Genomic DNA, 144,179 nt, shown 5'->3' on the forward strand with positions numbered 1-144,179 from the left:
GTTACACATAGGGATGAATACAGAGTCACGGGGGGGTCAGCAGTCCTCACCTTTATCAAAATCAGGTGCTTCACATAAAAAGGTCTTAGGGATTTTATGATCCTTTCTTTCTGATAACCAAAAAACTTATTTTTTCCCAGGGTGTTTTTTCTTAAACCAGGCACCACCCTCCAAATAAAGTTACATTCCTATAGGGTGAGGGTGTAAGTGAGTTACAATCAAGAAAGGAATTTATTTAACCCAAGGTTAACATGATTAGTCTTAAAGGTTAATACTTATTTCTCCTATATGTTAGTTATATTCATTATAAGGGTAGGGAACATGGAGATTTAGCAGCAAACATCAGCCCAACAAATGAAAATCCTTTCACCAATGTTCCCCTTAAGATCTATTTGGTCTTAAGATAGTAATAAAGTTACATTTTTACATAACAAGGACACAGTGATTTATAACAAAGCACAGTGATCTATTACAAAAGAGAAAATCCATTAACTCAAAAAGTCTAGTATTGCTAACATCAAAAACTACTGTATTTCCTTTTCTATATTCCAAATACATTGATAAATATATTCCCCGGTGCCTAAGGATATGGAGGCCTGGCGGCAGTCATTGACTCAACAAGAAGAAAAAGCCCTATGCTAATTAAGACTCTCAAAATACTCCAAAACTCTCTGTGCTGTTTATGGTTAAGAGGTAATAAACAATCATGTGCATAGTGGCAGGAGTATGAATAATCCTGTCACACAAGCTAGTCTGTCAGCAGAGAGGTTTGACCTAAGACATCCTTGTCCCACCCAGAGCAGGGAATTAGCAGCAATTATTGACACAACAAATGAAAAACCCTTCACCAATATAATTCCTAACCAACCCACTATACTAATAATTTCTAACTCCCCAAAATAATTTGCCTTTAGTAAATCTAAACAATCACATGTGGCCTGACGAACCTATACAGGCGGGCTAGATAACCTTCAGAGCAGTCCATAAGCTGAAACACTCTTGTCATGCCCAGGAATTTTTATTGCCTTGGAGCTGCACGTTTACTCCTTCTCCAAGAAAAATGGTTATGGGGGAGAGCCCCCTGTAAAGTCAGAGGCGTAGGTGAGAGCATAAAACAGACTCTGGTTTTGGGGTTAGATGCTCGGAAACAGGGGGTTTCCTGAGGCTTGATCACACCTTTGCGTATGCCAAGCCTCCTTCCTCATGACCTTTGCCATGGGCGGAGTTCCTCACTCTGGCTCCCAGCACAAGATGAGCTTTGTGCATCTTATAGTACCAAAGAGTAAGAAAGTGCTCAATTTAATCAGCAAAATAAATTCATTAGTATTGCATAATTGAAAATACCAAGGGAAGATTTCATGCAAAGATGGGGTAGATAAAGGACAGAAATGGTATGGACATAATAGAAGAAGATGTTAAGAAGAGATGGCAAGAATACACAGAAGAACTGTACAAAAAACATCTTCACGACCCGGATAATCACGATGGTGTGATCACTCACCTAGAGCCAAACATCCTGGAATGTGAAGTCAAGTGGGCCTTAGAAAGCATCACTATGGACAAACTAGTGGAGGTGATGGCATTCCAGTTGAGCTATTTCAAATCCTGAAAGATGATTCTGTGAAAGTGCTGCTGCGCTCAATATGCCAGCAAATTTGGAAAACTCAGCAGTGGCCACAGGATTGGGAAAAGACCGTTTTCATTCCAATCCCAAAGAAAGGCAATGCCAAAGAATGCTCAAACTATCGCACAATTGCACTCATCTCACACACTAGAAAAGTAATGCTCAAAATTCTCCAAGTCATGCTTCAGCAATATGTGAACCACAAACTTCCAGATGTTCAAGCTGGTTTTAGAAAAGGCAGAGGAATCAGAGATCAAATTGCCAACATCCACTGGATCATGGGAAAAGCAAGAGAGTTCCCGAAAAACATCTATTTCTGCTTTATTGACTATGCCAAAGCCTTTGACTGTGTGGATCACAATAAACTGTGGAAAATTCTTCAAGAGATGGGAATACCAGACCACCTTACCTGCCTCTTGAGAAACCTATATGCAGGTCAGGAAGCAACAGTTAGACATGGAGCTGGACATGGAACAACAAACTGGTTCCAAATAGGAAAAGGAGTACATCAAGGCTGTATATTGTCACCCTGCTTATTTAAGTTACATGCAGAGTACATCATGAGAAAAACTGGGCTGGAGGAAGCACAAGCTGGAATCAAGATTGCTGGGAGAAATATCAATAACCTCAGATATGCAGATGACACCACCCTTATGGCAGAAAGTGAAGAGGAACTAAAAAGCCTCTTGATGAAAGTGAAAAAGGAGAGTGAAAAAGTTGGCTTAAAGCTCAACATTCAGAAACCGAAGATCATGGCATCCAGTCCCATCAGTTCATGGGCAATAAATGGGGAAACACTGGAAACAGTGTCAGACTTTATTTTTGGGGGCTCCAAAATCACTACAGATGGTGACTGCAGCCATGAAATTAAAAGACATTTACTCCGTAGAAGGAAAGTTATGACCAACCTAGATAACATATTCAAAAGCAGAGACATCATTTTGCCAACAAAGGTTCGTCTAGTCAAGGCTATGGTTTTTCCAGTGGTCATGTATGGATGTGAGAATTGGACTGTGAAGAAAGCTGAGCACCAAAGAATCGATGCTTTTGAACCGTGGTGTTGGAGAAGACTCTTGAGAGTCCCTTGGACTGCAAGGAGATCCAACCAGTCCATTCTCAAGATCAGTCCTAGGTGTTCTTTTTTAGGAATGATGCTAAAGCTGAAACCTCAGTACTTTGTCCACCTCATGCAAAGAGTTGGCTCATTGGAAAAGACTTTGATGCTGGGAGGGATTGGAGGTAAGAGGAGAAGGGGACGACAGAAGATGAGATGGCTGGATGGCATAACCAACTCAACGGACATGGGTTTGAGTGAAATGCGGGAGTTGGTGATGGACAGGGAGGCCTGGTGTGCTGCAATTCATGGGGTCACAAAGAGTCGGACACAACTGAGCAAATTAACTGAACTGAACTGAACTGATTACATAATTATCTAAAATATAAATGGATATATATAAGTCAATACTGACATATATAAAAACATATATACAAGATAAATACTCTTACAGAAGAAATCCATATAATCAGTGTTGACACTCTACCCTCAAGCATCTCTTTGTAGTCATCTGTATTCTTCTCTTCCAGTAACATACAAAGAAGAAATATAGGAAGAATTTGTTGAACTTTGCATTCAGAAGTTGCAGATATACAGATCTGAAGGGATGCATAACATAAATGAGGTAACTTGTACATCATTTATGAAAATAGACTTCATTGATCACATATGTAATTCAATTATTCATTTAATTTATCCTATGGTAGGATAGTGTTAGTCACTCATTCATGCCTGCTCTATGCAACTGTAGCCTGCCAGGCTCCTCTGTCAATGGAATTCTTCAGGCAAGAATATTGGAGTGGGTAGCTATTCCCTTCTCCAGGGGATATTTCTGAGACAGGGATCTAACCCAGATCTCCTGCCTTGCAAGCAGATTCTTTACCCTCTGAGCCACCAGGGGAAGAAAGGGGACATTTCATGTAAGAAAGTGAAAGTGGAAGTGAAAGTTTCTGTTATGTCCTACTTTGTGTGACCCCATGAACTATAGAGTCCATGGAATTCTCCAGGGCAGAATACTGGAGTGGGTAGCCTTTCCCTTCTCCAGGGGATCTTTCCAACCCAGGTATCGAACCCAGGTCGCCCACATTGAAAGCATATTCTTTACCAGCTGAACCACAAGGGAAGTCTAAGAATACTGAATTAGGTAGCCTATCCGTCCTCCAAAGGATCTTCCTGACCCAGGAATTGAACTGGGGTCTCCCACATTGCAGGGCATGATAAAGGACAGAAATGATAAGGACCTAACAGAAGCAGAGGAGATTAAGAAGAGGTGGCAAGAAAACACACACACACACAATAAAAATTATACAAAAAAAATAAAAAAGGTCTTAATGATCTGTATAACCACGATGATGTGGTCACTCTTCTGGAGCCAGACATCTTGGAGTGTGAAGTCAAATGGGTTTTAGGAAGCAATACAGCAAACAAATCTAGTGGAGGTGATGGAATTCCAGCTGAGCTATTTCAAATTCTAAAAGATGATTCTCTTCAAGTGCTGCATTTAATATGCCAGCAAATTTAGAAAATTCAACAGTGGCCACAGGACTGAAAAGGCCAGTTTTCATGCCAATTCCAAAGAAAGGATGCCTAAGAATGTTCAAACGACCATACAATTGTGCTTATTTCACATGATAGTAAGGTTATGCTCAAAATCCTTCAAGCTAGGCTTGAGCAGTAGGTGAACTGAGAATTTTCAGACGTAAAAGCTGGATTAGAAAAGTCAGAGGAACCAGAGATAAAATTGTCCACATTTGTTGGATAATAGGAAAAACAAAGGAATTCCAGAAAAAACATCTACTTCTACTTCATTAACTGCACTAAAAACTTTGTGTGGATCATAACAAACTGTGGAAAATTCTGAAAGAGATGGGAGTACCAAGAAATCTGTATGTGAGTCAAGATGCAACAGTTAGAAACGGACATGGGACAACAAACTGGTGCAAAATAGGAAAAGGAGTAAGACAACGCTGTATATTGTCACCCTGTTTATTTGTTTATTTAACTTATATGTAGAGTACATCATGTGAAATGCTGCATTGGATGAATCACAGGCTGGAATCAAGACTGCCCAGAGATTATCAACAACCTCAGATACACAGATACCACTCTAATGCCAGAAAGTGAAGAGGAACTGAAGAGCCTCTTGATGAGGCTGAAAAGAGGAAAATAAAAAAGCTCATTTGCAACTCAACATTCGAAAGACTAAGATCTTGGCATCTGATCCCATCACTTCACGACAAATAGAAGGCGGGGGGGGGGGGGGGGGGTGCGGTAGGAAGGGGAGGGAAGCAGTGACAGATTTTTATTTTCTTGAGCTCCAGAATCACTACAGATGGTGACTGCAGCTATGAAATTAAAAGATGTTTGTTTCTTGGAAGGAAAGCTATGACAAACCTTCATACTGGGGTGAGTTGTCATTTCCTTCTTCAAGGGATCCTCCCAGGGATTGAATTCACATCTCTTGAGTCTCCTATATTGATAGGCTGATTCTTTAGCAGTAGTGTCACTTGGGATGCTAAAATATAAGGGTGAAGGTACTGGGGATTGAACCCAGGACCTCATGCATGCTAAGCATGGACTCTACAAGTGAGCCATACCCGAGGCATGACAGACCGTGAGAGCGTACTAAAAAACAGAGACATCACTTTGCCAACAAAGGTCCATATAGTTATAGCTATGGTTTTTCCAGTAATTTCATATGGATGTGAGAGCTGAACCATAAAGAAGGCTGAGCACTGAAGAATTGATGCTTTTGAATTTCAGTGCTGGAGGAGACTCTTGAGAATTCCTTGGACTGCAGGGATATCAAACTAGTCAATCCTAAATGAAATCAACCCTGAATATTCATTGGAAGGATAATGTGAAACTCCAACACTTTGGCCAAATGAGGCAAAGAGCCAATTCAATGGAAAAGACCCTGATGCTGGGAAAGATTGAGGACAGGAGGAGAAAGGAGTGACAGAGGATGAGATGGTTAGAGAGCATCATTAACTCAATGGACATGAGTTTGAACAAACTCCAGGAAACAGTGAAGGACAGGGAAGTCTGGTATGCTACCGCCCATGAGATCACAAAGAGTCAGATACAACCTAGTCAGACACAACAAATAGGATAAGATTTAAATACACTAACAGATAAGTTATTTATTCCCAGTTAAAATTTGCCCCTGAGATCAAGGAATTCCAAGTTTATTACCTCAGGGAAGAACCTACATAGCCCAAACCAGAAAGTCAATTTGTTGTCTTTTGGGTTTCCAAGTAGGCTTTTGGGTTTCTAAGTAGGATTTTGGGTTTCTAAGTAGACTTTTGAAATTCATTTGGAAAAAAAATAATTTAGAAAGCTAAAGATATTTAAATTTAAAAGCTACACTTTTGGAGAAAGAATAAGGCTTACACTTTAAAACTTTCAATTGGGATGTCAAATGCAAATTTCTGATAGAAAAGAGGTATAAAGTTTAGTACATAAAGAACTGGGAAACAATGACTACATTAACATAGGTTCATTGGTTGTAACAAATGTACCTCTCTGGTGAAATATATTGATAATAGAGGAGGCTATGCATAGGTGGGGGCATATGGGAAATCTCTGTACCCTCCCCTCAATTTTGCTGTGAAACTAAAACTGCTCTAAAAGAATAAAGTGTCAATTAAAAAAGAAGACAAAGTTCATGCTAAGTCACTTCCAGAGTTTGATCAGGAGAGAAAGAGGACCTCAAAGAGGAGAAAATAATTACTGGAGAAATTTCCCTACTCCCTAGCCTCTAACAGTAATTGTCAGGAGGCATAAGTCAAGAAAATCAACCCTGAACATGCACTGGAAAGACTGATGCTGAAGCTCCAATACTTTGGCCATCTGATAGGAGAAGCTAACTCATTGGAAAAGACCATGATGCCGGGAAAGATGGAAGACAGGAGGAGAAGGTAGCAACAGAGCATGAGATGATTGGATGGCATCACCAACTCAATGGACATGGACATGAGTTTGAGCAAATTTGGGGGGAACAGTGAAGGACAGGGAAGCCTCGTGTGCTGCAGTCCATGGGGTCACAAAGAGTTGGACACAACTTAGTGACTGAAAAACAATGAACAATAAGTCATGGCAACTGGGGCTCTACATGATGGAACCCACAGGAGATTTTTCCATCAAGATCCCTGGATGATAAAAGGGAATGTTTAGACAAATAATATTGAAGTAGACTCTTAAGTCTTCTGCAAGCCGTAGAGAATTGGAGGAGCCTCCAGAAGTTTGCCCTAACATTAAGAGGTGTTATAAAAGAGAGAGAAGGATAAAATTCCTCAGTCATAAAGGTATCCACATGTCAAGACTGATGACTAGGAAGATGTGACATTGGTCAGCCTAAGAAAAACCATATAGTCCAAGTGGGGTCATTCTAGAAAAAGAAAAGCAATGTGATTCAAAGGGAGAATGAACAAACCAAATAGTCTCCAGAATTACATCGTGAACTTTATGAACAGAGACTAAGTCTTAAAACTCTTAGCACAGTGCTATTCTCTAGATAGATAGTGATCAGTCAATAATCAGAAAATGATTACAATCCATAAAATAGATACTTTTAATCTCTAGAGAGTATAATGATTGCTATTGCTTAAAACTTCTAGAAAAATCATGGTAGTATCATGGGAAAATGGTGACTACCAACTACCTCTCTGACAAAAAATACAACTGACACCCTTAGTCTGTGTTGCATCTATTCTCCGAATGAATCCAGCATACCCCTAACTTGAGGTAATACATAGTTTCTGATTCTCCAGCCTGTAACATTCTTACTCCAGGTAATCTGCAAGGCTCTCTTCCCTCAGAGTTAGATCTCTGAGAGGCTTTACCAGACAAACTTACCTAAAATGTAAACATGAATGCACTCAAACACGTGTGCGCACACATTCATATACTTCCGAAAAGTTTACTCATTCTCACTGCTAAGTCACTTCAGTCGTGTCCGACTCTGTGCGACCCCATAGACGGCAGCCCTCCAGGCTCCCCCATCCCTGGGATTCTTCAGGCAAGAACACTGGAGTGGGTTGCCATTTCCTTCTCCAACTCATTCTCACTAGTCTGCTTTATTTTTCCTCTAGAGCTCCCCTTAGTATTAGATATAATATACATGTATGTACACACATATATACATACACATATATGTTTCTTATCTGTCCCCAGCCACTAAAATGTAAGCTCTGAAAGAGAAAATTTTGTCTGATATGCTCCTGGGCGGTGGATTGGCTCATGGTGGACAGTGACTCCTGGGCAGCAGTGAGCTAGTCAGCCTCCAACACACTCCAACATTGGCTCCAGCCTTCCCCAGACCCCCCTCCCAGCCACTCCAGCAGGGCCTTTGCCTCAACCCCCAGCCACATGTTGATCAACACTGAACAGCCAGTGAAGATTTATACACTCAGTGATGACTAGCAGTGGGACAACCAGGGCACCAGGCATGTCATCCACATATGTTGAGCAGCTGAAGGTCATGTCCTGGCTAGTTAGAGACTGACAAAATGTGGTCCACTGGAGAAGGGAATGGCAAACCACTTCCGTATTCTTGCCTTGAGAACCCCATGAACAGTATGAAAAAGAAAAAAGATTTGACACTTTAAGATGAACCCCCAGGTTGGTATGTGTCCAGTATACTACTGGGGAAGAGGAGAGAAATAGCTACAGATGTGAATAGCTACAGTTGGCCATCTGATGTGAAGAACCAGCTCAGTGGAAAAGACCTTGATACTTGGAAAGGGCAGGAAGAGAAGGGGGTAACAGAGAATGAGATGTTTGGATGGCATTACTGACTTATGGCCATGAGTTTGAGCAAACTCAGAGAGATAGTGAAGAAATAAGCCTGGCGTGCTGCAGTTCATGAGATTGCAAAGAGTTGAACACAACTTAGCAACTGAATAACATAATCCAAATTTCTATAACAGTGCCCAGCACATAAGTATTCCATGCATATTGACAAATAAAAGAATCAAGTTTTCAAGAGATAGCCAAGACTTCTCTGCACTGGAACCTAATTGTAAAGTTATTTCTTGAAATAAGTCTCATATCATCTGGAGCTTTCTAATATATTTCATTATGAAGATTTTTATTGTCAATGCTTTCTTTTTAATGGGATGTGACTTGCTGAAGAATAATCTTTCATATTAATTTTTCAACACACCTGGAAGTTGACCATTTGCTTATATCTGAGATAATTGCATTATTTTCTGCACATAGTTTTCTCATCAGATCCAGGCTGTATAATCATCATTGCATTAACAACAACAAAAAAAAACAACTTACAAATTCAGGCTGCAAAGAAAGCAGGTATAGGCTTAGCTTTGTTAGAGCCAAAAGGGAAAAAGTTAACAAGTATAAATTCTATTAGTTCTTAACCAATTTGTATATTTATCTTCTTACTGGAACTCTTAATCTGTCTTAGGAAGCTGTTTCCCTGTACTGTCAAAGAAGCCTATTTCTTGTGTGTGTGCTTATAACAATGTGTGCTTACATGTCCATCAGAGCACATAAACTCAGATCCTGTCTGAGGCTGTTCCTCATTCTCATAATTAATTTTCATGATTGTGTTTGATGGTACACCATCTGCACACCTAATAGGCTTTTCTCAGGCTCTGTTGTTCTTCATTAAACTCTATTTAAACTGGAGACTTATAGGCAGGAGAAGTGCCCAGATATTATTTGAAAGACTGGCTAATATATTACCCTAAAGAAGCCAAAGTCTCTCAAACTCATAATCTCAAGCAATGAGTTTTCAAGTCCTGCCATAAATAGTGGAAGGCAGCCATGTGCCATAAAGATATAGCTTCTTTGAAATAAGCGGTATAAAGGAGTGGCACTGCAAGCTATTTATTTAAGAGAAAGTTTAATAACATAGAGTTATTGTTTCTGAAAATCTGGGTGACTTTTCTTAATTTGGACCAGATACATAAAGGCCCTCCCTACCTACAACCTAGATCCTAAGGTGGGGTGGAAAGGAAAGATTTTTTAATATATTGCTGGGCTTAAGAAAGGTAATGGAAACCTCCAATCCTTTCCTTCAGCTCCAGTAATAAAAATAAGCAAACAATAAAATTGGAACTGTGAATTCTGATGTGAAGTGATGAATATTAAGCAAAAGAGAAGGATTCTCAGAAGGCAATACTCATGCCAGATCTGCTATTTGAAGACTGTGTGTTGGCCTAGCAGCTGAGGGGTAGCTAAAACAAAGACTTAGGCCTTCAATTCTGAACTTTTAAAAGAAGCTAAAGTAGTTAAAAGCTGGAATTCTTTTAGCTTCTGATAAAAGTAAATGTAAATCCTCTCTCAAGAAGAAATCTCCTATTTAGACCTTCAGGATTCTTGCAGAATAAAGTAAAATAAAATGCGATCATAAGCATGAGAGTTCTGTCAAATAAGCAAGATAAATCTGAAGGAGAAGCAATCCATGAAAATAATAAGTTTTAAACTTAGAAAACCCAAGGCTCTCAAATGTTTACTTATCAGTATAGAATATAAGTTAATTATATAGGAAAAGTTTAAAAAATAAAAGGTGGAATCATAAGAATGAACTAACAATGGATGGCAAAATACAAAATAAGCATAACTGATAGCAGAATTAATAAACTTGTACTGTTCAGGTAGAATGGTTAGGATATTGTTGAGCCTCAGACTTTCTTTAGAATGCTACCCCTGGAAACATTTCAAAATGTCAGTGATTAAAAAGAACAGAAATAAAGGCTATGACTTTTAAATACTAAAAGATGAAAAGTAAACTTTAAAAAACAGTAAAAGAAAAATGCAATCAAGATTTTAAAATGCAAGAAAGGAGAAAAAAGAGTATAGAAAAAATGAGACAAAATACGATCATGAAAGTAAATCAAAATATATCAAAAAACACAATAAATATATCTACTTTATAAGATATCCACTTCTTATAAGAGGCAAGTAAAATATACGGACATAGAATGGTTGACATGTACATGCTACTATATTTAAAACAGAAAACCAACAAGGACCTACAATATAATACAGGAAACTCTGTTCAATATTCTATAATAACCTAAATGAGAAAAGAAATGGAAAAAGCATAGATACTAGTATATGTATAACTGAATCACTGTGCTACACACCTGAAACTAACACAACATTGTTAATCAACTGTTCCAATATAAAATAAAAATTAAAATAAGCTTTAAAAAAAAAAGGAAGTAATGGAATGGGTACAGAAACAACAAGGATTTACTGTGTTTCCCAGGGAAGAATATTCAAAATCTTGTAATAACATGTAACAGAAAAGAATGTAATAAATAAATAGACTCCTCAGGTGGTGCTAGTGGAAAGAACCTACCTGCCAATGCAGGAGACATAAGAGACTTGAGTTACATTTCAGTTATAACTGAATCACTTTGTTGTACATCTGAAACTTACATAATATTATGAATTAACTATATTCTAATTTTTCAAAAATGTAAAGGTGGCAAAAACATATATAAAGTCATGGAAATTTTGAAAGAGATGGAGTAAGACTCTAATAAATACAAACTAATAAAAACAATTTTCAGGCTCTACTACAAAGCCACAGTCATCAAGACAGTATGGTGCTGGCATAAAGACAGAAATATAGATCAATGGAACAAAATAGAAAGCCCAGAGATAAATCCACACACCTATGGACACCTTATCTTCGACAAAGGAGGCAACAATATACAATGGATTAAAGACAATCTCTTTAACAAGTGGTGCTGGGATAACTGGTCAACCACTTGTAAAAGAATGAAACTAGATCACTTTCTAACACCACACACAAAAATAAACTCAAAATGGATTAAAGATCTAAACATAAGACCAGAAACTATAAAACTCCTAGAGGAGAACATAGGCAAAACACTCTCCTACATAAATCACAGCAGGATCCTTTATGACACACCTCCCAGAATACTGGAAATAAAAGCAAAAATAAACACATGGATTTAATTAAACTTAAAAGCTTCTGCACAACAAAGGAAACTATAAGCAAGGTGAAAAGACAGCCTTCGGAAAGGGAGAAAATAATAGCAAATGAAGCAACTGACAAACAACTAATCTCAAAAATATACAAGCCACTCCTGCAGCTCAATTCCACAAAAATAAACGACCCAATCAAAAAATGGGCCAAAGAACTAAACAGACATTTCTCCAAAGAAGACATACAGATGGCTAACAAACACACGAAAAGATGCTCAATGTCACTCATTATCAGAGAAATGCAAATCAAAATCACAATGAGGTACCATTTCACGCCAGTCAGAATGGCTGCCATCCAAAAGTCTACGAGCAATAAATGCTGGAGAGGGTGTGGAGAAAAGGGAACCCTCTCACACTGTTGGTGGGAATGCAAACTAGTTCAGCCACTATGGAGAACAGTGTGGAGATTCCTTAAAAAACTAGAAATAGAGCTGCCTTATGACCCAGCAATCCCACTGCTGGGCATACACACAGAGGAAACCAGAATTGAAAGAGACACATGTACCCCAATGTTCATCGCAGCACTGTTTATAATAGCCAGGACATGGAAGCAACCTAGATGTCCATCAGCAGATGAATGGATAAGAAAGCTGTGGTACATATACACAATGGAGTATTACTCAGCCATTAAAAAGAATACACTGGAATCAGTTCTAATGAGATGGATGAAACTGGAGCCAGAAAGTAAGCCAGAAAGAAAAACACCAATACAGTATACTAACACATATATATGGAATTTAGAAAGATGGTAACGATAACCCTGTATGCAAGACAGCAAAAGAGACACAGATGTATAGAACAGACTTTTGGATTCTGTGGGAGAGGGAGAGGGTGGGATGATTTGGGAGAATGGCATTGAAACATGTATAATATCATGTAAGAAACAAATCGCCAGTCTAGGTTTGATGCAGGGTACAGGATGCTAGGGGCTGGTGCACTGGGATGACCCAGAGAGGTGGTATGGGGAGGGAGGTGGGAGGGGGGTTCAGGATCAGGGACTCATGTACACCCGTGGTGGATTCATGTTGATGTATGGCCAAACCAATACAGTATTGTAAAGTAAAATAAAGTAAAATTTTAAAAAAATGTTCAGTATCTATAACAATATCAGAAAAATAGACTTTAAAGCAGCACTTAGGTTAAGAGGATCACATCATTGGGATAAGAGGTCCAGTTCACCAGGATGACACAATAATTCTTAACTTGCATGTACCTACTAAAATGATCTCAAACTATATTAAGCAATAATTGATAAAATTCAGTTGTCAAATGTATTCCTTCCTCAAAAACTAGTAGGTTAAAAAGACTGAGAAATACTAAAAATATAAAATACTTGATTTTTAATTAAGTATGACTTAATGAACATTTATTCTTTTGTTCCCCTAACAATTAAATGTTGCATATATCTGTCAGTTGTGAACACATTTGTAAAAAAAACGACCATGTAATACACCATGAAGAATGTGTAGTAGTTTCAAAATATACCTTCAAATGTTTTGACATATCTCCTATTAATATATGAGTTCTATGTCGTATTTTGTTGATCTGGGAATAGTTATAACTTCTTTGGCCAATGGAGCTCAATGGAAAAAAAAATCACTATATGACATTACAGGCTAAGTTATAAAATGACACACCACTTTCTCCTCTTTTGCTCTTAGAGCCCTGAGCCTCAAGATGAGAAAGAAGTCCAAATATCTTCAGGCCACCAAATTGGGGAGATCACCTTAGCCCTCTGGCCAGCTGAGCCTAATCTTCCAGTCATCCTTGCCAACACCCCAGACATGTAATGAAACGTGTTCTCTCTAGGTCAGTCCACCCAGTGATGCCCCATGGTATAAAAGATGTACTCATACAACTCTGTCTAAAATTCAGTAAGTAACTAATACAGTAGTTTAAAATTATGAAGAGCAAAAATTATATAGACCACATTCTCTGACTCAGTACAATTAAAGTTACAGTCAGTAACAGGGAAGATCAACTTAACAATGTCCTTATATTTAGAAATTAAAACTAACTTAGAAAAAAAGGAAATAATATCAAGGTAAAGATTTTAATAATAATTCCTAATGTTAACTAAAATTCTGCATATGAAATCCTGTGGGATAAAGCAAAAGTGGTAATTACAGAAAAATCTACAGCTTTAAGTATTTGTATTAGAAAAGAAGAAATGAAAAGGTTGAAAAATCACTTGTGTATAATTTAAGAATAAACAAAGAAACCTTTGAATAAACCCAAAGATATCCTATCCTTAGTTCAAAATCTCACAAACACTTAGGCATTCAGGCTTAATTGTATAACCCATATAATTCTTATTTCACAGTTCAAAGTTAATCATCTTCAACTAATCCTTTTATTGTCATCATAAAGTCCTAATTAAATATTGTTTTAGGTCACTAAAGAGGGTTAACCAGGCCAGTTGGACCAAATTAACCAGTGAACCAAGGTTCAGTACAGGTTAAGTTCTCCCTTATAGAATTCAGTGCTTATTTTCCATATTGCTATTTGGAGAGTGTTTACTTAAGTGACATTACATTTGTGTGTGTGTGTGTGACATTACATGTTTTAGCACTTCCTCCTCAAATTTCTTCTCATTTTACAGTTACTGTCTGATACTTCAGGTCTTTCCAAGAATCTGTAAGGTTAAGAAAAAAAAACCTACAATGATACTCTAATACATGACACCAAAAGTTACTTTGCAAATCCTTGCCAATTTATAAACAAGACAAAGAAAAAAAAAGATAATGGAAGATGCTACTCTCTTAATATTTTTTACACATTATTTGCATTTTTGCTATTTAGAAAGTGTTTACTTCAGTGACATTACATTTGTGTGTGTGTGTATGACATTATATTTTATGTTTTAGCACTTCTCGGGGCCTCCCTGGTGACTCAGAGGTTAAACGTCTGCCTGCAATGTGGGAAACCTGGGTTTGATCCCTGGGTTGGGAAGATCCTCTGAGAAGGAAATGGTAACCCACTCCAGTATTCTTGCCTGGAGAATCCCATGGACAGAGAAGCCTGGTAGGCTACAGTCCACGGGGTCGCAAAGAGTCAAACACAACTGAGCAACTTCACACACTCCCACACAGAGTGCTTCTCAGTTTTCTTCTCATTTTACAGTAATTGTCTCATGCTTCAGGTCTTTTCAAGATTTTGTAAGGTTTAAAAAAAAATACTACAATGATATTCTAATATATGACACCAAAACTTAGTAAATCCGTGCCAATTCATACACAAGATAAAAAAACGTAATGGAAGATGTTATTCTCTTAATATTTTTACACATTATCTTTAAGAAATATGAATAAATCAATATGCTTTACTCTAGCCTCTATTAATCTGCATTATTTTCCAGAGTAAAGATTTTTTTTTTTTTTTTTTTTTTAACCACAGCAGTACACCTTCTGTCTATTCTGACAGTGAATCACCTCAAGCAACCAACAGCAAGTCTTGTCCCTTTGGTATTGTCTATGAGCAAAGCTGTGCCTTCTGAAATTCTTTTTTGTTCTTCCCAGGTGAAAACTTTATTTCCTCTAGTTACATAATAAGGTAGAGATAAGACGTCCATCTGATAGCAATCCCGTTTTAATAAATACTAGTTAATGGGGTAGAAAATGGATCACTAAAGTGGCACGATAATTGTCAAGAGCTTCCTTTGGTAGATGTTATGCTGAGAAATAATTTTCATTATCATTAGTGAGTTAAAAGATCACCTGATATTCAATTTTAAGACTGAACTTCCCATCTCACTGATTAGTCAGAAATATGTTGAGGGGTTATTTTATTCTTGTCTCACAAGATTCCTATTTTCCCCTTCTGTTGGGATAACCTATGATCGCCACTTTGATCAGCACTTATTTCCTGCTTCTTAAACAACTCATATAGTGATTTTGATGTCAATTAAGCACTTTCTACATGACAAGTCTTGCTTTCAAAGTTTTACGTATATTCTTATTTTATTCATCTTGATATTACTATGAAGTAGATGATATTTTCATTCTCAGTTTCGAAATGGGAAAGTCAAGGCACTGAATGTTTAAGTAACTTGTACAATGTCATAGTTAGTAAGTTGGGGGGGGGGGGGCTGGAATAAAATAAAGAGGTCAATCCTTTATGTACCTTATTACATCAGGATAAAAGGACAAAGAAAAGTTTCAGGGTGGTGTTTCATGTCATTATAAATGGTGGTGCAAACATGGAAAGAGATTGGCTAGGAACATATACACGCTTTCCCTCCCTCCTCGCTCACCACACTCTCCACACCCTTGCTTTCTCATTTGAGTCTAATGTTGAAAGAGAAGCCAACATCTTCTCCTGAAACAGACTCTAACATGCAGACAATCTAATCAGCAAATAAACTTATGATGAGATCGTACAACCAAAGGCTTCCTTGTCATTTTTCATGAGACTGAGGGATTCTTCGTATCACTCAATCATGAGCTTTGCAATGCTCAGCTAGACACCAGGAGAAAGGAAAAAAAAAAAATAAAAGACATGATTCTTACCAACAAAGAAGCACAATATAATTGGTTACCCACAGCACACAGGCAGGGGGACAAACTGACTAGAAATGTTTTCAAAGTATAAATGGTTACAAACGATCACATTGTAAAGAGAACAAAACCACCCAATAGAAATGTAAGATGAATTTCCTGTCATAATGAAACAGCGACACAAAAGGAAAGTTTCCTGGAAAGTGGAGATTAGAACTAGGCTTTAACGGTGTGGCGTGGGAGGAGAGAGTTACCAGCTGCTCCTCTCCTGACAAATGTCAAGACAGCATTATCTCAGGTGTTCCATGGGCAATGGGCTCCCTTCACAGCCCTGTGACTGAATACCATTCTCTCTGCCACACTGCCTGAGGACTGTATCCACTACACATTTACCATGGGGCCGAAAACACAGCTCTGCTTTCTGGAACAACAATTGTTACAAACACATTCCATTTCTAAAACACATAAAAATTGGAGGATGCCTTCAAAGCAAAGCAGAGAAATACAAGTGTCATTCATCGTCTGTCTGGCCTCTCCAAACTCCCTTGAGGAAAATTATTTCATTTTGGACTTTCTCAGGAAGAGACAAAAATTCTAAGATTTAGAATCTTGAGGGTTACAGTGTTGGGGAGTTCAGCGAGAAAATGAAAGCCTGAGAAAGGGGGAAGAATTTGTAATGAAAAGAGGCAGGAAAAAAAGGGCTTATATCAAAAGTTCAAGGCAGTTTTCTACAGGCCCAAATTTCCAAAGTTTAAGAATTTTATAAACTATTTTTCTCAGCGATTCTTTATATTTAAAGGGGTCGCAAAAAGCACAGTTTGTTTTCAGCCTCCCCTGTTCTGCTCCTCTTTCCCTGGACCTTTTGCAAAGTCAAAAGCTGACAGTCAGAATATGGTTTCAGTAGCTTCTGCTCCAGGCTTTGATTTGGGGAGGAGGAGAACCGGCTACCTGGCCTCCGGCCTTGAGATGGGGTTATATGCAGCAGTTCTGATCTTCTCCTTTGCAGCAGTGGAAAAGGCATATGTTTTCTCCTTCCTTTTCTTGGTTGATTTTTGTGTAGTTGTCCTGACATCGGAAGAGGTAGCTCATGAGAAAATCTCAGTAACTAGCAGGTGAAACCCTACTAACATTTGAACAAATAATTGGTCCCAACTTTTCAGAAATATACGATACAGATCTATTCTCCTTTTTTCCTTAATCTCTCTCTCCTGGTCTAAATAAAGTGTGCTGTTCCTATAAATCACTGAGAAATTACAGAGTTTCTCAAGTCTGCCTGCTGGAGATATAAACCAAATATGATGCTCTCTTTTTCTTTTTTCTTTCTTTTTTTTTAGCTTCACAGGCAGAGTCAAGAAATGTTTGTTACACCAACAACTGTCAATGGAATTAAGGCGGGTTTCCTGTATTTGTCATATTTCTGCCATATCTGCTCTCTTGATCATGAAACTCAGAGGACATAGGCAGTTTTACAGAGAAAACACATGAGTATCTTCCTATAAACACTGGTTGCTACCCTGAATATTATATTTAAATCTGTAGTACACATCACTCTTTATTCAGGAATTGTCCTTGTTTCATACTTCTTATCTAAGAGGTAAATGTGCTGTATTTCTGTAGTTTGGTGGAGCAACTTTAGAGTTCCTCTAAAGTTTGATAAGGCCTGGCATTCTAAAATAGTGGAATGGAATGCAGAATTACAGTAGGACCTATCTCTTCCTCAAGGATATATCTCAGATTATAAAATAGTGTAAATACCACTAAATCATCATCTAATTAGGGAAAAAATGATAGCATTAGGAGACAAAGATGATAATTCTGGGTGAGGAATAATCTGTATTCGACAGTCACAGGATCAATTAAAATAGCCATTATTACATGAAAGGAATCATAGATAACAGTTTCTGCTTAGTATGATCTGACTTTATATTCATTGCAAAATGAAAAATTAAAAAGCAGGGACATTACTTTGCTGACAAAGGTCCGTATAGTTAAAGCTATGGTTTTTCCAGTAGTAATGTATGGATGTGAGAGTTGAACCATAAAGAAGGCTGAGCGCCAAAGAATTGATGGTTTTGAACTGTGGTACTGGAGAAGACACTTAAGAGTCCCTTGGATTGCAAGGAGATCCAACCAGTCCATTCTAAAGGAAATCAGTCCTGAATACTCACTGGAAGGACAGATGCTGAAGCTGAAACTCCAATACTTTGGCCACCTGATACAAAGAACTAACTCATTGGAAAAGACCTTGATGCTGGGAAAGATTGAAGGCAGGAGGAGAAGCGGACAACAGAGGATGAGTTGGTTGGATGGCATCACCGACTAGACAGACATGAGTTTGAGCAAGCCCCAGGAGTTGGTGATGGACAGGGAAACCTGGTGTGCTGCAGTCCATGGGGTTGCAAAGAGTCAGACACAACTGAGCCACTGAACTGAACTGAAAAATTTTATACGTGGTAATGCATGTTTCGGTGCTACTCTCTCAATTCTTCCACCCTCTCCTTCCCGCTCCTGTGTCTATAAGTCCGTTCTTTATGTCTGGGTCTCCATTGCTGCCTTGCAGATAGGTTCATCAGTATCATCTTTCTAGATTCTATGTGTGTGTGCATTAACATATGACATTTGTCTTTCTCCTTCTGAACTTACTTCACTCTGTTTAATAGGCTCTAGGTTCATCCACCTCATTGGAACTGAGTAGTGATTTACATTTCTATTAAGCCTACTAGCAAGTATTTGTTGAATGCTTATTTGTGAAGAATTAGAAGTACCATGCCTGGGACTGCCCAGGTGGCACTAGTGGTAAAGAACCTGCCTCAATGCAGGAGACATAAGAGACACAGATTCAATCCCTAGATTGGGAAGATACCCTGGAGGAGGAAATGGCACCCCACTCCAGTAGTTTTTTCTGGAGAATCCCATGGAAAGAGGAGCCTGGTGGGCTATAGACCATGGGGTCACAAAGAGCTGGACATGACTGATCGTCAAAGCACATACATAGAAGTACTATGCTTAATCTGTTTTTGATAATTGATCAAGATTTAACAAGAAAAATACTGGCTAAATATAACATGGCAGATTGTACAATATTATTGTTAGTTATTCACTTCCTCTTTCGCCATAGAAGAATTATATCTTTGCTCCATTAAATTGGACTTGGTTATATGATTTGCTTTGGCCATTGGGATGTGTATATATATGCCATATACCATGTGTAAATATAATATTGAAATGTAAATCCATGGCTTGACATAGTCTGGTGAATGAAGTGATTAAAATAGTGTACCTAAACAGTAGTCATTATGTTTCCTGCTCAAGACCAACGAGTCAGCACAGTAACAGCATGATCCCGCATAAGTTGCAATGAGGAGACACACTCCTCTCAGGGAGCATATCAGATTCCAGTGGACAGCCTGAGTACTGAAAAAAAAATAGCTCATTCTCAAGAAATCTACCCCCAAAGAAGAATATGGAACTTAGCAAATTTTGCATACTCTTTATCAAATAGTTTGATTTTTTTTTTCTTATAGTATCTCTCTCTGGGGAAGAAGGATATATCTCTACAGTGCAAAATTCAGAAATGTCCAGGTGACCTGATTCAGCCAGTGAAACGTGGACAGAAGTGACATGAGGCACTTGCAGACATGAACTTTACCAGTTTGTGGTTCTCCATGTCTCTTTTACTTACACCACTGAAGTGGAAATGTTCAAAATAGACATTGATCAATCATATCAGGTTTGGGGCAAATAAAATGTGAAGCAAAGTCACAAATGACCTATAAACATGTTTCTTGCATGAATGAGAAATTTGTGACTTCAAGTACTGAGAAAGGGGTCCCTTTGTTACTGTGACATAGCCAAGCTTATTCTAATAATACCATTAGTCTGGGAAACTAACATTCTTTCCTGATAATCATGAATTTAGTGAACTTCATAGGATCCAAGTGCCCCTCTCTATAATTGTTTCTGTCAGTTAACTTTTTGAAAGGTAATATACAACAGATAGTTCAATCTTACATCATGACAAGGACCTACAAGTACATCTACTCCCAATGTTGATTTTAAAGTTGATTTTACTTTTAACAATTAGTTGATGTAAATAAGGAACCTAACAAAGATGTTAGTCTAAAGAGAGGAGATAAGCCAACTAAATGCCCATATCCATCATTTTCTAAAAATAAAAGTGGTCATAGGTAGTCTCTGACCTAGACAGGGGTGATAGATGATAGGTAGTTAGGTTAGGAGGTAGATAGATATGCAGAATTCTATTCTTAAGTCAAGTTTAATTATAATGTGGAGAGATTTAACTAGCTGTAACAGAGTATACTTCTCAACCACCAATTTTATTTTCAGTAAAACACCTATAGTTTCAAGTAAAAAGAAATCTTCAAAATTAATATAGAATTATTCTAAAACATACTTCTAGACAGCTGTATATGAAGTGATTATAAATCAGTCAAAATAAATCATCGGACTTCTGTTAATGACTTTGGTTTTAAAGCAATTGATCTAGATGTTTTCTCTCTTCCAGGATGAGACAGCAGAGTTACTCCTTTATTAAAGCCACTCCAAAGTCATGATACTAAAATCATGCAACCTTTATGATGAGTGAATGCCTAGATCACTCTTTACTCTTGAAGATGGAAATACTTCCAAATCATCTGAACATGGAGTTAAATTACAAAGGAAAAATTTAAAAGACAGGAAGGGGTAAATTAAAACACATCTTTTCAATCACTTTGGAAATAATTGTCTATGAAGTGTAAAGACAGCATTCTTATTTTCTTCTGGTTTAGATGCAGTCTGAGATCTACATGGTCAAATTTTAATAAATTTCTACCCAGAGAGTCAAAAGCCAAAGAAAGAGCATTAAAATCTGTGATTTTATATTATTAACACTATACTCCTGTATTATTCTTGGAATTTCATACAAAGAATGTGGGTTTACTAGGAATCTCCAGTGGAAGGGATAGGCCTCCCTGAGCTCACTAGCTCTGCACATCAAACACTGAGCTAAGAAGTAGGAGCTTATCATTTGTCAAGCTTGTATGTGACGTGTTTTAGATTGATCAACTTGTATTTCAGTGTGTTTATAATTTAGAGAAAACAAAGGCCCAGTGAGGCAGTATCCTACCCATTGAAGTGGTAAAAGTAAACAAATTAACAAGACGGAACTCTGCATTTCACAGGTGCCTTTAAATACTCATGAAGCAACAATTCTTTCCCGGTTGGCCTTTAGCTATTGATGACTGCACTGCACCATCATGCTGCTTATTTTTAAACATATTAATTTCAGCTTGACATTTGCTTTGTGAACATTTGATTCTCAGAGTTAAGAAAACAGCTCACCTAGGAGAACAGATATGCAAAATTAAAGGTTATTTATATAATCACTAACAGTGATGTTTAAGACTCTTGGAACTGCTGTGAAATTTTAGGGTTATAATATCATGCCACACACTGAAAAATTAATTCAAATTAGTTTGGAAATGAGCACTTGCATATCTGCTGAAAATTTCATTAACCATAGAAATATGGGCTTATAATCAAAGAAATGGTAGAACACTAAGAAGATGTCTACAGAGATTAAAATTGGATTCCTTTTTAATATCTCCATTTAAGACCTAAAATTAATAACAAGCTGATTATTCAAATGTACAAATATTATGAAAGAATAATAATAAACTCATTAAAAAAGAATTTTAGTATTTAAAATGTAAGTGTCAAAATTCGATTAATTTTAAATGGCAAAGGTCTGGAAAATAGATATAGATATTAGGAAAAAAAGAAGGTAAAAGCTCTGGAAAGCAATTATGTAAATAAATAAATCCACAATATTATGTGAAAATATCAATACTATCTGGAAAGAAGCTGTTACAGTTGGGAGAGTTGAGGCACTGTGTATGGAAATGAAGATGATTAATGATATTATATAGATGGGAATAATATAAGGCACTATTAAACCACACTTTGTTCTTTTGATACTATGGTATCAAAACTAGTTCACATGATTTTCAAAGTCTGATAAAAAGAGGACCAATCATTCAAAACTCTAGGGCAAGCCAATAATTCATAATGAGTCTCCTGGTCCTTATAGTACACTCAAGCTGCAATTAATCCCTCCCCCACCCCACCCCAGTTCAAATCACCCACTTTGTGCTAACTCTCAGGGCTTTGGTGGAAAGCAGGGCTATAAACTGTCTCTTCATCTTCTAACTGAAAAGTGTGGCTATCTTAAAGCCAAGGCCGCTATAATCTAACATATTCCCTCAAAGTGGTACATAGTTTATCAGCTTTCTTATTATCCAGGGTCACAGTCTGGCAGGGAAGAGATAAAAGAAATCACTGGAGATGCTGCTCTGAATATATCGACAGAGAAACACCAGGGCCTTGACCACCATAGGTCTGGAACCTGTTCTTGGCAGAGTATTCTAAGCTATTGACCAGCAGCTGTTAATCACAGAGAGTTTACAAAGACTCCAGCATGGAGTAAAATAGCCATAAAGTGTCTCTTGGAGAGTTCTGAAGAAGGACCACTGGAGCAATATCTTTTAAAATTAGGAATGAAGATAAGTTTCAAAATGTGTATACAAATGTTTTTTTTCTTTGAGGCTAAATAGAAGCAAGCAAGAAACAACACATCCCATCAACTGGTCCAATGACTTTCTGATCTTTAAACTCAGGAAACAGAGAGAGAAAAGCAACTGCAATCACTGCCTGAAAGACAGCCTGAAAGATGGTCAGTCTATGTTCCAACCATTAATACAGGCAGGAGTCAAGGGTGATAAGGGCAAAAGAGCAAAATTGCAATTTTGCCTGAATAAACCCTTTTCCAGCTCTTCCAGATAACAGAGACAGACAGTCTAAAAAGGTTAATGCTAATGACATTCACCACTGAAAAATGAGCTTAGGTGCCCCCCTCTGCCCATTCTTTTTCCTCTTGGATAATCATAATAGATAGTTGTTCCCTGTGATTAAACAATTGGGAAATTACTAAAACAATCTGAAATAAACAGACATTTATAACATTGAAATTTTAGAAAAGAAATAAACTGACATTTCAAAGGCATTTTACCAAAGGAATCTTGCAGTTTTCAAATTGAAAGGAGTTGTTTTGGCACAACAAACTAGAACTACCTAAACAATCTAATCTAAAACACATGTTATCTCCCTCCGAAAATCTTCCATGGATGAGATATCAGTTTTGTGGCTTTCATGAGCATATTTTGAAATTAATATTTTAATATGTAATATTTAAATGTGCTAAGTCAAGTCAGTCATTGATTAGTTATTCCTCAAGAAAATATCAGAAGAAATAAGCTTGTGAACAGCCTTATTCTAAAGATCTATAAGGAGGTCAAGATGGTTCTCTTATCACTCAGAAAATTATCATGAGTTTATTCTTAGAACTTCATATATAACTTCTATAATTCATTTTCTGCACATATTTTTATTTAATTATGTCTCTTCTTTGATTATAAACAATCTTAAGTTACAGATTTTGTCTTTATATTTTCAATATCTATGCCAGTATCTGACATGTTGTAGGTGTTAAAGAAATGCTTTCTGAATGAACAAACTGGAAATTTTTTGTGTTCTGAAACACAACCTTGGATCATCTCAAGGTTGCCACTTCTATATTAACGTTCTTCTCTTCTTTTATTTCCAGTTTCTTCCTCCTTATTAGGTTAAATTCTTGTCTCAAACCATTCCAAATCCTCCCTTTCCCACATACCACCCCAGCTATTTTTCCTTCTTATTTTCCCCAAATTTCTACTCCCTGTTGGTACTTTTTCACCTCCCATTTATTCTTCCATCCACTCCAATCTGACTCCCTACCTTACTATTGCAAAGACATTTTTAATCTGATCTTTAATGGCTTCCATGTTGAATATCCAATGAATGCTTCTCTTTTTGTATTTAATCAAATTTCTCATATGATTTTTACACAGTTAAATGTTTACTCCATTATTCACATTTCTTTCTCATAATTTAGTCCTCAGCCTTCTCTAAAATATTCTTAGTCTCAATAATCTAATTCATTTCTAAGTCTTAAAATGTTATCCACATACTATCTTATCAATTTTTTATCTCCTTTTTATTATTATCCACACACTGATGATTTGTAAACATTTATCATATACATATATATTTCTGAATTCCTTACTCATATAGCCAGTGGGTTCCATGACTTCTCTACATGGATGACTTAACATATTCAAAGGAACCTAGTGATTCCCTTAACTTTGTTTCTTAACTAGTCTTTTCTTAGTAAAAGATACCAACAAACTGCTCAAACCAAAAACTATAGGATTTACTCTTCACTCTTCCCTTCCTCGATAAATCCACATAACATCTATAAATAAACTGTCTGTTCTACTTCCAAAGTAAACCCAAATCTAGCCACTTTTCATCCTCATTTGTATCCCTCTAGTTCAAATCACCACTCTTACTGGAATCCTTTTCTATAGTGGCCTCTAAACTGTGATAGTTTTCCTACTTCAACTGTGGTTCCTCATTCATGTGCTCAGTTCATTTTCCACTTAGCAGCCGTTATCTTTTTAAATGAAAATTAAATTACATTGTTTCCCCACTTAAAACCCTCTTTCCCAAAGCATTCTGAAAAGAATTCAAACTCCTTACCAAGATTTATAAGATCCAAACATGTTCCAGCCCTCGAATGCCTCTCCAATTTCATTTTCTACTCTTCAACCACTCTTGCTTCCTTTCTTTTCTTGAAAACTCTAAACTTTTCCCAAGTAAAGAGCTTATGCACTTGTTCCCTTTGCATAAAAATCATTCTTCCCTTGGTTCTTTGCATGGCTACTTCCATCTCACCCTTCAAGACTCACTTCAGTCTCCTTGGAGAGGCTACCCATGAGCACCCTACCAAAAGTAGCTCTCCCCAACCCCTCAGCTCAGTTATACTGTTTCATATCAAGATGTTTATTACAACATGAAATTTTGCTAACTGTCTGTTTGCTCTAACTAAATGGTCTTGCTCAATTGCTTTATTTCTGAAACCCAGAATAGTGTCTGGCAAGCAATAAAGAAATAAATAAAATTCATGTGTTAATGGATGAATGAATGGATTATGAGAAATGGAGTAATTTAAGAGTCATATGCTCTTGAACATCTTACAATTACATAAAATCCTAACCACTACAATAGACTCCAATTTTTGGTAAGAATCAATCAGCAAAACATGAAACATATAAATTAGCTCATCAAATCATTTTACTGGGAGATTTTTTTTTTTATTATTGTAGAGGAGGGGGCTATTATCCTAGAACCCCTGCCTCATCTCTGTACCTTTAAGTCAGATCTTATATTTCCATTGGATTTAAAAAAAAAAAAAAGAGCTACAGAAGCACAAAGGTTTCATTCTATGGCCAACTCAACTCTTTCCCTTTGTCCTTGGCTCTTACACTGTCTATCCACTCCAAACCCCTAAATGCTTCTGCCATTTCAGAATCAATGATCTGTGGGATCTGTGGGCTTACACTTAAGACTGTCCCTGAACATTCTTGAATTCCCTTCTCCAGGGCATCTTCTCAACCCAGGGATCAAATCCGGGTCTCCATCACTGCAGGCAGATTCTTTACCATCTGAGCCACAAGGGAAGCCCCACAAACATTCTTGAATTATTCTTGTTCCATTGGCTTTTTTTCCTTTCATACCTCTTGGAATAGGATGCGTTAAGTTATGATGACTGGCAACTCTACCTTGAGCAGGAAATTCTATGGTAAGTATTAGTTCAGTTTCTTCTCTCTCCTACCCAAAGGGGATGGTTGGCAGATTTGCAAATAGATATGCAAGACTCCTAGCTAAATTTAAATTTCTGATAAACAACAGTTTAAAAAAAATAGATCCCACATTTGCATGGAACATATTTGAGAAATACTGGTGGAAAGAAAATCACCTACTTAAGTAGGTAACTTGGATTTTATCTGGCCACCTTACCAAGGAAAAAGAAGGGTTTTCTCAGATATTGGTCCAAATGAGGAGAGAAGTTCTCTCTGAGTCAGAGTTCCCAGATATGAAAGATGAAAGAATTAAGTGAGCTCATGCATAAATTTATCAAGCATTATTGAGCATATATTTTATACTCAGCACTGTTGGAATTACTGGACATTCAGTGGCCAAAAAAGCAGACATGGGCCTATCCAAGCTAATCATCCAGCGTGGGAAAGAGAAAATAAACATTTAAATAAACAAGTAAGTTCAGGTCCTATCCTCCTTTCTCAAGGTTTTCCTCAGATCTCTTTCTCTCTCTTTCTCACACCACATCCAACAGCAGCTAGCAGTTTTAGTTATTGATAAGTTTAACATAGTTCTATTTAAGTTTTCTTGTAATTAAGTGATGGTTTCCTTTCAGAAAGAAACAAGCCAATATTATTACCATTCTACCAGTAATGTTACAGAAAAATTAAATAGTACTGATGTTATCATATGCCTTGCAGAATTTTTTTGAGATCTTGATTTTGGATTTTAAGGCAGAGTAAAACTCACTTTTCATCTAAATAGCAGTGAGTTTATTATGAATGGACCATCTTAAGATAAGAGGATCCTTTATAATACTTATCATTTATATGTGCCTTATTTTTTCTTATATCTATTACTTTGGATCAAAAAGTTTTAGCTCTAAGCATGAATTAGTTAGTGGTAATGCTGAGTTAAATATTTATACATACCATGGCAGAAAAAGTCAAGGAAATGTATTCTAAAGTCCTTTATTAACCTGATATGCTGAAGGTTAAAGAAGTTTTTATGGAAGAAATGTTTCATTTTTAAAAAATAATATTGAAGCAAAACAAAAATACATCAAAGGTAATAAGTTGAGGGACTGTCCTCTCTGATACATAGACCTGAATGAAAAATCACTTATCAAAAATTGTCTCCCACCTCTGACTTCCAGAAGCAAGCACCAGAATATGAAATACCCTTGTTCTGGCAGCAAGGGCTAACGCAGTGAAAACCAGGATGGTTGGCAGGGCTCCTACTGAAGCCTACTCCTGCACTGCAATGTCCTCAGTGATTTCCGTTTTCTCCAGCCCCTCATATCTGTTTCATCTATTCTCACATGCCCTGGGACCCTAAAGGCCAACCCATGATGGTCAAGCGAAATAGAACTCCTTTTAACTTCATCAAATCTTTCTGCATCAGCATTCTCCAGCCTAAGGCATCCTGTCCTTAGTATGAAGAGGAGAAAAAGAAATGACAGCATCACTTACCATTCCAATCACTAAGCCCACATTTATGCACTTCAGTTTCAAAAGTCTGAATATCATGAGGTCTCAATTCAATCAGCCCCATGTAGGCTACGTTAAAAATCCTACTAAAAAACTGTAAGTTTTCATCAGCACTTAGACTAAGCCTGGGGCCATTCCAAGATACTGGTGAAAAGTTTAAATTATGGATTGTTATTAAAATGGAGTTTCACTACTTTTCTTCATGTTCAATATCTGAAATTAGGTCAACTCAGTCCTACCTTGTAGATACCTTACTACAAAAAAATATAATTAATATTAATTATATTAATTTGCTCAACAAAAATGTATTCAGTGGCTACTGTATTTGGGGTATTGTGAGGGGCACTTAAGAATACTACTATAAAAATGTGGTTAAGTATCTAATGTTATATGTAAATGATGTTTTCAGAATATTTGATATTCCTAAAAAATAGTATACATTGTTTAAAATGCTTGAGATTCAAATACTAATTATTAGGGTAATTTTTATTCTTTTATCTCTAGATGAGTAGATAAGATATGTAGAGTCAAGTCATTTACATTCTGATGAAAGACAAAAGCATACATGGTTTACAAATGTGGTAAACTTGGGCAGCAGGAGTATGGAGCACCATAAATCACTGAGCATAGAACTAGTCATAGAACCTAGAATTACTGTGGTCTGAATGCTTGTGTCCTCTCAAAATTCATATGTTAAAACATAAAGCTCCATATGATAGTATTTAAAGATGGGAGGCTTTGGGTGATTAGGTTATACCATGGAACCCTCAAGAACGGAATTAATGCCTTTACAAAAGAAGATCTAGAGTGATCCCTGGGTTCTGTATGTCATATGAGGATAAAATGAAGTCTGAGACCTGAGGAAGACCCTTACACATCCAGACTGGCACACTTATCTCAGACTTCCAACATCCAGAACAGTGAAAAATAAATTCCTGTTGTTTATAAGCCATCTAGCTTGTGCTATTTGTGTTATGGCAGCCCATATGGGCCAAGTCAAAGTTTCACACAGACTGCAGCCATATCCCCCACTGTCCTGCACTACCCTCCCCTGCACTGCACAGAATTTTGCACAAAATTTTAAATAGTTATTTAGAGTTTAGTATCGAGAATTCATATGTGAACCAGATGATAAAGTTTCTGTCTTGTGTAGCCTCTACTACATCCTCATTAACATACAACAGAAACTATACATTTATTTTAATAAATATTGGAGTACAATCCACTCAAATGATATAAATGCCTTCTTCTCAGGCCTCGTGCATGCCTCCACATCTTTGGGTTCTTAGCAGGTGCTTCTTGAATAAGTAAATTAAATCTTACAAAGCATAAAAACCATCTTGTTAGAAAACTGTATTATCAAATATCACTTCAAAACGGAAAGCTTAACTCCAAAATGAAGCCTTTAAAGAGACTGAGAGACTTGCCCAAGGTTACACACTTAGTATAGAAATTAGCTTGAAGTTTTGTTGAAAAAACAGAATAAAATAATGGAGTGAAGGAGCTCTGTAAACTCCAGAACTAATGTGTTGACCTAAAAGGCACTCACAGGAAATAGCAGCAGCAGCTTTCACTATTCACAGTTATCACTCATTTTTCAAACAAACCTTGCAAGATATTACCCTGGATTTCTACCATGCTTGCTTATTCTGCCACTTTCAACATCAGATGCTATTTAAATGAATTATCTTCCAAATAATAACTATTATTTGTGCTAATAATAATCTTCTAAATAACAATGATTATTTGTGCTAATAACTATTAGTCATAACTAATCACTCAGTCATATCTGACTCCGTGTGACCCCGTGGACTGTATGTAGCCCACCAGTCTCCTCTGTCTATGGGGATTCTACACAAATCTTAAAGTTTGGCAGAATGGTTGGATTTCTATAGTAACTAAATTCTTTCTATAAAAGTTTACAGACTCATAAGGAAATTTGAAGGTGTGCTATACATTCAATTAATGACAGTCACCAAGATCAAGATGCATTAATGCTTCCTTCAGTTTGACTAAGATTTAGACAAGCTCCTCCCTGACTCCAGGTTCCAGATCTTCCTTTCTAGAACATTTCCTTTGGAAAGCTTGTAATTTGTAAATTTTTTCTCTGCCCCTTTGAGATGTAAATTTTTTTAAAACCCTTTTGACAGCTTTACAATCCAAACATGTCTTTCTTAGGGGTCTGGGAATCATCTCTTCTAAAAGTAACCATCAAAAGAGATAGTCCCCCTCTTTCCCAATTTCTGCAAAAAGGTAGAAGCCTAACTTTAGATGGCACATTGCTCCAAGTTACAAAATTGCTTCCTATCATGAAGATATGAGAAGTTAACTTTTCCTTTGGAAAAAGGTTAAAGCCAATTAGAAGACACAGATAGTCTATGACTTATCCCTAATGTCCCCCAGTACTTTTCCACTAACTCACTCCAGTCCATAAAAAACTACTCCCTATGTTGCGTGCTGCCGCTAAGTCACGTCAGTCGTGTCTGACTCTGTGCGACCCCATAGACGGCAGCCCACCAGACTCCCCTGTCCCTGGGATTCTCCAGGCAAGAACACTGGAGTGGTTTGCCATTTCCTTCTCCAATGCATGAAAGTGAAAAGTGAAAGTGAAGTTCGCTCAGTCGCGTCCAACTCTTTGTGACCCCATGGATTGCAGCCTACCAGGCTCCTCTGTCCATGGGAGTTTCCAGGCAAGAGTACCGGAGTGGGTCACCAGTGCCTTCTCCATGTTTGTGCAGTTCAGACTTATTCTAGCATCACTCCCCTACTGCAATAGCAGTGGATAAATTTTTCCTTGCCTTAATACTTTTTTCAGTGCAATTTTTGCTTTGATACTATATTTTTAGAAAAGATTTTCATGGTATATGGGCATGTCATATATGAATGTGAAAGTCGTTAATCTCAATGTTATTTACAGAAATTTGAGTAATTTAAAAATTAAAGTAAAATACATTTGAGTTATAAACAGATATCTATAATTAACCAATTCTACAAAAGGAACCTATACTTGGGAGTTCAAAGCCAAGTATGATCAATAACAGGTAATCACTATATTTCCAATGCAATGTCACACCCTTTTCCTTTTCTACTCTGGCAATTAAGACAATAATAGAAAGAAATCAAGTTACTTGTCATAAGAAAATATAAATGAGAAAAAAATCAAAAAGACGGAATACAACAGGCAACAGAGCATGCAGAAGATTAAGTAGGAGGAAAATCAATCTGAATGTCTAAAACAAAAATGCAAATTAACATCACCAAACTTGAAAAAAAACTCCTTAAATTAGACAACTTGAATGTGGAAATGAACTCAAACATAAAGATATTCATAGTAAGTTTGCCCTGTCCTCATTGCTTAGAATAGCAAGAACCAGTTTTAAATGATAGTTCATCAATATGAAACTTCTGAAGAAGACAGACCAACAAATTAAATTAGAATCTAATTTCTCATAAACTGGAATGATAACACATGACTGACATATCTATGTCCTAGAGAAAAAAAATAAGGAACTGGGAATGTAGGTATAGGAGACAGGAAGTTAAGGAACACTTTCCAAACTGCTCTGTAATGAATTGAGAGAAATAATATTTCCTAAAGAACACAATCTTAATATTTACCCCAAACCAACCAATAGTTTTGAAAGATGAAAGTGGCCCACATTGACTGTGGATGTGAAAATGCAGACAAATGTGGAAATAACTTGACAAAAAGAGTCATTTCACAGGAATCAATTTCATATTTGTAAACATTACTTGGCCTTAAAAAAATTCCCAAGTGAATGTAGTACCCATAAATCATAATCATCTCTATTAAAATGCTACTATTATTTCAGTTACTTTAACAATAGAAGCTTTGACTGTCAAGAAATAGAAATAAGATCCATGGAATAGGAAACATTCAATCTATTAACTTTCTATGTGATTTATACAGCATGGCATAGTTCAGAAAAATATAATGAAATTCAATTATACAGCTAATTTGGTTCAATGTTTATCTAATTAATTTTATGAAACCAAAAGTAGCAGTAGTCTAAAATAATTTTTAAATCACAGAACTATTTATTTAACAGGTATTAGATTGGATCTTAAATCTCCCTATATAAATTTCATTTACTGTGTCAAATTATTTTAAAGAATTTACAACCCAGAAATTGCAACATGTATTTCTAATGAATTCTAAATACCAATGAAGTGCTCTCAAAGACTTACTAACTCAATAAACACACAAAAAAAATAACATTACAGACCTTGTCATTAAGGTATTCATCGATATACTCTCCACCACAATATGATTGAAATTTAGTGCAAATGCTGTGTGAGAAACAAAAGGCAACTTCTTTGTTCACATTTTCCTTTCCTAGAGTAACATAGACTATTAGCCTTAATATTTCATATCTCATTTGTGTCTTCTCTTTTTATAGCAGCATTTAGTACACACCCAGAAATCACTATACTGACATTTATGCATGCATGCTTAGTTGCTCAGTTGTGTTCAACTCTTTTGTAACCCTATGGACTGTAGCCTGCCAGGCTCCTCTGTCCATGTGATTTTTCCAGACAAGAATAATGAAGTGGGTTGCCATTTCCTTCTCCAGGGGATTTTCCCAACCCAGGGATGGAACCTGGCTCTCTCATGTCTCCTGCACTGACAAGTGGATTCTTCATACCACTGATCCACCTGAGAAGCCCATACTGATATCTATTCATTCAACCACTATCTTTTTTACTCAAAGGCCAATAAAAAATTCACACTGAAACATTAGAAATAATATTTCCTAACCAAGAGGAAACAAAGAAAATTGCACATCTTTTCCTTTAGGAATATTTTTCCCAGAATAAAGTTTAACTTTTAAGGAAGCAGAAAACAAAGTCCATGATTTTTTACTTATATTTACATTGCTATCTAGCGCTGGTTAAAATCAAATACTGTGATTCAACTGAAATTAACACATCATATGAGTAATCAGTACTTTTATTCTCTCATTAAAGCTATTGTGATTTTTATAAAGTGATAGATTATTTTATAAAGTGATCTCACTATAAAGTGTTGACCTACATAATGCCATACTTTATTTTTACCACTTTATAATTTTCTTCTAAGTTTGTCTGCATTGTTGTTTATGAGATGGAAAAAAGCATTCTTAAAAAGCTGCTAACAAAGTTTATACTGAGAATTTGGAGACTATGTGTTTGCTCAGAACATAAACATATATAACTAAAACTTGAGTGTGATGCTAAACACTTCTCAGAAGGATCAAAACCAATATGTTAGAATATTGGAGAGAACTTGTATGCTCCACAGAAAGAAAGGTGGGAGAAAAGGAAAACACAGAGAGATGAGAATGTGAGAGAAGAAAGACAGAGAGTAGTGAAAAACTCACTGGAGCCTGATAGAGACTCTCCACAGACCTCACAAACATTTAATGAGTTTTTTAAACTCAAGAGATATTTAATGTGCATGAATATTTTCAGAAAATGGTGAGTGATCACATTTTCACATACAGATTAACATCAGGCAACATGGCAAAAGCAAGTGAAGATTCAGGAATCAAAGACTCTTGAGAAAATAAGACTCTGAGAACTTCAGACAAAGCTTGAAGATGTTCAAGATTGTGCCATTAGCCTTCAAGATAATCCCCCCTGGATGTCAAGAGTCTAGGAAGTTCAAGCTGGCAGCCAAGTAAGGGACAATGCTTGAATGGAGGGAGATTTTTAAAGGGGTGTCAAGTTGACTTTTTTGCAATTTCCTGTTTATTCTTAGATTCTTACACAATTTCTTATTAACTATTCAGGACATGACTGAAGCAACTTTGCAGCAGCAGCAGCATGCCTCTTTTAATTGCATTCTTTTTCTATGTTTTTGTTAGATTTAGAATTTTCTTTCCTTCTGGGTTTTGTGAAAGTTATACTGTTGGAGTCGCCATTGTTTTTTGAGCTGAATTTCCTTAAAGAATCTCTTATCTTGGTAACTGTATAGATGCCAACTATGATAGCTAAGGTCATCATACAAAAACTGTACACAATACACATACAAAGTGTATTGATATGGTATATCAGTACCACGGATAGAGTATATTAATACCACGGATATAGTATATCAATACCACAGATTGGTGGGTTAAAAAACAGAAACTTAGTTGTTTGTCAATTGCTTCATTTGCTATTATTTTCTCCCATTCCGAAGGCTGTCTTTTCACCTTGCTTATAGTTTCCTTTGTTGTGCAGAAGCTTTTAATTTTAATTAGATTCCATTTGTTTGTTTTTGCTTTTATTTCCAGTATTCTGGGAGGTGGATCATAGAGGATCCTGCTGTGATTTATGTCAGACAGTGTTTTGCCTATGTTCTCCTCTAGGAGTTCATTGCAGCACTGTTTATAACAGCCAGGACATGGAAACAGCCTAGATGTCCATCAGCAGATGAATGGATAAGAAAGCTGTGGTACATATACACAATGGAGTATTACTCAGCCATTAAAAAGAATACATTGGAATCAGTTCTAATGAGATGGATGAAACTGGAGCCGATTATACAGAGTGAAGTAAGCCAGAAAGAAAAACACCAATATAGTATACTAACACATATATATGGAATTTAGATGGTAATGATAACCCTGTATGCGAGACAGCAAAAGAGACACAGATGTATAGAATGGACTTTTGGACTCAGAGGGAGAGGGAGTGGGTGGCACGATTTGGGAGGATGGCACTGAAACATGTATACTATCATGTAAGAAATGAATCGCCAGTCTATGTTCGATACAGGATACAGGATGCTTGGGGCTGGTGCATGGGGATGATCCAGAGAGATGATATGGGGTGGGAGGTGGGAGAAGAGTTCAGGATTGGGAACTCATGTACACCCATGGTGGGTTCATGTCAATGTATGGCAAAACCAATACAGTATTGTAAATTAAAATAAAGTAAAAATAAAAATTAAAAATAAATAAATAAATAAAAAACAGAAACTTATTTTTTCACAGTTCTGAATACCAGATATCCCAGATCAAGATGCTGCTGCTGCTGCTGCTGCTGAGTTGCCTCAGTCAGGTCCGACTCTGTGCAAGAGGGCAGCCCAACAGGGTCCCCTGTCCCTGGGATTCTCCAGGCAAGAACACTGGAGTGGATTGCCATTTCCTTTTCCAATGCATGAAAATGAGAAGTGAAAGTGAAGTCGCTCAGTCATGTCCGACCCTCAGCCACCCCATGGACTGAAGCCTTCCAGGCTCCTCCGTCCATGGGATTTTCCAGGCAAGAGTACTGGAGTGGGGTGCCATTGCCTTCTCCAGATCAAGATGTTAGGAGGATTGATTTCTTGTGTTTCACTCCTTGGCTTACAAAATGGCAGCCTTCCCCCTGTACCCTCCATGGCCATCCCTGTGTCTGCATCATGATTCTCTATTGAAAAGACATCAATCATATTGGATTAGGGCCCACACTAATGACTCCATTATAACTTAATTATCTCTTTTAAAGACTCCATTTACAAATACAGTCACATTCTGAAGTATACAGATGAAGGCATCAACACATGAATTTTGGGGAAACACAATTCAGTCCATAACAGTAACATCATCATATTTTCTCTGAAATTATATGATCTAACTTGTCAAAATCTTCTGTGTCACATCTGAATGAACCTTCTCTCTATAATGTGTTGTATTCCTTTACCATCATAGATTGAAACTATTGTTTCTCATCAAAAATTGCACATTTATAAACAGACACACTTACATACGTAAGTCAGAAATCCCAGTACAGGCAAGGTTTGTGTTCTGATCATTCTAGATTGGAATCTTTATCCTCTGTATACTGGACTGTATCTGTGGATACATGGATGTGTGTATCTTTAGGTGCTAATGTGTTAGTCTTATTTATTCACAGTATCCTGATTAGGGTTACGATGGATTGATTCTTAGCACTATCATCAGTTCAGTCAGTCAGTTCAGTTGCTCAGTCATGTCTGACTCTTTGCGAACCCATGAATCGCAGCACGCCAGGCCTCCCTGTCCATCACCAACTCCCGGAGTTCACTCAGACTCACGTCCATCGAGTCCGTGATGCCATCCAGCCATCTCATCCTCTGTTGTCCCCTTCTCCTCCTGCCCCCAATCCCTCCCAGCATCAGAGTCTTTTCCAGTGAGTCAACTCTTCGCATCAGGTGGCCAAAGTACTGGAGTTTCAGCTTTAGCCTCATTCCTTCCAAAGAAATCACAGGCCTGATCTCCTTCAGAATGGACTGGTTGGATCTCCTTGCAGTCCAAGGGACTCCCAAGAGTCTTCTCCAACACCACAGTTCAAACGCATCAATTCTTTGGCGCTCAGCCTTCTTCATAGTCCAACTCTCACATCCATACATGACCACAGGAAAAACCATAGCCTTGACTAGACGGACCTTAGTCGGCAAAGTAATGTCTCTGCTTTTGAATAGCACTACCATAGAAGTCACATATTTTAATGCAGTGAATCACACATGGAATTGTCTATTGGGCAACTATCTAGTGATCAATGTGTATGTCTATTTGGAGTAGGTAACTTGAGTCAGAAACCTCATATGGTATGCTCAAACTCAAGTCCATTGAGTCAGTGATGCCATCCAACCATCTCATCCTCTGTCATCTCCTTCTCCTCCTCCTTTAATCTTTCCCTGCATCAGGGTCTTTTCCAATGAGCCTGTTCACATCAGATGGCCAAAGTATTGGAGTTTCAACTTCAGCATTAGTCCTTCCAATGAATTTTCAGGACTAATTTCCTTTAGGGTTGACTGGTTGGATCTCCTTGCAAGTCCAAGGGACTCTCAAGAGTCTTCTCCAACACCAAAGTTCAAAAGCATCAATTCTTTGATGGTCAGCTTAATTTATTGTCCAACTTTCACATCCACACATGACTACTGGGAAAACCATAGCTTTGACTAGACAGACTTTTGTCAGCAAAGTAATGTCACTGCTTTATAATATGCTGTCTAGTTTTATCATAGCTTTTCTTCCAAGGAGCAAGCATCTTTTAATTTCATGGTTGCAGTCACCATCTGCAGTGATTTTGGAGCCCAAGAAAATGAATAAGTTATATATATATATATCAGATATATATATATAATCTCCACCAATTTTTAGATTTTCTTCCAGTCTACAAAGCACTGAGTAGAATTCCCTCTTCTATATATAGGTTCTAATTAGTTATTTATTTTATATATAGTAGTGTATATATGTCAAAACTTCAAATTTATTCCATTCCCCCTTGTGCCCTTGGTAACCGTAAGCTCGTTATTTACAACTGAAACTCTGTTTCTGCTTTGCAAATATATTCATCTGAACCATTTTTATGGATTCCACATATAAGTGATATTATTCAATATTTGTCTTCCTCTTTCTAACTTAACTTCACTCTGTATGACAATTTCTAGACCCATCCATGTTAATGCAAATAGCATTAATTTGTTCCTTTTTATGGCTGAGTAATGCTCAACTGTATATATGTACCCTACCTTCTTTATCCATTCCTCTGTTGACGGACATTTGGGTCACTTCCATGTCTTGGCTATTGTAAATAGTGCTGGAACAAACATTGGGGAGCAAGCATCCTTTTGAATTATGGTTTGCTCTGGATATATGCCCAGGAGTGTGATTGCTATATCATGCGAGGCTTTACCCTTAGATTTTTAAGGAAACTCCATACTGTTCTTTGAAGTGGCTATCCCACTTTACATTCCCACCAACAGTGTAGGAGGATTCCTTTTTCTTCACAGCCCCTCCAGCATTTATTGTTTATAGATTTTGTGATGATGATCATTCTGAGCAGTGTGAGTTGATACCTCACTGCAGTTTGGATTTACATTTCTGTAACAATTAGTATGTTGAGCATCTTTTCATGTGTTTTTTTTTTCTTTTTTTTTTTTTTTTTTTTTTGCCATCTGTATGTCTTCTTTGAAAGAGAAATGTCTATTTATGTGTTCTACCCATTTTTTTGATTGGGTTGCTGTTTTCTTGATATTGAGCTACATGAGTTGTTTGTATATTTTGGAGATTAATCCCTTGTCAAGTGCTTCATTTGCACATATTTTCTCCCATTCTGAGGGTGGTCTTTTCATTTTTTTATGGTTACCTTTGTTGTGTAAAAGTTTTTAAGATTAACTAGATCCCACCTGTTTGTTTTTGTTTTCATTTTCATAACACTAGGCAGTGGATTGGAAAAGGTCTTGCTGTGATTTATTTCAAAGAGTACTCTCCTTGTGTTTTCCTCTAATACTTTTATAGTATCTGGTCTTACACTTAGGTCTTTAACCCATGTTGAGTTTATTTTTGCATATGCTGTTAGAGAGTATTCTTTTTTTTTTTTTTTTTACTTTATTTTACTTTACAATACTGTATTGGTTTTGCCATACATTGACATGAATCCACCACGGGTGTACATGTGTTCCCAAACATGAACCCCCCTCCCGCCTCCCTCCCCATAACATCTCTCTGGGTCATCCCCGTGCACCAGCCCCAAGCATCCTGTATCCTGCATTGGACATAGACTGACGATTCGTTTCTTACATGATAGTACACATGTTTCAATGCCATTCTTCCAAATCATCCCACCCTCTCCCTCTCCCTCAGAGTCCAAAAGTCCGTTCTACACATCTGTGTCTCTTTTGCTGTCTCACATACAGGGTCATCATTGCCATCTTTCTAAATTCCATATATATGTGTTAGTATACTATATTGGTGTTTTTCTTTCTGGCTTACTTCACTCTGTATAATCGGCTCCAGTTTCATCCATCTCATTAGAACTGATTCCAATGTATTCTTTTTAATGGCTGAGTAATACTCCATTGTGTATATGTACCACAGCTTTCTTATCCATTCATCTGCTGATGGACATCTAGGCTGTTTCCATGTCCTGGCTATTATAAACAGTGCTGTGATGAACACTGGGGTGCTTATTTTATTCTTTTATATGTAGCTGTCCAGTTTTTCCAGCACTACTTCTTGAAGAGACTGTCTTTTCCTCCATTGTGTATGCTTGCCTCCTTGTCATAGATTAGGTGGCCACAGACATGTGGGTTTATCTCAGGAGTTTCTATCCACTCCATTGAGCTATATTTCTGTTTTTGTGTCAGTACCATGCTTTCTTGATTACTATAGCTTTGTCATACAGTCTGAAGTGAGGTAAGTTGATTCCCCAAGCTCTGCTGTTGTTTCTCAAGATAGCTTTGTCTATTTGTGGTCATTTGAGTTTCCATACAAAATGTAAATTTTTTGTTCTAATTCTGTGACAACAAATGGCAATTTGATAGAATTACACTGAATCTATATGATTGCTTTGGGTATTATAGTCATTTTCACAAAACTGATTCTTCCAATCCAATAACATGATATCATGATATATCTCTCCATATATTTGTGCCATATCTGAATTCTTTCACTAGTATCTTACATTTTTCTGAGTATAGGTCTTTTGTCTCTTTTTGTTGTTACTGTACAAGGACTTTCAAGAGTCTTCTCCAGCACCACAGGTTGAAGGCATCAATTCTTCAGCACTCAGCCTTCTTTATGGTCCAACTCTTACTTTTGTACATGACTACTGGAAAAACCATAGCTTTGACTACATGGACCTTTGTCAATGAAATGATGTCTCTATTTAATATGCAGTTAAATAGGTTGGTCTAGGTTGGTCATAGCTTTTCTTCCAAGGAGCAAGTGTCTTAATATCATGGCTGTAGTCACTGTTCACAGTGGTTTGTGAGCACAGGTAAATAAAAATCTGCCCCTGTTTTCACTTTTCCCCATCTATTTGCCATGAAGTGATGGGACCAGAAGCCATAATTAACATTTTTTCAATGTTGAGTTTTAATCCAGCTTATTCACTCTCCTGTTTCATGCTCATCAAGAGATTCTTTAGTTTCTCTTTACTTTCTGCTATCAAAGTGGTATCATCTGCATATATGAAGTTGTTGATATTTCTCCCAGCAATCTTCATTCCAGTTTGTGCTTCATCCAGCCTGGCATTTCATATCATGTACTTGACATATATAAATAAGCATGGTGACAATATGCAGCCTTGACATACTCCTTTCCTGATTTGGAACCAGTCCATTGTTCCATGTCCAGTTCTAACTGTTGCTTCTTGACCTGCATGCAGATTTATCAGAAGGACATAGGTGGTTTGGTATTCCCATCTGTTGAAAAATTTTCCACAGTTTGTTGTGATCCACACAGTCAATGGCTTTAGCGTCATTAATGAAGTAAAAGTAGATAGTTTTTTCTGGAATTCCCTTACTTTTCAAATGAGACTATACAAAAAAAAATATTCTACAGATGCTATCAGAAAGCTACTAGAATCCAATAAATTTGGTAAAATTGCAGAATACAAAATTAATACACAGAAATCTCTTGCATTCCTGTATGCTAGCAATGAAAAATCAAAAAGAGGGATTTGGGAAACCATCCCACTTACCATCGCATCAAATAGAAATGCCACTCTTTCTTGAAGTGCTAGTGCTCCCTCTCATAAGTGATTTCCACCACATTACAGAGCTTTTATGAAAATTAATTGTAGAAAAAGGCCCAAAGTATTTTGAAGTCCTGGGCTTCCCTGGTAGCTCAACTGGTAAAGAATCTGCCTACAATGCAGGAGACCCCAGTTCGTTTCCTGGGTTGGGAAGATACCCTGGAGAAGGGATATGCCACCCACTCAAGTATTCTTAGGCTTCCCTGCTGGCTCAGATGGTAAAGAATCTGCCTGCAATGCGGGAGCCCTGGCTTTGATCTCTAGGTTGGGAAGATTCCCTGAAGGAGGGCATGGCAACCCACTCCAGTATTCTTGCCTGGAGAATACCCATGGACAGAGAAGCCTGGCAAGCTACAGTCCGTGGGGTCACAAAGAGTCGGACACGACTGAGTGACTAAGCACACCACAGAACTATAAAGTCCTGAAAAGAAAAGCATAAAGTAAAGCCAAGTAATTGTCATATTATCATTATTATGTATCACTATGTCAGATTTCTTCAGAAAGGTCACTCATGGAGCTGAAAAACTAGTATTAGAGTGAGTGATATATTAAATTGATTAATATTAAAAATGGTATATAAGAATCCTTGCCCCTCAGGAATTTACCTTCCATTAGGCAAATTACTAAATATAACTACTAACGCAGTACTCCATGCATAGCAACAAATATAGAATTCTCAGATAACAAATAAAGGTTAAATTTGCCTCCCAGCACATGTAGATTTGTCTTCATATTAAACACTCCACAACCAGAATATAAAATATTTACAGCTCTAGGGATTCCAATAACTTAAGTAATTTTATAAGGCACCCTCTGAATAACTATCAGGAATCACATGATACTGCATGAAATCAAATCTGTAGATTTGATAAGTATAGAACTTCTCAGTAAGTGTCTTTGTGTTCTCAAAAAATGTAAACTTTTCAAGCCAGGAATCTAACCTTTAGCAAAACAAAAATGAGAATTTCAAGTGTTTTCCATACTCTGTCAGTGCTACCCACTTTCAGTCATCAGACACATAAGCTATATAAAAGAATCTGTATATTAATTTCAATGAGGCATTTTGATGCTCAGAAGAACTGAGATGAATCAAGATTCAAATTTTTTGCCTATCCAATTCATACAAAAGGCCAGCCAATGCAAATGTAGTTGTAAATTCAAATTTCAGAATTACTAGATTATTATGTGTCAAAAAAATTATCAATTTGTTATAGAGATTTGTAAATTATTACTCACCTCTTATGAAATGTGTTCATTTCTGTTTACTTTCATTCACACATATAGCTTACTTTTTAAAAATTACAAAAAGTAAACAAAAAATTAAGAATTTGTTGCTAACAGACCTACTTTACAAGAAATACTAAAGCAATTTCCTCAGGATTAAAGTAAGTAAACCCAGATAGTAATTTGAATCCACATGAATAGGGAGTACTACTATAGGTAATTATGTAATTATATTTTTAAAAGACTATAAATACATTTTTATTCTTTCTCATAACTTATTTATAAAGCAATTTAATAATAATAATTTAATAAAATAAAATATAAGCCCAAATATAATGTTTGACTTATATAGATATGTAATATTTTGTAATACATTTGCTAATAACAGCTTCAAGGTCATGAGTAAGAACAAAGCCATTTTTCACTAAGAAATATCTATAAATGGTAAACTGATAATTATAACATTTGTAATATTAATAGGTATATATATGTGTGTATATATATGTAATATCACACAAAGGGAGAAAAGGGAATAGAGCTATATAGGATAACATTTCTATATATTGGAATTAAGTTTGTATATACCTGAAGATGATTCTGTCAAGCTTAAATGTATATGATTAGCCCTGGAGCAACCACTAAAACAAAAAAAAAAAGAAAAAATGCTCAGAATAATTTAGTGAAACCTCATTAAAAGTGTTGAAATGTTAAATAGAAATGATTTACTGAATGCAAAAGGAAACAAAAAGGAGAAATAGAGAAGCAAAAAATTCAAGATGTGAAAAAATAAAATGGTAGATATAAATACAGCCATAGTAATAAAAAGTTAAATGTGAATAAATTAAAGAACCCAAGAGGCATAGATTGTTAGACTAAATTTTTTCTAAACTTCACATGTTGAAACATTAATGCCCAGTGTGATGGCATTAAAGGGTGGGACCTTTTGAGAAATATTTAAATCATGAGGTAGAGTCTTCACAAATGGTATCAGCATTCTTAATAATTAATGTACAGAGACCTCACAGGGATCCTAAGCCTTTTCCACAGGGAAGGAGCAAAATGCTGCTAGCTATGAACCAGGAAAGAGGGTCCTCATCTGACCGTGTTCATATGGTGCCCTCAAACTTCCAGTCTCCAGAACTGTGAGAAATACATTTCTAATGTTTAAAAACTACCCAGTTTGTGGTGTTTTGTTATAGCAGCTGGAACAGATTAATACAGTACCACATGTGCAGAAAATACCACATGCATAGACTGTATCACTCTGCTCTAAGAATATATCAAGCTAACAATGCTTTTGAAAAATCAACAATTCTTGTCTCACATAAGGGAACAGCTAATAAGTAAAAGGGGAAATCTGACTTATTTAGATAAATGATTCTGTCATGGATGCTGTTTTAAATAACCTTTTTGGCTTTCATCCTGTATGTCCAAAAGTGATACTCGAATTTCACTAGATATAAAAAGAGCCAAGCAAGGTCATTATATAGTGGAGCTCCTTTGCAGTGTTCATGTTAAGACCAAGGTTACTACCTGTCCAATAGACAAATTGCATAACCATAGAAAGATGTTTGTGGTGCCTAAGACAAGTCTTTACCCAAAATATTGCATAATAATGGCCATTGCTATAATATTACAGGGATTTTTTTATTATAGAATAAAGTATAGACTGCAATGCTAATGATCAGGCAATAGGTAATAGATACAGGCATAGCTAATAGGCAAGATTTTCATTTGCCAAGAATGACACCACTTTTCAAAAAAAATATTGGATTTGTGTGTTCATTTTAAGGTTCAAAGTGTTTTTGCATGTGGCATTTCAACTAATCCTCACAAAGAGGATAAATAAAATCTAGGACAAAGCAAGAGAATATATATATCCTTTTACCAATAATATTTTCATTTTTAAGTGAAACATGGCTAAAATCATTCTGTAGCATGTATTTGATGAAGAAAATAAGTTTTTCTCTGATATTCAAGAGGGTCATCAGATCATATGCTCAGCATTTAACTAGTATAGATTTATGCCTGACCTAGGTTATTATAAATGTATGAACTTTTTTGTAAAAAAAGCAATTTCTATTTGCAGTTAATCAAATGAGTTATTTCTTTAAGATAGTATCCTAGCAACTTCAGACGGAAGAGGAAGTCCTGCTGATGTTAGAAAGAGATTTGTTTATCACATGTCCAGATCTAACTTCTGAATGTACTTCAAAGTGTTGCTTTGATCAAGCAACTATCAAAATTTTATGTTATAGAACTAACAAGGTTGTAAGAACCATTTCATAATTTCTGAATCTGAGATGCCCATAGAGAACAGCAATTGTCATTTATAATAAATAGGTTTCTTTAAGTAATAGATTAATGAGAATGTATATCACAAATAAATCCAAGTCATCAGTAACAAAATATTTAACTAAATTTTTCAAATATTTGGGCTGACAGTTAAATAGAAGTTTTCCAACCAACCTTAAAGTACACCTTACCTGCATATTATCCAACTACGTATCTCAGTCAGTGACAGATGGAAAGGGTTTGAGCCACTAATTTCATCTTTAAGCTTAAGAAACCCCTGATCTTTGCCTCCAACCTCGACTCTAATTTAAAGCCAGAAGTCAAAAAAAAAAAAAAGAAAGAAAGAAAGAAAACACTAACCTCAGCTAAAAACCAGCTAACAGTCCAATCCATTCAGGATATTCCATGACTTCATGTCTCTATTAAACTTCTCTCAGGTAATATGATGTAATAAGAGATGTGGCCTTGACTCTGCAATGTAACACAAAAATGTAAGGGCCCTATTCATTGGTCAGATTAAGTTAGAGGAAGGGGCAGGAAATGCAATAACCAAATCCAAATTTGGAAGTATTGATAGTTCAGGAAATTATCCAACCTAGACCACAAAGTTAAACAGCCAAATAGAAAGTGACCCACATAAGACTGTGAATTGGGCCTTAAGGACAATACATCAACCAGCTGTGAAGAGAAAATCTGTTTTTTCAAGTTTTATAAGTTAAGATACTATAAAACTTTATATTTGAAAATGAAGATGTGTGCTTCACTTTTTAAATCTTTTAATTCATAATTAATTACTAACAATCAAGGAAAACACAGCCTGTAATGTTTAAATTTCACACCTATAAATTTCATTCCCTGAATTTAGTAAACAAAGACATTCTAAATCTATTAAATATTGCTTATTGTTTACCCTCCCCATCATTCCCCATGAATCAATGACTATCAAGAATGTAGGTTAGGCCAGGAGCAATGCTGAACATAATGGACACTGGAAATAATAATATTAAGAAGCAAGACGTGGAGCAAATCAATAAATCAGGAAGGGAATCACCCTACCCTTCACTGATAACAAAGACAAGGTCAATAATAACATCTCACCTCTAATAAGTTTTAGGCATTGTGATAAATTCTTTATATATATTAGCTCATATAATTTTCACAACAAACCTACAAAATAGAAATTATTATTACACTCAGTTTGTAGCTGAAAAAAAAATGAGGTTTAAAGAGCTTATGCCACTTTTCCAGAATTGTTCAGAAAGTGACTGTTTGAATTCAATTATTCAGGTCTCTATGCTCCCTAGCCTGTGAACACATGCAAGCTGCTACCCAACCTTCCATTGAACCCAGCAAAATTGCTATTATCCTTAGATAATGTGACATACATGTTTTTAGGAGCCAGCAAATCCTATAATATTATATTTATAATCAGTAGCAATGTTTTACCTTCCCAGGAGCCATTTCCTCACAACAGCAATTACAGTTTGGGTATTCATCAGATAGAATTAGACTTGTCTTCAGAGAACAGAACATCTTGTCTCAAAATAACATCAATGGCACCCCACTCCAGTACTCTTGCCTGGAAAATCCCAATGGACCGAGGAGCCTGGGAGGCTCCAGTACATGGGGTCGCGAAGAGTCGGACACGACTGAGCAACTTCACTTTCCCTTTTCACTTTCATGCATTGGAGAAGGAAATGGCAATCCACTCCAGTGTTCTTGCCTGGAGAATCCCAGGGAGAGGGGAGCCTGGTGGGCTGCCGTCTCTGGGGTCGCACAGAGTCGGACACGACTGAAGTGACTTAGCAAGTAATATAGATGTTTATTTTTCTTTATATTAGGGAAAGTTCAGATGTACAGAGTCCAGAGTTTATATGACAATTACACAGGCACTTGGGATCCAAGTTTAGCCTGTCTTTCATACACATTAATCTTTAGAGCTGGCTTCCATTGACAAAATTGCCTCAAGGTCCAAGATAACTGCTTAGTGAAAGTGAAAGTGAAGTTGCTCAGTCGTGTACGACTCTTGGCGACCCCATGGACTATAACGTGCCAGGCTCCTCCTTCCATGGGATTTTCCAGGCAAGAATACTGGAGTGGGTTGCCATTTCCTTTTTTAGCCATTTAGTTTGAGAAAGGAAGAAGAAAGAGGAGAAAAATGAGAAGGGGCATACCCTCCCAAATGAGTCCACATGTTATTAGAAAAAAAAAAAAAATTAAAAACACCAGCACAACATCTTGCACTCATATCTTAATGGCTACTCATAATTCTAAGAATGTATGAAAAATGTAGTCCAACTGGGCAGGCTTCTGTTAGTAAAGTGGATGGGGTAATAGATACTATATCAACATCTAGTAGTTTCTACCACTGACAGTGAGAAATAATCACCATTTAGGCTTTTTAATATCATCTTAAACTGTTTCCAAGTCAAAGCTACTAAATAAAAGTTGGCATCTGGTAGAAGGAACGTTTATTGACTTCCTCAGAAACACATAAAAGGATGCAAATCTCATCATCAGAATTCTATTGCTTATTTAATAAACAAACATTATTCTAATCATTTATAGTAATTTCAAGTTTGCTAATTCAATATGAAATACAAATCTGACACAAGTAATAAAGGACTAATAACAAAAATCCTAAGCTAGTAGGTAATACACATCTGTCTAATTTATTCTACTTCATTTGGCTCTGTTGCCTGGAAGGATTTCATGAACTTATGACAAATTCTGGTCCAATGATCATGCCCATAATTAAGATTCCCAATCTCATGCTCTGTGTTTTCTTTATTAACTTATGTTATCTCAGATGTAGCATCCTCTGCTCCACTTCTATTAACCTAAATAGATCAAACTATAACCTCAAAGTATATTTAATCTAATTTTTAATCAAATACCCTTTTTTCTCTGCTACTTCACTGAGAGAAAATCACACAGTCCCTACCTCTGCTTCCTCTTCTAAAATCTTGCTATGTCTTCTTCTCTTTCTTTTAAATACATGTATTTTTCTTCCCTCAGATATACTCATAAATAATTATCATCTGTAATAAAATGTGCTAAAGTAAACAATGTGGCTTCTTAGTAGAGAAAGAGAGCTTATTGGTATAAATGATAAGAGGCAAGTTTAGATAATGATTCCTAACCTTTATGGCTGCCCCATAGTGGATAAGACCATCTCAAGGGAGAGACCATAAGCACCATAAATGGTCAAGCAAAGGCTAGATGCTAACTACCGAGAAATCCAAAAAATCAATTGTTATACTGAGTAAAGGTCAACTGATTTCCTAACATCCTTTCCTACTAAACAATTTTGTAAAATTTTTAAAATAAATTGAGTTGCAATACAACCCTCCAAATGATCGCTAATGAAACATCATATTTTCTTGGATATTAGCCTAGCTCATGAAATTACACTGAACCCTCTTTGGGAGTCCCTGTGTAAAATATTTAATACTAATTAGACAGTAAATTTCAGATCTAGCATTGACATAGGGAGGAGAAGCAAAGAGGATTATTAAATAGAGGTGATAATTACACTGATTTTTATTGCTTTTAGGAGAACTTAAAACTTAATCAGCTCTTCAAGTGTTTCATTATTTACATTGATGACAAAGGATTAAATATTGAGAGAAAATACAAAGAGTTCTAAAGAAAGCTAAGTGAAAATCTATTATCACCATTAACTATTAATAATAAGTAATATTAGAAGACAAGGTCAAGTCAAGTCAAGTGAAGTCGCTCAGTTGTGTCCGACTCTTTGCGACCCCGTGGACTATAGACTACCAAGTTCCTCTGTCCATGGGATTCTCCAGGCAAGAATACTGGAGTGGGTTGCCATTTCCTTCTCCAGGGGATTTTCCCAACCCAGGGATCAAACCCAGGTCTCCTGCACTGCAGGCAGACACTTTATCTTCTGAGTCACCAAGGAAGCCTATAAAGAAGAAGACAAGGTAAAGGTCTATAAAAATATATGAAATAACTTGATGGTTCAAAATTATTGAGCAAGTTAATATAATGCTATTGTAAACTATGCCAAGGTAAAACTTTTATATTTTTACATAAAAATGATAATTTTTGTTTCTTAATTTAATGATTTCTTCAATTTTAGTAAAGTCATTAAATAGATATGGTTATCCTGAGACTAGGCTGTTGAATTTCAATAACGTCACTTCTATAGAACCATGCATACAAAGAAATAATGTTAAAAAGCCATTTTGAGTTAGTATTCCACAGAGTTGTTGGTTTAGTCGCTAAGTCAGGTCTGAGTCTTTTGTACCCCAATGGATTGTAGCCCATCAGGCTCATCTGTCCATGAGATTTTCCAGGCAAGAATATGGAGTGGGTTGCCATTTCCTCCTCCAAGGGATCTTCCCTACCAAGGGATCAAACCCCTATCTCCTGCATTGGCAGGCAGTTTCTTTACCGCTAAGCCAACAGGGAGGCCCCATTCCACAAAGTACAAAGCTGTATTTTAATGGAGAAGAGACATGGGGATCAGGGTGGGTGCTGCATCATACATTTCACTTTTGAGCTCTCTGTCAATATCATAACACTTTAAAAAGAAATGAAGCGTTTTCCTATAAAATAACCTCTATTTTAATGGAGCAAGATAGAAGAGTTTAGGCTAAAGAAAATGTAGTGATGGCCTAGAATTCTTGAAAACCCTATTGAAAAAGACAACTGAATTTAATTTATGCCACATTTAATTTATGAAGAGAGTTAGAAGAACATGAGGCACAGGGTGCTGACTCAATTCCATCTTCAAACTGGAAAATAGCAATATTAGCATAGTTATTAAGAGAAAAATAGCTTGCTCATATTATTGCAAAATGCTCTAAGAAATAAGTTGTTATGATATATAATAATAAAATTGTCTATGCTGAGAGGTTTTGGTGATATTTTAAATTAATTGATTTCTAAAATTTTATCTTTACTATAATATACCAGTTTGTTATAGAAATCTCTGCATGATGTCTTGAAAGAAGTGTGTTGCAATTATATGTACAATACACTAAACCAGTAAAAGCTCATAGTCTTGAATAGTGGAAAGAACATTAAGTTCAGGTATGAACTTTGGTGTAACCTGATTGTCTGTGAAACTATCAATTGTCTCAAAATTTCAATAAACTGATACAGGAAATTAAGATGTTAAGTCTAGTTACATATTACCCACTTCTACATCCAAAAAATGCATGAAATACAGCAGATACTTGACACCTGAGAGTCATATGTCCCTCCTCCCATCCACTACTTACAACACTTACATAATATTTCAGTCCTCTTGCAAGCGAGAGGCAACCACTTGGTTGACCAAGATGCCATTAAAATAATATTAAAGTATTTTACAAAAATATGCACGTATATGAATGCATAGCATATTTCTGATAAAGAGAAAACTACTGAGTGAGGAAGTGGGGTGAAGGAAGCCACAGTCTAATATCCATGAAGAGTATAACATAGGAGGAAGTCAACTTCAACCTTGAATCTAAAGAAACAGATGAATGCAGTGTCATATCAGACATTGTACCTGATGCTGAACTATAAACTGAAGTGAAGAACGACTTAATAAGTCCATTCCTAGACTGGACATACCTGAGGGGAGTATTTATGAGCTTAAAGATATGTTAATAGAAACTTCCAAAAGTAAATTGTAGAGATAAAAAGGAATGAAACACACACACATACACCAAACAAAAACTCAGAACAACAGAAACTATGTTGTTGTTTGGTTGCTAAATCATGTCTGACTCTTGTGACCCCATGGACTGTAGCCCACCAGTCTCCACTGTCCATGGGCTTTCCCAGGCAAGAATACTGGAGTTGGTTGCCATTCCCTACTCCAAGGGATTTTCTAAACCAAGTGATTGAACCTACATCTCTTGCATCTCCTGCATTGGTAGGTAGATTCTTTACCACTAGCACCACCTGGGAAGTCCAAAAATGATTCCAGTTCAATTCAGTTCAGTTCAGTTGCTCTGTTGTGTCTAACTCTTTGTGACCCCATGGACTGCAGCACATCAGGCCTCCCTGTCCATCACCAACTCCCAGAGTTCACCCAAACTCATGTCCATTGAGTCAGTGATGCCATCCAACCATCTCATCCTCTGTTATACCCTTCCCCTCCTGTCTTCAGTCTTTCCGAGTATCAGGGTCTTTTCAAATGAGTCAGTTCTTCGCGTCAGGTGGCCAAAGTATTGGAGCTTCAGCCTCAGCATCAGTCTTTATTATGAAAATTCAGGAATGATTTCCTTTAGGATGGACTGATTGGATCTCCTTGCAGTCTAAGGGACTCTCGAGAGTCTTCTCCAACACCACAAATCAAAAGCATCCATTCTTCAGCGCTCAGCCTTCTTCACAGTCCAACTCTCACATCCACACATGACTACTGGAAAAATCATAGCCTTGACTAGATGGACCTTTGTTGGCAAAGTAATGTCTGCTTTTTAATACGCTGTCTAGGTTGGTCATAACTTTTCTCCCAGAGAGTAAGCATCTTTTAATTTCATGGCTGCAGTCACCATCTGCAGTGATTTTGGAGCCCAGAAAAATAAAGTCGGACACTGTTTCCACTGTTTCCCCATCTATTTGCCATGAAGTGATGGGGCCAGATGCCATGATCTTCGGTTTCTGAATGTTGAGCTTTAAGCCAACTTTTTCTCTCCTCTTTCACTTTCATCAAGAGGCTTTTTAGTTCCTCTTCACTTTCAGCCATAAGGGTGGTGTCATCTACATATCTGAGGTTATTGATATTTCTCCCAGCAATCTTAATTCCAGTTTATGCTTCTTCCAGCCCAGCGTTTCTCATGATGTACTCTGCATATAAGTTAAATAAGCAGGGTGACAATATACAGCCTTGATGTAATCCTTGCCCTATTTGGAACCAGTCTGTTGTTCCATGTCCAGTTCTAACTGTTGCTTCCTGAACTGCATACAGGTTTCTCAAGAGGCAAGTCAGGTGGTCTGGTACTCTCATCTCTTGAAGAATTTTCCACGGTATATATTGTGATCTACACAGTCAAAGGCTTTGGCATAGTCAATAATGCAGAAGTAGATGTTTTTTCTGGAACTTTCTTGCTTTTTCAATAATCCAACGGATGTTGGCAATTTGACCTCTGCTTCCTCAGCCTTTTCTAAAACCAGCTTGAACATCTGGAAGTTCATGGTTCATGTACTGTTGAAGCCTACCTTGGAGAATTTTGAGCATTACTTTGCTAGCATGTGAGATGATAAACATTCTTTGGCATTGCCTTTCTTGGGATTGGAATGAAAACTGACCTTTTCCAGCCCTGTGGCCACTGCTGAGTTTTCCAAATTTGTTGGCATATTGAATGCAGCACTTTCACAGCATCCTCTTTTAGGATTTGAATAGCTCAACTGGAATTTGAATAGCTCAACCTCCACTAGCTTTGTTCATAGTGATGCTTCCTAAGGCCCACTTGACTTTGCATTCCAGAATGTATGGCTCTCGGTGAGTGATTATACCATTGTGATTATCTTGGTGATGAAGATCTTTTTTGTACAGTTCTTCTGTGCATTCTTGCCACCTCTTCTTAATATCTTCTGCTTCTTGGTCCATACCATTTCTGTCCTTTATCAAGCTCATCTTTGCATGAAATGTTCCCTTGGTATCTCTAATTTTCTTGAAGAGATCTCTAGTCTTTCCCATTCTATTTTTTCCTCTATTTTTTTTGCATTGATCACTGAGGAAGGATTTCTTATCTTTCTTTGCTATTCTTTGGAATTCTGCTTTCAATGGGTATATCTTTCCTTTTCTCCTTTGTTTTTTGCTTCTCTTCTTTTCAGAGCTATTTGTAAGGCCTCCTCAGACAGCCATTTTGCTTTTTTGCATTTCTTTTTCTTGGGGATGGTCTTGATCCCTGTTTCCTATACAATGTCACAAACTTCTGCCCATAGTTCATTACACACTCTGTCTACCAAATCTAATCCTTTGAATCTATTTCTCACTTCCACTGTATAATCGTAAGGCATATGATTTAGATCATACCCGAAAGGTCTATTGGTTTTCCCTATTTTCTTCAATTTAAGTCTGAATTTGTCAATAAAGTGTTCATGATCTGAGCCGCAGTCAGCTCTCGGTCTTGTTTTTGCTGACTGTATAGAAATTCTCCATTTTTGGCTGCAAAGAATATAATCAATCTGATTTCGGTATTGACCATCTAGTGATGTCCATGTGTAGAGTCTTCTCTTGTGTTGTTGGAAGAGGGTATTTGCTATGACCAGTGTGTTCTCTTGGCAAAACTCTATTAGCCTTTGCCCTGCTTCATTCTGTATTCCAAGGCCAAATTTGATTGTTAGTCCAGGTGTTTCTTGACTTCCTACTTTTGCATTGCAGTCCCCTATAATGAAAAGCACAATCTTTGGGGGGTATTAATTCTAGAAGGTCTTGTCAGTCTTCATAGAACCATTCAACTTCAGCTTCTTCAGCATTACTGGTTGGGCCATAGACTTGGATTGGGGTGATACTGAATGGTTTGCCTTGGAAATGAACAGAGATAATTCTGTCATTTTTGAGATTGCATCCAAGTACTGCATTTCAGTCTGTCTTCTAAGAGAGAATGTGTCATTTGACATAAGTGCTACATCTTTCCTCAGTGGATAGGCAAACAGCAGCTCAGTAATGGATTCTTATCAGTTAAGAATCTGCCTGCCAATGCAAGAGATCCAAGAGATGCACGTTCTTTCCCTGGGTCAGTAAGATCCCCTTGAGTAGGAAATGACAACCCATTTCTTTACACTGAGCTAACAGGGAAGCCTTCAGGAACTATGGGATCATTTCAAAAGATGTAATACATCTTTTTTTTTTTTTGGCTATAACTTGTGGCTTGTGGGATCTTAGTCCAGTCCCTTAGTTCAGGGACTGAACTCAAGCCTTTGGTAGTGAAAGTACAAATCCCTACCCACTGGCATGCATTCTCAGCCATTCAGTCATGTCTGACTGTTTAAGACCCCATAGACTACATGGACTGTAACCCGCCAAGCTCCTCTGTCCATGGGATTTTCCAGGCAAGAATGCTGGAGGGAGTTGCTATTTCCTCCTTCAGGGGATCTTTCTGATCCAGGGATCAAACCCACATCTCCTGAATCACTTGCATCTTCTGCATTGGCAGGTGATTCTTTATCACTGAGCTGCCTGGGAAGTCCCCTAACCAGTGGACCACCAGGGAATTCCTCTGCCTAATTTCTAGCTATGGTGCTAAGAAAAGACTCTTCGTGGACAAGGGTAGAAGCCAGGAAACCACTTACAAGTTGATTTCAGTAATCCAGGTGACATATTATGATGATGTAGGCCAGAACTGCAACAGTAGAGCTAATCTCAAGTAGTCAGACTCTGGATATATTTTGAAATTGTGTTAACCCTTGGTTCTAAATGTAATGAATAGTTTATTTCTGTGTCTTGAGTGACAGTTCACATGCATTGTTGAATTTGGGCTCTAGAAAACTTCCAAAAATGCTTTAAAAAATAATTTATAGCAGACAAAGAAGTTTGAAATACTAAGTGTTTTTTTCTGATAACATAACTAGTCAGCTTTTGCTGCCTACACAAGTTTCAATGTTAATTTTAATCCTTTTGGTAGCCACCAGAGGAAGTGTTATTCTTTGGAACAGAATACATAACCCTACCAAAATCTTACAGCTAAAAAGCCGTCTAGTACTGACACAGAAGAATTCTAAACTATGTTTGAGCTAATAAGCCTATTATGCCTACCTGGAAGCATGATTGACACAAATTTACAAATAGAAATCTTTCTGATTCTTTGTTCTATTAATGAATATAGTGCATTTATTCAGGAAAGTATGCTAGTAGAGAAAGACTATAATAATTTGGTGCCTTTGCGCATAGACACGGCCTATGAGGCAATTTATTATCTGTGAATTCATTAACATGAAAATTTTAAATGTTCTCATCATGTTGAATAGGAGCTTGGTTACACCTATTATGAATAATGGAATGATACATATTGTTGTCATATTAGTGTAATGCAAGACAACATGCACTTGCTTCTTATAATAACATAACCTCCCCTTTTCATAACTCCTCATTCATGGCTCCTAGATGGCTTTACAAACATTAATTAAGACTTACATCACCTCTGTGAGGCTGGGAACTGCCACAGTTGTCATCCTGATGCCAGACTAGAGATTAAACCATGTTATTAGAAGCAGTCCTAGGGTGAAAGCTCATAACATTTCAAACCAGAACTTTTAAACAATATAACAAATTCCCATTCCATCATCCTTTGGTGCACCTAGGTCTCAAATTTAGCTGTTCTGTAGCACATATTCATGTCTTTGTGGAAACTATCCACACTGATCACAAAAGTTTTCAAATTAAAGTGTACTTATTTTGCATATCTTCATCTTAATACTGCCAAAGACTAAAATTCTTTTAGTAGGTCATCTTCATTAGTATGATAGGTTATATTATCTTCTACAACCATTGAGAGAAGGCAATCGGGTTATGTTAATGCCAGCCCCCAAGACTGCCTGGCAACTTAGTTACAGTGTGTGGACTCGAACTTCTTATCCTCTAACTTTTCATCTGACTTGCTCTAGTGAGTCGTGCTGCTGCTGCTGCTAAGTCGCTTCAGTTGTGTCCGACTCTGTGCGACCCTATAGATGGCAGCCCACCAGGCTCGCCCATCCCTGGGATTCTCCAGGCAAGAACACTGGAGTGGGTTGCCATTTCCTTCTCCAGTGCATGAAAGTGAAAGTGAAGTCGCTCAGTCGTTTCTGACTCTTCATGACCCCATGGACTGCAGCTACATTGCACTAAAACAGCATATGCTAAGAATGTTAATTTTCTTTAGAAGGTCAGCTTTGCTGGAAGATTGCTGCTCTTTTCTTCATCATTAAATAGACATTTCTCCAAAGAAGACATACAGATGGCTAACAAACACATGAAAAGATGCTCAAAATCACTCATTATCAGAGAAATCAAAATCAAAATCACAATGAGGTACCATTTCACGCCAGTCAGAATGGCTGTTATCCAAAAGTCTACAAGCAATAAATGCTGGAGAGGGTGTGGGGAAAAGGGAACCCTCTCACACTGTTGGTGGGAATGCAAACTAGTACAGCCACTATGGAGAACAGTGTGGAGATTCCTTAAAAAACTACAAATAGCACTGCCTTATGACCCAGCAATCCCACTGCTGGGCATACACACCAAGGAAACCAGAATTGAAAGAGACACATGTACCCCAAGGTTCATCACAGCACTGTTTATAATAGCCAGGACTTGGAAGCAATCTAGACGTCCATCAGCAGATGAATGGATAAGTAAGCTGTGGTACATATACGCAATGGAGTATTACTCAGCCATTAAAAAAAATGCATTTGAATCAGTTCTAATGAGGTGGATGAAACTGGAGCCAATTATACAGAGTGAAGTAAGCCAAAAAAAAACACCCTTACAGTATACTAACGCATATATACGGAATTTAGAAAGATGATAACGATAACCCTGTATGCGAGACAGCAAAAGAGACACAGATGCATAGAACAGTCTTTTGGACTCTGTGGGAGAGGGAGAGGGTGGGATGATTTGGGAGAATGGCATTGAAACATGTATATCATATAAGAAAAGAATCGCCAGTCTAGGTTCGATGCAGGATACAGGATGCCTGGGGCTGGTGCACTGGGATGACCCAGAGGGATGGTACGGAGAGGGAAGTGGGAGGGGAGTTCAGGGTGGGAACACGTGTACACTTGTGGTGGGTTCATGTTGATGTATGGCAAAACCAATACAATATTGTAAAGTAATTAGCCTCCAATTAAAATAAATAAATTTAAATTTTTTAAAAAAGCAAAAAGGTAAAAAAAAAAAAAAGTAAAAAATAAAAAGCTATGTTCTGGAAAGTCATCTTGTATTGTGTCCTCCACACTCTAATATAAAACTGAGAAAGTTTTCAGTGCTATTATAGGATCACGTTGAAGAAGCTACCTATTTCCCCACAAATTATCTTCTTTTTCATTCAGTATCCTGTTGAAACACCTAAAAGTGTTTACTCTCATTTACTTTCTCAATTCTTTATTACTTCCAAAGTATCAATATTCAATCTACTATCATTTTGATTGCCTGTAAATATTAGCATAATCATTTGGCTTTATTATGTATGGCTTTACATTGTCAGTTATCTTTTCAAAAGTGGGTTTCTATATGAAAGCAAAAAATAAAAATTGTTTGACCTCAGGGTTGTTTTTTTCCCCATCTAGTCTAAGCCCTTTAAGAAATTCTGCACAGGCAGAATAAAGCAATAAATGATAAAAATGTGCCTTTTAACTACACCTTCTCTATATGGACGGGGGTGAAATTACCTCATATTTATTAAGATGGATGGAACTCACACTTCAAAGACAATGTGGAGTAAAAGTATCCTATACATGTTCAATATTAAATTACTGTCAACAGCTGCTGCTGCTGCTGCTTCTGCTGCTGCTAAGTCACTTCAGTCGGGTCCAACTCTGTACGACCCCATAGACAGCAGCCCACCAGGCTCCTTCGTCCCTGGGATTCTCCAAGCAAGAACACTGGAGTAGGTTGCCATTTCCTTCTCCAATGCATGAAAGTGAAAAGTGAAAGTGAAGTCACTGAGGGCTGCTAAAAATGCCACCAAAAGCATAATTTTTATACAAAGGAAACATTTGTACTTTCTGGCTCATAATGGTGGCATTATGTTTACTTTTTTAGCAAAAGCTCCCTACTTGAAAGAAGTACAATTTAATTAACTATAGATTGTGAGTTTCCATATTACAGCATCGTTGGTACTAATTTTTCAGGACTATATGAAATGGAAGGACAAAACTTCACGTACTACTTTGAAGTATTTTTGAAATATAAAGGAAGATCTTACACTAGATCTTTTTTTCAAGAGTTATTGAACAGCCCCTGGCTAGTTGAATAAAAAAGAAGATATATTCAGTGCTTTTATGATATGCATTCACTTTAAAATAAATGCTTTAATTATATGGATATAAATAAGCCACTTTTCAAGAGATTGCATTGTTTATACAGGATCTTATTATTTAATATTTTGTATTATCATTCAACTTCAACTTCTCTCTGAAAAGAGAATAAAATTTAAAGGTATAGTAGAAAAGAAATGTATTATCTATTTCATAATTAAGTTGTTCCATTGTTTTTCATTATAATTTGGTGAAAAAATGTTATTTAAATTCCTTAAAAAGTCATAAAGGCAAAGAACTTGATTTATTATTCATATAAGTTACTGCTGCTTTTATTTATTTGAAGAGTATTTCTTACACCTGAAAAAATTAATACCTTAAAACTATACTAAGTTCTGATTAATAATTCTGGCATAGGTAAAGATGTAGACTCATTATTACTATACTAAAGGAGTCATCAATACTACAAAGGCAGAGCATTCTGTTTGAGTAAAATTTCCTGAGCTAGATCTTGACAGAGGCCCCATTTTAACCCTGCAGCGCATGGAAGAAATTATTTTACATTTACAAGTTTAGAACAAGTGTAAATAATTTGTTTTCTTGATAGCAGAAGAAAACCCAGCATTATTCTTGTTGCTCTAAATGCTTTTAGTAACACTGCTTTCCAAACAGCCTGCCTGCAAAATCTATCCCAAAGTAATTAAACAGATTGATCTAAATTGGCACTGAAATTATTTAATATTGTCTATCTGAATTTTGAAGAATGTCTGCCCTAGTCAACTGAAATACTTTCGTTTTGACACACTAGGTTGATACTGAATTGCTACTTCCTACAATAACTAGACAAAGGTAATATTTGCTTCTCTTGGCCAATTCTAATTCATTTATGTCCTCAGTATGAGATTGGTCTCAATTATTTTCTATCCCAGGGGACTATTCATCCATGTCATCAGCTGTATCATCAAGGTGTGTGGGTATTCAGTCACTAGGTCATGTCGGACTTTTTGCAATCCCATGAACTGTAGCCCATCAGTCTCCTCTGCCAATCTATATTAAATTTATATAAGTTCCATAGTTGATTTCTATAAAATCCAATGAGATAAAAGAATACTGTAAATACTTTTGTAAACTTTTGCAACTTTGTACCTCAATGTACCCATCCATTGACCAGAAGCCTGACTTATCTATTGAGGATTATGTAATAATAAAGTAGGCAGTTAATAAAAAGTATTCTCATTGTTTTAGTCTATCATCTCTCCCTATGTCCCATCTTTAAGATGGAAATAGTAATTACCAAGCTTTATCCTTCCTAGAGGAAATGGTGAGAGCTTAACTCACTTTTAGAATATCAATTATCTATTATTTGTAAGACTTATTTGTCTGACATGATATTTGTTTCAGTATACTTCATATGCTAGATGGTATCATGACATAAGAATTGAGGTTATTTCCTTATTTCATAATATATCAGAAATCACAGTCCCAAAGGTATTGATTAAACCCTGCTAAAACCAAACATATGATTTACATTTCCTTGAAACAGTCCTCTACAGTCTCACCCTTTGTGAAACATGGTTTTCACTGAAATCAGTTGGCTCTTCAAGGCACATCCCCTAGCAACCAGCTAAGAGAGCTTAGTCATTCTTTCTAAAATACCAATAGCAACCAACAGTTGATTTGTGCACATAAATCGGCTATCTAGACTTAACTAAAATACTATGAACTCTATGTTTCCACATCTGAATGATTTTTTTTATTGTTTAAATGTTTAAAAATAATCCTATAAATGTAAAACCCAATGACCTCTGCATATGTACTAACAAACACTGAAATGTTCAACGAAGTAACCTGTGAAGCAAAGCTTATAGTAAAAAAGAATGTCTATCAACCATTCCTTTCTAATGTATTTGTGAGCTACATCTATTTAATATTTAAAAAGAGAGAGAGAGAGAGTTCCCCATCAGATGTCAGACCTATAACCTTCTTGCTTGTACATACATCTACTCAGGTTAAGTTTCAGAGCCTATGACCTCTGAAATAGTTTTCAAGGAAAAATTTGCTAGAATTCGTCCTTACTGTGAGCTCTTTCTCATCTTCATTCAGCTTCTGATAAAGTTGCTTAACCTCAGTGTTACTAACGTTTTGGGTTCAACCTCAGTAGTATCTCTTGCTGTTTATTTTTCGTTTATGTGGGGGTGGAGTAGCGTTGTATAAATTGTAGATATTTAGCAGCATCCCTGGCCTCTACCCACTTGATGCCAATACCAATCCCTTCCAGTTGTCACAACCAAAAATCTCTTCAGACGTTTTCAAAAGTTGGGAGACAATGAGCAAAAATTGTCCCTGGTTGAGGACCACTGGGATAAAGCCTTTAATCGACTTTTCATATAGACTTATCCCTTCTTTTTTTTTATTTCTGAGTTTAGCCTGAGATAGGGAAAAATATTCTTTTAATTAAAAACAAATCTTAATCTGAGATGTTTTTCTCTACTTTGGGTAGGGAGATTGGTTTTTGTCTCTATTCTAGCCCCTACTCACTGTCTTCTTTAAGAATTATATTAATAATACTAAATATTTTTAATAAGAATGAACTTTGAGAGGTATATAAGTTGCCTAAATGTGTGTGCATTTTTGCCAAGTGATTCTACATCTTTAAAGATAACTTGTATTCCAGTGTTGATTGCAGTACTCTTTACAATAGCCAGGTCATGGAAGCAACCTAGATGTCCATTGACAGAAGAATGGATAGATTAAAATTTTATAGTATATATATACAATGCAGTAATACTCAGGCACTAAAAGGAACAAATTGGAGTCACTGAACTGAGATGGATGAACACACCTCATGAATTTTTGCGACCCCGTGAATCGCAGCACGCCAGGCTTCTGTGTCCATCACCAACTCCTGGAGTTCACTCAGACTCATGTTCCTCGATTCGGTGATGCCATGCAGCCATCTCATCCTCTGTCGTCCCCTTCTCCTCCTGCTCCCAATCTCTCCCAGCATCAGAGTCTTTTCCAATGAGTCAACTCTTCGCATGAGGTGGCCAAAGTACTGGAGTTTTAGCTTTAGCATTACTACTTTCAAAGAAGACCCAGGGCTGATCTCCTTCAGAATGGACTGGTTGGATCTCCTTGCAGTCCAAGGGACTCTCAAGAGTCTTCTCCAACACCACAGTTCAAAAGCATCAATTTTTCACTGCTCAGCTTTCTTCACAGTCCTACTCTCACATCTATACATGATCACTGGAAAAACGATAGCCTTGACTAGAAGGGCCTTTGTTGGCAAAGTAATCTCTCTGCTTTTGAATATGCTATCTAGGTTGGCCATAACTTTCCTTCCAAGGAGTAAGCGTCTTTTAATTTCATGGCTGCAGTCACCATCTGCAGTGATTTTGGAGCCCTGAAAAATAAAGTCTGACACTGTTTCCACTGCTGCCCCATCTATTTTCCATTAAGTGATGGGAACAGATGCCATGATCTTCGTTTTCTGAATGTTGAGATTTAAGCCAACTTTTTCACTCTCCTCTTTCACTTTCATCAAGAGGCTCTTTAGTTCCTCTTCACTTTCTGCCATAAAGGTGGTGTCATCTTCATATCTGAGGTTATTGATATTTCTCCCGGCAATCTTGATTCCAGCTTGTGCTTCTTCCAGCCCAGCGTTTCTCATGATGTACTCTGCACAGAAGTTAAATAAGCAGGGTTACAGTATACAGCCTTGACGTACTCCTTTTCCTATTTGAAACCAGTCTGTTGTTCCATGTCCAGTTCTAACTGTTGCTTCCTGACATGCATATAGGTTTCTCAAGAGGCAGGTCAAGTGGTCTGGTATTCCCATCTCTTTCAGAATTTTCCACAGTTTATTGTGATCCACACAGTCAAAGGCTTTGGCATAGTCAAGAAAGCAGAAATAGATGTTTTTCTGGAACTCTCTTGCTTTTTCGATGATCCAGCAGATGTTGGCAATTTGATCTCTGGTTCGTCTGCCTTTTCTAAAACCAGCCTGAACATTTGGAATTTTGTGGTTCACGTATTGCTGAAGCCTGGCTTGGAAAATTTTGAGCATTACTTTTCTGGCGTGTGAGATGAGTACAACTGTGCGGTAGTTTGAGTATTTTTTGGTATTGCCTTTCTTTGGGATTGGAATAAAAACTGACCTTTTCCAGTCCTGTGGCCATTGCTGAGTTTTCCAAATTTCCTGGCATATTGAGTGCAGCACTTTCACAGCATCATCATCTTTCAGGATTTGAAATAGCTCAACTGGATTTCCTTCACCTCCACTAGCTTTGTTCATAGGGATGTTTTCTAAGGCCCACTTGACTTCCCATTCCAGGATGTCTGGCTCTAGGTGAGTGATCAAACCATTGTGATTATCTTGGTTGTGAAGATTTTTTTTTATAAAAAAGATCTTTCTTTTTATATAAAGTCAGAAAGGGAAAAACAAATATCATATACTAATACATGTATATGGAATATAGAAAAATGGTACCGATGAACCTATTTGCAGGGCGAGAATAGAGTTGTAGATGTACAAAACAGACTTGTGAACACAGTAGTGGAAGGAGAGAGTGAGATAAGTTGAGAGAGTAGCATTGAAACATATACATTCAGTTCGGTTCAGTTCAGTCATTCAGTTGTGTCCGACTCTTTGTGATCCCATGAATCACAGCATGCCAGGCCTCCCTGTCAATCACCAACTCCTGGAGTTCACTCAAACTCATGTCCATAGAGTCGGTGATGCCATCCAGCCATCTCATCCTCTGTCGTCCCCTTCTCCTCCCACCGCCAATCCCTCCCAGCATCAGGGTCTTTTCCAATGAGTCAACACTTCACATAAGATGGCCAAAGTACTGGAGTTTCAGCTTTAGCATTAGTCCTTCCAAAGAAATCCCAGGGTTGATCTCCTTCAGAATGGACAGGTTGGATCTCCTTGCAGTCCAAGGGACTCTCAAGAGTCTTCTCCAACACCACAGTTCAAAAGCATCAATTCTTCAGTGCTCAGCCTTTTTCACAGTCCAACTCTCACATCCATATATGACCACTGGAAAAAGCATAGCCTTGACTAGACAGACCTTTGTTGTCAAAGTAATATCTCTGCTTTTCAATATGCTATCTAGGTTGGTCATAACTTTCCTTCCAGACATTACCATATTTTAAATAGGTAGCTAGTGTGAAGTTTCTGTATAACCAAGCGAGCTCAGCCCCGGGTGCTCTGTGACAAGGGGTGGGATGAGAGTGGTGGGATGCAGTGGGTGGGAGGGAGGCTCAAAAGAGAGGGGACATGAGTATACTCATGGCTGATTCATGTTGGTATATGGCAGAAACCAACACAACGTTGTAAAGCAATTATCCTCCAATTAAAAACAAATTAAAAAATATTTTTAAAGCTATGTTATGAAAATAGACACAGAAACATTTGTTTGTCATTGCTCAATCCCCAAGTCATGTCCAACGCTCTGCAACCCCATAGACTGCAGCGTGCCAGGCCTCCCTGTCCATTACCATCTCCTGGAGTTTGCCCAAGCTGAGACAGTTGTTACTAGTATAGATTTTGAAAGGAATAGGGTGAAAACAATGTAATTCTCTAATAGTAGGGAGAGGGCTAGATAAACTATGTTCTAGACATACAGGGAAGTGCTTTGCAGTAATTTTTTAAATGTTAAAACATCATATTAATGGTGTTGGAAAGTGCTCTTGTTTCATTCTTTTACAAGTGGTTGACCAGTTTTCCCAGCACCACTTGTTAAAGAGATTGCCTTTAATCCATTGTATATTCTTGCCTCCTTTGTCAAAGATAAGGTGTCCATAGGTGTATGGATTTATCTCTGGGCTTTTTATTTTGTTCCATTGATCTATATTTCTGTCTTTGTGCCAGTACTATACTGTCTTGATGACTGTGGCTTTGTAGTAGAGCATGAAGTCAGGCAGGTTGATTCCTCTGGTTCCATTCTTCTTTCTCAAGATTGCTTTGGCTATTCGAGGTTTTTTGTATTTCCATACAATTCTTGAAATTATTTGTTCTAGCTCTGTGAAAAATACCGCTGGTAGCTTGATAGGGATTGCATTGAATCTGTAGATTGCTTTGGGTAGTATACTCATTTTCACTATATTGATTCTTCTGATCCATGAACATGGTATATTTCTCCATCTATTAGTGTCCTATTTGATTTCTTTCATCGGTGTTCTATAGTTTTCTATACATAGGTGTTTAGTTTCTTTAGGTAGATATATTCCTAAGTATTTTATTCTTTTCGTTGCATGGTGAATGGAATTGTTTCCTTAATTTCTTTTTCAACTTTCTCATTATTAGTGTGGAATGCAAGGGATTTCTGTGTGTTGATTTTATATCCTGCAACTTTACTATATTCATTGATTAGTTCTAGTAATTTTCTGGTGGAGTCTTTAGGGTTTTCTATGTAGAGGATCATGTCATCTGCAAACAATGAGAGTTTTACTTCTTCTTTCCAATTTGGATTCCTTTTATTTCTTTTTCTGCTCTGATTGCTGTGGCCAAAACTTCCAGAACTATGTTGAGTAGTAGCGGTGGAAGAGGGCACCCTTGTCTTGTTCCTGACTTTAGGAGAAATGTTTTCAATTTTTCACCATTGAGGATAATGTTTTCTGTGGGTTTGTCATACATAGCTTTTACTATGTTGAGGTATGTTCCTTCTATTTCTGCTTTCTGGAAGTTTTACAGTAATATTTAACTTACTTATTTAAGCAACATTTAAGGAAAGTAATCAGACCATATTATGGAGAAAAACCCATAGAGCAGCATGTACGATACAGTACAATTAGGTAAACTACAAAAAAAAGTTGTGTCCAGCTCTTTGTGACCCTGTGGACTATACAATCCATGGAATTCTCCAAGCCAGAATACTGGAGTGGGTAGCCTTTCCCTTCTCCAGGGGATCTTCCCAACCCAGGGATTGAACCCAGGTCTCCCTCACTGCAGGCGGATTCTTTATCAGCTGAGCCACTAGGGAAGCCCAAGAATATTGGAGTGGGTAGCCTATCCCTTCTCCAGCGTATCTTCCTGACCCAGGAATTGAACTGGGGTCTCCTGCATTTCAGGTGGATTCTTTACCAACTGAGCTATCAGGAAAGCCCAAACTATAAATATACACAGAAAAAACTTTGGAAGCACAGATACCAAATTATTAACCATGTTTTATGGGTATAGATATTGAGTGATTTTTCTCATTTTCCTTTAAGGTTTTCTAATTTTATACATGACATGTGTGCCACTTTTAGAAGATAGAAAATGAGTTGTTGGTATCAGATTGAAAATTATTAGTGATTATATAACTGTGTGTTTTTTCAAAGTCTCAGGTCTTTACATTAAAAACAAATGAATTTTAATGTATGTCAACTAAATGGATACTTGTATGAATCTTGTATGCATCACATCAATTCAGGTTACATTTCTATAGCACAAGTCTCTTTATTTACTAAAAAAGAAAAGAGAAAAGAAAGCAAAACTCTGTATTTGCTATTATTTTGTGTTCCATCAAATTTAATATTAATATTTTTACTGTCCTTCATTTGGACCAAAGTAAAAGTAGCTAGTCAAACAGCATCTTTGAAAAGATGATAGCATTCAAGATCATATTTTCAGAAATTCTAAAACATTACATATGTGTCATGGTGGTTTAGCTGCTTAGTCATGTCTGACTCTTTGTGACAACATGGACTGTGATCCACCAAGCTCTTCTGTCCACGGAATTTTCCAGGCAAGAATACTGGCGTGGGTTTCCATTACCTTCTCCAGGGGATCTTCCCAATACAATTATCAAACCAGGGTCTCCTGCATTACAGGCATATTCTTTACCAACTGAGCCACCAGGGAATATATGCATATATGTGTCATATCTATATATATATATCAGTTCAGTTCAGTTCAGTCGCGCAGTCGTGTCCGACTCTTTGCGACCCCATGAATCGCAGCACGCCAGGCCTCCCTGTCCATCACCAACTCCCAGAGTTCACTCAGACTCACGTCCTATGAGTCAGTGATACCATCCAGCCATCTCATCCTCTGTCGCCCCCTTCTCTTCTTGCCCCCAGTCCCTCCCAGCATCAGAGTCTTTTCCAATGAGTCAACTCTTCGCATGAGGTGGCCAAAGTACTGGAGTTTCAGCTTTAGCATCATTCCCTCCAAAGAAATCCCAGGGCTGATTTCCTTCAGAATGGATTGGTTTGATCGCCTTGCAGTCCAAGGGACTCTCAAGAGTCTTCTCCAACACCACAGTTCAAAAGCATCAATTCTCCAGTGCTCAGCTTTCTTCACAGTCCAACTCTCACATCCATACATGACCACTGGAAAAACCATACCTTAACTAGACGGACCTTAGTCGGCAAAGTAATGTCTCTGCTTTTGAATATACTATCTAGGTTGGTCATAACTTTCCTTCCAAGGAGTAAGCATCTGTTAATTTCATGGCTGCAATCACCATCTGCAGTGATTTTGGAGCCCCCAAAAATAAAGTCTGACACTGTTTCCACTGTTTCCCTATCTATTTCCCATGAAGTGATGGGAACAGATGCCATGATCTTCGTTTTCTGAATGTTGAGCTTCAAGTCAACTTTTTCACTCTCCACTTTCACTTTCATCAAGAGGCTTTTTAGTTCCTCTTCACTTCCTGCCACAAGGGTGGTGTCATCTGCATATCTGAGGTTATTGATATTTCTCCCAGCAATCTTGATTCCAGCTTGTGCTGTCTCCAGCCCAGCGTTTCTCATGATGTACTCTGCATATAAGTTAAATAAGCAGAATGACATCATACAGCCTTGATGTATTCCTTTTCCTATTTGAAACCAGTCTGTTGTTCCATGTCCAGTTTTAACTGTTGCGTCCTGACCTGCATACAGATTTCTCAAGAGGCAGGTCAGGTGGTCTGGTATTCTCATCTCTTTCAGAATTTTCCACAGTTTATTGTGATCCACACAGTCAAAGGCTTTGGCATAGTCAATAAAGCAGAAAGAGATGTTTTTCTGGAACTCTCTTGCTTTTTCCATGATCCAGCGGATGTTGGCAATTTGATCTCTGGTTCATCTGCCTTTTCTAAAACCAGCCTGAACATCTGGACGTTCATGGTTCACGTATTGCTGAAACCTGGCTTGGAGAATTTTGAGCATTACTTTACTAGCATGTGAGATGAGTGCAATTGTGCTGTAGTTTGAGCATTCTTTGGCATTGCCTTTCTTTGGAATTGGAATAAAAACTGACCTTTTCCAATCCTGTGGCCACTGCTGAGTATTCCAAATTTGCTGGCGCATTGAGTTCAGCACTTTCACAGCATCATCTTTCAGGATGTGAAAGAGCTCAACTGGAATTCCATCACCTCCACTAGCTTTGTTCATAGTGATGCTTTCTAAGGCCTACTTGACTTCACATTTCAGGATGTCTGGCTCTAGATGAGTGATCACACCATCGTGATTATCTGGGTCATGAAGATCTTTTTTGTACAGTTCTTCTGTGTATTCTTGCCACCTCTTCTTAGTGTCTTCTGCTTCTGTTAGGTCCATAACATTTCTGTCCTTTATCGAGCCCACCTTTGCATGAAATGTTCTCTTGGTATCTCTAATTTTCTTGAAGAGATCTCCAGTCTCTCCCATTCTGTTCTTTTCCTCTATTTCTTTGCACTGATCACTGAAGAAGGCTTTCTTATCTCTTCTTGCTATTCTTTGGAACTCTGCATTCAGATGCTTATATCTTTCCTTTTCTCCTTGTTTTTTGCCTCTCTTCTTTTCACAGCTATTTGTAAGGCCTCCCCAGACAGCCAATCTGTTTTTTTGCATTTCTTTTCCATGGGGATGGTCTTGATCCCTGTCTCCTATACAATGTCATGAACCTCTGTCCATAGTTCATCAGGCACTCTGTCTATCAGATCTAGGCCCTTAAATCTTTCTCACTTCCACTGTATAATCATAAGGGATTTGAGTTAGGTCATACCTGAACGGTCTAGCAGTTTTTCTTATATATATATTTATATATGTTTTGCATCCAATTCTGCTTCATAGACTACACTAAAGCCTTTGACTGGGTGTATCACAAAAAACTGTGGAAAATTACTAAAGAGATGGGAATACCAGACCACCATACCTGCCTCCTGAGATATATGCATGCAGATCAAGAAGCAACAGTTAGAAATGGATATGAAACAACGGACTGGTTCCAAATTGGGAAAGGAATATGTCAAGGCTGTATATTAGCACCTTTCTTGTTCAACTTAAATGCAGACTACATCATGTGAAATGCTAGGTTGGATGAAGCACAAGCTGGAATCAAGATTGCCAGGAGAAATATCAGTAACTTCAGATATGCGGATGACACCACCCTTAGGGCAGAAAGCAAAGAGAAACTAGAGTTTCTTGATGAAAGAGGAGAGTGAAACAGCTGGCTTAAAACCTAACATTCAAAAAACTAAGATCATGGCATCCAGTCCCAACATATCACGGCAAATAGATGGGGAAACAGTGGCTGATTTATTTTTTTGGGCTCGAAAATCACTGCAGATGGTGATTGCAGCCATGAAATTAAAAGACGCTTGCCTCTTGGAAGAAAAGTTATGACAAACCTAGACAGCATATTAAAAAGCAGAGACATTTCTTGGCTGAGAAAATTCAGCATAGTCAAAACTATGTTTTTTCCAGTAGTCATGTATGAATGTGAGGGTTGGACCATAAAGAAAGCTGAGCACCAAAGAATTGATGCTTTTGAACTGCAGTGTTGGAGAAGACTCTTGAGAGTCCCTTCGACTGCAAGGAGATCCAATCAGTCCATCCTAAAGGAGATCAGTCCTGGGTATTCATTGGAAGGACTGATGTTGAAGCTGAAACTCCAATACTTTGGCCACCTGATGCGAAGCACTGACTCATGGAAAAGACACTGATGCTGGGAAAGATTGAGGGCAAGAAGAGAAGGGGACAACAGAGGATAAGATGGTTGAGTGGCATCACCAACTGAATGTACATGAGTTTGAGCAAGCTCCAGGAGTTGGTGATGGACAGGGAAGCCTGGTGTGCTGCAGTTCATGGGGTAACAAAGAGTTGGAAGTGACTGAGCTATATATATAAAACATTTACTAATACATTCAATTACAGTAAGCTTCTGTTGAAATAAATTTGGTTGTTTTCCTACTAATAAAAAATTAGTTTTGCAACAGAATATATATATGTTCATATTATATACACACATATATTATATATATATATATATTCTTTAATGAATAGGAAAGTGTTTTATGTATAGACAAAAATTAACAGATCCTCAGCCCATGGTTCCTAAAGAATGTGAAAAAATAATAATAATAGACATAGAAATTGTTTCATTTAGCAATAAAATAGAGTATTATTTTCAATGAACATTTCTTTTAATAAAATTGTATTTGTGAAATGTTGCCCTCAAAACTACCACTTAATTATATCTGAAATCTAATCAGGTCACTTATTTAAGGAAAGAGATTGTAGGACTCTTAAATTCTAAGCCAAGAAACAATTGAATTCCAGAGCTTATTTATTCTTCTTTCTGTATAGGAAGTTATCTAGAAATATTACTTCAATTAGAGTTTTCTGTATTAGCTTTTTTTCTTCATGTCAATGTTAAAATAAATATTTTATATCTAAATAATTTAAGGAATGTTTTTCTCTGAGGCTGAATAACTGCTTTTTTCCTATAGTCTGTTTTTCTTGGGTTAAAAATTTTGTTAGGTCCATTATAAGCAAAATATCAATAAGGAGATAAGAGCTAGCATAAAGCCATCATGCTCCACAGACTACACAGATTAGATGCAAATTGACTCAGGGGAGGAAAAAAACAAGTCTCCCAATCTTCACATATTATTTCTCCCTTACCACACCTCCAAAAGAACCCTTCCAAATAACCTCAATAATTCAGAAGTTTGCTTTTCATAGGCAAGATTTGTCTTTAAGGAAATTAATGAAATCCTTCTTTTTAGAATTCTTTTATTTTCTCAGTTCTCACATGATTAGACCATGTTAAAAAGAGCACTTCAAGCTTGCTTAAAACAGTACCCTTCAAATCTTGCTCCATCAGTTATGTGGCAGTTCAATCAATATTAGATAGCATCAAAAATCTATTTCTTGTCCCTGACAAGAGAAGGTGGTCCCTAAGATTAACTGTTCTAAATGGCAAATGCAAACTTTATACTATCTCAAATTGCCAACTATGCTATTTTTGCCTCTACACGTTATTGGAACGATGGTCAAAGCCTGGGTCTTTTAATTACATAAAAGCTTAATTTTTAATTATGATTGAAAGATCATGAAAAAATAAGCCACCAAATCACCTCAAAGTCACTGAAAGGCTGAGATTGTTTTCTGTCAGGTGTTTGGCTCATAAAAACTGATTGAAACTATATACAGTCTTTTAGTTTCTGTCAAATACCATCAAAAATGAAACTGAGGGTGCCAGAGAAATTTTCAGAATAGTGTATGCACAAAGTTGTTGGACACAGTTTTTCAGGAAAAAGGAACACAAATCTCAACAGTTTCTCACTTCAAGAAATAAATTAAAATATAGAAATACTTCTACTATATTTAACTGAAATACTCAAAGCAGCAAACACCTAAAAACACCATGGTAAATCAAGATTTCTGTTGATAATCTTTATTTCACTTTTATATCTGAATTTAGAGAAAATATGAAACTATTGTGGAAAGTTTGGGAAAGAAAACAAGAAACAATGACAATAACTAGCTAATGTTTAACACATATCCGTCAGGCACTGTGATAAATCTGTGAATTCATTTAATACTTAAAACAATCCTTCATGATTAACAGTGTGCTATTACCACTATTTTTAAGAAGTAGAAACTAATGTAGAAAGCATACATGACATTCAAACCCAGACAGCTTTGCTAAAGATTAAATTTATCCACAGTTCCACTGGACAGAGAACAGATTTTATTTATTCTTACCTATGTATTTCTTCTATTGAATTTTCAAACCAATTTATTATAGCTCAAAACAATAGCAAATTAAGGATGTCAATTTTCCTGGGAAATTGAACCAAAAAAAATTAGCACCAAACATTATGTGTTCAATTTATGAATTGATGCATTTATTTTCACTACCTATTTTTACATAAAAATACCGGGGTTTAAATTTGTACTTTAGGATACATAGAAACAAACATAGCTTTCTTTACTGTTCTGGATTCCCCAGTTCCTACTAAAGGCAGAAAAGAGGTGAACAGTTAGAAGTAACTAAACTTCATTTTGCTTAAAAACAATCTATTTTTTATAAATATTCATGCAGTTCTACATTGAAATTCTCTAGGTTGACTTCTCTTTCTTTGGTTCTCTTTCCAGACTCCTTTCCTCTGCCTAGATGGTAATTATGCATGGAAAAGCCTCTGTAACCTCAGTGTCAAGGAATTGGAGGAGGAGTGATGAGCGAGAGATGTCTCCCCATGCCATTCCCCACTCCAAGTCCCATCTCTGAGCCTGTAGCTCTGCCCTCACTATTGGAGATAATTTTGGTCTGGTCTGTAGGCATAAGCAAAGTACTGTGATGGTTCCTGGGGAACTCAGCCATTTCTAATGATAATGCATCACTGAGACATGTTTTAGAAATACAGAATCTTAGGACCCACCAGACCTACAGAATCAGAACATACATTGAATCCAGATCCCTGGTAAATGCAGTCTGAAAAGCACTGCTCTAATGGATATCATCTTTCTTTCATATTTTATGATCTTTGATCCTACCCTTCAGTTTGTGGACAATCAATGTCATTCTTTAGCCTATATATACACAGAGGCGAAAATACATTTCAAAAGCAATTCCCAAAATACAAAATAAAATTACCTTTATAATTTTTGTAACCAATCAAAATTTTTTCTGCACAATTAATTATGAAATCTTCCTATTTTAAATGAGTTAAATTTTGCTACAAACATGAAATCTTCTGTACTTTTTCTAGTTTATTAAAAATCCTATTTTACATACTTGAGTAAAGGATTTTAGTTTTCTTTATATTTGTCCAAACTATGTATATTACTAAGCTTGCTCTTAGATAGTTAATTTTCTAGTTTACTGATTGTGTGGATCTTTTTTCAATTAAGTTTCCTACCATTTATTGCCAGTATATGGTTATTGTTTTCTACAGCTATTGTTTTTACTATTTTGACAGTCATTTTGTAATAAGCACTAATAAATAATCTTAAACATTCGAGCGTATACTATGCCTTATTTACAATTCATGTAGAATACTCCTAACAGAATTGTGTTTACTTTTTTAATCCAAAACAGGTTTTTTTAGAGAATGGACAATTTTTCTTTTAGAGAACTATCTCTAAGATTGAACATTTCTATTATTTTTGTTCCTGTTCTCTAATTTATTAATTTCTGATTTTATCTTTACTATTTCTCTCCTGCTTTTCTTGGGATTGTTTTGGGGTGATATTTCTAATTTATCTGATACTAATGGTATGACCCTCTTTTTTCATTTATTTGATACATCTTTCTTATTCTTTAACTTTTAAGCAATCTATATCATTTGTTTTAGATACAGCGAAAGCATTTTAAACACTGACTGTGGATTTTAACTATCTAATTTGAGATGTTTAAAGTTTTGTTATAGGATTTCAGTACACTTGCATTTATTATCAAAGGTGCTAAAATGAAGTGAAATGAAAGGAAAGTTTCTCCGTCATGTCCAACTCTTTGGGACCCCATGAACTATACAGTCCTTGGAATTCTCTAGACCAGAATACTAGAGTGGGTAGCCTTTCTCTTTTCCAGGGGATCTTCCTAACCCAGGGATTGAATCCGGGTCTCCTGCATTGCAGTCGGATTTATTACCAGCTGAGCCACAAGGGAAGCCCAAAGGTGCTAAGCTTGGCATTGTACTGTCACCTGGTTTTTTGCTTTATCGATGTTTACTTAACCACTTTATTTGTTCTCTTCATTAAAAAAAATTAAATGCATTTAGTTTCTTTCCTTTAACTGTTCAAAAATCATTTGTGAATTACAATTTTATTTCTTTCCATTTTTAACAACTTCAAAAAGTGAAAATGTTATTCATTCAGTCATGTCTCACTCTATGGGACTCTATGGACTGTAGCTCTCCAGGGTCCTCTGTCCATAGAAATTTCCAGGCAACATTGTAGAGTGGGTAGCTATCCCCTTCTCCAGGGCATAACCTTACTTGAATCTATTTCTCTAATTATCAATGTAAATAATATAATCACATCTATTAGTTTGTACCTATGTTTAGAAGAAAACTAGTTTTCTTTTCAAATTACTTCCTGGTATTGTTGTATAACTGAACATTTTAGAGACTGTTGATTATCTGTTATAAATTAACTTCTTTTAATAATTAAAATATTAAATGATAACCACTATAATTATAGATGTCAAAAATAAATGTTGATTAATATCAATGAATCTAACCAAATTACAATATACCAAAATGGGAGGGTCGAAGAAAGAGAACTAGGCATTTTTGTTACTGGCACAATACAGTCAGGGAGAAAGAGAACTAAATCCATATCTTGTCTATGAAAAGCCAATAGATAATTTCTGAAAAAATGAAAAAGTAGCAGTAGCAATGTAAGAATATTATTGATATTTAGATATGCAGATGTAAATGCCAGAAAAAACAACTTAATAAAGGAGTGGGACATGGGGGAAGAGAGAAAGAACTTCTACATTTCATGAAAAGAACATACAGGACCCTTTCACTCCTTAAAAGTGAAAGGGTCATTCATGACCTTATTTTTAAATACAAACATTAAGTTAAAAATATACATTTTATAGGTATAGCAGTACAAAAATACCAAAGTGATATTGCCTGCCTACATTTTCTTTTAGAGTACCTATAAGTCGGTTTTATTATTAGCTATATTTTAAAAATGCTTTCTGAAATTTCTTTCTGCTTTTTATAATACAAATTTTAAGAATACACCTTATCTTATAAACATCATATTGTGTATTTATTTGACTTTATGCTTACTCATTCTTGAGCAGAAGTCTCTCCATGCTTAGAAATAGACCAGAGGCAGCAGTGTCTGGCTACTCTTGATTCCCCTCATTTTCTACCTTTTTGCTTTAGAATTCTCTCAACAGACATCAATCTAAAATTTTGTCCAATATAAATTTATATCATTATTTTAATAATTTGGCAGTCTTTGGGAAGAGGCAAGAATAAACTCTGGGAATTCCTAGCATTGGAACATGATTTCCAGCCTCTTCTCTAGTGAAGCCATCTTATCGGAAAGCAACTTTCTTCTGGTTTAATTCAATTTGTATACTTTGTACAATACAAACTCGGCCTCTGACTGGCATGTTTCCTGATGCTGTTACCCACTTCATTGGAAACAAACCTCCATCTGCTGCTGACTTTCTATTTGTGTGTCCAGTGTGTAAAAAATTCCGGCTCCATGCTAGCACTTCTCCATGCTAGCGCTAGAGCATGCTAGAGAAAGGGATGCCCCAACATTGCCTCCAGATTTCACTTTTGTTGAGTCATGCTTGACTTTCCTGTATTTTTTCAAAGCAGAGATAGTAAAGAGGCTGCTGCTGCTGCTGCTAAGTTGCTTCAGTCGTGCCCGACTCTGTGCGACCCCATAGATGGGAGCCCACCAGGCTCCCCTGTCCCTGGGATTCTCCAGCAAGAACACTGGAGTGGGTTGCCACTAAACTTCCGTTGGTCAAGGAGGATCTGAGTCCTAACAGAAATCATTTTATTTAATTGTGTGTGGGGGTCCAAAAGTCATGGTTAAGCTGTTACAGAGCAAAAATTTCTTAAGGGATCACAACTCAAAAACCCCTCAGGTCTCTCCAGCTTCTCAGAGGCAAAACTTCTTACATGTGTGGTCAGCTCCTGAGTTTATTTTGACAGGCAAAATCTGGGTGAGGGGTAAAGTGAAGAGAAAATGAAACAAGAAGACAAAAAGATGAAATATGTATCTCTTTAAGAGAAAAAGTTTGGCTAGAAAGTCAGAAAAGAACTACATGAATTCTGTGTTAGGAATATTTCCAGGATTGGGATTTGAGAGAGTGGAGCAGAGTTTCTAGGAACGACCAGCATCACTGGGGAGGATATAAAGAGTGGCTGCTATGGGAAGGATGGATTTTACATTTAATAAGTGTAATGGGCTGAGTGATATCCCCTAAAAGATATGAACATATCCTAATCCTTGAAACCTGTGATTGCTATCTGATTTATGATTAAGTTTGGGGATGAAGAAACTATCCTGAATTACCCAGGTAGGCACTAAATGCTATCACGAATGTCCTTATGTAAGAAAAGGCAGAGGGGGATAAGTTGGAAGCACACAGGAAAAGGCCGTTCAGAGACAGAGGCAGAGACTGGAGGCAGCCACCACAAGCCAAGGAACATTTGCGGCCACAAGAAACTGGAAAAGATAAGAACTAAGGTCTCTTCTAGAGTCCAGAGCCTCCAAAGGAAACGGGGCCCAGCTGATACCTTGATCTAGACTTCTAGCCTCCAGAACTGTGAGAGAAGAAATTTCTGTTGGTTTAAGCTACCCAGTGTGTGGTAATTTGATAAGGCAGCCCCTGGAAATTATTATGATTATGCATCCCCTCCCTTTGACTATTCTCCTAGGAGTAGGTCAAGATTCCGAAATGTTTTTGATTATATTTTAGCTAACAAAGCGTATTTCTTTAAACACTGTTTAAGGATGGAGTCATGCAAGAGATTGAGTCAGAGCGCAGAATAACATCTAACATGAGCAGAGTACTTCCTGTGTGTAAGCATTTGTCTAAGCAGTTCACACACAGTAGTTCTTTTTTCCTCATAAAACAATAATGTGAGCCTTCAAGAGTTGCACAGCTTGGAGAAGATCACAGGGCAAGTGATCAGTGGTAGGCCTGGGTTTAAAACCAAAGTCTTCTGAATTTGAAACCCAAGGTCTTAGTGGCTAAAAGACATTGCACTGCTCTTCATCTCAATTTGCAGCTGAGGGACTAGTTAGATGCTTTTGTGCCTGTCCCTTTATCATTCAAGTGCTTAAACCTTTTTATCAAAGAATTGGAAATGATGGCTTAGTCTGCATGAAGAGTTCTCTAAAGGCACACACTATCAAGACAGCTTTTGGGAAGCACATCTTTGCTCCCTGGGATCTCTGTTGTTGATATTAGAGGTACCCCTGTTAAAGTCCAATTGTTTGCTGTTCACAGTCTGAGAAGTGCCCCCCTCTCCTCTACCCTAGTCAGCTCTTAAGTAAGGGAGTGACTCTAGTCTTTCTCTGACCCTCTCTCATAAACCAGGTTTTATCCCTCCACAACACTTAAATAATCATTATTTTAGAATGACTATTTTTATTTTATAAACCAAAAATATTTTGAAACAAAAAGTGTCCTGTTGATAATTATACAATTACAAAATTCTCCAGGTTCACCTGAGCAAACTGGCATGTATGATCATTCTATTTCCTTGAGTGAAGTTGCTCCGTCGTGTCCGACTCTTTGTGACCCCATGGACTGTAGCCTACCAGGCTCCTCAGTCCATAGGATTTTCCAGGCAAGAGTACTGGAGTGGGTTGCTGTTTCCTTCTCCAGGGGATCCTCCTGACACAGGGATCGAAGCTGGGTCTCCCGCACTGTAAGCAGATGCTTTACCATCTGAGTTACCAGGAAAGCCTTAGTGGGCTGAATATTTCAATCCTCCCTTTCCTTAAGGACTGTACGGCCTAGAGACCAGGGACCTGATTTATTTCTGTTCTTCATTTTATCCTCAATGCCTAGTACAGTGTCTTGTAGTCAGTTGATATTCAATAAACACTTGATTAAAGAGCAAATATAAGTTAGCAAGTGATTTTATATGGTGGTAAGAAGCATGGCTGGTATATTTATAGCATATGGTAAAATTCACAAGTCACTATCTTGAAAAATATTGGGGGCGGGGGTTCCTAAGATGGCAGAGGAATAGGACAGGAAGACCACTTTCTCCCCAACAAATACATCAAAAGAACATTTAAACGCTGAGTAAATTCCACAAAACAACTTTTGAATGCTGGCAGAAGACATCAGGCACCCAGAAAAGCAGCCCATTGTCTTCAAAAACAGGTAGGAAAAAAATATAAAAGACAAAAAAGGAGACAAAAGAGGTAGGGACTGAGCTCTGTCCCAGGAAGGGGGTCATAAAAAGAGAGGTTTCCAAACACCAGGAAACACTCTCACTGTCAAGCCTGTGGTGAGCCTTGGAACCACAGAGGGCAACATAACTGGGAGGAAAAATAAATAAATAATTAAAACCCACAGATTACAAGCTCAATGGTAACTCACCCAGCGGAGAAGCAGTGAAGACACCTGCACCCACCACTAGCAAGCGGGGGCTGAGCAGGGAGGCACGGGCCAGAATGCCCCGAAGGCAATCTGAGGGAACTAACTTGGGCTAGCAAACCAGACTGTGGGATAGCTACCTCACAAAAAGCCCTAACCTAAGACACCACCAGGCCCACTCACAGAACAAAGGACTGGACAGAGCTAGCCAGCAGCAGACCATCCCCCTCCAGTGACAGGCAGCCAGAGCCAGAAGGGGGCAATTGCAGCCCCAGAAAGACATTATCTACCAAACTGCAAGCAGACTTCTTTGCTAACCAAGACTTCTTGGGGTTCTGGCCAGTCAACATTCGCCTGAGAAGGTGTGCCGGTTGTACACCCAGAAAACTGAGCAACAGGGACAGGGGAGGCGATAAGTCACAGCGACCACGTTTGCCAAACAGCTCATCACTTGAGCTGCTTGGACCTGGGAAGGGCACAAAACACAGGCCCAACCGAGTCTACGCCTCTGAGGACTACCTGAGTGCCTGAACCTGAGCAGCTTAGACCTAGGAGGTGCATGCAGCCCAGGGCCGGCCTAGAACGGTTCCCAGTGGAGCAACCTAGAGCCTGAGCAGTGTGGGCAGGGAGGGTACACACGCTGTGAGTGGGGGCAGGCCCCATGTGGCTGAGGCACTGCAAGCACACACCAGTGTTATTTGCAGGGTCTCTCCTTCCCCACAGCACGACTGAACAACTGAGCCTAAAAAAGTGTCCACCACAGCCCCCTTGTGTCAGAGCAGACACTGAAGAGACCAGCAAACGGAAGAAGTTAAAACAGAGGGAACCGCCTTGGAAGTGACAGGTACAATAGATTAAAACCCTGTAGTTAGTACCGACTACATAGGAAGGGGCCTATAGATCTTGAGAAATATAAGCCGGACCAAGGAACTATCCGAAAATGAACTGACCCCACACTGCCCACAACAACACCAGAGAAAGTCCTAGATATATTTTTACTATTTTTACTATCATTTTTTTTAATTTTTTAAAAATTTTAAGTCCTCTATTATTCCTTTAATTTTCATTTTTATAACCTACTATTACTTTGCAAAAAAAGAAAGACCCTATTTTTTAAAGCAAACTTCATATATATATATAATTTTTTTGACTTTTTTCCTTTTCTTTAATATCATATTTTTGAAAATCCAAGCTCTACTCTAGATTTTTAATCTTTGCTTTTTGGTATTTGTTATCAATTTTGTACCTTTAAGAACCCAATCTTCAATACCCATTTTTACTTGGGAGTGAGATTACTGGCTTGACTGCTCTCCCCGCTTTGGACTCTCCTTTTTCTCCACCAGGTCTCCTTTATCTCCTCCTTCCCTCTTCCCTTCTCTACCCAACTCTGTGAATCTCTTTGTGTGTTTCAAACTGTGGAGAACACTTAGGGAACTGATTACTTGCTGGATCTGTCTCTCTCCTTTTGATTCCCCCCTTTATCCACCTGGCCACCTTTGTCTCCTTCCTCACTTTTCTCTTCTCTGTATAACTCTGTGAACATCTCTGAGCGGTCCAGACTGTGGAGCATACATAAAGAAGTGATTACTGGCTAGCCTGCTCTCTCCTCTTTTGATTCCACCTCATCTTATTCGGGTCACCTCTAACTCCCTCCTCCCTCTTCTCTTCTCCATGTAACTCTGTGAACCTCTCTGGGTGTCCCTTACTGTGGAGAAACTTTTCATCTTTAACCTAGATGTTTTATCAACAGTGCTGTATAGATGGAGAAGTCTTGAGACTACTGTAAAAATAAGACTGAAAACCAGAAGCAGGAGGCTTAAGTTCAAATCATGAGAACACCAGAGAACTCCCTGACTCCAGGGAACATTAATCAACAGGAGCTCATCAAATGCCTCCATACCTACACTGAAACCAAGCAACACCGAAGGGCCAAAAAGTTCCAGAGCAAGACATACCATGCAAATTCTCCAGAAACACAGGAACACAGCACTGAGCTTCAATATACAGGCTGCCCAAAGTTACTCCAAACTCATTGACATCTCAAAACTCATTACTGGACACTTCATTGCACTCCAGAGAGAAGTAATCCAGCTCCACCCACCAGAACACCAACACAACCTTCCCTAACCAGGAAACCTTGACAGCCACTCATACAACCCCACCCACAGTGAGGAAATTTCACAGTAAAGAGAACTCCACAAACTGCCAGAATACAGAAAGGCCACCCCAAACACAGCAATATAAACAAGATGAAGAGACAGAGTAATACCAAGCAGGTAAAGGAACAGGATAAATGCCCACCAAACCAAACCAAAGAGGAAGAGACAGGGAATCTACCTGATCAGTTCAGTTCAATTCAGTTCAGTCGATCAGTCGTCTCTGACTCTTTGTGACCCCATGAATTGCAGCACGCCAGGCCTCCCTGTCCATCACCAACTCCCAGAGTTCACTCAGACTCACATCCATCGAGTCAGTGATGCCATCCAGCCATCTCATCCTTGGTCGTCCCCTTCTCCTCCTGCCCTCAATCCCTCCCAGCATCAGGGTCTTTTCCAATGAGTCAACTCTTCGCATGATGTGGCCAAAGTACTGGGGTTTCAGCTTTAGCATCATTCCTTCCAAAGAAATCCCAGGGCTGATCTCCTTCAGAATGGATTGGTTGGATCTCCTTGCAGTCCAAGGGACTCTCAAGAGTCTTGTCTAACACGACAGTTGAAAAGCATCAATTCTTCGGCACTCAGCCTTCTTCACAGTGCAACTCTCACATCCATTAATGACCACAGGAAAAAGCATAGCCTTGACTAGATAGACCGTAGTCAGCAAAGTAATGTCTCTGCTTTTGAATATGCTATCTAGGTTGGTCATAACTTTCCTTCCAAGGAGTAAGTGTCTTTTAATTTCATGGCTGCACTCACCATCTGCAGTGATTTTGGAGCCCAGAAAAATAAAGTCTGACACTGCTTCCACTGTTTCCCCATCTATTTCCCATGAAGTGATGGGACCGGATGCCATGATCTTTGTTTTCTGAATGTTGAGATGTAAGCCAACATTTTCACTCTCCACTTTCACTTTCATCAAGAGGCTTTTTAGTTCCTCTTCACTTTCTGCCATAAGGGTGGTGTCATCTGCATATCTGAGGTTATTGATATTTCTCCCAGCAATCTTGATTCCAGCTTGTGTTTCTTCCATCCAGCATTTCTCATGATGTACTCTGCATAGAAGTTAAATAAGCAGGGTGACAATATACAGCCTTGACGTACTTCTTTTCCTATTTGGAACCAGTCTGTTGTTCCATGTCCAGTTTTAACTGTTGCTTCCTGACCTGCATACAGATTTCTCAAGAGGCAGGTCAGGTGGCCTGGTATTACCATCTCTTGAAGAATTTTCCACAGTTTATTGTGATCCACACAGTCAAAGGCTTTAGCATATTCAATAAAGCAGAAATAGATGTTTTTCTGGAACTCTCTTGCTTTTTCTATGATCCAGCAGATGTTGGCAATTTGATCTCTGGTTTCTCTACCTGATAAAGAATTTGAAATAATGATAGTGAAAATTATCCAAAATCTTGAAATCAAAATGGAATCACAGATAAATAGCCTGGAGACAAGGATTGAGAAGATGCAAGAAAGGTTTAACAAGGGCCTAGAAGAAATAAAAAAAGAGTCAATATATAACGAATAATGCAATAAATGAGATCAAATATACTCTGGAGGCAACAAATAGTAGAATAAAAGAGGCAGAAGACAGGATTAGTGAAGTAGAAGATAGAATGGTAGAAATAAGTGAATCAGAGAGGAAAAAAGAAAAACGAATTAAAAGAAATGAGGACAATCTCAGAGACCTCCAGAACAATGTTAAATACCCCAACATTCAAATCACAGGAGTCCCAGAAGAAGAAGACAAAAAGAAAGACTATGAGAAAATACTTGAGGAGATAATAGTTGAAAACTTCCCTAAAGTGGGGAAGGAAATAATCACCCAAGTCCAAGAAACCCAGAGAGTCCCAAACAGGATAAACCCAAGGCGAAACAACCCAAGACACATATTAATCAAATTAACAAAGGTCAAACACAAAGAACAAATATTAAAAGCAGCAAGGGAAAAGCAACAAATAACACACAAGGGGATTCCCATAAGGATAACAGCTGATCTTTCAATAGAAACTCTTCAGGCCAGGAGGGAATGGCAAGACATACTTAAAGTGATGAAAGAAAATAACCTACAGCCCAGATTACTGTACCCAGCAAGGATCTCATTCAAATACGAAGGAGAAATCAAAAGCTTTACAGACAAGCAAAAGCGGAGAGAATTCAGCACCACCAAACCAGCTCTCCAACAAATTCTTAAGGATATTCTCTAGACAGGAAACACAAAAAGGGTGTATAAACCGAACCCAAAACAATAAAGTAAATGGCAACGGGATCATACTTATCAATAATTACCTTAAACGTAAGTGGGTTGAATGCCCCAACCAAAAGGCAAAGACTGGCTGAATGGATACAAAAACAAGACCCATATATATGTTGTCTACAAGAGACCCACCTCAAAACAGGGGACACATACAGACTGAAAGTGAAGGGTGGAAAAAGATATTCTAGGCAAATAGAGACCAAAAGAAAGCAGGAGTAGCAATACTCATATCAGATAAAATAGACTTTAAAACAAAGGCTGTGAAAAGAGACAAAGAAGACACTACATAATGATCAAACGATCAATCCAAGAAGAAGATATAACAATTTTAAATATATATGCACCCAACATTAGGAGCACTGCAATATGTAAGACAAATGCTAACAAGTATGAAAGGGGAAATTAACAATAACACAATAATAGTGGGAGACTTTAATACCCCACTCACACCTATGGATAGATCAACTAAACAGAAAATTAACAAGGAAACACAAACTTTAAATGATACAATAGACCAGTTAGACCTAATTGATATCTATAGGACATTTCACCCCAAAACAATGAATTTCACCTTTTTCTCAAGCATACATGGAACCTTCTTCAGGATAGATCACATCCTGGGCCATAAATATAGCCTTTGTAAATTCAAAAAAATTGAAATCATTCCAAGCATCTTTTCTGACCACAATGCAGTAAGATTAGATCTCAGTTACAGGAGAAAAACTTTAAAAATTCCAACATATGGAGGCTAAACAACACGCTGCTGAATAACCAAAAAATCACAGGAGAAATCAAAAAAGAAATCAAAATATGCATAGAAACGAATGGAAATGAAAACACAACAACCCAAAACCGGTGGGACACTGTAAAAGCAATGCTAAGGGGAAACTTCATAGCAACACAGACATACCTGAAGAAACAAGAAAAAAGTCAAATAAGTAACCTAACTCTACACCTAAAACAACTAGAAAAGGAAGAAATGAAGAACCCCAGGGTTAGAAGAAGGCAAGAAATCTTAAAACTTAGGGCAGAAATAAATGCAAAAGAAACAAAAGAGACCACAGCAAAAATCAACAAAGCCAAAAGCTGGTTCTTTGAAAGGATAAATAAAATTGACAAACTATTAGCCAGACTCATCAAGAAACAAAGGGAGAAAAATCAAATCAATAAAATTAGAAATGAAAATGGAGAGATCACAACAGACAACACAGAAATACAAACGATCATAAGATACTACTATCACAATTATATGCCAATAAAATGGACAACTTGGAAGAAATGGACAATTCTTAGAAGAGTACAACTTTTGAAAACTGAATCAGGAAGAAATAGAAAATTTTAACAGACACATCACAAGCACGGAAATTGAAACTGTAATCAGAAATATTCCAGCAAACATAAGCCTAGGTCCAGACGGCTTCACAGCTGAAATCTACCAAAAATTTAGAGAAGAGGTAACACCTATCCTACTCAAACTCTTTCAGAAAATTGCAGAGGAAGGTAAACTTCCAAACTCATTCTATGAGGCCACCAACATCCTAGCACCAAAACCTGACAAAGATGCCACGAAAAAAAGAAAACTACAGGCCAATATCACTGATGAACATAGATGCAAAAATCCTTAACAAAATTCTAGCAATCAGAATCCAACAACACATTAAAAAGATTATACATCATGACCAAGTGGGCTTTATCCTAGGGATGCACGGATTCTTTGATATCTGCAAATCAGTCAATGTAATTCACCACATTAACAAACTGAAAAATAAAAGCCATATGATTATCTCAATAGATGCAGAGAAAGCCTTTGACAAAATTCAACATCCATTTATGATAAAAAAAAAAAAAACTCTACAGAAAGCAGAAATAAAAGGAACATACCTTAACATTCAGTTCAGTTCAGTCACTCAGTTATGTCCGACTATTTGTTATCCCATGAACCACAGCACGCCAGGCCTCCCTGTCCATCACCAACTCCCAGAGTTCACTCAGACTCACGTCCATCGAGTCAGTGATGCCATCCAGCCATCTCATCCTCTATCATCCCTTTCTCCTCCTGCCCCCAATCCCTCCCAGCATTAGGGTCTTTTCCAATGAGTCAACTCTTAACATGAGGTGGCCAAAGTACTAGAGTTTCAGCTTTAGCATCACTCCTTCCAAAGAAATCCCAGGGCTGATCTCCTTCAGAATGGACTGGTTGGATCTCCTTGCAGTCCAAGGGACTCTCAAGAGTCTTCTCCAACACCACAGTTCAAAAGCATCAATTCTTCAGTGCTCAGCTTTCTTCACAGTGCAACTCTCACATCCATACATGACCACAGGAAAAACCATAGACTTGACTAGACAGACTGTAGTCAGAAAAATAATGTCTCTGCTCTTGAATATGCCATCTAGGTTGGTCATAACTTTTCTTCCAAGGAGTAAGCGTCTTTTAAGTTCATGGTTGCAGTCACCATCTGCAGTGATTTTGGAGCCCAAAAAAATAAAGTGGGACACTGTTTCCCCATCTGTTTCCCATGAAGTGATGGGACTGGATGCCATGATCTTCGTTTTCTGAATGTTGAGCTTTAAGCCAACTTTTTCACTCTCCACTTTCACTTTCATCAAGAGGCTTTTTAGTTCCTCTTCACTTTCTGCCATAAGGGTGGTGTCATCTGCATATTTGCGGTTATTTATATTTCTTCTGGAAATCTTGTTTCCAGCTTCTGCTTCTTCCAGCCCAGCATACCTCAACATAATAGAAGCTGTATATGACAAACCCACAGCAAACATTATCCTCAATGGTGAAAAATTGAAAGCATTTCCCTTAAAGTCAGAAACAAGACAAGGGTACCCACTTTCACCACTACTATTTAACATAGTTTTGCAAGTTTTGGAAACAGCAATCAAAGCAGAAAAAGAAATAAAAGGAATCCAAATTGGAAAAGAAGAAGTAAAACTCTCACTGTTTGCAGATGACATGATCCTCTACATAGAAAACACTAAAGACTCCACCAGAAAATTACTAGAGCTAATCAATGAATATAGTAAAGTTGCAGGATATAAAATAAACACACAGAAATCCCTTGCATTCCTATACACTAATAATGAGAAAATAGAAACAGAAATTAAGGAAACAATTCCATTCCCCATTGCAATGAAAAGAATAAAATACTTAGGAATATATCTACCTAAAGAAGCTAAAGACCTATATATAGAAAAGTATAAAACACTGTGAAAGAAATCAAAGAGGACACTAATAGATGGAGAAATATACCGTGTTCATGAATCAGAAGAATTAATATAGTGAAAATAAATAAACTACCAAAAGCAATCTATAGATTCAAGGCAATCTTATCAAGCTACCAATGGTATTTTTCACAGAGCTAGAACAAATAATTTCTCAATTTGTATGGAAATACAAAAAATCTTGAATAGCCAAAGCAATCTTGAGAAAGAAAAATGGAACCAGAGGAATCAACCTGCCTGACTTCATGCTCTACTACAAAGCCACAGTCATCAAGACAGTATGGTACTGGCATAAAGACAGAAATATAGATCAATGGAACAAAATAGCCCAGAGATAAATCCATGTACCTATGGACACCGTAACTTTGACAAAGGAGGCAAGAATATACAACGGAGAAAAGACAATCTCTTTAACAAGTGGTGCTGGGATAACTGGTCAACCACTTGCAAAAGAATGAAACTAGAACACTTTATAACACCACACACAAAAATAAACTCAAAATGGATTAAAGATCTAAACGTAAGACCAGAAACTATAAAACTCTTAGAGGAGAACATAGGCAAAACACTCTCCAACATAAATCATAGCAGGATCCTCCATGACCCACCTCCCAGAATATTGGAAATAAAAGCAAAAATAAATAAATGGGACCTAATTAAACTTATAAGCTTCTGCACAACAAAGGAAACTATAAGCACGGTGAAAAGGCAGCTTTTGGAATGGGAGAAAATAATAGCAAATGAAGCAACTGACAAACAACTAATCTCAAAAATATACAAGCCACTCCTGCAGCTCAATTCCACAAAAATAAACGACCCAATTAAAAAATGGGCCAAAGAACTAAATAGACATTTCTCCAAAGAAGACATACGGATGGCTAACAAACACATGAAAAGATGCTCAACATCACTCATTATCAGAGAAATGCAAATCAAAACCACAATGAGGTACCTTTGCACACCAGTCAGAATGGCTGCGATCCAAAAGTCTGCAAGCAATAAATGCTGGAGAAGGTGTGGAGAAAAGGGAACCCTCTTACACTGTTGGTGGGAATGCAAACTAGTATAGCCACTACGGAGAACAGTGTGGAGATTCCTTAAAAAACTACAAATAGAACTGCCTTATGACCCAGCAATCCCACTGCTGGGCATACACACCAAGGAAACCAGAATTGAAAGAGACACATGTACCCCAATGTTCATCGCAGCACTGTTTATAATAGCCAGGACATGGAAGCAACCTAGGTGTCCATCAGCAGATGAATGGATAAGAAAGCTGTGGTACCTATATACAATGGAGTATTACTCAGCCATAACAAAGAATACATTTGAATCAGTTCTAATGAGGTGGATGAAACTGGAGCCGATTATACAGAGTGAAGTAAGCCAGAAAGAAAAACACCCTTACAGTATACTAAGGCATATATATGGAATTTAGAAAGATGGTAACAATAACCCTGTATGCGAGACAGCAAAAGAGACACAGTTGTATAAAACAATATTTTGGACTCTGTGGGAGAGGGAGACGGTGGGATGATTTGGGAGAATGGCATTGAAACATGTATAATATCACATAAGAAATGAATCGCTAGTCCAGGTCCAGTGCAGGATACAGGATGCTTGGGGCTGGTGCACTGGGTTGATCTGGAGGGATGGTATGGGGAGGAGGTGCGAGCGGGGTTCAGGATGGGGAACATGTGTACACCCATGGCAGATTCATGTTGATGTATGGGAAAACCAATACAATATTGTAATTAGCCTCCAATTAAAATAAATAAATTTAAATTTAAAAAAGAAAAATATTGGAATTATGAAACAATTTAAATGGTTGAAAATAACCCAGGCCAAGGCAAAATGAACACATCCAAATAAGATTAGCACCAACTCACAGGGGGCAATTTTTAGCCTGATGAGGCAGGTAGTTCTTTGGGCAGAGCACAGCCACAAGCACTTGTTATGGCAAGTCAGAATTTCATCTCATCCAATTTGATTTTATTTCTAGAGCCACAGGCTGAGTCACCTCTGATATGTAGTGCAATTTGTTACATCACTATACACTGAAAACACTATGGCCCAGAATTCTCTAAACATTAAAATACATTCTTTACTTTCAGAAAAAAATATATTATTGAAATGTTTAGAAGGCCATGAAAATTATCTGTAATCTATGATCTTGCTAAAAAAAAGCTAAAACTGTTTCATGATTCCCAGTAAGCTGATAATTTTAAAACCCTTATCAGTAAAAGCCAATATTTCCATTGAACTATTACCGTGCTACTTTGTTATATTCAGGAGGATTTATTCCAGTTGTTGTGGTTGTTATTTTTAATATAAACAGATAATATCCAAGTTTTGCTTTAGAAAACAAATAACTCTAAATGCTGTTACTATTTACCAAACTATGACCCAGAAGCAAAAGCAAAAATAGGTTGAATTTGTTTCTTATTGACTAACTTACAAATTGTTAGCCTTCTTTCTGAGTTCCTTGAAAGCTAAATAGGTACCACACAAATAGATGTAAAGATTGTCCTGACTGTAGGCTTGTCATTAGGCTGTTAATAAAAACTAAGTATCAGTGAGCACCTTTCCTGGGAAAATACGATAAGGGTGGCACTGAAAATCTGGCATCCTTACAGTACCATTATCAGGCTCTGAAAAATCTTGGCTGAACTGAAGCTGAAAAATAATTTACCACATCACCAGTTGAAACAGGATGTTCAGCTCATCCAAAGTCTACTTACTGTACATTTGACTCTCTCCTCCAAGAGGCTTGGAAATCATTCACAGTGAGATAACTAGCTACCCAAAGATAGGCTGACAAGCACAATGTAGGAAAGGTAGATGCCCGTACCGATTAAGCTCCAGGCTATCATGGTTGAGCTGCACAAACCTGAAGAGTGTAAAAAGATAAGGAATAAACTATATGGACCAAAACTTAGTTTATAATTTAGAAGAGAGAGAGTTCAAGGTATGAAAAATCCTAATTAAAGATATTCTCTCCATATATCTCACATGTTCACATCTCTTTGACAGTTTTGAAATGGAAATATCTCTTCTCCTAAAATTCAATATGTTAAAAAACATCTGTAGCATATTTCCCTTGGCTGTTGATTATTAGAAATATCAGTTCATGATTTTTTATGAATTTCAAAACGTTTTATATCTGTGTTGGACAATGGACTTAATACTAACAGAAGTGAAAGAACACTGGAGATAAAATGTTGCAACAAAAAGAAATAGAATTGAAATACTTGGTCTTTCCTTGAAAGTCTTCCTGAAGAGATTGATCAATGGAAAGATATTCAAAATATGGAAATCAATCCAGCTGTCAGGAAAGTTTCACCCTTGTCCTTTAGAAAAGGTTAATAAGAATTTATTATTAATAGGCCTGAACTTAGAGTTCCAAATGAAATGTGAGTAATAGTGGTGAGCCAGGTATATCATTTGAGAAGTAAAGTAATGGCATGAGGTTATTTCCAGGGCAGTAAATGACGATTATTTCACCCCAATGCAATACAGAAGTGGAAAACACTTCCCTCATTAGGTATAAGACAGTTTCTTAAACACAGCCCTGAAACACACAGCCTCTTTGCATTATCAGTGGGCATCTAGACTCCTAAAGAGCAATTTAACCAGCATCTAAGACACTCCCATGGTGTAGTTATTTTGAAGTGCAATGGCCATATGATGGGAACAATTTTGCAGTCTTTTTTTTTTCCAAACAATTCGGCTTATTTTTGCTCACAAATTACAGTTTTCTGAATACTAACTCTAAAATGGAGTTCTAAGGGAAAAAAAGAATATATTCTGCTGATATCTAATCTTCTATTACTTCATTTCAGTCCAAATCATATATATTCAAAAACCACATTATGTTACTGTCATCGTATGTTATGTAAAATTTTGTACTACTTAAGTTATATACCTGTTATATCGCTAGTCATCAGTTCTTTGGACAGTAATCAATATGATGGGTGATATAAGTGATTTCAGATGAGGGGTTTGCTGATGAATATGAATTGCATCTCTTCTTTCTTGCCCTGACTACACTTTTATGGAGTTATTCATCACCATTGAAACAGAGGGCTATAAACATTCCAGGAGGGAAACAAAAAGTCCCTGTAAGTTACGGACTGAAAAATGAGCTCTCACAAACGTTAAAGCATCCTTTACTTAGAGAATTAACATCTACTAATATTAAGTTATATCCTTCCTCACTGAGTTTCTTTACTATTAAGGGGAAGTCATATTTAGAAAATGGCTTTTTCCTAAATTAAAGATAAAACTTTCTCCTTAGGACAGAAGGTATGAGTGATCAATCTATTTTAACCTGGTTCTTTAGAAAGTGAGTAAAGGATGGAAGTATTATTATAAAGAAAACTGGCTCTAAGAAGCAATGCTCAGTTCAGTTCAGTTCAGTTCTGTTGCTCAGCTGTGTCTTACTCTTTGCGACCCCATGAATAGCAGCACGCCAGGCCTCCCTGTTCATCACCATCTCCCAGAGTTTACTCAGACTCACGTCCATCGAGTCAGTGGTGCCATCCAGCCATCTCATCCTCTGTCGTCCCCTTCTCCTCCTGCCCCCAATCCCTCCCAGAATCAGAGTCTTTTCCAATAAGTCAACTCTTCACATGAGGTGGCCAAAGTATTGGAGTTTCAGCTTTACCATCATTCCTTCCAAAGAACACCCAGGGCTGATCTCCTTCAAAATGGACTGATTGGATCTCCTTGCAGTCCAAGGGACTCTCAAGAGTCTTCTCCAACACCACAGTTCAAAAGTATCAATTCTTCACTGCTCAGCTTTCTTCACAGTCCCACTCTCACATCCATACATGACCCCTGGGAAAACGATAGCCTTGACTAGACGGACCTTTGTTGGCAAAGTATTATCTCTGCTTTTGAATATGCTATCTAGATGGGTCATAACTTTCCTTCCAAAGAGTAAGCGTCTTTTAATTTCAGGGCTGCAGTCACCATCTGCAGTGATTTTGGAGCCCAGAAAAATAAAGTCTGACACTGCTTCCACTGTTTCCCCATCTATTTCCCATGAAGTGGTGGGACCAGATGCCATGATCTTCATTTTCTGAATGTTGAGCTTTAAGCCAACTTTTTCACTCTCTTCTTTCTCTTTCATCAAGAGGCTTTTTAGTTCCTCTTCCCTTTCTGCCATAAGAGTGGTGTCATCTGCATATCTGAGGTTATTGATATTTCTCCCGGCAATCTTGATTCCAGCTTGTGCTTCTTCCAGCCCAGTGTTTCTCATTATGTACTCTGCATAGAAGTTAAATAAGCAGGGTGACAATATATAGCCTTGACGTACTCCTTTTCCTATTTGGAAGTAATGTAGAACCTCTGTATTTGAAACACACAACAGATTTTGAAAATAGGTATGCAAATTTTAAGACACTTTTTTCATTGTGTATAAAATTACAGGATAGAGTTTTCACTTTTGACTAGCTGGAAAGTCAAGGGAGTATAAGCAAGTCTAATTTCTATATACTATGCTTCCCTTGTGGCTCAGGGGGTAAAGAATCCGCCTGCATTGTGGGAAACCTGGGTTCGATCCCTGGGTTGGGAAAATTCCCTGGAGAAGGGAAAGGCTACCCACTCTAGTATTCTGGCTTGGAGAATTCCATGGACTGTATAGTCCATGGGGTTGCAAAGAGTTGGACACAGCTGACTGACTTTCACTTCACGTTCATGCCAACGTGTAGGCTTTCCTGGTAGCTCAGACGGTAAAGAACCTGCCTGCAATGCAAAAGATTCTGGTTCGAATCCTTGCCAGGAAGGATCATCTGGAAAAGGGAATGGCAACCCACTCCAGTATTCTTGCCTGGAAAATTTCATGGACAGAGTATCCTGGTGGATTACAGTCCATCAGGTTGCAAAAAAGTTGGACATGACTGAGTAACTAACACTTTCATGCCAACCCTTGGTAGAGGGTTCCCTGAAGTGTTGACTTCCCAAGGTCTCTAAAACAACAACATAACTGCCTGCTGCCATCTGTAAATAGGACCTCCAAAGTCATACATGCTTTGATAAGACAGGGCATTCCCCCTGCTGTACTGCTGCCTCACTCACAATATACTGCCTAAAAGACCTCTTGTAAGAAAAAGACTACATTAGAATGATTGTTCAGCTTCTTCAAAAGGACCATCAAAGTTTGTACTTCATTGATCTGTGGTGTTGGAAAAGACTCTTGAGAGTCCCTTGGACTGCAAGGAGATCCAACCAGTCCATTCTAAAGATCAGTCCTGGGTGTTCTTTGGAAGGAATGATGCTGAATCTGAAACTCCAATACTTTCGCCACCTCATGCGAAGAGTTGACTCATTGGAAAAGACTGTGATGCTGGGAGGGATTGGGGGCAGGAGGAGAAGGGGACGACAGAGGATGAGATGGCTGGATGGCATCACCGACTCGATGGACGTGAGTTTGAGTGAACTCCTGGAGTTGGTGATAGACAGGGAGGCCTGCCGTGCTGCAATTCATGGGGTCACAAAGAGACGGACACGACTGAGTGACTGAATTGAACTGAAGCCTTACTTCCTAATTTGTTGTAGTCACTGCAAGACAAGAAATCCAAGTCTTCTGGCTCATCCCTCACTTACAAACATATCTATACACTCCCCACACTGACCCAGTTTCTGTCCTTTCCTATCTTTCAAACTCTACCACCTTGCTACATTGCTTTCTCAACCTCTTCCCTAAATTTCTCTTTACCTTCTTATAATTGAAAACTGGTTATCCATGAAAAATCTATTTGTCCTTCAGCAAATAGAATTCAGGGCCTTTTTTTTTTTTTCTATCCATACACTATAGCACTCAGAAATGTCTTCCTTATTCCTCTCTTTCTTCTGATAATTGACATCTTTATTCTTCCTTAAAAGCTCTAACTTGTTTCAAGGACATTCCATCAACCCTTCCACTACTAGTATTCCTTGTTGCATTTCTATAATGACCTCTGGTCAATTAGTCTCCTTTTTATTTTTATTTTTTAACTTTAGTGCCTAGATTATACCCTTATTCTGCTTGTCACTATCCATCTAAGACTACCTAGGCAACTCCACCTCCAACAGTTTAATATCCGACCCTATCTCTGCCAATATATGTCATCAGTAAGCACACCACAAGCAAAATATTGATTTCTAGTATCCCACTTTCAGACCAAAATCTTATATCTTTCTAATTTACTTACTGTAGAACGCTTACCTCCATCTGTTTCCCCACTGATACCTCCAATCAACTGACAATCGTCATCTGTATGAGTTTCCTAATGCTGCTATAACAGATTACCACAGATATAGTGGTTGAAAATAACGTCTACTCATTATCTCAGTTTCTGTAGGTCAGAAATCTCAGCGCAGTGTGGCTCAGCTGGTTCTCTGCTAGTGTCACATAAGACCCAAAGTGAGATTTTTGGCGGGACTGCCTTTCTTACTGAAGGCTCTTGGGATGATTCCACCGCCAAGCTCATTAAGGTTGCAGGTAAAATTCTGTTCCATGCAATCCTAAGACTGAGATCCCTTTTTCTTGCTAGATGTTAGCATGGCTTATTCTCAGTTTCTGGAGGTAACTCTCACCCCTTGGCTTATGGCCCACTCTCTATCTTTAAAACCAGCATCAGATGGCCAAGTCCTTCTCATTCTTCATATCTTTTTTACTTTCCCTCCACTTCATCTCCCCTCTGCTTCTAAACTTTTAAGCATTTATGTGGTAGGATTGGAGTCATCCAGATAACCTAGGAAGACCTCTCCACCTCAAGGTCTGTGATCATAATTACATCTGCAAAGTCCCTTTTGCCGCATAACATAAGATTTCCGAAGACTCTGAGGATTATGGTATGGATATTCTAAGTGAATTGAAAGCTGCTCAGCCATGTCCAACTCTTTGCGACCCCATGGCCTATACAGTCCATGGAAATCTCCAGGCCAAAATACTAGAGTGGGTAGCCTTTCCTTTCTCCAGGGGATCTTTCCAACCCAGATCTCCTGCATTGCAGGTGGATTCTTCACCAGCTGAGCCACATTCTAAGAGGCCCTTATTATGCCTTCTTCACTTTTCAATGTCGGTAATTGTCTTATTTCCTCTCCTTTTCTTTCTTACCCAGTTTAGATGTAATAAAACACCACTGTAGTTCACTCCTCTGTAAAATTCCTCCACCACTTTATTCCTTTCCTTCTTTGCTTAGAAAAATCCTAATTCTGGCCAAGTCCAACTTGACTCCAACTCCACTTATTTATCCAACAAGTTGAACATGACTGGAGAAAAACATACCAGAATTAATTGTACATATCTCATTTTAGTCCAGTTCTGCCAGCCACCCTCTGTGTATTACTCATGAAATCAGTTTTTCACTCTTCGAGACTATTTTACATCTTTTCCGTGCTCTTCGATCTTTCAACACTCTCCTCCCTAATTCCTTCTCTGCAGATATTTTCACCACCACATTTAATCTATAGTCATGTTTCCAGTACCTGTTATATCCTCTTCCTCACTTCTTAATTCACTATAGTCAGGCTATTGTCCCTTCTCTTTCATTAAAACCATTCTTTTCTTCATCACCCGTGATCTTCATCCTGTTAAAGCCAATTGTCAGCTCTCCATTCTCACTATACCAAATCTCTAAGTGGCAACTGACACTGTGAAACACTTTCTCCTTCTTGAAACACTTTCTTCCTTTGACTCCCATGATACCACTTCCCAGTTTTCCTCATAAACCACACTTACCACTCCTCTTTAATCCCATGATGTAAATTCTCTCATCAACTGCTATTAGAGAAGCCCATGTCTCAGAAGTTTGGCTCCTCTTCTCTTCGGTCTATAAATTCACTGCCTAATCTCATTCAATTGTGTGATTGTAAATAACACACATATGGCTCACCAATCCACAGCCTCTGTTTTCCTTCATTGAATATCCAATTACCTCTCCTCCTATATAATTGGTATTTCAAACTTAAAACCAAACTCTGGACTGTATCCCTTAAGACAGAGGCAACTAGACAACAGTTTCCAAATGTCCATTATCTCTTTTTCCTTAGACAAGGAAGTGAAAAGTGAAAGTGTTAAGTCACTCAGTCATGTCTGACTCTTTGTGACCCCATGGACTGTAGCCTGCCAGGCTCCTCTGTCCATGGAATTCTTCAGGCAAGAATACTTGAGTGGGCTGCCATTTCCTTCTCTAGGGGAATCTTCCTGACCCAGGGATCAAACCCCAGTCTCCTGCATTGCAGGCAGATTCTTAACCATCTGAGCCACTAGGTAAGCCCTTAGACAAAGACCCCATTATTTTCAACAGGGCATATGACCTCCTTGAATCATGATTATCTTTCTCGGCCTTCCTTGCAGTTGGATATGATTATTTTGTTAAGATTATGCCAGTGGGATATAAGTAGAAATATGTAACTTTTGAAAAGTGCCATGTGCAACTTCTGGAAATTGTCATTATAGGGAAAGAGGATACTTCCTTGCCCCTGGCCATGCCAGCCCTCAAAAGATAGTATGTTTCTCTGCACATAGGAAGAGAGAATACTGGATTACACTGCCATATGGTGAGGAAGTTATGCCCCAACATGGCCTCTTCACTTGAAGGATGAAGCTTTGCTTGACATGCTAAGAGAACAGGTGACTTATTTTCCATTCAGTTATGCCCCTTATCGTCCCTCAGCCAGCAATAACCCAGTAGCTTGGATCAAATATAAAATTCCAAAATCAAAATTTTAATCAAAAATATATCCATAATTGCACTTGAATTTAGGGTCTGCTCCATCCCTGTCTATCACCCTGTGAACGTCTCAGATTTCACTGAGTGCAAAGTACCATTTGGAGTACTGCAGCCCCTTACTTCAGTGAGTCTCCTGGAATAACTAAACAAGGAATGAAACCCTTGAAATCTTGGAATTACAAGGGCATACATGTGCCCTATCCACCTGTAGTCTCAGCATTGAGAGACTGAATATCTTCAGTCTGGATAGTTGTCAGCTGGATATCTTCCTATATGGACCATATGAAGTGTACAACTGATCACATTGGCTTTTTCCAGTAGATACTTAAAGCAGTACTATGGAAATTTGCATGTGCCTTTCTATGCATTAATCTGATTTTCCATTTATTGCTCTGCTATTTTGGTAGTGCTCATTTCCTCTATACTGATTATATCCTTTGTACATTTTTGGATTTTTGCAGGCCACCTAAAATTCTTTGTGGAATAGGCTAAACTAATTATGCAAATGCAATAAAATTCTCTTGTCTGGAATGGGTTAACATAGTTTGCAAAGTGCTCAGCAAGAAGTGGGGATGTGGATTCAATGCTGACAATCTATTTTTAGATGACTGCTTGGCTCTTCTCTACCACACAAGTAAGATTCTAATTTCAGGAAGGCTCTCCTATGCTTAAATTTAATTGACTATGCATTGTCATCCTTTTATATTAATCTCTGCTTTTTAAATGTGTTTTAAGATGACTGACTGCACCATTGAGACAGACACCTGCTCTCTGAAATAGGCACTTCATAAACCAACACTTCTAGACTTTTCAGGTCATCACAGTCATTTTCTCATATAGAAAAGCAAACAAGCCTTACCAAAGCTTTTCATAAGTAAAGATTGAAATTATTCAGAACAGATGAAGTTAAGTTGGAGCAAGATTGGCATAAAGAGAGAAGCCTGAAAGAACGATGTAGGGAATCATCAGGAAGGATACAAAGAGATGCTGCTGTGTTAGCTGTTGTATAAATAATAAAATTAAGAAGAAACTATGCAATAAATGGTAGCATTCTGTTTCCCTTATATGTAGACATGTGGATGAAAGTGAATCTTCAAGGGTGAATTTTAAATATTATATGAATGAAAAGAAACAAGAGCAAATGAAAGGACTGCTGTGAGCCCTTTTTCCTCAAACCTAAATTTACCAAGGAAAAAAGAAAAAAATAGAACTATCATCCATCTTTTTTTTTCCTTTCATCTTTGCATCATATTATCTAGCCACAATTTCCACACATTCCAAAGATTACATATCAATATCTTTACACCTTTCAGATATTAGAAAGTCAAGCACAAGTCTACATTTTGTATACATGATATTAACTGATGTAGGAGAGCAATACAAGCATGATCTCATTCATATGGTAATTTTTTACATGATACAGACACTTTCTAGGGGAGCTCAAAATCTAGTAACTCAAAATAATTATGCAATAAAAATACAGCTTCAGGTCCATCATTTATTTGAAAAGCAGAAAGCAGGATCTCTGAATGAACTTAATGTGTTAGGAGGTGATTAAAAAAAAATTAACTCTTTAAGTGGAGTTTTTCTGCCTGTCAAAGACAGCAATTCAATTCATATGATAGTTTTGTACAGTTTTCAATTCATGTCAACTTGGCTAAGCTGAACTACATTTCCTAGAACTCTGTCCTGTATATTTCTGTTAAGGCTGGTCTCAGAGATTCTTGTGGGAGATCTTGATGGCACCAGTAAAGAGTAGTCCTTTTGTAATTCATCCACTTTACTATCAAGGGGTTGACTCAGCTAAGCCTGCAGGTACTCTACCTCCACCTGGACCCTCCCTTAGCTTCTCCAACTCCTGGATCAGGGGTATGTGATTAGCTTCTGGACGAAGGGCCTCAGCTTCTACAGGGCCTACACTACTACCAAGGTCAGAGACAATAAGAACTGATGTGTTTCAGTCCATCCTCATGGATTCCAGCTCATCCTTGCAGGTTTTTGCTCATTCTTGATATCTCCACTTCATGCCCATCTTCCCTCAGATCTGCCTGCTTTGTGAACTTTAAGCTCCAGATCAGACAAGGACCTTAAAGATAAAGACCTTAAAGAAACTGCTTGTTGTTCAATGGCCCAGTCGTGTCCAACTCTGAAACCCCATAGACTGCAGCACACCAGGCTTCCCTGTTCTTCACCATCTCCTGGAGATTGCTCAATTCATGCCCACTGAGACAGTGATGTCATCCAAGAACTATCTCATCCTCTGCCGTCCCCTTTTCCTCCTGTCTTCAATATTTCCCAGCATCAAGGTCTTTTCCAATGAGTTGGCTCTTCACATCAGGTGACCAAGGTATTGGAGCTTCAGCTTCAGCATCTGTCTTTCCAATGAATATTCAGGATTGATTTCCTTTAGGATTGACTGGTTTGATCTTCTTGCAGTTCAAGGGACTCTCAAGAGTCTTCTCCAATACCACAGTTCAAAAGCGTCAATTCTTCAGCGCTCAGCCTTCTTTATGGTCCAACTCTCACATCTGTACATGACTACTAGAAAAACCATAGCTTTGACCTTACAGTCATTTTTCAGCAAAGTGATGTCTCTGCTTTTTTTGCTGCCTAGGTATGTCACAGCTTTTCTTCCAAGGAGCAAGCATCTTTTAATTTCATGGCTGCAGTCACCATCTGCAGGGACTTTGGAGCCCAAGAAAATAAAGTTTGTCACTGTTTCCAATGTTTCCCCATCTATTTGCCATGTGGGACCTGATGCTATGATCTTCATTTTTCAAATGCTGAGTTTTAAGCCAGATTTTTAACTCTCTTCTTTCACTTTCATCAAGAGGCTCTTTAGTTCCTCTTCTCTTTCTGCTATAAGGGTGGTATCATCTGCATATCTGAGGTTATTTATATTTCTCCCAGGAATCTTGATTCTAGCTTGTGCTTCATCCAGCCTGGCATTTTGCATGACGTACTCTGAATATAAGTTAAATAAGAAGGGTGACAATATACAGCCTTGACATACTCTGTTCCCAGTTTTGAACCAGTCCATTGTTCCCTGTCCAATTCAACAACCTCTTATCATTATCCCTCAGAGAGCAGACAGAATGAAAAACCACATTCACAGAAAACTAACCAAACTGATCACATAGATCACAGACTTGTCTAACTCAATGAAACTATGAGCCATGCTGTGTAATGCCATTCAAGATGGATGGGTCATGGTGGAGAGTTCTGACAAAACGTGGTTCACTGGGAAATGGAATGGCAAGCCACTTCAGCATTCTTGCTTTGAGAATCACCATGGATAGAATGAAATGGCAGAAAGAAATTGCTTAACCAGCTCTCAAAATTGTGTAAGGTCAAATCCCTATAATAAATACAAATTCCTTGACACATGTTTGTATACATCTCCTAGTGTTTCTAATTCTTTAACTGAGAGATCGGTGACAAATCACAATCATATACACGTATATGATTGTGTGTCATTTAACACAATAGTTCTAATTCCATAACCCACTATATATAGGTCAACCAGACTGGAATGATAGAAACAGCCTCATTTATCTTCAGTTGTAAAGCACAAATGCAATTACTCTGTAGTTCTAAAATAATTGCCTCATTTTCATTTTTTAAACCTTACACAGTTCCAACCCAAATACTTTGGTGACTATTAAACTCCTTTTAATTCCCTGTATAAGTCTGGACTGTAAACACTTCAATTTTGGAGTTTCTTTCTATCCTGGTCCCAGAGAGATCTCACCAGGATAGTTCCATCATTCCTTCACAAGAACAGGGAAATCTGTACAGATTATCCACACAATAAGAAATTTCATGGTTTGGGATGAATACATACATGTAAGATTTTTCCATTTTATGTACCCATGTGAAAGTCATTCAATCATTGTCTGACTCTTTGCATTATAGTCCACCAGACTCTTCTGTCTATGGAATCCTCCAGGCAAGAATACTGGAGTGGGTAGCCATTCTCTCTTCCAGGGGATCTTCCCAACCCAGGAATCAAGCCCAGGTCTCCTGCATTGCAGGCAGGTTCTTTACCCAATCAGAGACACCAGGAAAGCCTACTGCATCTACACTATATCTCAATTTTAAAATAAAACATATTTTGTGTTCCAGTAATTGCTACATATGTATTTTAATAAAATGCTCTGAAAAAAACAGAGTCAGGCCAAAAGGTCAAGATCAGAGTTTGTCATAAATTAGGTCTTTCAGTATGTTCACTTACTATGCACAATAGGAAGAAAATAACCATATCATTTTTCCAAAAATAATAGCTGTATTGGCACCTTATAAAATCAATATATTTTCGTGGCAAAAAAATAAATGCAAGCGATTCAGAAAAATTTTTTAAAGAAGGAAATGCCACCACCCAGAAATAATCAACAACTTAGAACATGTCATTCTGGATATCTCTCATTCTGTTGTTGTTTAGTCACTAAGTCATGTCCAATTCTTCTACGAACCCATGGACTGTAGCCTGCCAGGCTCCTCTGCCCATGGGATTTCCCAGGCAAGAATACTGGAGTGGGTTGCTATTACCAAAAAATAGTTAGCTAAATAAATAGTTTGGTAGAGAAACAGTATAATATTAGGATCCATCTACTGTTATATAAAGAGCCCTGACTTAGCTTTTGTACAAATCCTCAAAATTCTCAAGTGAAGTGTGCAAGTTTCTCCTTCTGTGTCTCAGTTTTCTCACAAATAAAATCAGGGGGTAAGGTAAAAGCTTTTTCATAGGGTTGTTATAAGGATTAAAATAATTATTAGATGCAAAATACTGAGAGCATATATTCAACAAATGTTCATTATTATTTGGTAGAGAAAGATATTTTAATCAATAAGACTTCAGTACAAGAAAGCAAACTGAAGAACTGGCTGATTAATGCTTCTTTAATACTAGTTTCTAAAGATCTCTATAACCAAGAACATTGTTAAAGGATGTCAATATGTTTTGTTTATTTTTGTATGTTTCTTTTAAAACAGTATTGATTACAGTTTGTTAAGAATAAAAGTATGAGGATAAGCACAGATATTATTGTTAGTTATATTATTATAATTATACATTTATTTTTATATTATTTTGTTATTATATTATTTTTCTATGTCAAAATGTGTAAGATTGTTTTTTCTGTTCTCTACTCATAATTCACCCAGTTAAATGTGACCCAAATTTAAGTGGATTCAATGATCTGACCAGTCATTCTACTACTTTTTCATTTCTGAGTTCTTTATTTGGATTTGTCTCATGATGAGTTGAATTTCAGTTTATTCATTTCTTGTAGAATAATTTGGGGGGTTTATATCCCCTGAGTTCTTCCATGTTTGAAATGCTTTCCTATTGCCTTAATTCCAAAATAAATACTTAGCTGAATATGGGTAATATTCTTTGATCACAGGTCTCCTTTTTTAGAAATCTTTAGAAGCTCCATTGTCTTCCAACATTGAACATACTTAGAGAAGCTTGAAAGAAGCTATTACACAGGGAAATTTTTCTTCAGAATTGTGCTTATTTTTTCAGGTTTATTTGTTGACTTCTGTACTTCAGGTATATCAATTAATTTTATATTTTATTTTCTTTGTCCTTCATATTTGTAAGCTGTCTCTACCCATGCTTTGATAAGTTTTTGTTTTTTATTCCTTCTCCTTTCACTGTGATCATCTTTCCTCAATGCAGATGATTTCATTTTAGTTCCTTACTGTATTTTTACTGTTTCTATTTGTCAGATCTATAGTGGAGTTTGCTGTTGTACTTATTTTATTTGCTTTTTTTTTTATCTCACTTTGCTCCTTATTCTACTGCTTCTCATTATTGCTTAATTCTATTCTTCTCATTCCATTGTATCTGAGTCACAGAATTTATATTGTATCTTGGGAAGTTTTCTTTTGTTATTGAGTTTTATTACAGTTTGACTGGATGATCTGAGAGGGTTGTGATGTCTCTTTTTATTTAATCTTTTTGTGATAGTGTGTTTGCATAGTCTCCCTATATCAATAGTGAAGTGAAAGTGAAAGTTGCTCAGTCGTGTTCAACTCTTTGCAACCCCATGGACTATACAGTCCATGGGATTCTCTAGGCCAGAATACTAGAGTGGGTAGCCTTTCCCTTCTCCAGAGAATCTTCCCAACCCAGGGATCAAACCCATGTCTCCCACATTGCAGGGAGGTTCTTTACCAGCTGAGCCACCAGGGAAGCCCAAGAATACTAGACTGGTTAGCCTATCCCTTCTGCAGTGGATCCTCCTGACCCTATGTCAACACTTCAGTCAAATGTGACTTTGCACCTTCTCCAAAGAAGAAGGGCAATCTATTTCCCCATCCCTTAACTTTAGTTAGGACATGTGGCTTTTTTGATCATAGGAATATGGTACACATGTTCAAAGACTAGGCCTCAAAAGACTTTGTATACTTCTGATTCCTCTCATTCACCTCTGTCCAGCCAGAATGTGAACAAGCCTGGGGTTATCCTACTGAAGGGTGACAGACCATATGGAATCAAGATGAACAGTCCCAGCTGAGCTATCTTAAACCAATTAGTCCCCAGATGATCTGGCAACTGACAACCGACTGAAATCTAAGCCTAGTGAAATTCAGAACTGCCTAACTGAGCACAGGCCAATTTATCAAACTCCAGAACTATAAATGAAATGAATGCTTGTTATTTTAAGCCACTAAGTAATGGTAGTTTGTCACAGGAAAAAATATAACTAATACAGTCTCTGTACCTTTACATTTCATCTTGCTGAGAATTAAACATTGGCTTATTTACCCAGAATTCCTGCATCCTCTAATATGTTATTGTTCTGTTGCCTGAGTTCTGTCCAACTCTTTGCAATGGCATGAACTACAGCATGCCAGGCCTCCCTGTCCCTTACCCACTCCTGAAGTTTGCCCAAGTTCATGTTCTTTGCATCAGTGATGCCATCCAGGCATCTTATCCTCTGATGCCTACTTCTCCTTCTGCCCTCAATCTTTCCCAGCTTCAGGGACTTTTCCAATGAGTCAGCTGTCCACATTAGATGACCAAAATACTGGAGTTTCAGCTTCAGCATCAGTCCTCCCAACAAGTATTCAAGGTTGATTTCCCTTAAGATTGACTGGTCTGATTTCCTTGCTGTCCAAGGGACTTTCCAGAGTCTTATCCAGCACCATAGTTGGAAGGCATCAATTCTTTGGCATTCTGCCTTCTTTGCGGTCCAGCTCTCACAACCGTACATGACTGCTGAGAAGACATAATCTTGACTATATGGACCTTTGTCAGCAGAGTAATGTTTCTTCTTTTCAACACACTGTCTAGTTTTGTCATACTTCCCTGCCAAGAAGCAATCATCTTCTGATTTCATGGTCACCATTTGCAGTGATTTTAGGGCCTAAGAAAAGGAAATATGTCACTACTTCCACATGTTCCCCTTCTATTTGCCATGAAGTAATGGGATGCCATGATCCAAGCTTTTTTAATATTTAGTTTTAAGCCAGCTCTTTCACTCTCTTCCTTCACCTCATCAAGAGACTCTTTAGCTCTTTTTCACTTTCTACCATTAGAGTGGTATCATCCACATATCTGAGGTTGTTGACACAAGAGAATTCCAGGGAATTCTCTAATATAGTATGAGTAAATTCTCTTATATGCTTTCTTCTTTACCTATGACAAATGGCCCCTTATATATCCCATGTTTCCACTTCTTCCACACTTTTATAGGAATTCTGGCTACTACTTCTTATCTATTTTGCTGCAATCTAAGAGAATAAAGATGGAGCAGCATTTAGTTGGGAGGACAGTCAGCATTTGCTGAGTTTCTAAACTTGCTTCATTCTTTTGAAATGCCACAAACGCTGCATATCAAGCCCAGTTGTTAGGGGAAACCTGTCTGAAACCACCCATCCTGCCCAGGCACCATAGTAACCATGTTATGGAAGACCTGATGCTATAGCCTGTGCATGTTATGTTATGACAGGACATCCTGGTAAGAAACATGAAACTAACAAACCATCACCAAGTGGAAGAATTTAGGATAGGTCAAAAGGAGAGCCACATGTCTTTCCAATCTCCCAGGATCCTCCTTGCTGGTGTCCATCTTGGCTGAGCAAGGCGTGCTTCACCAGGAAGGACCATAAGTCAGAATGATTAGCCAGAGACAATGTGAAACCAACCCCATCACCGTAAAACCTGAGATGGTGAGCCTCGTGGCAGAGCAGTACTCCTGGGTTTCCTTACTCTCCATCCTTCTCTCCATCTGGGGGGGCCCTTCCCTATTAAATTTCTCTCTGTGACAGCATTTGTGTCTCCTTGGATAATTCTTTTTCAAGTATTAGACAAGAGCCAACTCTCAGGCCCTGGAAGGGTTCCCCTTTCTGCAACACGTTCACATTGTAAGATTTCCATCTCACTCTTATGGGCTGCAGCTCATTCTCCTACTGAGTCAGTGATGCTATTCAGCCATCTTATCCTCTGTCATCCCCTGCTCCTGCTGTCCCCAATCCCTCCCAGCATCAGAGTCTTTTCCAATGAGTCAACTCTTCGCATCAGGTGGCCAAAGTATGGGAGTTTTAGCTTTAGCATCAGGCCTTCCAATAAACATCCAGGACTGATCTCATTTAGAATGGACTGGTTGGATGTCCTTGCAGTCCAAGGGACTCTCAAGAGTCTTCTCCAACACCACAGTTCAAATGCATCAATTCTTCAGTGCTCAGCTTTCTTCACAGTCCAACTCTCACATCCATACTTGACTACGGGAAAAACCATAGCCTTGACTAGACGGACATTTGTTGGCAAACTGATGTCTCTGCTTTTGAATATACTATCTAGGTTGGTCATAACTTTCCTTCCAAGGAGTAAGCGTCTTTTAATTTCATGGCTGCAATCACCATCTGCAGTGATTTTGGAGCCCCAAAAAATAAAGTCTGACACTGTTTCCACTGTTTCCCCATCTATTTCCCATGAAGTGATGGGACCGGATGCCATGATCTTCATTTTCTGAAGGTTGAGCTTTAAGCCAACTTTTTCACTCTCCTCTTTCACTTTCATCAAGAGGCTTTTTAGTTCCTCTTCACTTTCTGCCATAAGGGTGGTGTCATCTGCATATCTGAAATTATTGATATTTCTCCCAGCAATCTTGATTCCAGCTTGTCCTTCTTCCAGCCCAGCGTTTCTCATGATGTACTCTGCATAGAAGTTAAATAAGCAGGGTGACAATATGCAGCGTTGATGTACTCCTTTTCCTATTTGGAACCAGTCTGTTGTTCCATGTCCAGTTCTAACTGTTGCTTCCTGACCTACATACAGATTTCTCAAGAGGCAGATCATTTGGTCTGGTATTCCCATCTCTTTCAGAATTTTCCACAGTTTATTGTGATCCACACCGTCAAAGGCTTTGGCATAGTCAATAAAGCAGAAATAGATGTTTGTTTTTTCTATGATCCAGTGGATGTTGGCAATTTGATCTCTAGTTCCTCTCTCTTTTGTAAAACCAGCTTGAACATCTGGAAGTTCATGGTTCATGTATTGCTGAAGCCTGGCTTGGAGAATTTTGAGCATTACTTTACTAGCATGTGAGATGAGTGCAATTGTGAAGTAGTTTGAGCATTCTTTGGCATTGCCTTTCTTTGGGATTGGAATGAAAACTGACCTTTTCTAGTCCTTTGGCCACTGCTGAGTTTTCCAAGTTTGCTGGCATATTGAGTGCAGCACTTTCACAGCATCATCTTTCAAGATTTGAAAGAGCTCTACTGGAATTCCATCACCTCCACTAGCTTTGTTTGTAATGATGCTTTCTAAGGCCCACTTGACTTCACATTCCAGAATGTCTGGCTCTAGATGAGTGATCACACCATCGTGATTATCTGGGTTGTGAAGATCTTTTTTGTGCAGTTCTTCTGTGTATTCTTGCCACCTCTTCTTAATATCTTCTACTTCTGTTAGGTCCATACCATTTCTGTCCTTTATCGAGCCCATCTTTGCATGAAATGTTCCCTTGATATCTCTAATTTTCTTGAAGAGATCTCTAGTTTTTCCCGTTGTGTTGTTTTCCTCTATTTCTTTGCATTGATCACTGAGGATGGCTTTCTTATCTCTCCTTGCTAACACTTTTTAAAGTTTCTGTCCTGGTGTTTTATCTGTAAGGGTTAATTTTGAATTCATACAGGATCTATTTCTATGACTTTAACCCTTATCTTGCTGCTTTTGTTATAGTTGGTGTACATAATGGCCCACTCAGTGAGAAAACCTGAGTCAGCCCACCTGCAGGAGGACTGTAAGGAAGTGAAACTAACACCTCCCCCTGCCTAAGGCTTATCATTCTAGGAGATGCTTGCAAGAAATTAAATGGTCTTTTTACTTTGTTTCCTTACCTCTCCCATCTCTGATCCATAAAAGGACCTGCTATATAGGCTAATCTACCATCTTCTTGGTCAGTCATCTTTCCAAATAAAGCTGTATTCCTTGCCTCATCACATCATCTACTGGATTTATTGGCATATTCTGCAGTGAGCTGAGTGAGCTTGGACTTGGTAATAGTGTTATAGCTCTTTCTCTTACTTTTTGGCTACTTGTAATTTGGAGATGCTTCCTGCCTACCAATGTGTATTTTTTAAGTATACTTTTGAGAGAGATTTTACTTTATCCATAAACTGGTCATATATGTATCCCATTCAGTTCAGTTCAGTTCAGTTCAGTCGCTCAGTCATGTCCAACTCTTTGCGACCCCATGAATCGCAGCACGCCAGGCCTCCCTGTCTATCACCAACTCCTGGAGTTCACTCAGACTCACATCCATCGAGTCCGTGATGCCATCCAGCCATCTCATCCTCTATTGTCCCCTTCTCCTCCTGCCCCTAATCCCTCCCAGCATCAGAGTCTTTTCCAATGAGTCAACTCTTCGCATGAGGTGGCCCAAGTACTGGAGTTTCAGCTTTAGCATCATTCCTTCCAAAGAAATCCCAGGGCTGATCTCCTTCAGAATGGACTGGTTGGATCTCCTTGCAGTCCAAGGGACTCTCAAGAGTCTTCTCCAACACCACAGTTCAAAAGCATCAATTCTTTGATGCTCAGCTTTCTTCACAGTCCAACTCTCACATCCATACTTGACTACTGGAAAAACCAGAGCCTTGACTAAACGGACCTTAGTCGGCAAAGTAATGTCTCTGCTTTTGAATGTACTATCTAGGTTGGTCATAACTTTCCTTCCAAGGAGTAAGCGTCTTTTAATTTCATGGCTGCAATCACCATCTGCAGTGATTTTGGAGCCCAAAAAAATAAAGTCTGACACTGTTTCCACTGTTTCCCCATCTGTTTGCCATGAAGTGATGGGACCAGATGCCATGATCTTAGTTTTCTGAGTGTTGAGCTTTAAGCCAACTTTTTCACTCTCCTCTTTCACGTTCATCAAGAAGCTTTTTAGTTCCTCTTCCCTTTCTGCCATAAGGCTGGTGTCATCTGCATATCTGAGGTTATTGATATTTCTCCCATTATGCACAGTTATACAGAATAACATCACAATTCTCTATGATTCTTCAGGGAAGTAAAACCCAAAAGTATAAAACTCTTCATAACCCAGAGAAGGTGAATCTGTCACTGTGTAGTTACTCCTGCCCTAAAGATTGGTACCACTTACAAGACATTTGAAAAGGCTTGTGATTCCTAACTAGGTGACTGACAACACTTAAAACAAGTGCTCACTGTTGGAAAGGTCTAAAATTCAAAATCAGGGTGAACTGTTCTAGGAAGCCAGCTTGAGGCATAAGGGATTCTGAAACCTGCCCAGGTCTTTTTCTTTGTTCTCCCAGCCAGAACCCTTCATGATGAATAATTTGTTCTCCAAGGCCTAATGCTTCCCGTGCTTCCTTTGTCCTTCTGCTTAAAAAGGCTTTTATGTTGGAGAATCCCTCGCATCCTGCCTTTTTTCCTTTTTCTTTTTTTTTTCTTTCTCAAAGCAGGGCTTCTGGAGACACTTAACTTTTAGCTGAAGGGGTTTTGTATTTGCAGCTTATTTTGTGGCTAAGGATATAGTAAATTAGTGACCTCCTTTTCCTTATATGCTATGTAGAGTTTATTCAATTTAGGTTTTTAATATAAAACTGGCATGATCTAGAAGAGGGTAAAGAAAGGTTTAAAAGTCCTGCTGGGCACCCACAACTTAGAATCTCCAAGTGCTTGTGGGACTTGCACAAATCAAGAGAAAGACTTTAAACTGAACCCTAAAGAGAAATATCAAAAGCCACCTCTTTTCTATCTCTCCTTCAATAATTTTTTTTTCTACTATTATTGCTTTACAGGTTTCTATGGTATAGGGATAAAACTGGGAGGAATTTTGGAAAACTATTATAATGTAGACATGAAATAGTCTCTGCAAAGTTTTCATTTTCAAATCAGACCAGAGTTGTCACGTTGCCTGTTCTTGTATTGTCACAGTTGTACAGCGTACAGATCATCCCTAGGACCTCAGGGACGCTTTCATAAAAAAGAGAATGGGGTAACATTAAGACTCAGAAGCTTATCCACCCCCACCCACCTCCATCCACGCACTGTTTCTTAAGAAAGAAAAATCCATGTTACTGTTATAGCCACGCGTTCTTGGAAACAAACTCACTCAGAAGGACAATGCAGATAGTGGAGTGCAGTTTATTACACCGGCAGGCCCAAGGCAGAGTCTCCTCTTAGCCAAGGACCCTAACCAGCATTTGTGAAAATCTTTTATACCCCATGTGCACATGTCTAAACCCACCACCCCACATTCCTTGAGATTTACATTAACCAAGGAAAATACAATCCCAGTAACCCCATCATTCACATGCTATGTGCTCATGTGCTCAAACAGTCAAACAGTTAGCCAATAATCAATAAGCCCAAGGTTACACTCTGATAGATACAGAAAAATTTATGGCCTGTCTGGAGGAAAGAGTGATTAGTGTATGTTTTCTCTTAGGTGATGAGTAACCTAGATATGATCTTTAAGGTTCCCCTGTCTGGAGGGGGTCTTACCCTTCTGTTGTTGTTTTTTTTGTTTTTTTTTTTCTTTTTTCCATAGGCACTAAACACAGAGTTCAGAGTCCCTTGGAAAGGTGGCCGAGCATGATCAGCATGAACACTTAAAACAAGGCCTAGGAGTCCAGGCCCTATGAATTCCTTCTTCATTCCCCTCTCTCGATGCTCTTAGTTTCTGTAACGAGCATCATTCATTGAGATATATTGTACCCTAGGCCTCCGACCACCCACATGAGAGAACGCTAACAACCTCTGGGTTACAATTTTCACAAGACATTGTAAGAAGCAGGGCCCACAAAGCAGTATGATTAGAACAATTATAACAACAATAACAATAGTTTTCCACCAGTCTCCTTTCACCCAGCACAGGACCGAAGTCCAAAAGGGAATATTTTCATCAGACATGGCCTTCACTTGATTTTGCATATCCTACAAGGCAGTAGATACATTTCCAGACAGGTCAGGGATTTATACACAACATTCAACTTTATTATGGTGCAAGTCCCCCCACCCCCGGGCTGCTGTGAGTATGTCCAATGCCATCCTATTTTGAATTACTACCTTCCTCATCTGAATTTGTTCTTTGTTCAAGGCTTGACTGGCTTTTGTACTGTCTAAGAGGGACTGTTTAGTGAAATTAGTTAAGGCCTCTACCTTAACCATGATATCCGTTGTCCCTATAGAAGGTACAAACAAAGCAGCGAGATAGTCATACTATTGGAACATGGATTGTGTCTATCTTGCATGCAGATAGGGCAGGTTTACTAGATGTTGGTGTAGGCTAGGCTTAATACTGCCATGGGCGAAAGCAAATCCTAGTGTGTGACACCCTACCCAGCTAACTGGTAACCATGGCCATAAGTTAAGCCCACAGAGCCACTGGATCCCACTGGGGGCTACCCAACAAATTCCAGAATTATATTTCCAGTCAGAACTGGGCCACTGAACAGACCGATTGGGGTGATAGATATATTCGAAGATTTGTTTACATTGTCCAGGGGATAAATAACCCATATATTTTAATTCTTTTGGGTCTGGGGGCGGTCTCCAAATCTAACTTTGAGTTCTTTTTGTTGCCAGCAAATAGTAGCGGGAGTAATCAACGGTCCTTTTTCAGGAGTCATCCAGAAATATTCATCCCAGACCTGGTAGTATTTCTCAAGGTAGCGAGAAGCCTGTCCCTCTTTTGTAAGGGAGCCCCTTTCCTTTTTATTTTTAATATATGAGGTATAAGCCCTTGTTAACTCAGATGACCATTATATCTACTACAGAGGGCAGGAATCCCTCAGAAGAAATGGAGTACCCATCATGGTCAACAAAAGACTCTGAAATGCAGTACTTGGATGCAATCTCAAAAACCGCAGAATGATCTCTGTCCATCTCCAAGGCAAACCATTCAATATCACAGTTATCCAATCTATGCCCCAACCAGTAATGCTGAAGAAACTCAAGTTGAACGGTTTTATGAAGACCTACAAGACATTTTAGAACTAACACCCAAAAAAGATGTCCTTTTCATTATAGGGGACTGTAATGCAAAAGAAGGAAGTCAAGAAACACCTGGAGTAACAGGCAAATTTGGCCTTGGAATGCAGAATGAAGCATGGCAAAGACTAATAGAGTTTTGCCAAGAAAATTCCCTGTCATAGCAAACACCCTCTTCCAAAAACACAAGAGAAGACTCTACACATGGACATCACCAGATGGTCAACACCGAAATCAGATTGATTATATTCTTTGCAGCCAAAAATGGAGAAGCTCTATACAGTCAACAAAAACAAGACCAGGAGCTGACTGTGGCTCAGATCATGAACTCCTTATTACCAAATTCAGACTCAAATTGAAGAATATAGGGAAAACCACTAGATCATTCAGGTATGACCTAAATCAAATCCCTTATGATTATGCAGTGGAAATGAGAAATAGATTTAAGGGCCTAGATCTGATAGATAGAGTGCCTGATGAACTGTGGACAGAGGTTCGTGACATTGTACAGGAGACAGGGATCAAGACTATCCCCATGGAAAAGAAATGCAGAAAAGCAAAATGGCTGTCTGGGGAGGCCTTACAAATAGCTGTGAAAAGAGAGGTGAAAAGCAAAGGAAAAAGGAGAGATATAAGCATCTGAATGCAGAGTTCCAGAGAATAACAAGAAGAGATAAGAAAGCCTTCTTCAGAGATCAATACAAAGAAATAGAGGAAAACAACACAATGGGAAAGACTAGAGAGCTCTTTAAGAAAATTAGAGATACCAAGGGAACATTTCATGCAAACTTGGGCTCGATAAAGGACAGAAATGGTATGGACCTAACAGAAGTAGAAGATATTAAGAAGAGGTGGCAAGAATACACAGAAGAACTGTACAAAAAAGATCTTCACGACCAAGATAATCATGATGGTGTGATCACTCATCTAGAGCCAGACATCCTGGAATGTGAAGTCAAGTGGGCCTTAGAAAGCATCATTACAAACAAAGCTAGTGGAGGTGATGGAATTCCAGTTGAGCTCTTTCAAATCCTGAAAGATGATGCTGTAACAGTGCTGCACTCAATATGCCAGCAAATTTGGAAAACTCAGCAGTGGCCACAGGACTAGAAAAGGTCAGTTTTCATTCCAATCCCAAAGAAAGGCAATGCCAAAGAATGCTCAAAGTACCACACAATTGTACACATCTCACATGCTAGTAAAGTAGTGCTCAAAATTCTCCAAGCCAGGCTTCAGCAATATGTGAACCATGAACTTCCAGATGTTCAAGCTGGTTTTACAAAAGACAGAGGAACCAGAGATCAAATTGCCAACATCTGCTGGATCATGGAAAAAGCAAGAGAGTTCCAGAAAAACATCTATTTCTGCTTTATTGACCATGCCAAAGCCTTTGACTGTGTGGATCACAATAAACTGTGGAAAATTCTGAAAGAGATGGGAATACCAGACCACCTGACCTGTCTCTTGAGAAATCTGTATGCAGGTCAGGAAGCAACAGTTAGAATTGGACATGGAACAACAGACTGGTTCCAAATAGGAAAAGGAGTACATCAACGCTGCATATTGTCACCCTGCTTATTTAACTTCTATGCAGAGTACATCATGAGAAATGCTGGGCTGGAAGAAGGACAAGCTGGAATCACGATTGCCGGGAGAAATATCAATAACCTCAGATATGCAGATGATACCACCCTTATGGCAGAAAGTGAAGAGGAACTAAAAAGCCTCTTGATGAAAGTAAAAGAGGAGAGTGAAAAAGTTGGCTTAAAGCTCAACCTTCAGAAAACGAAGATCATGGCATCCGGTCCCATCACTTTATGGGAAATAGATGGGGAAACAGTGGAAACAGTGTCAGACTTTATTTTTCTGGGCTCCAAAATCACTGCAGATGGTGACTGCAGCCATGAAATTAAAAGACGCTTACTCCTTGGAAGGAAAGTTATGACCAACCTAGATAGTATATTCAAAAGCAGAAACATTAGTTTGCCAACTAAGGTTCGTCTAGTCAAGGCTATGGTTTTTCCCGTAGTCAACTATGGATGTGAGAGTTGGACTGTGAAGAAGGCTGAGTGCCGAAGAATTGATGCTTTTGAACTGTGGTGTTGGAGAAGACTCTTGAGAGTCCCTTGGACTGCAAGGAGATCCAACCAGTCCATTCTGAAGGAGATCAGCCCTGGGATTTCTTTGGAAGGAATGATGCTGAAGCTGAAACTCCAGTACTTTGGCCACCTCATGCGAAGAGTTGACTCATTGGAAAAGACTCTGATGCTGGAAGCGATTGGGGGCAGGAGGAGAAGGGACGACGGAGGATGAGATGGCTGGATGGCATCACTGATTCGATGGATGTGAGTCTGAGTGAACTCCGGGAGATGGTGATGGACACGGAGGCCTGGCGTGCTGCGATTCATGGGGTCGCAAAGAGTTGGACATGACTGAGCAACTGAACTAAACTGAACCTCCATAAGACTAGTGTTCATGTTGAATGTAACTCTATGTCCCTGGCCCATTGATGGCTTTTTCTTACACCAGGAGAGCAAAGAAAGTTTATGATTGGTGAGAGAAAGGAAAGTTCCTTTCTGTTGTTTCAAGAAGGAGCACAGTGGTATAAAGTCCTCCTAACGAAGTGGTGATACCCACCAGAGGAGTCCATCCATTACTGACAGGGGCATAGCCCCACATACCCAACAGTTGGAGGAATTGTGGAAATCCACGTAGGAATGTGCCCATGAGATGAAGAGGTTGCCCTGTGCAGGAACAGTGGTCAGGCTCAGAATTGCATTGGTGAGGCCGAGTAGCAGGAATCGTTTACTCAGCTCCATCCTAGAGAGTGCTAGTCCAGGACCTCGTTTTCTTCTTCCTCTTCAGGATGATCTTGGTTTCCCATGGGTTGGCCGGGTCCTTCTCAGTGGTCCAACAGAGCATCTTCTGTGTCAGCATGGTATGCCTTCTTCCCTCTGGTGTGATGGATCCAAGGGGCAATGCCTGCAACTTTAACTACAGTAGGGGTGGTTAAAACAACAGTATATGGACCTTTCAATCAGGGGACTAGTGTGTCGTGTTTCCAATCTTTCACCCATACCTGGTCCCCTGGTATAAACTCATGCATTTGCTCCCCCAAGGGGAACGGTATTCTTTCTTGCACAAACTTAGTTACTTGATTAATTACCTTACCTAGTTGTTCCATCTGCTGTGATATCCCATCTCCTCTTACCTGAAATATATCAGTTGCTACTGGAGACCTTCCATATACAATTTCATAGGGAGAGTAGCTGTGGGACCATGGGGTCATCCTGAGTTTGAGCAAGGCCATGGGAAGTAGATCCATCCAGGAACAGTCAGTCTCTATAATCCATTTAGAAAGCATATCCTTTAGTGTCCGGTTACTTTGTTCTACCATTCCGGAGCTCTGAGGCCGGTAGGCAGTGCGTAACTTCCATTTTATATTCATGGCTTTACTTACTCATTGTATCAGATCTGATATGAAGGCTGGGCCGTTATCTGATCCTATGCTGGTGGGGAATCCAAATCGAAGAACTATTTCCATAAGCAGGCTCTGAGCCACTTCTGATGCTCTTTCGGTTCAGGTGGGGAAGGCCTCCACCCATCCCAAGAATGTACATAACAAAACCAACAGGTAACAAAAATGGCGATATGGTTTCATCTCAGTGAAATCCATTTCCAGATGTTCAAAGGGAAGGGCTCCTTTTAGCTGGATACCTGGTGGTTTTGGTCTGCACCCTGGAGCAGCGTTAACCTGAGAGCTGCTGCTGCTAAGTCACTTCAGTCGTGTCTGACTCTGTGCGACCCCATAGATGGCAGCGCACCAGGCTCCCCTGTCCCTGGGATTCTCCAGGCAAGAACACTGGAGTGGGTTGCCATTTCCTTCTCCAATGCATGAAAGTGAAAAGTGAAAGTGAAGTCGCTCAGCCGTGTCCTACCCTCAGCAACCCCATGGACTGCAGCCCACCAGGCTCCTCCGTCCACGGGATTTTCCAGGCAAGAGTACTGGAGTGGGATGCCATTGCAGGCATTGCAATTTTGGGATTCTGTTCTACATAAGGAAGAGAGGCGAGGAAGCAGAAAATACCTTCAGATCAATTCCTCCAATTTGTCATGTCCTACGTGAGTCATACAATGAGCTTGGCTCACCAGAAAGGCGGCTATCTCTTCAGGCACTAAAAGCTTACCACCTGGTAGCTCCCACTATCGTTTCTCTGTTTTGGTGGCTCCCTCCACTTCAGCTAGTTGGTTTTGAGCCTCAGTGTATGTTGGGGAGTCTAGGGCCAACTCAGGTAGCTCAGCTAGGACAAATATTCTCATGGGGATTTCCCCAGATTCCTTTGTCCTCAGCTGCCAGTCTGGCGGTCTCATCAGCCAGCCTATTTCCTCGAGCCTGTGGGGTGTCTTCCTTCTGGTGCCCATGGTAGTGCATGACTGCTACCTCCGTGGGGCTCCAGACAGCATCTAGCAGAGTCAGGATCTCCTCCTTATTCTTAATGTCCTTTCCATTGTCCATTAGAAGGCCTCTCTCCCGGTATAGGGCCCCATGTACATGGAGTGTAGCGAAAGCATACTGGGAATCGGTGTAGATGTTCACTTTCTTACCCTTTGACAATTACAGCGCCTGGACTAAGGCCCATAACTCAGGTCGTTGGGCTGACCAGTGCTGTGGTAAGGAGCCAGCCTCGATAACAGTCCTCTCTGTGACTACAGCATAGCCTGACAGTCGCTGTCCTAGCTTTACCAGGCTGGTGCCATCAGTATACAGAGTCCAGTCAGGATTTGAAATTGGCCTGTCTCAGAGGTCTGGACGGCTAGCATAGAACTCCTCTAAGACTTCTTTGCAGTTGTGGGTAGGTCCACCTTCTCCTGTTGAGAGAAGCGTTACCAGGTTTAAACCCTGGCAAGGCTCGATACAGAGGTTGGGGTTTTCACATAGCAGTCCCTGGTATTGAATAATCCAGGAATTTGACAGCCATTTGTGGGGGTCTCCTCAAAGGAGGGTATTGACTTCATATGGGATCTTTACAATCAGATCCTGGCCGAAAGTCAGCTTTGTGGCTTCACGTACCAGTAAGGCAACTGTGGCCACTGCTCGCAGACAACTAGGCCACCCAGTGGCAACGTTATCAAGTCGCTTTGAAAGGTAAGCTACTGGCCTGTCCCACGTTCGCAAGGTTTGAGTCAAAACCCCCATGGCTGTTTTACTTTCTCGGTCACATATAAGGTGAATGGTTTGGTGAGGTCTGGCAATCCCAAGATGGGGACGGAGGTGATTGCTAGTCTTAGCCCCTCAAAGGCTTTCTGCTGTTTCTCAGGCCAATTTACTGGATTCTCTTCAGGCCCTGTCAGGAGCTCAAATAGGGGCTGGGCTATTTGAGAATACCTTGGAATCCAAATCCTGCAGAATCCCGTGGCCCCTAGGAACTCCCTGACTTGCCGCCGAGTCTTAGGCATGGGAGCCTCAGAATTACTTCTTTTCTAGATTCGTCTAGCAACCTTGTGCTTCCCTTAGGACAAATCTCAAATACCTTACCTCCTCCTTGCAGATTTATGCTTTGTTCCCTCGACACTCAGTATCTTGCCTCTGCCAGCAATTGGAGGAGCGCTTGGGTCCCTTCCCAACATTCTTCCCAGGTCTCAGGTCATCCACATATTGCAGGAGCCAACATCCATACCTTTCAGGCTTGAGAGCTTCCAGGTCTGAGGCCAAGGCTTCTCCAAAGATGGTTGGGGCATTCTTGAAGCCTTGTGGGAGGTGGGTCCAAGTGAGCTGCTGCTTATTGCCTCTGATTGGGTCCTCCCTTTCAAAGACAAAGATGGGTTGTGATGCAGGTGCTAGGCATATACAAAAAAAGGGCATCTTGAGGTCCAAGCAAGTATAGATCCTTGTTTTAGGTGGGAGGAGGCTAAGTAAGGTATAGGGGTTTGGGATAGTTGGGTGCAGAGTTACAGTAGCCTGATTAGCCAATCTGAGATCCTGTACAGGCCTATAGTGTTGTCCCCCTTCCTTCTTTACAGGTAAGATTGGTGTGTTCCAGGCCGACTGACATTCCACCAGGATGCCTGCCTGCTTTAGCCTATTGATATGAGGCAGAATCCCGGTTCGGGCTTCTATGGGTATTGGGTATTGACTCTTTCTCACTAGGGTGGCACCTGATTTGAGTTCTATTAATACAGGGGCTTGGTGTCTGACTAGCCCAGGGGGGTTATCTTCTGCTCAGACCTCAGGGAACAGCTGAGTTAGCCTTTTCTCCAACTCTGTTGCCTTGTCTTGTCTATCTCCAGGGGACTCATGTAACCTCCATTCATCTTGAGGGGGCACAGAGAGGGAGAGTAAGTAGGTTGTTGTGCCCACTTGAAAAGTGGGCCTCTCTTCAGGAGAGAAACTCACTTGTGCTCCCAGCTTGGAGAGTAAGTCTCTCCCCAGCAGGGGTACTGGGCACTCAGGGATATAGAGGAACTCAGTGACCCCTCATCTGACATTTCCTAGGCTGGCAAAATGACTTAATCATTTCTTCTCCCAAAACCCCAGTTGTGGCAGTGGTCCTTTTAGACAGTGGCACCACAGGCTTAGTTACCACGGACAATTCTTCTTCGGTGTCTACTGGTCCCCGATTTTTAAGGTTACCATGGGCTCTCGGGGACCTGATGTCTTTGAGCCCTGGCATCCCTATTCAGTCTCTATGTTAGTGAGTTCTGCAACTGGGAGGGGTTTATTCCCCCTTCTTCTTTCTGGGCACTCGTTCTTCCAATGACTGAATCCAGGGCATCAGGCGCATTGATTTGGCTGTAACGGAGCCTGAAGCCTCTCCTGGGACTGGTTGGAGGGCTGTTCTGACCTGGAAGCTAAGGAGGGTTTCTTTCCTTTGGCGGTGAAAAAGTCTTTGGAAGACTTTCCAAGCGCAGCAGCCAACATTGCAAACCTCTTGTCTGTTCTCCTCTGCTCGTATACCTTTTCTCATATTTCTTTTCTATTTCCATATCCCTATTTTGGAACACCTTGTCTGCTGTTTCAATCAGCTGAGAACTAGGCATGGATAGAACTCCCTCAGTCTTTTGAAGCTTTCGTTTTATGTAAGGACATGCTTGCGAGATAAATGCCAAATTGATAAGAATCTGGGAGCCCGTAGCTTCTGGCTCTATGGGTGTATAGAGGCTGTAGGCCTCACGAAGTCTCTCACAAAATTCAGAAGGTGGCTCATTCCCCTTCTGAACTATTCCAGCCGGTTTTGACATGTCCATTGGCCTCCAGGCTCCCCTTTTAAGTCCTTGTATAATCGCTGTCCAGTATCTAATTGGATTTTTCCCTCCTCTGTATTATAGTCCCAATTAGGTCTGTCAGTGGGGAAGGCTTGCTCTATCCACCTCGCCTCAGTGTTGATCCTATATCTCTCTTCTGTACTGAAGAGGGATGCTAGTAATTGCATTGTATCATCCCAGGTTGGTCAATGGGTGCGGAAAATAGTCTCCAATAGTCTAGACATGCCCTGGGGTTCCACCAAGTAAGAGGGGGTGTGTTTTTGCCAGTTCAGTATATCGGTTGATGAAAAGGGCTGATAGTAATAGGCTACAGGAGCTTGGTGATAATTACCATCTTCCCCTATCATTGGAGGTTGTTGGACTTCTCTAAGGGGCATCTGCAAGGGTATTCTTTCCTCTGGTTCTTTGGCAGAGTGTAGCCTTTGTTTAATTCCAGTGGTTCCTCCCCCTTGTCCCGGAGTACTTACCGGGAGTGGCAGGTAGAGTTTAGGAAACGTAGTGGCAGCATCTGGGGTGGTGGAGTCAGGTGGGCTCATTGTCCCTCCAGCTGAGGCTGGAGCCTGCTGGGGGGAGGGGGGGATGAGGGGGGAGGGGGTTTTCTCTACAACCTGTGGAGCTGTCAGGACCGTTGAGGAGTCCGGGAGGCTTACTGGTCTTGGGCTGGTTCCTCCAGTGGGGTTTCCAGTGGCCACGGTGATACTAGCTGGTTGGTTCATCATCCAGTACGGTGGTGGGGGAAGTTCATTTCCTTTAGGGTCCTGTAAAATTTCCTTCTCATCCTTGGTTACCTTTTGGGCCATCAGGATTTTTCCTCCCCCACCATGAGCGTAAAAACGGGCCCATTGAGGGGGGTGGTGTCTTGGGTTATTCCCGGCCAAGAGACTATGTACGGGAACTGATTGGGGCATCCGGGCTTTCCCATAACTATAGCATAGACTGCCTTTATGAGAGTTAAGTCCATAGTTCCCTCTGGTGGCCAGCCAACTCCCACAGAAATCCATTCGACTTCACAAAGGGTGCAGAGTCAGCTGGGTGTCATTTTCCTGCTGTAGTCTCCATCAGACCCTTTCTTAAAATTCTTAATCATATTCTCCAATACAGTGGCCTTAGATTCGCTTCCTCCCATTTTCTTACCTCTGGATTCCCACATGCCAGGGCCTTCCTGAGAAGCCAATCTACCTGTTTCCACTGGCAGGGGAGATGATGGGTCACACAGCAGATGGGTAACTCCTGGAGGAGGGCAGAATACGAGCACACAGAATTGGATACTCTCTTTCTAAAACCCTGTGGCGACCACTTGGCACGTTCCCTAAGACAGCGTGGACACAGCTCCTGATTGGCTTTCTTAAACCCTAAGTTCCCTGCCTTTATCCCTGGCACAGCCGCTGACCTTAGTGCCAAGCAGCTATTGTTGCCAACCTAAACCAGTTTCCTATGTGTCTTCCTCTGGACCCTCCCAGGGGGGTGATCAGGCCCCCTCCTCCACCCTACCGGGTGGGCTCCTCCCCACCTGAGTGCTCAGTTCCCTTGCTGCTGTTCACTACCTGCCAAAGTGAAGAAACCGGGCATTGAGAGACCAAATTCTTCCAGAGGGGTGAGACGCCTTCCCCTCTCTAGGAGATTCAAGCCACAAAGACTTGAGGTGGCCTCAAATGAGACCTGTCTCCTCAAAGCAAGAAGTATTCCCGGCCCATGCACCAAATGTTATAGCCGCGCATTCCGGGAAACAAACTCACTCAGAAGGACAATGCAGATAGTGAAGTGCAGTTTATTACACCGGCGGGCCCAAGGCAGAGTCTCCACTTAGCCAAGGACCCCAACCAGCATTTGTGAAAATCTTTTATACCCCATGTACACGTGTCTGAACCCACCACCCCACATTCCTTGAGATTTACATAAACCAAGGAAAATACAATCCCAGTAACCCCATCATTCACGTGCTATGTGGTCATGTGCTCAAACAGTCAAACAATTAGCCAATAATTAATAAGCCCAAGGTTACACTCTGATAGATACAGAAAAATTTATGGCCTATCTGGAGAAAAGAGTGATTGTATGTTTTCTCTTAGGCGATGAGTAACCTAGATATGACCTTCAGGGTTCCCCTGTCTGGAGGGGGTCTTATCCTTCTGTTGTTTTGTTTTTTTTTTCCATAGGCACTAAACACAGAGTTCAGGGTCCATTGGAAAGGTGGCCGAGCATGATCAGCATGAACAGGCCTAAAATGGAGTCCAGGCCCTATGAATTCCTTCTTCATTACTATTTACAGTAACAGCAGCAACCATCCTAAAAAAAAAAAAGGAAAAAATGCATTCCCAACATAATCCTTAAGAAGAGATAGGAAAAAATCTGAAAGCACTGTAAATGGAAGAATTTTCCAATTGCTCTTCTCTCTTGTTCAATACATAACTTAATTACAAAGCTAGCCATAGGAGACTGCAGTTGGTTTTATATACTCAGCCTCCATTCCTTCTGATTCTATTTTCCAGACCCTTTACACATAGCAGGGTCTTCTGTTGTTCAGGTTACCTCTCCCTCTCCTGTCTAAGAAGTGGTGGGTATGAAACCCAAACTTGAACAATATGATTCTCTTCCCCCCTAAACTCAGAATTCAAATTTTGAGTATGATGGTATTTGTTGTTGTTCAGTCACTCAGTCATGTCTGATTCTGTGTGACCCCATGAACTTCAGGATGCCAGGCTTCTCTGTTCTTCACTGACTTCCAGGGTTTGCTCAAACTCATGTCCACTGAGTCAGAGATGCCATCCAGTAATGAGGTATAATTTAAATGTAATGGCATAAAAAAAATTAAAATCAGCTGGCTTTCATCACCCCAAATGAAATTTTAAAGATAGTTTCACCTCAGCAATTTTAAAAATTATTGATGCCTGTGTCCACCCACGAGATCCTGATTTAACTGATCTGGAATGTGGCTTGAGCATCAAGATTTTTTAAACTGCCAAGGATATTGTGAATTTCAGTGAGACCTGAGAAACACTGCTCTAGGTCATAAGAGACCCAGTTTGTTTCTACTACCTTGATCTATGAAATGCCCTGATTCTTATCTCTTCAAAAGCTGATTAATTTTTTTCTTTCATACTGTGAAGTACCATTTATTATTCCAATAAATATTGCCTGTATTAATCAGAATCAGTTGCTGTTACTTTAAATGCAAGAGCCTTAACTGTTAAAGTGCTGAAGACAGTGTATGCTGACAACTTTTTGGAAAATATCTTCCTAATAACTCTTCCATCCCTCTAAAACTAAACTCTTCTCCACCATTCATAGGACCAACATAAATGTTTGCACAGAGTATTTACAGTCCAGGGCTCTTGGCCAAGGAGGGAAGAGGGACTATAATTTAGACTACAGTCTTCTTGTATCCTAACAAGGGACTTCATCTGCCCAGAGAAACACACTCTAAAAAAAAAAAAAAATGCATACCATGGTGTCATCTATTTCTCAAACCAGAAGCCCATGGAACTAATTTGCCAAAAGAGAGTATCTTTTTCTAGTATGCACAAAGAAAAACAGGAGAGTGGCCCTAACTATCCACTTTCTAAAATGATCAGTAAGGTTTTTAGAATGCTTTAACCTTATATGCAGAGAACATCATGAGAAACGGTGAGTTGGAAGAAGAACAAGCTGGAATCAAGATTGCCAGGAGAAATATCAATAACCTGAGATGCAGATGACACCACCCTTATGGCAGAAAGTGAAGAGGAACTAAAAAGCCTCTTGATGAAAGTAAAAGAGGAGAGTGAAAAAGTTGGCTTAAAGCTCAACATTCAGAAAATGAAGATCATGGCATCCAGTTCCATCACTTAATGGGAAATAGATGGGGAAACAGTGGAAACAGTGGCAGACTTTATTTTTCTGGGCTCCAAAATCACTGCAGATGGTGACTGCAGCCGTGAAATTAAGACGCTTACTCCTTGGAAGAAAAGTTATGAGCAACCTAGATAGCATATTCAAAAGCAGAGACATTACTTTGGCAACAAAGGTCTGTCTAGTCAAGGCTATGGTTTTTCCAGTGGTCAGGTATGGATGTGAGAGTTGGACTGTGAAGAAAGCTGAGTGCCAAAGAATGGATGCTTTTGAACTGTGGTGTTGGAGAAGACTCTTGAGAGTCCCTTGGACTGCAGGGAGATCCAACCAGTCCATTTTAAAGGAGATCAGCCCTGGGATTTCTTTGGAAGGAATGATGCTGAATCTGAAACTCCAGTACTTGGGCCACCTCATGCGAAGAGTTGACTCATTGGAAAAGACTGTGATGCTGGGAGGGATTGGGGGCAGGAGGAGAAGGGGATGACAGAGGATGAGTTGGCTGGATGGCATCACTAACTCGATGGACATGAGTTTGAGTGAACTCCAGGAGTTGGTGATGGACAGGGAGGCCTGACGTGCTGCAATTCATGAGATCGCAAAAAGTTGCACACGACTGAGCAATTGAACTGACTGAACCATTTAAAGACCCTATCTCTCTAACTTTCAAGATCTGCCTTGTGGCTACTTATTTTCAGTAAGAAGAAAACATTTTATATTATTCACATATTTATTTCAAGATTTATTAATCATATATCTGTTTTCACAGTGTCTAGAAAAGATTTGGATTCACAGGAGGAAGGTAAGTGTCTCACCTGATCATAGGGTCAGAATCTGTAGAATCAGGAAGTAAACAAGCTAAGAATCAAAATACCTAGCCACTGATTTAAAGCAGTGTTGGTATATCGGATGCTTTCTCCCCCACCCTAGGTGAAAAGATTGATAAAGAGAAATGAAGTATTGATTTACTTGTGCTTAAAAATATTAAAAATTCTCACGGAATTCAGTTTTTAAAAGATACAGTATTTACTAAAACTAAAGATGTTGCTTCAAATGATTTAGGATGATATAACAGTTTCAACATGTTTATGCAATTGGCAGAGGTGAGTTTGAATATATTCTAATGATGCATTTCTCATACCAAATTTTAAGCTGCCTCATAATGAAAATTAACAGGAGATTCTCAGCCATAATATGTATTACACACCCAGCCATGATCTGAGAGAGGTACAATTTTAAGTATTTAGAGACTGATAATTATCAGCTTTTGTTTGCATGAAGATTTATATCATTGGCACACAGGATTTTATTCATCATTTCCACAGGAGGGCAATTTTCCTTTCACAGATTAAGGTATCCAAGTAAAGTTTTACTTTCACTTGCTTTATTTGATTTAAGCTTTTATTTTATTAATCTCAGTATAAAATTTTAATAGAATAAACTGATTTTTATAAGATGATTGTAGATTATTAAACAATCAAAAACATTTTTCCATATACAAAAGTACCCAGTGGTGTTTGTTATTTGAGCAGATCAGCATGAAATGAAGAGTGTGAACCTTTCAGCTTAATGTTAATTAAGTCTTACACAGAGTTCATAGACATCTATGAAAGAGTTTATGTAAGTTATATGTGAAAATAACTGAATGCGTGGATTTAGACCAGCCCTGTGTGCACGTGCTCAGTTGCTTCAGTCGTGTCCAACTTTCTGAGACCATATGGACTATAGCCCACCAGATTCGTCTGTCCATGTGATTCTCTAGGCAAGAGTATTGGAGTGTGTTGCCATGCCCTCCTGCAGGGGATCTTCCCAACCCAGGGGTCAAACCCGTATATTTTCTATCTCCTGCATTGGCAGGTGGGTTCTTTACAACTAGTACCACCTGGGAAGCCTGACCAGCTCTGCGCTTTTATGGAATCCCACAGAATCCCATATGGGGTGTCTTTAAAATAGTATGCAAATTAGGAAGAATTGTGATTATTAATAAACTGACATTCAAAAGATACTGTTTAAATTGCTACCACAGATTGACTATCTCTGTGTAGCTGAAGGATTGTTGGCCCTGATTCAAGTTCAGAAACTCCCATTGCACTCTCATAGGTTAGAGCTTAATTCCCATCAGAAACCAACTAGAGAGGTCTGACATTTTTTAGATATCATATTATTATTTATGATCAGTGAAAAGAAAATTGAAAATATCCCACAAAATAGTCAATCCCTCACTCGTGGTCTAAGATGATCTATTTGCACAAAACACACAGTAATCATATCTTATAGTACTTGGTGAACAATACCCCTTTGGGATTTCGATAAATCTATAATCCTTAGAGTTTCTTTTAAATTCTATGTCACTAATATGGTCTAATGGAACCAGCAAACTAAATTACATGAATTATGCCAGCTTGTCACAGAGATGATATTTACATTCACGCTTCCCTGGTGGCTCAAAGGTTAAAGCGTCTGCCTGCAATGTGGGAGACCTGGGTTCGATCCCTGGGTTGGGAAGATCCCCTGGAAAAGGAAATGGCAACCCACTCCAGTATTCTTGCCTAGAGAATTCCAAGGATGGAGGAGCCTGGTGGGCTACAGTCCACGGGGTCGCAAAGAGTCGGACACGACTGAGCGACTTCACTTTCACTTTAGTTTACTAATATTTGGACATCTGTATTTTGAATGAAACTATTCATGACAGTTGATCAGAGAATCATTTGTTCAATTGCCGTAGTAATCCTCTACGTAGTAATCCTCTGTATTACTTGGAAAATTTGAAGAAAAATACAATTATTTTACCATATTTAGCCAATTATTTTTATTGTATCATGTCATGTTAACCATATCTTTCATGATTACCTTGTTTCCTTGAGTTCTATCTTAAATACAATATCCTTATGGCCCAGTTTTGGTATGTATATATATATATATACATCACATAATATATCAAGGCTTCAACTTTCCCCTGAACTTTCAAATGAAGTCATGTGATTTCAAACCTATGAATAAACTTAATCCCAATCAAATTAACAGTATCATTTTAATTACTGTGGTTATTGATGACTATAAAAGTTAGCCCTAAATTTAGCAACTTAAAGCAACAAACATGCATTATTTCACAGATTTTTTGTGTTGGGAATTCATATTTAGCTTACCTGGGTACCCTTGGCTCAAGATCTGTCATGGGGCTGTATTCAAGATAAGCTATATCAGCTAATGGGTTCCCTGGTGGCTCAGTGGTAAAGAATCTACCTGCCAGTTCAGGAGATGCAGGTTCTATCCCTGGGTCAAGGAGATCCCCTGGAGAAGGAAATGATAGCCCAGTCCAGTATGCTTGCCTGGAAAATCCCATGGACAGAGGAGCCCGGTGGGCTACAGTCCATGGGGTCACGAAAGAGTCAGACACGATTTATCAACTAAACAACAACAGCCAACAGCATGTCAGCTAAAGCTCTGATCTCAGTGAAAGCTCAACTGGGGAAGGAGGGTAATGAGCTTCCAAGCTCAGTCCTGTGCTCGCTGATATAGACCTGTTTCTTGTTATACATGCTCTCTAAGACTGCCAGCTTTCCCCAGGACAACCAATCTGAATGCAAAACAGAACACCAAGATGTAAGTCTCAGTTTTTATTGATATAATCTAATCTCAGAGGGGATTCCCTGGTGGCTCAGCAGTAAAGAATCTGCCTGCAATGCAGGAGCCTCAGGAGACTTGGGTTCTAGCCCTGGGTCGGGAAAATCCCCTGGAGGAGAGCATAGCAAACCATTTTAATATTCTTGCCTGGAGAATCCCATGGACAGAAGAGCCTGGCTGGCTACCATCCGTAGGGCTGTACCTGAAAATGGCTTAGCACAGTCTCAGAAGTGGCATCCTATCTCTCCTCTCATATTCAGTTCATTAGGAACAAAGTACCCTAGTGCTCAGCCCACACTCAGTGGGAGACTATTTATTTCTCATGGGTCTCAATCACAGCAAGTAGGGATTATTAGGTGTCATCTAGAAGCTGCTTACCATATTCAGTTCAGCTCAGTTCAGTTCAGTTGCTCAGTCGTGTCCGACGATTTGCAGCCTCATGAATTGCAGCACGCCAGGCCTCCCTGTCCATCACCAACTCCCAAAGTTTACTCAGACTCACGTCCATCAAGTCAGCAATGCCATCCAGCCATCTCATCCTCTGTTGTCTCCTTCTCCTCCTGCCCCTAATCCCTCCCAGCATCAGTCTTTTCCAATGAGTCAACTCTTTGCATGAGGTGGCCAAAGTACTGGAGTTTCAGATTCAGCATCATTCCTTCCAAAGAAATCCCAGGGCTGATCTCCTTCAGAATGGACTGGTTGGATCTCCTTGCAGTCCAAGGGACTCTCAAGAGTCTTCTCCAACACCACAGTTCAAAAGCATCAATTCTTCAGTGCTCAGCCTTTTTCACAGTCCAACTCTCACATCCATACTTGACCACCGGAAAAACCATAGCCTTGACTAGACGGACCTTTGTTGGCAAACTAATGTCTCTGCTTTTGAATATGCTATCTAGGTTGGTCATAACTTTTCTTCCAAGGAGTAAGCGTCTTTTAATTTCATGGCTGCAATCACCATGTTACTATTGTCAAATCCAAAATATTTAAATCTGAATCTGTGGTAGTTTCCTCCCACATTAATAATCCTCCTTTTTCTCAGTAATAACACCCTTCACCTTACCATCAAGGGTCAAAGTTTCATATACTTTTCACTCCTGCTAAAACTCTGATACAACTTATCGAGACTCAATTTTCCACCACATTTCACTTGAATGTGCCTTTCTCATTTCATAGCTACCATCTTAACTCAGACTGAATCATCTTTCTTTTGATCAATTTAACTATCTTTACAATTGGCCTCATTCCTTAAATTCATATCTCACACTACTGCCTGAATAATTTTCTTACCACATAATTTTATCAAGAACTTCCATCTTAACCATGCAGGACAAAGTCATAGCATCTTAACTGGACCTCAACTTGATTTCTACTGAACTCTCCCTATTTTTCACAGTCAGTCCTGTTTTCTAACCAAATTCGCCCATGCACTGTCCCCCATGATGGTTTGCGGACTTCTCTAGCTGTGTATCTATGCTCACCAAGTTCTTAGTTGACTTTTCAACAATTTCCAATCCCAGCATCTCTCAGGATCCATTCAAATCCAATACTATCTAAATTCATTCTGTATTCACTTGTTTAACCAGTCAAATAAAAAAAATACTGCTTACTAGATACCAAATACTAAATCCCTTAGTCATGAACACTGGCTGTTTTAAGTAACTCTGCTCTGGGTTGTCTGTTACATAGAATTTCTGACATAATGGCTTCCTAACTGATGCCAGATCCAAATGCATATGTCTAGGAGGCAGTTATCCAGTAATCAAGAGCTTTGGAGAGAGGCTTACACTGTAATCCATCCCTTGTCACTTCAGCTGAAAGTGTTTTCTTTTCCTAGAATTCCTCTATACTATGTGCCTAGACAGCTAATATGATGATTACCACATTCAATCTCATATCATGAGTTATCTTTTTAAATTTATAGATTCTGTATCCTGGCAGATAATAAAATTTTAACTGTGATTTTTTGGTACTTTTTGTAAGCACTGAAGAAAAAATTATTGATTGGATAATAACAAAAAATACTTTATATCATTAGTAAATTATATCATTAGTTAACCTGTGAAGTTCTTACCATTCTCTGTTTCTTTTTAAATTTATTTCCAATTTGTCATATCCAAGTACTTCTACCAATAAATACTTGAGCATCTCTTTTTCCTGGAGTGGATTGTCTGGTAAAGTTGCCCCATTAGCAATAATTAAATATCCAAATGACTTTACTCTTAAAATAGAAGTGATTTATTATAAAACATTATTTAGCCCTTCTTTTAGGAAATAGGAATTTAACTGCCTTAACCATTAATATAAAGATATCATTAAAAGCCTTATATAGTTACAGTCAAATAAACAATGTCAAAGGATAAAAGCTTATCTTTCTGAAAGATTATGGCAGGCAGAACTGTGAATTTGTTCAACCTTGTTGTAAAAGACTAAAGATTCAAATTTCAAAGAAAAACTTCCATTTATAAGAATTCTTTCCAGAAAGTAAGGGGAAAAGAGTTCACCTGCCAGCAGATGAGAATCCCCACACCTCAGTTCCTGTTGTTTAGTCCCCAAGTCACATCCTACTCCTTGTGACCACGTGGGCTATAAACTGCCAGGTTCCTCTGTCCATGGGATTTCTCAGGCAAGAATACTGGAGTGAGTTGCCATTTCCTTCTCCAGGGACCTTCCTAACCCAGGGATCGAACTCACATCTCTTGCCTTGCAGTCAGGTTCTTTACTGTTGAGCTACCAGGGAAGCCCTAAAGGCAATCATAGCCTCTCATTTATATTGGCACATTCCAGCACTCCTTTCCATATTTCCCTCATGATTGGCAGGGAAGGGAATCCTCATGATACTCAGGGAAGATGAAACCTCAAATACTCAGTGAGTTGGGGAAAAGAAACCCTTAATACCTAAACTTCAAAACAGCTACATTTGAAAATCAAAATAGCTTTCATGAAAGCAACCCAGGAATTATCAAAGAGTTACATTTGTCAAAAAGAGTAAAACATTGAGGATCCATAAAGAGTCATAGTGTTAATACTCGGAAATAAAATTAAAGAATTTCTTTGTGAAAGATCTTTCTGCTAACATGGCATGAAGTTCTGCTTATGATGGATGAGCTGATTTTGCAAAAGCTAGGAAACCAGAATAGGAGGTGCCTCTGTGATGAAACGATAAGTCTGAATCACTGTGGACACATTACACTTGCCAGAGACTGGCTTAGGAGTGAACATGTAAATCAGTCCTTGGTGTAAAATGAGTTTCTTACTGACTTGAGGGTAATTTTTCTCATCAGAAAAAACTATTTGCTACAAAGTAACTACATTTACTTTGATTTTTAAAAATTTCATTTTATTCAAGTCACATATTTAAAAATCTAGTTCTCAAGCTCTCAGCTTATAGATTTATTATAATTATAATGATAATATTGCTAGTTTTAATAATTGGGTTTGGAGGCCATTTGTTTAATGTTAGGCACCATTTACAAACTTAGTTAAGCAACTTCAAGCATTTTAATCTGTGTTTATAAATTAAATGTGGGCTTCTGTGGTGGCTCAGACAGTAAAGAATATGCCCACAATGCAAGAGACCCAGGTTTCATCCCTGGGTCAGGAAGATCCCCTGGAGAATGGAATAGCAGCCCACTCCAGTATTCTTGCCTGGAGAATTCTATGGACAGAGGAGCAGTCCATGGGGTCAGGCTGCAGTCCATGGGGTCACAAAGAGTCGCACACAACTGAGCAACTAACACACACACATAAATTAAATGTATTCAAATTGTAAAACATTTAAATTATTTTACTTACTACAAAATCTTTGAGTTCAAAAATAACTTTATATTTAATAAATGAAACATTAGTATGATGAATCGTATATTCTCATAAATGCTTCAATATTATAGATAAATCTAGCAAGATTTTAGTGTAAAACACAGATAAAAATTGATAATTGTATATTTTAAATCAGAATAACTAAGCTGATTTCTAAGAGTAAGTCTACTGAACTCAGTTTCTTAAAAACTATATAAAATGTCAATTATATAATATCATTGTTTGATTATGTTAAAGTTTTGGTTATCTTAAAGTTTTTGGCACTGAATTCTCAATCTCCCCAGGGTTGAAAGGTGCTTAACTATTTAGGTAATAGTTATGTCATGACAGACAATTTTAAGGAATAACCTCTCCATCAGTGTGATTGCTTAACAGCCATATATTTCAGCTGTATCATCACTGTTTGCCTTTTTGATAGAGTATCCTAGTTCCTCTTTATAGTCTAAAACAAGAATTTTATAACTAAGAGAAAAGTTGTTCTAGCACCCTGAAGTCAGTAGAATCTCTGTCTCCAGTTTATGCACATTAATGATTCAATTATACTTTGCATTTTTAGCTCTTAAGGAAATGTTCTTTCTGTCCAACCCTAAAGGTAACTAAGCTTTACATAATCTGATTTTATCTTCAAAAGTTCCCTAACTTTTAGGGAACTGCTATGATACAAAATGATCTCTAGTAAAATCCTGAAGATTTTACATGAAACTGCCTGATTTCTCAAGGTACTTCCAAGATCATTAGACTGACACTGATCAGTGGCCTCTGAAGAGAAGTCTGTCATAGGCTTCTGCAAAAATAAGAGAGATATACAGGAGGAAAGCAAGTCTTCTTTAACTGAGTATTTTCCTGTCTTCAAGTGGTACTTATAACCACAAAAGCCTTTTTGTGACTTTGAGGAGGCAAGTCTAAAACCTAGCAAACACATCAAGTCCAATGAAGCCAAATCTGAGACATCCTACCTCTTAGCTTTTTATTAAACAGGATAACTCAGCCAGTTTGAGTTGAATTTTCTGTTACTTGTAGCCCAAATCACTGTAACTAATAACATAATCCATTAATACTTACATATAATCAAGATTCAAAGTTACAGAGGACCATTCTGGCAAACTGTATGTATCAAGTAATACCACTAGTTTCCCACATATGCACAGAAGTATATCCAATGCCAAGGATTCATGTAGATCTCACGCAAACAGGTTTTTATGGCATGTATTATCTAGGAGTTGCATACATACATGCTTAGTGGCTGTCATGTCTGACTCTTTGTGACCCCATGGACTATAGGCCCCACCAGGCTCCTCTGTCCATGGGATTTTCCAGGCAAGGATACTGTAGTGTGTTGCCATTTCCTTCTCCATGGGATCTTTCCAACCCAGGGATCAAACTCGCGTCTCCTGTCTCCTGCATTGCAGGCAGATTCTTTACCACTGAGCCATCGGGAAAGCCCCTATCTAGTGATTATGCAAGAGTAATGAAAACAATACAAACTGACAGAGGCTAAATAGAATGGTCAGCTGGGTTACTGAATGTTCTAATTATCTACAGTTGCATAACAAACTACCCCCAACGTTAGTGGCCTAAAACATCAGCAGTATTTACCTGACTTACAAAGTTGGAATCTAGGTAGTGTTTCACTGAGACAGATTGTCTGTACTCCACTCAGCATCCACAGGAAGGAGGAGGTTGTAATCAACCAAAAGCTCAACTTTCAGGAAGACCTCAAACATTGGAGGCTGGCACAGCTAGGAATAATCGGACCTCTTACAAGCTGCATGGAAAAAGAGAAAGGGAGAATGGGGGAGAGAGAGAGAAGGAGAGAGAAGAGAGGATGTGAGAGAGAGAGAGAGGGGTGAAGAAAGGGAGAGACGATGAGGAGGGAGGATGAGGAGAGAGACAGGAGAGAGAGAAGATGAGAGAGAGAAGCAGGCAGAAGCTGCTTCACTTTTAGAACCTCGCCTTGGAAATCACATAACCTCTTTTCTACCTCATTCCATTTGCAGCGGTGGTCAGGGGCTCACCCGAGTTCAAGGAGATGTACTCTCCTTAACAGGCTCTACCTTTTGGGAGTGGAGGGACAAAAAGAATATGTGGGAGCAGAAATATTAATGCACCCATTTTTGATACAGTCTACCACACTGTGATATCAGATATTTTTCAGTTGAAACAAAAGCAGTTTCTTGAAAGAGAAGGACTTTCAGTCCTATCTTAAAGAATTTGAGAGATCTGGACAGTCACACTCAGTCTGTTATTTTAAGATAACATATTTTAAACCAGTCATTTCTTAAGTATATAGTTTATATCAAGAAGCAACAAAATAGGCAGCTCTATTTAGAGGTTCTCAATGGCTTCACTATCTTAATTTATAAATACCCCAAATCCAGTTCTTGTCCCCCTTATCTACATGTGTGAAATAATCTTAAAAGTAAACATTGTGGAAGCTTTTTATAACACAGAATTTTACTACATAAACACAAATATCTTCAACCTTTTAAACTTTTCCTCAGGCTTTGGGGAAAATAAGCTATGAAATAAAGTCCAGTTATTTCTAACACAGGGCAAAAATTAGCCTTAAAATTATTGCTTTGAACTAAAATGCAAGCTCTTTCATGTCCAGGGCTTCTATCACTTTGTTCAGTACTCCTTTATAGTCCCCACTCTGCCTAGAGCGCTGCTTTGCAAATATTAAACTGAATGCATGAATAAATAAACCAGTTCTTATTAAGCACTTTTATATATTTTATCTCAAAATAACTTGTGACATATATATTATTACTATTGGTCCCATTTAATAAAATAGAAAGGTGAGAAACCAGTAAATGAATTTCCCAAAAGGAGAGAAAGCAGTCAATGAATTCCCTAAAGTTACAGAAATAGTAAAGTGGAAGAAATGAGTAGGAACTCAAGTACTTGTCTTATTCTAAAACTTATATCCTTTCCACTGATTATTGATATATTTTACATGCTGTCATGTCTTTCACTAGAGTATTATTTCAGACATGGATTTGTGCTTTCTTTGATCCTCACAAAATACCCCAAAATAATCATTCTATACAAAACATCCTCGAAAGTTGCAGCTTCACTGTCATGATTATTGCTAAATTTTCCAATTTCTACATATCATTTAGGTGTTCATCTCCCATTTTATTCATTTATTAACAGTTTTAATAAATGTTAGTGAATGTTAGTGAATGTTTTTCAACACCTAGAATATAACCAAAACTTCTTTTTAACCAAATATAGCTACAGTGATAAGATTATGCAAACATCACAATGTTAAGGTTAAAAAAAAAAATAGTAAAAGAAAGGGCCAATAATCAATTGCAGCACGTTAACTTATCAAAGCAATGATAAATATTTAATACATGGAAATATCTAATAACAGAAACCAGTTCTGTTACAAGGAAGGGCATATTCATATGTAATACATGACCATAATTAGAGCACATTTGCATATTTACCTTGGGGAACTTTTCTCAAGGAATTTAATTTGCATTCTGACCCAGAATTCTCTCATGAGAGATACACAAAGAAAAAAGAGAAATGTTTTAAATTCATGTATAGCAGAATTTCAACTCTGACTCTCATTTTGCCCATACATTAAGGAAACTTGAAAGAATTAAATGAGATGATGTGTTTATAACAAGAAAGAAACAGTTATCAATCACCATGAATGGCATTATTCTTCTCATCGTTGTCAACAATAGAATGCCTGCCCCATATCCAGGATGCAAAAGAAGCTACTTTATTGCCAAGACTTCAGAGCAGGGAGAGAAGAAGGGTAGGAAATCATAATGTACCAGGGGAGTTAACACTGAAACAAAGCCTCCAGATATTTTCTATTTGGGAAATAAGGAGACCAGAATACCAGAATCTACTTTTAGAATAACACGCTTTCTTGTTGAGAAAAAGGTCCAGGAAGCCAAATGGTTATACCAATGTAAAGCAAAACTGGTGGGTTGTATTGAAATTATGATTCCAAAAACACAGTCTATAAAACATTGTACTGTAAGTCTTGGCAAGACTCCTGTTTCATGCTGCCTTTCAGAAGCAGGACCCATGGCCTAAAGGAAAATGCTGAACCCAGACACTTAGCTGAACTCTCACTATGCCTGAAGATCAGAGAAAGCAATCTTCATCCTGCAAGAAGGATGAGAGCGAGGAAAGACCAGAATATTTGACTGGGTACCAACAAAGAAACCAGAGGATGACGAATAGCAACTAGAACAAGCCATTAATTCTGTGCAAAGACAGGTAAGGAGGTGGGGGGAGGGGGGGATTAAGTCACAAACAAGGATCCCAGTTTCTGTAAACCAGCACAAACACAAGCTTTAGATCATTCTGACCCATCAAAATATAGCCCCACACTCTTCACTTTCCCCATGTCAGGCAGCCATGTTTCCAAAGCAGCACACAGCCTATGGATAAAGAGTGAGTGGTCTGAGCAAGTGGGTTCTGAAGGAATATAATTGCAAATGCAAGAAGAAAGAAGTGTTAGTCGCTCAGTTGTGTTCAACTCTTTGCGACCCCATGGACTGTAGCCCACCAGGCTCCTCTATCCATGGAACTCTCCAGGCAGGAATACTGGAATATGTTGCCATTCCCTTCTACAGGGGATCTTCCTGACCCAGGGATCAAACCCAGGTCTCCAGCATTGCAAGGAGATTCTTTATTCTCTGGCTCACCAGGGGAACACAATGCAAGAGGAATCACCCTAAATGGCCTAAATTGTCCCACAGATGAAAGATCAGGAAGCCTGTATCAAAGCTGCTTCAAAGCCACTGCCTGAATTCACTCCAGCTGACTGAAAGCAACTAGTAGACTTATCCCAGTCATGAGAAGCCACTGCTGGCAGAAGTGGTTTCCAAGCATGGTCACTGCTGGAGGAGCAGCTGCTTCAAGCTGGAATGGGAGTAGCTGCTGAAGGTGACACAAGCAAGAATCCCTGCCACAGGAGAGGGGAGTGGATGGGGTGGCGGGGCTAGTGCTGGGAGCGGCAGGTGGCTTCACCCTGAGCAACCCTTTCCAGTTTTTCCAGGTCAGAAACCCTCGCCTCAATCTATTTTGCCCTCCAATTACAATTGGAAGAAAAAGAAGCTATTCCTCTGTCCACAGGGAAGGTAGAAATTGTTTTTCATTTTCTTATTACATAGAATAAGTGTTCACATCAGTGAAATAGACCTGAATATCACCTGACCCTCACATCTCTAGTCAGAAGACAGACAAACAGATGGAGGAAGGGAACTAGATACATGACATCCTATGAAAAGCAAATTAAGAACAAGAAATGACTTAGAAGCAGCAGCAGGCTTCACTGTGTATGTATTTCAAATCATCATGTTGCACATCCTAAGTACATATTATTTTAAAATATATAGATAAACCCTCTTACCCTGTTGGTTGGAATGTAATTTGCTGTGACCACTGTGGAGAACAGTATGGAGGTTCCCTAAAAACAAAAAATAGAGTTACCATATGATTCAGCAATCCCATTCCTGGGCACATATCTGAAAAAGACAAAAACTGTAATTCAAAAAGATACATGCACCCCAGTGTTGGTAGTGGCACTATTTATAATACCCAAGACATAAAAGCTGCACACCTGAAAATAACATGATATTATAAATCAACTATACTTCAATTTAAAAAAAAAAAAAGACATGGGAGCAATTTTAATGTCCATCAGCAGATGAACGGAAAAAGAAGATGTGGTATATGTATATACAATGGAATACTATTCAGCCATAAAAAGAATGAAATAATGCCATTTGTGGAAATGTGATAAACCTAGAGAATGTTATACTAAGTGAAGACAGAGAAAGACAAATACCATATATATGGAATCTAAAAAAAAAAAAATACAGATTGATTAATTTATTTATAAAACAGACATAGGGAACAAAATTATGGTTACCAAGAGGGAAAAGGAGGGCAGGATAAATTGGGGTTTGGGATTAATAGATACACACTGCTGTGTAAACAATAAGGACCTACTATATAGCATAGAGAACTATACTCAGTACCTCATGATAATCTATAATGGAAAAGAATCTGAAGAATAGGTATAGGTGTATATATGTATATATATGTGTGTGTGTGTGTGTGTATATATAAACATAATCACTTGCTGTATACCTGAAATATAAATCAACTATAATTTAATAATATATATACAAACATACATACATATATATATATATATATATATATATATATATATATATATATATAAAGAATGATCAGGCTTTAGACAGTCTATTTTTAAGCATTAGTTTTTTTCTCTGCTTCTAAATTGAGTTCAGTTGTACTTAATCCTAGACAACACAAAAATTAATTCTCAACCTTTCCAAAGGTGATGATGTTCTTGTCATGTTATTATTTTTGTTGTTAAAAGCCAATTAATCCTGTGCTCCTTCTATGAATAATTGACTTTCCATTCAGGTTTTTAGATATAGGTCTTTGCTCTCTGGTTTTAGTGAGTCCAGGTTTTATTAAAATTAATACACCTTTTTAAAACCACCTAAAACATTCATAGGTTTTAAATGTGTTTCCAGTTTGTGCAGATTCTGTCTGTGCTCTTTGGGGAAATTTCCCTGAGTTTTCAGTAAACAGAGAAGGCTTCACTTCTGTCACGGCCAACAAATGAGAATATCTAACACCGATGCTCACATCCATCCCAAAATGAACAAACATTTTTTTTTTTCAACTGGGGTATAATGGCTACACGATGTTGTGTTAATTTTTGCAGTTCAGTGAAGTGAATCTGCTGTATACATACACGTATACACTCCCTCTTGGGTCTCCCTCTCCCATATCCACATCCATCCAGGTCAGCACAGAGCACCAAGTTGAACTCCCTGCACTATATGGAGAGACTTGTAAGACTGGATGAGAACTAGTTGATTGAAACATATTCTTGCTCAGCTCAGTTCAAAGCCTGATTCAAGTCAAGAGGTCATGTTGTTGTTGTTTACTTGCTAAGTCTTGTCAGACTCTTGCAACACCATGCGTCATAGCCCCCAGGCTCCTTCTTCTGTCCATGAGATATCCCAGGCAAGAATACTGGAAGGGGGTTGCCATTTCCTTCTCTGAGGGATCTTCCTGACCCAGGGATAGAACCCATATCTCCTGCATTGGCAGGCAGGTTCTTTACCACTGAGACACCTCATGGAAAAATATGCAAGAGGTCACATGGCACTCCAAATCCATCATTGGGTTTTCTTTTGATTTGTTATTCTTTTCTTCTTTCCTACCTTCAGTTCAGTTCAGTCAGTTCAGTTGCTCAGTTGTGTCCAACTCTTTGCAACCCCATGAATCACAGCATGCCAGGCCTCCCTGTCCATCACCAACTCCCAGAGTTCACTCAGACTCATGTCCATCGAGTCAGTGACGCCATCCAGCCATCTCATCCTCGGTCGTCCCCTTCTTCTCCTGCCCCCAATCCCTCCCAGCATCAGAGTCTTTTCCAATGAGTCTACTCTTCGCATGAGGTGGCCAAAGATTGGAGTTTCAGCCTCAGCATCACTCCTTCCAATGAACACCCAGGACTGAACTCCTTTAGAATGGACTGGTTGGATCTCCTTGCAGTCCAAGAGACTCTCAAGAGTCTTCTCCAACACCACAGTTCAAAAGCATCAATTCTTTGGCACTCAGCTTTTTTCACAGTCCAATTCTCACATCCATTGGAAAAACAGGACCACTGGAAAAACCATAGCCTTGACTAGACGAACCTTTGTTGGCAAAGTGATATCTCTGCTTTTGAATATGCTATCTAGGTTGCTCATAACTTTCCTTCCAAGGAGTAAGCGTCTTTTAATTTCATGGCCGCAGTCACCATCTGCAGTGATTCTGGAGCCCAAAAAAATAAAGTCTGCCACTGTTTCCACTGTTTCCCCATCTATTTCCCATGAAGTGATGGAACCAGATGCCATGATCTTCATTTTCTGAATGTTGAGCTTTAAGCCAACTTTTTCACTCTCCTCTTTCACTTTCATCAAGAGGCTTTGTAGTTCCTCTTCACTTTCTGCCATAAGGGTGGTGTCATCTGCATATCTGAGGTTATTGATATTTCTCCCAGCAATCTTGATTCCAGCTTGTGCTTTTTCCAGCCCAGCGTTTCTCATGATGTATACTGCATATAAGTTAAATAAGCAGGGTGACAATATACAGCCTTGACGTACTCCTTTTCCCATTTGGAACCAGTCTGTTGTTCTGTTAGGTAGGTAGAATAGGGAAAAGGAGTTCAAAATGGTGGTAGCTAATAAAACAAAGGAAGGTCAAAGGAAGGTCCAAGGACCAGAGTGAAGACTTCAGGTAGAACAAACAGCACTCCTGTCTAAGCCAAATTTGCATAAAGCAGGCCCAGGCGGAGAAAAAATAAACATATAAAAGGAGGAGCCAAAGCGCTTTCTCTCTGTCTTTCTCTCCCACGTGTGTGCGCTCTTTCTCTCTCTCTCCCTCCCCTAAGTGCTCCTCCACTCTCTTCTCTTTGAGTCTTTGGGTTGGCATGCCCTTACGCTTCAAGGATGGATTCTTCTGCTATCTTTTAAATAAAATAGAGCTGTAACACTGATTTGCCTAAGAGCTATAACACGGTTTGTCCAAGACCCGAGAGCTGTGACGTGCCAAGGGCTTTAATGTCCGTCCCTCCAAATCTTTGTTGTGATGAGACAAAGAACCAAGGAACATACCCTCACATGACAGTTCCGTGTCCAGTTCTAACTGTTGCTTCCTGACCTGCATACAGGTTTCTCAAGAGGCAGGTCAGGTGGTCTGGTATTCCCATGTCTTTCAGAATTTTCCACAATTTATTGTGATCCACACAGTCAAAGGTCTTGGCATAGTCAATAAAGCAGAAATAGATGTTTTTCTGGAACTCTCTTCCTTTTTCCACAATCCAGCGGATGTTGGCAATTTGATCTCTGGTTCCTATGCCTTTTCTAAAACCAGCTTGAACATCTGGAAGTTCACAGTTCATGTATTGCTGAAGCCTTCAGAAGTTCCTACCTTCAGAAGTTAGCAAAATTTTAAAAGGAGGCAAACAAGTTCTACCTCTGCTTACATGGGCAAGGAGATTATCAAATACTTAAGGAACACAAAATCACTGATTTGGAGTATTATACTAATTCTTGCTTTAGATCAATCTGAGGATTCATTCCATATGCTACTATACTCAATAAAATTAAGACTGTAGCTTCCCAGGTGGCCCAGACGGTAAGGCGTCTGCCTGCAATGCGGGAGACCTGGGTTCGATTTCTGGGTCGGGAAGATCCCCTGGAGAAGGAAATGGCAATCCACTCCAGCACTCTTGCCTGGAAAATCCCACGGACAGAGGAGCCTGGTAGGCTACAGTCCATGGGGTCGCAAAGAGTCGGACACGACTGGGCGACTTCATTTTCACTTTCACTTCACTTTCATGCATAGTTGTGGCATTTAAAAGCCCCCTTTGATTACCTTTAGATATCATTCAAGATGAGAATACATAAGGAAAGAACCAGCATGGGCTCTCTGTCCTTATAGTTATACATGGGTTGCAAAACGTCTTTAATAGGTCCAAGTAATTATTACAGCGGTGAAACAGGTATTCAATCACACACTAAGGGCTTCCCTGGTGACTCAGATGGTAAAGAATCTGCCTGCAATGTAAGTTGGTCCATCCCTGGGTGGGGAAGATTCCCTGGAAAAAGGCGTGGCTATCCACTCCAGTATTCTTGCCTGGAGAATTCCATGGACAGAGGAGTCTGGCAGGCTACAGTCCATGGGATCACAGAGTCGGACATGACTGAGAGACTAACACTTGCATTTTCCACACACTAAATAGTTGAAGTGGTAAGAGAAAGTATGGCAAAGTATATTTTTACAAGGTTGAATCACAAATTTTTTTAGTTCCTTTATTTCTCTATTTTTTAAAAGATTTTTTTGTTTGTTTTGGCTGTGGTGGGTCTTTGTCACTGCCTGCAGGCTTTCTCTGTTTGCAGCTAGAAGAGGTGATGTGCAGGCTTGCTTCTCATTTTGGTGGCTTCTTGATAGTGAACGGTGTCAGATTTGTAATCTCCAAAGATTTAGCTTTGGGACAAAGGACCAAGCTTGATCACTCAAGAGCTTTTGTGTAGCAGAGTTTTATTAAAGTATGAAAAGGGACAGAGGAAGTTCCTGACATAGACATTAGAAAGGGGACCGTGCCGCCCTCACTAGTCTTAGAAAAGGGAGTTATATACTTTTTCAATTGGTTATTACAATAAATCAAAAGAATGTCTCAAGGTTGTAAAGCTCTTACTAGACCCACTCCCACAATTTACATTTTAAGATAACAGGATTAGTCAGAAAGTTTTCAAGAAGGAGAAACTGTCCTCAAGCAGGATACATTATTGTCATATAGTACAGAGATTAAGCTGAGTTGTGTTGTGTAATAAAGAAAACAAAAAAATGCTTTATGTGACTAAGACTAAGGAATATAGAGAGGAAAAAAAAAAAAAAAAGACTTTTGTCCTTTTCTCCTTCTTGAGAATACCAGACCCCTATCTCCTCCTCAAGAGCCCCAGACTACTTTCTCCTCCTCGAGGACCCCGGGCTTCTTATCAGTCTGCCTAGGAATTGACTCTCTTATTGCGAAACAAAGGTTCTAGGGGCACGCAGGCTTCAGTAGTTGCAGCACATGACTCAGGAGTTGCAGCTCGCCGGCTCTTAAGAGCGTGGGCTCTATAATTGTGGTTCATTGGCTTAGTTGCTCCACAGTGTATGGGATCTTCCCAGACCGGGGTTCAAACTGGTGCCCCTTGCATTAAAAGGCAGATTCTTAACCACTGGACCACCAGGGAAGCCCCCTATTTTTCAATTTTTAAACAATGTATGTGTATTGTTTTATGACCAATAATCACACATTTGTCTAAAATATATAAATATATGTGAAGTGTTAGTCACTCCGTCATGTCCAACTCTTTACAACCCCATGGACTGTAGCCCACCAGGCTCCTCTGTCCATGGAATTCTCCAGGCAAGAATATTGGAGGGGTTGCCATTCCTTTCTCCAGGGGATCTTCCTGACCCAGGGATTGAACCTAGGTCGCCTGTATTACAGGCAGACTCTTTACCATCTGAGGCACCAAGGAATCCTATATAAATACAGGCTATAGTATTAATTTAATACATTAAGTAGCCACTTTACACTTAAATCTAGAAGACATCAATAAACATCTAGGGGCAGGAGGAGAAAGAATGTATGTCAATGTATTGTTTGTTGCTTCATTGGGTTTCAGGGAAGTTGTACACCCTGTTCCATAAATCCTACACATGAATGAAGGTGCCCAAACAGCTGGTAGTTAGGACCTACTCCATCACAATCACAGCCTTAACCACCATACCCTGAGGGCTTGTGGGTTTAGCCACTGACTGTTAGAGTCAGTTCTCAACCATAATTTAGTTTCCATGCCAGCTCTGGGATCCTGACTTCAAAGCATTCCCTTTCCTGCCTCAGGGCTACTGCAGTGCATTTTGCCAGGTTTTCCAAGAAGCAGGAGTTGAAATAAGTCCATTGGGTCTTGATTAGAATTAACCCCCACCCTGAGTCAGAATTACAGTTTCACAGAAAATGATTTCCTTAATCAAGTTAGTAAAAACTGAATAACACCTTAATCTCAGGATCCTGGCTGCCTCCAGACTCTACCTTGAATATCTATAGTGTTTGTCATTCAAGTACTCTTACTTGAATACCAAGATCTAAGCCAGGTAGTTTGAAACCTACCTCCTAGAGCTTAAACAGATTGCCAGTTTGATGCCAAAGTGAGCAGCCTATTTAGCCTCAGCTTTCAGGATAATCCTATTACATTTACAGTTGACTCTTGAACAACATGGGCTTAAACTATGCAGGCCCACTTATACAGTTTTTTTTTTTTTTTCAATAGTGAAAGTCACTCAGTCATGTCCAACTCTTTGCAACCCCATGGACTATACAGTTCATGGAAATCTCAGGACAGAATACTGGAGTGGGTAGCCTATCCCTTCTCCAGGAGATCTTCCCAACTCAGGAATCAAACTGGGGTCTCCAGCATTGCAGGCAGATTCTTTACCAGCTGAGCTACCAGGGGAACCCAATATTATTTTTTTCAATAGTAAATACTAAAGTACTACCTGATCCTGAGGTTGGTTTAATGCACAAATGTAGGACCATGGAGTACAGAGGAAGGTTGACTATAAAGTTACATGTGGGTATTTGATTGGGGGATGGGGAGGGGTCACTAACCCTAACCCCAGCATTATTTAAGGGTGAACTGTACTTTCCAATCACTCCACAAGCTGGTGGGTTGGACTAGAACCAGATCCAACACTCAAATATCCTAAATGAGTCTGTTTCCCATTGGAAAACATTGTGTCTAACTTCCTCAGTTTTAATAAGTCCTCAAAGTGTGAAAGTCCCCTCTCACCCACATACCCCAAAAGAACACAGATACAGTCCTCTTCCCTGGGAGAGTCTCAAAGCTCTGCTGTTGCTGCTGCTAAGTCACTTCAGTCGTGGCCGACTCTGTGTGACCCCATAGACGGCAGCCCACCAGGCTCCCCTATCCCTGGGATTCTCCAGGCAAGAACACTAGAATGGGTTGCCATTTCCTTCTCAAAGCTCAAGGTACCATTAATTGGAAAATATTTTGAAGGTAAGTGGAATAGACTATCCATCTGTATATTCACATGATGACTTGCAAATTGTTGATTGTCTTTAAAGCATGCAATAGAGTTGAAAAAGTGAATACTCTATTTCATATAACGAGAAATGCAGTATGACAACTTTCCCATAGGAAGAAATAAGGAAGGAAAATATTTTCTACCCTGTATTAAATAACTTCTGCAATCAGATAAAATCCATCTTAAGGCACCACGAAGTGCTTTCCCTATGCACAAAACTCTGCAATCTTCTGATTCTCATGAGTGGTTAACTTGAGAGACAAACATTTCCAGAAAATGAATCAGAGAGGTGGGGGGCAAGAGTTGTAAGAATGATAAAGAAAGAATAAGGACAAGTTCTAGAGGGCCCCACAGGGGATACCTGGAAAATAGAGTGAAAATGACACCCTGGATTTGCGGCAGAAAGAAGGAGGAAGATTGGAAGGAAAAAGTAACTAGAAAGAGCAAGAAGTGATTTTCTCTGCTTTTTTCAGACAGGGAAGAAGTTTCAGCAGAAAAAGAAGCAAAATCACGGTATATTTCACCTGCTGAAAATAAGAACTCATTCAAGAAAAAGCAACTGCTACATGAATGAGTAAGAAAGGACTCAGCCACAAGCCGACACTGAAGTGGTGTCCTACTGAGGATACAGAATAATAACACTAACATTTAGCGAATACTTGTTATGTGCCAGGCACAGTTCTAAACATTTTATATGTTAACCCATGTAATCCTCATAATAACTCTGAGGAACTCAAGCCAAAGAAAATCTGGGAACAGAGTATAGGGTGGAGGACAGAAAATCTCTCTTGGCTCCTGAGGATTATGACTGATCTGGTGTCATACTCAGCATGGGCTCCATGAACCTGGACATCGCGGAATTCTGCAGACTGTAAATCCAATGTTTTATGTTTAAAACAAAACCAGAAAACTCCTTAATGAAGTATGTTAAGCAAAGAGCACTGGAATTATCCAGTGTATTTTCCAGGAGCTGACCAAAGTCAAACATGATGCCAGGGACAGTTCTGACAAAGGCTTCTATTGATATTCAATAAACACTGACTGCTTCAGCCTTGTGTTCAGAGAAACAGAAGGTGTTCTTTACATAGACAGAGCCACATTTCTGAGAAAGGTGTCTAATGATAGTTTTCTTTGGACTTTTTGTCTTACATTAATGTACATTGTAATACTCAAAAACTTGGGGATGGGCTTGGGGAAGGTATGAAGTATATTAAAGAAATGACAATAGAAAATACAAACTAAAGAGATATGTATCATAGTTGTTTTCATTATATCTTGGTGATCTTTTTCATTTATATAACCAAGAAATACACAAAGCAACTAAAAGAAAAAAAAAAAAGGAAACAGTCCAGACACTTCATAAAATGTGACTTTTCTTTTTATTTCAATTTTATGCTAAAATTTCTCCCTGCTCTCTCAGCAGTATTCTTTACCCCTTTAAAATTTCAAACTCCGTTCTGAAGCTGTTTTAAGATTATTTTCAAAGACTTCTGGTAAAGTATTGGAAGGTGTGTGTGTGTGTGTGTGTGTGTGTATGCACGTGCATGTGTGTGCTCACACACACACACACAAATGCATTCATGTGTGTTTTTAAGAGTAAAAATAAGAAACTACCTTTCCATTTGGTTTAGAACTGAAATGAAATGAGGAATGGCTGCCACCAAGCAGAAAATGTGCTCACTTTATGTGTGCCAGTTAATTACGACACTTCAGAGGCGCTTCCGAAAGGATAAGGCAAGCTGCATAAATTTAGCTGTAATCCAGGCAGGCAAAACTAATTTGCAGGGGATGGCCTTATCTAGCCGCTGCAGCTTTCTCAGAAAATTAACCTTGGATATTTGGGCCCAATTCAGAAAGTGTTTGATTTTTTTTTTCCTTTCCCTGCTCAGCATAAGAGAATTTTTGAATTCAATACAATACCTGACTTTTAAGAGGCACGATGAATGCTGTAGGCAGTTCAGAGTTATTACTGACAAGCAAAAATATATATTTTATATATACATATAGATGATTGTCCTTCATGCCCATTATCCTGCCTTCTTACATGTGCATCAGAGGGTTTATCAGTGTAGGTATAGGGGGTTTCTCGGATTAAGAGAAGGATGCAACTCATTTTTAATGTACTTAGAAAAATTCATCAAAGTTCAGCACAGAATAAGTCATGCATACTGACTTGTTCATTCCAGTGGAAATGAAGAAATCCCCATTAAAAATAGAAGTTTAATGAAGTGTTGGAGCTGAGTTTTGCCAGTTACTGCAATTATCATTGATTTGGACCCTTCCTTGATTTCCCCCTATTAATTAATCTAACAGCACAGTTAAAAGTTTACCTTATTTTTTAGCATGTAATCACTCATTCCGTTGATATCTACTGAAGTCAGTATGCTTTCTTTGTGTTTTCTCATTTAATCCTTATAATATCCCTGTTTGTATTTCACTCATATCACCAGTACAAGAGGCAAAGATTTCCTATGCCAGTGGTTCTGATACGTTTTAAAATTTCTGAAGTCAGTGGCAATATATAAGCATGGAAAGAGCTTTTATGATTGCATGAAAAATTTAAGGCTTTTTCCCCTCAAAATTTTGACTTTGATTTAATAATATCTTTAGAATACAAATATAGCTTGTTCTGATATTTCTAAATTTTAAATTGCAAATTGAACTTTTATTGACCAGCTTTAATAATAAATTCATAATAAGCCCCACATGACTATCAATAGTGACTGAGCTGAACTTTGAAGAAAAAGTTTTTTTAAACATCCCATCTATAATATAATTATGGCTTCACTCATTTTAAACTGTAGAGTTACTTATGCTAAAGTGATATGAATTCAGTTGGCAATAATTGTTCCTGAGGATGTCACAATTAAGCAGAAGGGAGCATATTTATAACAGTAAAAGAGCCATTTTAAAACATAGATTGCACACTGAATCATGAAATGTGAAGCAATGACTCCCATTTGGATCTAAATTTTCCTCATACTTGTTCAATAGCCAGGTCTAAATGTTATGGCTATTTATAGTTATACTCTAGGGTGAAAGGGTGGGGGAATTAGATGTTATAAAGAATCATACATAATGCATAAAGACTTAAACTATATTTTATGAGAACTGAAAAATTTAAGAAACTCTGGCTGAAATATGGAAATGTCACACCAAGCAGAACTTTTCCATACACAATAACGTTAGTCAAGATTCAACAGACTAGAGCATAGCAAACCTTCAAAGCCTCCTGGTCTGATCTTCATTTCTCTTACATATATTTTAATGAAGAATTTAAATAAATGTACTGCGGCTAAGTTTGAAGGTCACTGGGTAAAAGTCATTACTATAGATGCCAAAGCAGTAAACATCTGCTGTCTGTGGAATCAGTTATAAAACAACAAAGCTGATGTTTGCACATATACTTTTATCTACCATAAACCATTTGCAACTGAATGTTTCTTCAAAACCTTTATATATTAGAGCAGCTTTAGGCTTACAATAAAATTGAAAGGAGAGAGAAGAAATTCTCCAAATACTTCCTACTTCCCGCACAAACACAACTTCCCCCATTATCAACATCACTCACCAGAATGGTACATTTTTCACCAAAGATGAACCTACTCTGACACATCATAATCACATCATAATCATCCAGAGTCCATGATTTACCTTATAAGTGGCTTTTAAAAGGTATTTTCTATTTCAACCAATCTCTTAAAAGTTTGCTTATTACAGTGGTCCAATTCCACTGTAACAACCTAAAACAGAACGAGGCTGCAATCACCCAGCTTGCCGCAATCACCCACAACATTATAGGTCCTTTAAGGTCCCTAGTGGCTCAGATGGTAAAGAATCCTGCTCTAATGTGGGAAACCTGGGTTCTATCCCTAGATTGGGAAGATCCCTCTGGAGGAGGGCAAGGCACCCCACTCCAGTATTCTTGCCTGGAGAATATGGACAGAGGAGCCTGACGGGCTACAGTCCATGAGGTCACCAAGAGTCAGACACGACTGAGCAGCTAAGCACAGCACAAGTTCAGGAGAGTCTACGTAATCACTCTGATCCACAAGGTTCTAACCAATACAGTGCCTGTAATATAAAAGACACAAAATAAAAGCTAGCCAGATGAATGTGTGATTGAATAAATGTCTGAATGCTGGATAGATAAATTTAAAAAAGAGTTAGACTGTTTCATTTACACAGACAATTCTGTGCTTTATCATCTCAGTGTTTTAAGAAGCTCTGGGGTGTCCTTGCTTGTGTTTCAAGGTAAAGGACCTAAAACCACACCCACTAGCTGCCTCATTTATCTCCACCACCACCCCATTCTTCCCTCCCGACAGACATAGTGTTCATTTAACTTCAGCAAGAGAAACTCTAGTTTTAAAAGTTGATAAAATATGGTGATGCTTTGATAGAACAGTTCAAGTAGTAGCTTGATTTACCTGAAAATATCCAAGAATACTTTTGGTGTACAAAAAAGCAAAGTGCACTGTTTTCTATTTGTCCAGACATTCTAAAGGATGCATTAATCTTATCATATCACATTTGCTACACATAATGTGGATTTTGTTTCCATTTGTTTCCAATTGTTTTAATAAACAATTATACTTACTGTTTCATAGTTAAAAAACAATTCTGTCCTTTAGCCTACATTTTCTCATTTATTATAAAAGGATATCTTATTGTTTATTGACATTTCCTAAGCTAAAATTAATCACATTGCTCTTCCTTAGACTGACATGGATTTTCAGGAACTTACTATACAAAATGATTTCTCTTTAACACAACATACTCTCTGTTATTCAACCAGCATTTATAGGTTGCCTACTATGGACTAGAGCCTTCCATGACCCTGGAAGTACAACAGCGTCAACTCTCACAGAATGAGTGATACTCATTTACTTTTTGGATCCTGGAGAACTTTTATAAATACCATTTTGGAATCATATGTTTATGTAGTTCATAATAACTAAATTAGCTATAGTTTTGCAAGTGTGATTTAAAATCTATGATGTTCCTCAAATTTTATTCTTGCTGCACTTATTAGGGACACAGCAGAAGTCAAAGTTACTGCTGATTGTGGCAATAAAAACAAAACAGTACTTCAAGAATAGCACACTAAGAAAGGGAATGACGCATCTTTTCAAAAGTGGGGTCCAAAATCCACAAATGTAAATATACATTTATATATTTTGTAAAGAGTCATATATTGCACTTTTTCTGATTTTTTATTTTTGAATTTATTTATCTTTATTATTTTTAATTGGAGGAGAATTGCTTTACAATACCATGTTGTTCTCTGCCGTATATCAATATGAATCAGTCATAGATATACATATGTCTTTCTCTCTTGAACCTCCCTCCCACCTCACACACAATCCACCCCTCTAGGTTATCATAAAGAACCTGATTTGAGCTCCCTGTGTCATGCAGCAAATTTCCACTGGCTATCTATTTTACATGGGGTGATGTATATGTTTCCCTGCTACTCTTCCGGTTTGTCCCACGCTCTCGTTCTCCTCTATATGGTACATATATACAA

This window comes from Budorcas taxicolor, chromosome 4, assembly GCF_023091745.1.
Source record: "Budorcas taxicolor isolate Tak-1 chromosome 4, Takin1.1, whole genome shotgun sequence".
In the NCBI taxonomy this organism is placed as follows: Eukaryota; Metazoa; Chordata; class Mammalia; order Artiodactyla; family Bovidae; genus Budorcas; species Budorcas taxicolor.